Genomic DNA, 144,179 nt, shown 5'->3' with positions numbered 1-144,179 from the left:
ATTCCTATTGTCATTACTAGTATTTGATTTCATTGCCTTTGTATTATTCTCCTAATCACTCTTGCTAATTTAATCTTCCTCAAGCTCATATTTGAACATTTGTTTAACCAATCGTTCAGTGTGCAGTGCTAATTGCTGAGAATATCAAGATGGGTAGAATTTAATGTCCTCAGTCTGTTCTCAATTTAGGGAGGAAAACAGATATAAAGATTTTTCTAAAAGCATGATATGTGCAAGAGTAAGTTATAAAGTGTACACACTGCTATGACAGTAATCCAAAGAGGATCTGACTCATTCTTAGGGAATCAAAAACAGAGTGGCACTGGATGTGACACTTGAGGTGGGTCCGGGAGGATGAATAGGAACTTTGCAGGCACTAAAGATTGTGGAAGGACCATTTATGGCAATGGAATAGTATGGTTAGAAGCAAGGAGTCAAAGTGCAGGTTGAGCTTGGGGAGGTTTGCAGAATTCCTGTGAGACATAAAAATTCACGAGGTGTGAATGGCGGTAGAATAGGTCACCTCAAAATATGCCACTTTGGCATAAAGATTACTTTAAGCTCAAGGTACCTTAAAAAACAAACAAACAAACAGAAAACAGCAGGTGCAAGAAGGGTTTTCCTGGCAGAGGACAAAGGCAGAGAGGCATGTTACCTCCAGGGAAGATAGCTGTCCTTTGTCCTGGACTATAAAGAGAACTATTGAGGGACTGAAAACATTGAGCTAATCCTCTTTTTAAGTCACTCTTGAAATACAGAGGAGAATAACTTGGAGGAAGAAGAGAATGGATACTCTGTGGATGGGGCAGAAAGATGCAGAGGGGGCCAGGCGTGGTGGCTGACACCTGTAATCCCAACACTTTGGGAGGCTGAGGAGGGTGGATTGCTTGAGGCCAGGAGTTCGAGACAAGGCTGGCCAACATGGTAAAACCCTGTCTCTACTAAAAATACAAAAATTAGCTGGGCGAGGGGTGGAGCCAAGATGGCCGAATAGGAACAGCTCCGGTCTCCAGCTCCCAGCCTGAGCGACACAGAAGACGGATGATTTCTGCATTTCTGTTTGAGGTACCGGTTTCATCTCACTAGGGATTGCCAAACAGTGGGTGCAGGACAGTTGGTGAAGCGCACTGTGCGTGAGCCGAAGCAGGGTGAGGCATTGCCTCTCTCAGGAAGTGCAAGGGGTCAGGGAGTTCCCTTTCCTAGTCAAAGAAAGGGGTAACAGATGGCACCTGGAATATCAGGTCAGTCCCACCCTAATACTGCGCTTTTCCAACAGGCCTGGAAAATGCCACACTAGGAGATTGTGTCCCGCACCTGGCTTGGAGGGTCCTATGCCCACGGAGTCTCACTGATTGCTAGCACAGCAGTCTGAGATCAAGCTGCAAGGTGGCAGCGAGGCTGGGGGAGGGGCGCCCGCCATTGCCCAGGCTTGCTTAGGTAAACAAAGCAGCCAGGAAGATCGAACTGGGTGGAGCCCACCACAGCTCAAGGAGGCCTGCCTGCCTCTGTAGGCTCCACCACTGGGGGCAGGGCACAGACAAACAAAAAGTCAGCAGGAACCTCCACAGACTTAAATGTCCCTGTCTGACTGACAGCTTTGAAGAGAGTAGTGATTCTCCCAGCATGCAGCTGGAGATCTGAGAATGGACAGACTGCCTCCTAAAGTGAGTCCCTCACCCCTGAGCAGCCTAACTGGGAGGCACACCCCCAAGTAGGGACAGACTGACACCTCACTCGGGCGGGTACTCCTCTGAGACAAAACTTTCAGAGGAACTATCAGACAGCTGAATTTGTGGTCGCACGAAAACCCGCTGTTCTGCAGCCACTGCTGCTGACACCCAGCCAAACAGGGTCTGGAGTGGACCTCTAGTAAACTCCAACAGACCTGCAGCTGAGGGTCCTGTCTGGTAGAAGGAAAACTAACAAACAGAAAGGACACCCACAGCAAAAACCCATCTGTACATCACCATCATCAAAGACCAAAAGTAGATAAAACCACAAAGACGGGGAAAAAACAGAGCAGAAAAACTGGAAACTCTAAAAAGCAGAGCACCTCTCCTCCTCCAAAGAAACGCAGTTCCTCACCAGCAACGGAACAAAGCTGGATGGAGGATGACTTTGACGAGTTGAGAGAAGAAGGCTTCAGACGATCAAACTACTCTGAGCTACGGGAGGAAATTCAAAACAATAGCAAAGAAGTTAAAAACTTTGAAAAAAAATTAGAAGAATGGATAACTACAATAACCAATGGAGAGAAGGGCTTAAAGGAGCTGATGGAGCTGAAAGCCATGTTTCGAGGACTACTAGAAGATTGCAGAAGCCTCAGTAGCAGATGCGATCAACTGGAAGAAAGGGTATTGCTGATGGAAGATGAAATGAATGAAATGAAGTGAGAAGAGAAGTTTAGAGAAAAAAGAATAAAAAGAAATGAACAAAGCCTCCAAGAAATTTGGGACTATGTGAAAAGACCAAACCTATGTCTGATTGGTGTACCTGAAAATGACGGGGAGAATGGAACCAAGTTGGAAAACACTCTGCAAGATATTATCCAGGAGAACTTCCCCAATCTAGCAAGGCAGGCCAACATTCAGATTCAGGAAATACAGAGAACGCCACAAAGATACTCCTCGAGAAGAGCAACTCCAAGGCACATAATTGTCAGATTCACCAAAGTTGAAATGAAGGAAAAAATGTTAAGGGCAACCAGAGAGAAAGGTCGGGTTACCCACAAAGGGAAGCCCATCAGACTAAGAGTGGATCTCTTGGCAGAAACTCTACAAGCCAGAAGAGAGTGGGGGCCGATATTCAACATTCTTAAAGAAAAGAATTTCCAACCCAGAATTTCATATCCAGCCAAACTAAGCTTCATAAGTGAAGGAGAAATAAAATCCTTTATAGACAAGCAAATGCTGAGTGATTTTGTCACCACCAGACCTGCCCTAAAAGAGCTCCTGAAGGAAGCACTAAACATGGAAAGGAACAACCGGTACCAGCCACTGCAAAAACATGCCAAATTGTAAAGACCATCGAGGCTAGGAAGAAACTGCATCAACTAACGAGCAAAATAACCAACTCACATCATAATGACAGGATCAGATTCACACATAACAATATTAACATTAAATGTAAATGGGCTAAATGCTCCAATTAAAAGACACAGACTGGCAAACTGGATAAGGAGTCAAGACCCATCAGTGTGCTGTATTCAGGAAACCCATCTCACGTGCAGAGACACACATAGACTCAAAATAAAGGGATGGAGGAAGATCTATCAAGCAAATGGAAAACAAAAATGGCAGGGGTTGCAATCCTAGTCTCTGATAAAATAGACTTTAAACCAGAGACAAAGAAGGCCATTACATAATGGTAAAGGGATCAATTCAACAAGAAGAGCTAACTATCCTAAATATATATGCACCCAACGCAGGAGCACCCTGATTCATAAAGCAAGTCCTTAGTGACCTACAAAGGGACTTAAACTCCCAGACAATAATAATGGGAGATTTTAACACACCACTGTCAACATTAGGCAGATCAACGAGACAGAAAGTTAACAAGGATATCCAAGAATTGAACTCAGCTCTACACAAAGTGGACCTAATAGACATCTACAGAACTCTCCACCCCAAATCAACAGAATATACATTTTTTTCAGCACCACACCACACCTATTCCAAAATTGACCACATAGTTGGAAGTAAAGCTGTCCTCAGCAAATGTAAAAGAACAGAAATTATAACAAACTGTCTCTCAGACCACAGTGAAATCAAACTATAAATCAGGATTAAGAAACTCACTCAAAACCACTCAACTACATGGAAACTGAACAACCTGCTCCTGAATGACTACTGGGTACATAATGAAATGAAGGCAGAAATAAAGATGTTATTTGAAACCACTGAGAACAAAGACACAACATACCAGAATCTCTGGGACACATTCAAAGCAGTGTGTAGAGGGAAATTTATAGCACTAAATGCCCACAAGAGAAAGCAGGAAAGATCCAAAATTGACACCCTAACATCACAATTAAAAGAACTAGAAAAGCAAGAGCAAACACATTCAAAAGCTAGCAGAAGGCTAGAAATAACTAAAATCAGAGCAGAACTGAAGGAAATAGAGACACAAAAAATCCTTCAAAAAATTAATGAATCCAGGAGCTGGTTTTTTGAAAAGATCAACAAAACTGATAGACCGCTAGCAAGACTAATAAAGAAGAAAAGAGAGAAGAATCAAATAGATGCAATAAAAAATGAAAAAGGGGATATCACCACCGATCCCACAGAAATACAATCTACCATCAGAGAATACTACAAACACCTCTATGCAAATAAACTAGAAAATCTGGAAGAAATGGATAAACTCCTCAACAAATACACCCTCCCAAGACTAAACCAGGAAGAAGTTGAATCTCTGAATAGACCAATAACAGGTTCTGAAATTGTGGCAATAATCAATAGCTTACCAACCAAAAAGAGTCCAGGACCTGATGGATTCACAGCCGAATTCTACCAGAGGTACAAGGAGGAACTGGTACCATTCCTTCTGAAACTATTCCAATCGATAGAAAAAGAGGGAATCCTCCCTAACACATTTTATGAAGCCAGCATCGTCCTGATACCAAAGCCTGGCAGAGACATAACCAAAAAAGAGAATTTCAGACCAATATCCTTGATGAACATTGATGCAAAAATCCTCAATAAAATACTGGCAAACCGAATCCAGCAGCACATCAAAAAGCTTATCCACCATAATCAAGTGGGCTTCATCCCTGGGATGCAAGGCTGGTTCAACATACGCAAATCAATAAATGTAATCCAGCATATAAACCAAAGACAAAACCAAAGACAAAATGTAATCCAGCATATAAACCAAAGACAAAACCAAAGACAAAAACCACATGATTATCTCAATAGATGGAGAAAAGGCCTTTGACAAAATTCAACAACCCTTCATGATAAAAACTCTCAATAAATTAGGTATTGATGGGATGTATCTCAAAATAATAAGAGCTATCTATGACAAACCCACAGCCAATATCATACTGAATGGGCAAAAACTGGAAGCATTCCCTCTGAAAACTGGCAAAAGACAGGGATGCCCTCTCTCACCACTCCTATTCAACATAGTGCTGGAAGTTCTGGCCAGAGCAATCAGGCAGGAGAAGGAAATAAAGGGTATTCAATTAGGAAAAGAGGAAGTCAAATTGTCCCTGTTTGCAGATGACATGATTGTATATCTAGAAAACCCCATTGTCTCAGCCCAAAATCTCCTTAAGCTGATTAGCAACTTCAGCAAAGTCTCAGGATACAAAATCAATGTACAAAAATCACAAGCATTCTTGTACACCAATCACAGACAAACAGAGAGCCAAATCATGAGTGAACTCCCATTCACAATTGCTTCAAAGAGAATAAAATACCTAGGAATCCAACTTACAAGGGATGTGAAGGACCTCTTCAAGGAGAACTACAAACCACTACTCAATGAAATAAAAGAGGATACAAACAAATGGAAGAACATTCCATGCTCATGGGTTGGAAGAATCAATATCATGAAAATGGGATACTGCCCAAGGTAATTTATAGATTCAATGCCATCCCCATCAAGCTACCAATGACTTTCTTCACAGAATTGGAAAAAACTACTTTAAAGTTCATATGGAACCAAAAAAGAGCCCGCATCACCAAGTCAATCCTAAGCCAAAAGAACAAAGCTGGAGGCATCACGCTACCTGACTTCAAACAATACTACAACGCTACAGTAACCAAAACAGCATGGTACTGGTACCACAACAGAAACATAGATCAATGGAACGGAACAGAGCCCTCAGAAATGATGCCGCATATCTACAACTATCTGATCTTTGACAAACCTGACAAAAACAAGACATGGGGAAAGGATTCCCTATTTAATAAATGGTGCTGGGAAAACTGGCCAGCCATATGTAGAAAGCTGAAACTGGATCCCTTCCTTACACCTTACACAAAAATTAATTCAAGATGGATTAAAGACTTAAATGTTAGACCTAAAACCATTAAAATCCTACAAGAAAACCTAGGCAATACCATTCAGGACATAGGCGTGGGCAAGGACTTCATGTCTAAAACACCAAAAGCAATGGCAACAAAAGCCAAAATTGACAAATGGGATCTAATTAAACTAAAGAGCTTCTGCACAGCAAAAGAAACTACCATCAGAGTGAACAGGCAACCTACAGAATGGGAGAAAATTTTTTCAACCTACTCATCTGACAAAGGGCTAATATCCAGAATCTACAATGAACTCAAACAAATTTACAAGAAAAAAACAAACAACCCCATCAAAAAGTGTGCAAAGGACATGAACAGACACTTCTTAAAAGAAGACATTTATGTGGCCAAAAAACACATGAAGAAATGCTCATCATCACTGGCCATCAGAGAAATGCAAATCAAAACCACAGTGAGATACCATCTCAGACCAGTTAGAATGGCCATCATTAAAAAGTCAGGAAACAACAGGTGCTGGAGAGGATGTGGAGAAATAGGAACACTTTTACACTGTTGGTGGGACTGTAAACTAGTTCAACCATTGTGGAAGTCAGTGTGGCGATTCCTCAGGGATCTAGAACTAGAAATACCATTTGACCCAGCCATCCCATTACTGGGTATATACCCAAAGAACTATAAATCATGCTGCTATAAAGACACATGCACACGTATGTTTATTGCGGCACTATTCACAATAGCAAAGAGTTGGAACCAACCCAAATGCCCAACAACGATAGACTGGATTAAGAAAATGTGGCACATATACAGCATGGAATACTACGCAGCCATAAAAAATGATGAGTTCATGTCCTTAGTAGGGACATGGATGAAACTGGAAAACATCATTCTCAGTAAACTATCACAAGGACAAAAAACCAAACACCGCATGTTCTCACTCATAGGTGGGAATTGAACAATGAGAACTCATGGACACAGGAAGGGGAACATCACACTCCGGGGACTGTTGTGGGGTTGGGGGAGGGGGGAGGGACAGCATTAGGAAATATACCTAATGCTAAATGACGAGTTAATGGGTGCAGGAAATCAACGTGGCACATGAATACATATGTAACAAACCTGCACATTGTGCACATGTACCCTAAAACCTAAAGTATAATTTAAAAAAAACTAAAAAAAAAAAAGAATTAGCTGGGCATGGTGGGATGTGCCTGTAATCCCAGCTGCTGGGGAGGCTGAGGCAGGTCAATCACTTGAATGCAGGCGGTGGAGGATGCAGTGAGACGAGATCGCATCACTACACTCCAGTCTGGGCAACAGAGTGATACTCTATCTAAAAAAAAAAAAAAGATGCAGGGACAGTAAGGTGGCACAATCCACAACTTCACAATCAGACTTGACAAGGAGATTGTGAAATGTCACAGAAAACAGGAAATAAAACTCTCATATGGAAGATGTCCTCCCTGTACCAGAAGGAAAGTAACATTCTTATCATCAAAGTCAGAAAGTTGAGACCAAAAGAATTCTGTGCAACAAACAGACCTTGTGAATATATATATATATATACATATATATTTTTCCTGGTGGAGTTACCCAACCTTCACTCCTGCAGGGTCTGGGTCATTTGTGGTCCTGCCTGGATTGGGCTGTTGCAATTTCCCATTGACCTTAATCACAGGGCATAGTAATACCAAGAGACGCCCTAATGGATCTCTTGTATTCCATGCATACTCTTTCTTACCTCTCTAATGGAGTAATAGACTGATTTCATCTTGATAGTCTGGGTCAGTCACCCCAGCCAACTCTGTATCTCCCTTCTTAGTCTGTTGACTTAAAGGTAGGAGGAGCCCAAAGTGTCTAGGTGGCAATCTTAACTACCAGTTTAATGAAATCATTGTTGTGTCTCCTGGTGGCAGCGTACTTCCCTCTGGAACTAAGACCTCTAGGCCAGAGGAACGTAATGTTGCAGGAACAGGAAGCAAAAAATTTGCTAGTGGATCATTAGGGGTGATGGGGAGGGGTGCCACTTCCACTTCCACCCCTTGATTCCTGGACCTGTGCATCCTGGCTTTGGGAGAAACAGTAACATATTGGACATTGATTCAGAGCACACCCGGCCTTGTGGAGAACTTTGCCCCAGCCCTGCAAAGTATGGTCACCTAGTTGGCATTGTAATTGTGACTTCAACAGGCCATTCCACCATTATATCAATCCAGCTGCTTCAGGATGATGGGGAACATGGCAAGACCAGTGAATTTCATGAGCATGAGCCCACTGCCACACTTCTTTACCCCTAAAGTGAGTCCATTGGTCAGAGGCAATGCTGCACGGAGTACCATGATGGTGGATGAGGCATTCCGTGAGTCCATGGATGGTAGTCTTGGCAGAAGTATTGCATGCAGGATAGGCAAACCCATATCCAGAGTAAGTGTCTATTCCAGTGAGGACAAACCTCTGCCCTTTGCATGATGGAAGAGATCCAATATAATCAACCTGCCACCAGGTAGCTGGCTGATCACCCCGAGGAATGGTGCCATATCGAGGGCTCAGTGTTGGTCTCTGCTGCTGGCAAGTTGGGCACTCAGCAGGGCCACAGTCAGGCAGCTCAGCCTTGGTGAGTGGAAGTCCATGTTGCTGAGCCCATGCAAAACCTCCAACCCTGCCTCCATGGCCACTTTGTTCATGAGCCCATTGGGCAATGGCAGGGGTGGCTGGGGAAACAGGCTGAGTGGTGTCCACAGAGTGGGTCATCCTATCCACTTGATTATTAAACTCCTCCTCTGCTGAGGTCACCCATTGGTGAGCACTCACATAGAATACAAATATCTTCACAGTTTTTGACCCCTCAGAGAGGTCCAGTACATACCTCTTCCCCAAATTTCTTTGTCACCAATTTTCCAATCATGCTTCTTTCAAGTTCCTGACCCTCCAGCCAAACCATTGGCTATAGCCCATGAATCAGTATATAATTTCACATCTAGCCATTTCTTCTTCCATGTGAAGTGCACATGCAGGTGCACTGCTCGAAGTTCTGCCCACGAGGAAGATTTCCCTTCACCGCTGTTCTTCAGGGATGTCCTAGAAAGGGGCTATAGTGCTGCAGGTCCACTTTTGGGTGGTGCCAGCATACTGTGCAGAACCATCTGTGAACCAGGCCCTAGTCTTCTCTTCCTCTGTCTACTGATCATAGAGAACTCCCCATGAGGCCATCGGTGCAGGCTGGGGGAGAAAAGGTAGGGTGGCAGGAGCGGAGACCCTGGACATTTGAGCCACTTCCTCATGTAACTTACTTGTGCCTTCAGGAACTGCTTGAGCCCGATCACGTGTCTACCACTTCCACTTGATGATGGAATGCTGCTGTGTGTGACCCACTTTATGGCTAGATGGGTCAGATAGCACCCAGTTCATGATAGGCAGTTCAGGTCGCATGGTGACCTGATGACCCATAGTCAAACGTTCAGTTTCCACCAAAGCCCATTAATTACCTGAACTCCATAAGCCCCTACTTTAACTGGAGGACCACAGTGATGTTTTGGATCCCCTGCAATCAACATCAGCTCAGAGCCAGTGACCAGTAATCCCTGAAATGTCTGATCATTTCCCTTTCCCCAGTGCACAGTTACCCTGGTAAAAAGCCAGCTCTCTCCTTGGGGAAGGATGGGGGAAAAATTCACTGAATAAATTGTCGGTAATGTAGTGGGGTCCTCCTCCAAAGGGATGCGGCTCCCCTTTGTTCAAGGGGTTCTAAGTCTGTAAACTGGCTCAAGTCTGGAAATTGATTGAGGGGCTGTGACTCTCTGTTTTTATAATTCAATTTAGTCTTTTATCCATTCTACCTAAAAGTTTTCTGTTTGTATAATTTAAATAGGAATGCAGTAGGCTTCCTGTCAATTTCGCTTCTAGGAACACCATGATTAATTTGCCAATGCCAGAGTTCTACATGAGTCAGACTATTCTAATTTCTTTTTTTTTATTATTATACTTTAGGTTTTAGGGTACATGTGCACAATGTGCAGGTTTGTTACATATGTATCCATGTGCCATGTTGATTTGCTGCACCCATTAACTCATCATTTAGCGTTAGGTGTATCTCCTAATGCTGTCCCTCCCCCCTCCCCCCACCCCACAACAGTCACTGGAATGTGATGTTCCTCTTCCTGTGTCCATGTGTTCTCATTGTTCAATTCCCACCTATAAGTGAGAACATGCAGTGTTTGGTTTTTTGTCCTTGCAATAGTTTACTGAGAATGATGGTTTCCAGTTTCATCCATGTCCCTACAAAGGACATGAACTCATCCTTTTTTATGGCTGCATAGTATTCCATGGTGTATATGTGCCACATTTTCTTAATCCAGTCTATCGTTGTTGGACATTTGGGTTGGTTCCAACTCTTTGCTATTGTGAATAGTGCCGCAATAAACATACGTGTGCATGTGTCTTTATCGCAGCATGATTTATAATCCTTTGGGTATATACCCAGTAATGGGATGGCTGGGTCAAATGGTATTTCTAGTTCTAGATCCCTGAGGAATCGCCACACTGACTTCCACAATGGTTGAACTAGTTTACAGTCCCACCAACAGTGTAAAAGTGTTCTTATTTCTCCACATCCTCTCCAGCACCTGTTGTTTCCTGACTTTTTGATGATGGCCATTCTAACTGGTGTGAGATGGTATCTCACTGTGGTTTTGATTTGCATTTCTCTGATGGCCAGTGATGATGAGCAAGACTATTCTGATTTCTGCTTTGCCTCTGCTGTCCATTACAGGAGCTACACCCACCTTGCCTTTGACAGTTGAGTGCTGCTACTTGGCCCCTGCAACCTCGTGATCTGATCATTCTCATTGTATTTAAATTTTGTAGCTCCCACTGTTAGATCTGACATACAGAGAAGAGCCATTACAGGGCTCTTCAAAGATGCAGGTGCCGCCCTGGCAAATCTATTTGGCAAGGCATTAGTCAAGGGTATATCTTCTGGACCCTCCCAGCTGGGATGAGAGGTCTAAAATGACTAATCCACTCCACCATCCCAATCTCCCTAAGCCTTTGGATCCCTTCCTCTCCATTAAACCAAGAGAGATCAGGCATTTCCAGCTTGCTCACAGTGGGCCATATTTTAATCCATATTTCAGCTAACCAAGCAAATAAGTTATAAGTGTAGAAGCAAACAGAGGTGATGAGGGTGACTTCTGGGGAGAATCAATATTACCTTGCCTGGCAACCACCTCAGGGGAGGCCATCACTGTTGCCTCAGGCAGTGCAGGGTTTATCTCCTCAGACAAAGGTGGAAAGGCTATGGCAGCATGGGTCAGGGAGGGGATGTTGCCGCTACTGGGGATGGGAAGCTGTTCCTTCTGGCAAAAAAGGCTCATCAGAGTTTACAAACTCAGTGTCCTCAGCTTCATCAGGGTCCTCCCACACGTCCCTATTCCAAGTTGCAGGGTCCCATTCTTTCACAATCAATGCCCTCACTTTAACAGTATACACCTAGCGAGGCTGTGCATGCATCTTTCACTGCAGGTCAGCCACTCACACAATAAGAGCTCGTGTCTGTTTTTCCACAACTTCAGCTCTTTCTCTGCAGGAGACAAGACTCTCACTCAGGGAAATCTTAGCAGATTTGAGGCTCAGTATCTGCTTCTGAAGCCAGGAGACAGAATCCCTGAGTTCATCATTTTCTTTCATCACTTTGTCCACTGAGCTTAGGAGCAACAAACCAGCCTCAATATGTTCCTTCATTCTCCACATATGGTCAAAGGTATTTCGTATAGAGTCACTAAACTCCTTGCCTCTCACGAGCGGTGAATCAGGAGCATCAGATGCATTCATTTTCCATAACTCTGTAAACAGTTCATGCCAAGGACTATCAGTGTTATCTATACTATTGGAAGTACAGTCCCTAGCATTTTGGGGTCTAATCATATTAAGCAGCCAACTCCAGAAACCCCAAAACCAAATAAAGAACTCCATCCTTAATATTCTGTTCCTCTAGAACCATTCCCGGTACCAGAATCTGTATTAGTCAGGGTTCTCTTAGAGGGACAGAACTAATAGGATATGTGTGTGTGTGTGTGTGTGTATGTGTGTGTGTGTGTGTGATGTACACATACACACATATATATATATGAGTTTATTAAGTATTAACTTACACTATCATAAGGTCCCACAATAGGCTGTCTGCAAGATGAGGAGCAAAGAGAGCCAGTCTGAGTCCCAAAACTGAAGCACTTGGAGTTTGACATTCGAGAGCAGGAAGTATCCAGCAGGGGAGAAAGATGTAGGCTGGGATGCCAGGCCCATTGTCTCTTTTTCACATTTTTCTGCCTGCTTTATATTCGCTGGAAGCTGATTAGATTGTGCCCACCAGATTAAGGATGGATCTGCCTTCCCCATTGACTTAAATGTTAATATCTTTTGGCAACACCCTCACAGACACACCCAGGATTAATACTTTGTATCCTTCAATCCAATCAAGTTGACACTCAGTAGTAACCATCACAAAAGGATTGGTGATGATGCTCTTTGTTCAAGAGGCAGTACCAGGAGGCAACCAAGAGACAGACATCTGAGCACAACTCAGCAGACCTGACAATAGAACCATCTCAGAAAGTCAGCTTCTAAGAAACCAACTCTAGTTATATATTTTCCCATCCAAACCTAATTGACAAGAGACCAGGGAAGACAGAATTTGCAGGACCAAGTCTTGGAAGACAAAGAAAACCTAGATATGTGAGCCTGGTATTCAGACCCTTTCCCCTTAGAGGAACCCGACAAAGTGGCTGGTGGCTGAGGAGCTCCATGAGGTGTCCTGTGAGCTGTAGGGACAAAAAAAAAGTGGAGGAAAAAAAAGACAAAGATAGAAAAGGTTCCCTGGTAGGCACTTCAGGCATTCAGTGGGGATCCTGAAGGGCATCATCTCAGGAATAAATGTGAATAAGAACAGACTTCACAAGAACTGAGGCCTAGCTTTGGATTATTTTAATCCCAGATTGCATTAAGATGACCTACTTCTGGCCAAACTTGCTACTAGAAGCAAATGTTAATCCTCTGTGGAGGAAGAGAACATTTTCCAAAGCCTCAAATTGCTCTTATAATTTTTCACATATAAATGTTTAGAGGTGGGTTAAGAAACAAGGAGGCCTACAAAAATAATATATAATTGACCCCAAACTGGAAAGAGCCATGGAAGATATAAATATTGGAATTTTTAAATGTGCATTTTAATGAGAATTTTAGTTCTCATAAAACTAAACAAATTAAGAAATTAATGTTTAAGAAATTAAATAACAAAATGGAAAAGTTTGGCAGAGAAGTGAAAACTATAAAAATTAATCAAATGGAAATTCTAGGCCTGAAAAAATACAATTACAAAGCAAGAACTGAATGGATTGATTTAATAGTATATTAGATGCAGCTGAAAGGAAAATAAGTACATTGGAATACAGGCCAGAACAAAATATGCAGACTGAAGTAGGGAAAGACAAAAAGATCTAAGAGACATATGAGACAGAATAAAAAGGTCTAGCATACATGTAACTGGATTCCACAGATAGAAGAAAGAGAATATAGCAGAAGAATTCTTATTTGAAGAGATGATTTCTGAGAGTTTTCCAAAATGACAAAAGTTATCAAGCCACAGATTTAAGAAAAATAAATATCAAGAAGTCCTAAGCAGAATTCATGATAATAAAACCATAGACTTAAAGACTTAATGTTATTAAAATATCAATTTTTCTGCAGAATGACTTATAGATCCAATGCAAGAGTAGAGAGGAAAATATATATTTTTTTCAATCAGTGGTGCTGGATCAATTAAATATGTTTCAAAAAATACATATTGAACTCTTCCTTACACCATACATAAAAAGAAATTTCAGGTGGACCATATGTCTAAATATAAAATGTAAAACAAACAAAAGTTTTGAAGAGACATAGAGAATGTCTCATTACTTTGGAGGAAGCAAAGATTTTCTCAGTAGAAAAAGAAAAGCACTAGTCATACAGGGAAACACTGACAAATTGGACTATATTAAAATTAGGGACTTCAATTTATTAGAAGATATCATTAGAAGAATGGATGGAGATAGTTGTAACCCATGTAACCAACAGCAGAGGGCTTGAAGAAAAGGCTTGAGTCAAAGAGATATCAAGAGCTCCTATCAGCGGATAACTCAAAAGAAAAATGGGCAAGAGACTTGAAGAGACACTCATACAAAAAAGGATGTTAGGAGCTGAATGGTATCCCCCCAGGTTCATATGTTGAAGCCCCAACTCCAGTACCTCAGAATGTGACTGCATTTGGAGATGGCATCTTTAAAGAAGTAATTAAGTTAACATGAGGTCACTAGGGTGGGCCCCAATTCAATATGACTGCTGTCCTTATAAAGGGGAGATTAGGACACACACAAACAGGGGAAGACTGAAGACACAGGAGAACACAGCCCTCTACACGTCAAGGAGAGAGCCCTCAGAAGAAAGTAAACTTGCCGACACCTTAATCTTCTAGACTTCTAGCCTCCAAAATTGTGAGAAAATAAATTTCTGTTGTTTGAGTTACCCAGTCGGTGGTACCTTGTTATGACAACCCTAGCACACGAATACAGAGGGTATTCAAAAGGTCAATAAATACATGAGATGGTGCGCAACCTTATTAGTCATCTGGGAAATGCAAATTAAAACCACAATAGGATACCACTTCTCACCCACCAAAACTGCTAAAATTAAAACATCTGACAATGCCAGATATGTTAACTGTTACTCTGATTGTCAACTCAGTTAATGTAAATTTAGAAGCATTACTGCAGGCACCATCCTAAAGAAAGGCGCCACAAAGATAAACCAGACAGACACTGTCTCTACCCCTCCTTGAACTTACAGTCCAGGAGGAAACACAGACGACCAAACTAGTTAATGGAAATAATACATGCGAAGGGTTATGGTTGTGAAAGTGTAAAGGCCTTTGGAGACACAGAGCAAGAACATCTAGCCTAATATGGAGGCAAAGTCAGTGGCAACTAAGAATAAAAGATTAGCATTTCATGGCTTTCCTGACGAGAACTGGATTGAGATATATGGGCTCCACAAACAGGCGGGTAACTAGTGCTTCTGCAAAAAGGTGGTTGGTTTTCAAATGTTCAACATTCATTCAAAGATGAGGCCAAATCTGTTTGGAGGAGAGCAGAGAAGGACCACAGGTTCTGCCTCTGCCTCTCCCCTACTGTTTACAGCAATCCTGCTCTGGTCCCAACTCAACCTCATCAAAACAGAAGGTTACAATCAAGGCTGGCTCCATGGGCATGTGACCAGGCTACAATCAAGGTTGGCTCCATGAGCATGTGACCTGTGAAGCTGCACACGCTCCAAGAGTAGAACAGCTCTGTGTTTGGTTAAGTGGTTTGTTATCACTTTCTTAAAATTCTTAATAATTGTTGAATGATGGGCCCCACATTCTCATTTTGCACTAGGACCCTCATATTAGGGGCCTAGTGCAAACTAACTACTGTACTACTACTACTGCTACTACTACTGTAGTTACTTCACCTAACTACACTGGTAATACTTAGCAGATTAGCATGCACCTTGGGAGTCTGATCTGAAAAGGGCTGTTGGAAATGCAGCCTCTCTGGGCCTATTCCAGAACTGCTGAATCAGAATCTGCATTTTATTTTTTATTTTATTTAATTAATTAACTTATTTTTTTGAGACAGGGGGTCTCACTCTGCCACCTAGGCTGGAGTGCAGTGGTGCAATCTCAGCTCACTGCAACTCCCACCTCCTAGGTTCAAGCTATTCTCCTGTCTCAGTCTACCTAGTAGCTAGGACTACAAATGCACACCACCATGCCCAGCTAATTTTTGTATTTTTAGAAGAGACAAGGTTTCACCATATTGGCAAGGCTGGTCTCAAACTCCTGACCTCAAGTAATCTGCCCACCTTGGCGTCCCAAAGTGCTAGGAAGAATCTGCATTTTAAAAGCTCCCCTGGCAATTTGAAGGCACATTCAAGTTTGAGAAGTGTTAACTGAGAACATCTCCTCCCCAATACGTGCAAGAGTGGAGCTAGTTCCCCATCACCTTTCTGGTGAGCATGTGACTTGACCTGGCCAATGACAATACCATATTTCCTGGCAACAATGATTACTTAGTTCAGGGATAAGCATGTGACTCCACTTATGCCAAACACCCTAAACGTTGGAATTTGTACGGGAACTACTGAGCTGAGGCTGTCTTGTTTTTCCAGGACTGTAACAGTAAGGATGACCTGAGTCTGGAGGTATATGTGTAAGCCTAGAAATGATGCCAACATTGCAGAAAGACAAGTCAAGAAATGGGGAGAAACAGTCTTGATGCTGAAGAAGTTAAGGACATAATGGTCCAAAATGCTCAGTTTGCACTTTATTTCTAGCTGAAAGCACTTGAGAAGCGGCAGTTGTGGAAAGCACCATCTGAACTGCCCTTTCTTACCTATAGCAAGGCATAAAAATTCCTGTGAGAAAGCTGCCTTCAAGCCAGGCGTGGTGGTGCACACCTGTAGTCCCAGCTACTCAGGAGGCTGAGGTGGGAGGATTGCTTGAGCCCAGAAGTTCAAGGCTGCAGTGAGCTATGATCACACCACTCCACTCCAGCCTGAGTAACAAAGTAACATCTCATCTCTTAAAAAAAGAAAGGAAGGTGCAGCCATAAAAAAGAATGAGCTCATGTCCTTTGCAAGGACATGGATGAAGCTGGAAGCCATCATTCTCAGCAAACTAACACGAGAACAGAAAACTGAGGCCGGGTGTGGTGGCTCACGCCTGTAATCCCAGCACTTTGGGAGGCCGAGGTGGGTGGATCACGAGGTCAGGAGATGGAGACCATCCTGGCTAACACTGTGAAACCCCGTCTCTACAAAAATACAAAAAAATTAGCCGGGCGTGATTGCAGGCACCTGTAGTCCCAGCTACTCGGAGAGGCTGAGGCAGGAGAATGGCACGAACCCGGGAGGCGGAGCTTGCAGTTAGCCGAGATAGCGCCACTGCACTCCAGCCTGGGGGACAGAGTGAGACTCCATCTCAAAAAAAAAAAAAAAAAAAAAAAAAGAAGAGGTTTGCAAAAAGTATCACAGCAACCGATATTAAATGAATATCAAATTTTGCATATTTACTATGAGATCCTGAACACTAAAGTGAAAGATCAGGAGTATGACAGGAATTTAGGGTTGTGCTATTTAATAGTTGGACAAAAACACTGCTGCACTACCTAAGTGTGCATGCTTTTAGAGTTTTCTAGTCCTGTTTCCTCACCTCTTTTTTTCTTTTCTTTTCTTTTTTTTTTGAGACGGAGTCTCGCTCTGTCGCCCAGGCTGGAGTGCAGTGGCGCAATCTCGGCTCACTGCAAGCTCCGCCTCCCGGGTTCACGCCATTCTCCTGCCTCAGCCTCTCCAAGTAGCTGGGACTACAGGCGCCCGCCACCACGCCCGGCTAATTTTTTGTATTTTTAGTAGAGACGGGGTTTCACCGTGGTCTCGATCTCCTGACCTCGTGATCTGCCCGCCTCGGCCTCCCAAAGTGCTGGGATTACAAGCGTGAGCCACCGCGCCCGGCCTTCCTCACCTCTTTTTCACTCCACTTAGTCCACTGACATTTTCTGCCTCTCCTCTCAGGTACCTAGTATTCCTATTCTTACTGTATCAAAATTTCTCCAGTGCCTACTTCATGCTAAGCACTCTGCCAGTGCTTGCTTCTTCTTCTTTCTTTTCTTGACACAGGATCTTGCTCTGTTGCACAGGCTGAAGTGCAGTGGCCCATCTCAGCTCACTGCAACCTCTGCCTCCCAGGCTGAAGCAGTCCTCCCACCTCAGCCTCCTGAGTAGCTGGGACTATAGGCACACACCGCCACAGCCAGCTAATTTTTTGTAGAGACTGGGTTTCGCCATGTTGCCCAGGCTAGTCTCAATGTACTGAGCTCAAGTGATCCACTGGCCTTGGCCTCCCACAGTGCTGGGATTACAGGCGTGAGCCACTGTGACCAGCCTGCCAGTGTTTCCAAATGTTATTTAATTTAATGTTCTCAACGAATGGCCAGAGGAAGATATTAATAGGATCTTTTTTAAGGAAAAAGAAACTGAATCCTCCTGGTTAAGGGTTTGCTGGAAACCACATAACAGGATCTGAGAAAGGTGGATTCTTTTTATTTATTTATTTTTGAGACGGAGTTTTGCTCTGTCACCCAGGCTGGAGTGCAACGGTGTGATCTCGTGTCACTGCAACCTCCGCCTCTCCGGTTCAAACGATTCTCCTGCCTCATCCTCCCGAGTAGCTGGGATTACACGCATGTGCCACCATACCCAACTGATTTTTGTATTTTTAGTAGAGATAGGGTTTCACCATGTTGGCCAGACTGCTCTCAAACTCCTCACCTCAGGTGATCTGCCTGCCTCAGCCCCGCAAAGTACTGGGATTACAGGTGTGAGCTACTGCATCCATCCAGAAAGGTAGATTCTAATCTGATCTGTGTCTTCTAATGCCCACTGTTCTCCCATTGCTTAATATCACCATGTGTTAGGCTGTTCTTGCATTGCTATAAAGAAATATGTAACCATCCATTTCTTGGGGTTGCACTACTGTCTAATGAGTGCATAATGAGGGCAGTATTGCTAATGCCTATACAATGCACCTGCATCAACTAGAACTTTGCTTTACCTTGGTACAATTTTTGGAAAAATGAAAAACCTCTTTTCCATGAAATTGAAAAAAAAAATGTTTTTGAAAAGAAAAAAAAAAAAGAAATACCTGAGGCTGGGTAATTTATAAAGAAAGGAGGTTTAAGTGGCTCACAGTTCTGCAGGCTATACATGAAGCATGGCACTGGTAGCTGCTTTGCTTCTGGTGAAGCTTTGGGCTGCTTCCAATCATGGTGGAAGGTGAATCGGGAGCAGGAATCTCACGCAGGGAGAGCAGAGGCAAGAGAGAGAGAAGGGAAAGGTGCCACACGCTTTTAAGCAACCAGCTCTCTTGAGAACTCACTTACTACGAAAGAGATGGTGCTAAGTCATTCCTGAGAGATCTGCCCCTGTGATCCAGTCACCTGTCATCAGGCCCCCCTCCATCCAATACTGGGGATTACAATTCAACATGAGATTAGGTGGGGACAACATTCAGACTGTATTAACCACTGCATGTTCTAGCGTAAATATATATTTTACTAATGTTAAATCAAATGTATTATAGATCATTAGTTTGGACTGAGCTCCTGTACTAGGCCCAACAGACAAAACCAAACTGGAGTCAGTCATGCTGAAGTTCCACACTAACCTGCTGAAACTAAGATCTTTATCTGACCTTTCAACAAATCAGGACACAGAGACAACAGCCAAATCCCTAAACAGGCCAGTTTTTGCCAGCATGATAAGAAAGTTCCTTAAATCAACCTCCTCTGCTCAGCTCATTGGAACACTCACTCTGTTTTATAGTATGAGGTGTTGCCCGATTCTAGAATTGCAAATAAAAGAAAATTAAAATTTAAAAAAAATATTTTTTAAATTCTTTATTCTTTTTAATAGTGATAGGGTCTCACTATATTGCCCAGGCTGGCCTTGAATTCCCAAGGTCAAGCAATCCTCCCACCTCAGCCTCCCAAAGTTTTGGGATTACAGGCGTGAGCCACAGCACCTGACCTCAATTAAGATCTTTTTTTTTTTTTTTTTTTTTTTTTTTTTTTGAGATGGAGTCTCGCTCTGTTGCCCAGTCTGGAGTGCAATGGTGCAATTTTGGCCTACTGCAACCTCCGCCTCCTAGGTTCAAGCAACTCTCTTGCCTCACCCTCCTCAGTAGCTGGGATTACAGGCACGTGCCACCATTCCCAGCTAATTTTTGTATTTTTAGTAGAAAAGGGGTTTCAGCATGTTGGCCAGGCTGGTCTCGAACTCCCGACCTCAATGATCCACCTACCTCGGCCTCCCAAAGTGCTGGAGTTACAGGCGTGAGCCACAGCACCCGGCCCCAAATAAGATCTTTAAACTAAATTTGTTGTGACTTTGTCTTTTGACACTAAACATGATACCCAGTCTAGAAGTCATAAAGAAAAATGGCAACAGATTGACTACATACAACTTTAAAACTTTTGTTTGGTGAAAGAAAACATGAAGATAAAAAAATAACACACAGGCTGGGAAAATGAATTTAGAACATATATAACAGAAAAGATTTATATTAAGCACTCCTGCAAATGACTAAGACTATAACCAACAACTCAGTAGAAAAATGACCAAGAATATAACAAAGGTGAACCAAAAAATAAGAAATACAAAAAAGCAATAAACAAATAAAATATTCAACCTCATCTTCTAAAAAAATGCAAACTAGATACCCATCAGGTTGGCAAACATTTTACATATTAATAATATTGGCAAACTCTTTTTAGAGAAATAATTGGTAATACTTACCAAAATCTAATTTTTTTTTTTTTGAGATAGGGTCTTGGTATGTTGTGAAGCTGGTGTTGGGACTCCTGGGCTCAAGCAGTCCTCCCACTTCAGCCTCCCGAGTAGCTGGGATCACAGGAGCAACACCACCACACCTGGCTGCAAAATGTAAACGACTTTATCTTCCTTTCTTTCTCTTGACCCAGCAATCCCACGTTTAGGTATCTGTCCCCAACAACACAACACACAAAATTCTTATATGTATATAAACCATATGTACAAGAGTAATTATTAGAGGAATAGATGTACTAGTGAAAAATTGGAAATAACCTAAATGTTCATTAATAGATTAGGTAGAAACATTATTGAAATTTATTCTATAGATTATTAGGGCAATTGTTTAAAAGAATAAGGTAAAGCTACATATAATGACGTGAAGATTTCTGAGACATATTGTTAGGTTAAAAATAGCATGTCATAGGACAATATCATATTTTATCATTTAAACAAAAATACTGGGAAAAACCTCATAACTTGTTGAGAGTCATTACCTTTGATGATGTGGTAGGTGTGGGAAAAAGAGGGGTGAATAGGAACTGTCACTTTTCACACATTGGTATTACTTTGATTTTTAAAAAATGTGTTTTCATGAATTACTGTGTAGCTTAGAAATAAAAATGCATTCCCTTTATTTTACTATTGTATTCTTTCTCTCTTGCTCTCCTCTAATACGATTCTCAGGCAGGATGTGAACAGAAAGAAAACAGTAACGTTTATTGACTTCCGTATCTCACACTTGTGTTCCAGTGTTTGACTGTTTATGATTTCCTTCCTGTGCTCTGACAGTCTCTAATTTTAGGTATGCCTTTATGGTTAGAAACAGCATTTTGTTTTGCTTGAATTTTAAAACCAACAATCTCAGGAAAGAGCTATGCTTCTGTAACACTGTTGTTTAAGGTTTTCCCGTCTCATAAAACTAGCCCAGAATGCTTTTACTTCCAGACAAAAATGGACCATTTAAGAATAAGTTCCTAATTTGTTGCTAAATGCTAATTATGAGAATTAGATAATAACTTGTATTCCTGAAAATAAGCATAATGGGAATGCATCTTCAGGAAATTGATGGGAATTCTGGATATAAAAGGTGCAGTGTGGTTATCTTAAGTTGAAACGTAAAATTAGCAAAATGGCTAAGAAAGCCTTAACATAAAACATTAATTGGAGCTTAATGATGTAATCTTAGCAGTGGGAAAGACACATAATAACATTCTATCAAACCTTTGTTAGACTTTCTTGCAATTTTTTCTTAACTACAGCATCGAAGAAAGTTGTGTACAATTCATTTTATGAATCAGAATCCAGTTATTTTATATTGCTTTCATTCTTTTACCCGAGAGATTCATAAGTTGTTTTTAATCACTTCTTTTATTTTAAACCAATAGTGTCTGCCAAGTGGGTAATATTTCCCATTAAAACATGATCTTCTATAATTGGTATAATTGCTTCATAAAGAGATAAACCACAGCATAATTCCACAGTCTTTGGGCTTATAAAATCTAATTACGTTCACAACACAATATTTTATTCTTAGTGATCTTAAAAAGAACATAAACTTGAACAAAGCCCAGACATTTATGGTAAAGTAATTGGGAGAAGCAAGTTAATTATTGCGAATAGAACTGCCTCTATTAGCAGCCTCTGAGAGAAAGCCCTTTTTTTTTTTTTTTGAATTTTATTATTATTATACTTTAGGTTTTAGGGTACATGTGCACAATGTGCAGGTTTGTTACATATGTATACATGTGTCATGTTGGTGTGCTGCACCCATTAACTCATCATTTAACATTAGGTATATCTCCTAATGCTATCCCTCCCCCAACCCCACACCCCACAACAGTCCCCGGAGTGAGATGTTCCCCTTCCTGTGTCCATGAGTTCTCATTGTTCAATTCCCACCTATGAGTGAGAACATGCAGTGTTTGGTTTTTTGTCCTTGTGATAGTTTACTGAGAATGATGGTTTCCAGTTTCATCCATGTCCCTACAAAGGACATGAACTCATCCTTTTTTATGGCTGCATAGTATTCCATGGTGTATATGTGCCACATTTTCTTAATCCAGTCTATCGTTGTTGGACATTTGGGTTGGTTCCAAGTCTTTGCTATTGTGAATAGTGCCGCAGTAAACATACGTGTGCATGTGTCTTTATAGCAGCATGATTTATAATCCTTTGGGTATATACCCAGTAATGGAATGGCTGGGTCAAATGGTATTTCTAGTTCTAGATCCCTGAGGAATCGCCACACTGACATCCACAATGGTTGAACTAGTTTACAGTCCCACCAACAGTGTAAAAGTGTTCCTATTTCTCCACATCCTCTCCAGCACCTGTTGTTTCCTGACTTTTTAATGATGGCCATTCTAACTGGTCTGAGATGGTATCTCATTGTGGTTTTGATTTGCATTTCTCTGATGGCCAGTGATGATGAGCATTTTTTCATGTGTCTGTTGGCTGCATAAATGTCTTCTTTTGAGAAGTGTCTGCTCATCTCCTTCGTCCACTTTTTGATGGGGTTGTTTGTTTTTTTCTTGTAAATTTGTTTGAGTTCATTGTAGATTCTGGATATTAGCCCTTTGTCAGATGAGTAGGTGGCAAAAATTTTCTCCCATTTTGTAGGTTGCCTGTTCACTCTGATGGTAGTCTCTTTTGCTGTGCAGAAGCTCTTTAGTTTAATTAGATCCCATTTGTCAATTTTGGCTTTTGTTGCCATTGCTTTTGGTGTTTTAGACATGAATTCCTTGCCCATGCCTAGTCCTGAATGGTATTGCCAAGGTTTTCTTCTAGGGTTTTTATGGTTTTAGGTCTAACATGTAAGTCTTTAATCCATCTTGAATTAATTTGTGTATAAGGTGTAAGGAAGGGATCCAGTTTCAGCTTTCTACATATGGCTAGCCAGTTTTCCCAGCACCATTTATTAAATAGGGAATCCTTTCCCCATTTCTTGTTTTTTTTCAGGTTTGTCAAAGATCAGATGGTTGTAGATATGTGGCATTATTTCTGAGGGTTCTGTTCTGTTACATTGATCTATATCTCTGTTTTGGTACCAGTACCATGCTGTTTTGGTTACTGTAGCCTTGTAGTATAGTTTGAAGTCAGGTAGCATGATGCCTCTGGCTTTGTTCCTTTGGCTTAGGATTGACTTGGTGATGTGGGCTCTTTTTTGGTTCCATATGAACTTTAAAGTAGTTTTTTCCAATTCTGTGAAGAAAGTCATTGGTAGCTTTATGGGGATGGCATTGAATCCATAAATTACCTTGGGCAGTATGGCCATTTTCACGATATTGATTCTTCCTACCCATGAGCATGGAATATTCTTCCATTTGTTTGTGTCCTCTTTTATTTCATTGTGCAGTGGTTCGTAGTTCTCCTTGAAGAGGTCCTTCACATCCCTTGTAAGTTGGATTCCTAGGTATTTTATTCTCTTTGAAGCAATTGTGAATGGGAGTTCACTCATGATTTGGCTCTCTGTTTGTTATTGGTTTATAAGAATGCTTGTGATTTTCGCACATTGATTTTGTATCCAGAGACTTTGCTGAAGTTGCTTATCAGCTTAAGGAGATTTTGGGCTGAGACGATGGGGTTTTCTAGATATACAATCATGTCATCTGCAAACAGGTACAATTTGGCTTTCTCTTTTCCTAATCGAATACCCTTTTTTTCCCTCACCTGCCTGATTGCCCTGGCCAGAACTTCCAACACTATGCTGAATAGGAGTCGTGAGAGAGGGCATCCCTGTCTTGTGCCAGTTTTCAGAGGGAATGCTTCCAGTTTTTGCCCATTCAGTATGATATTGGCTGTGGGTTTGTCATGGATAGCTCTTATTATTTTGAGATATGTCCCATCAATACCTAATTTGTTGAGAGTTTTTAGCCTGAAGTGTTGTTGAATTTTGTCAAAGGACTTTTCTGCATCTACTGAGATAATCATGTGGTTTTTGTCTTTGGTTCTGTTTATATGCTGGATTACATTTATTGATTTGCATATGTTGAACCAGCCTTGCATCCCAGGGATGAAGCCGGAGAATGACTTTGACGAGTTGAGAGAAGACGGCATCAGATGATCAAACTACTCCGAGCTACAGGAGGAAATTCAAACCAATGGCAAAGAAGTTAGAAACTTTGAAAAAAATTAGACAAATGGATAACTAGAATAACCAATTCAGAGAAGTCCTTAAAGGAGCTGATGGAGCTGAAAGCCAAGGCTTGAGAGGTACGTGAAGAATGCAGAAGCCTCAGGAGCTGATGAGATCAACTGGAAGAAAGGGTATCAGTGATGGAAGATAAAATGAATGAAATGAAGTGAGAAGCGAAGTTTAGAGAATAAAGAATAGAAAGAAATGAACAAAGCCTCCATGAAATATGGGACTATGTGAAAAGACCAAATCTACATCTGATTGGTGTACCTGAAAGTGATGGGGAGAATGGAACCAAGTTGGAAAACACTCTGCAGGATATTATCCAGGAAAACTTCCCCAATCTAGCAAGGCAGGCCAACATTCAGATTCAGGAAATACAGAGAACGCCACAAAGATACTGCTCGAGAAGAGCAACTCTAAGACACATAATTGTCAGATTCATCAAAGTTGAAATGAAGGAAAAAATGTTAAGGGCAGCCAGAGAGAAAGGTCAGGTTACCCACAAAGGGAAGCCCATCAGACTAAGAGTGGATCTCTCGGCAGGAACTCTACAAGCCAGAAGACAGTGGGGGCCAATATTCAACATTCTTAAAGAAAAGAATTTTCAACCCAGAATTTCATATCCAGCCAAACTAAGCTTCAGAAGTGAAGGAGAAATAAAATCCTTTACAGACAAGCAAATGCTGAGAGATTTTGTCACCACCAGGCCTGCCCTACAAGAGCTCCTGAAGGAAGCACTAAACATGGAAAGGAACAACCGGTACCAGCCACTGCAAAAACATGCCAAAATGTAAAGACCATCAAGGCTAGGAAGAAACTGCATCAACTAACGAGCAAAATAATCAGCTAACATCATAATGACAGGACCAAATTCACACATAACAATATTAACCTTAAATGTAAATGGGCTAAATGCTCCAATTAAAAGACACAGACTGGCAAATCGGATAAAGGGTCAAGACCCATCAGTGTGCTGTATTCAGGAAACCCATCTCACATGCAGAGACACACATAGGCTCAAAATAAAGGGATGGAGGAAGATCTACCAAGCAAATGGAAAACAAAAAGAAGCAGGGGTTGCAATCCTAGTCTCTGATAAAACAGACTTTAAACCAACAAAGATCAAAAGAGACAAAGAAGGCCATTACATAATGGTAAAGGGATCAATTCAACAAGAAGAGCTAACTATCCTAAATATATATGCACCCAACACAGGAGCACCCAGATTCATACAGCAAGTCCTTAGTGACCTACAAAGAGACTTAGACTCCCACACAATAATAATGGGAAACTTTAACACCCCACTGTCAACATTAGACAGATCGAGACAGAAAATTAACAAGGATATCCAGGAATTGAACTCAGCTCTGCACCAAGCAGACCTAATAGACATCTATAGAACTCTCCACCCCAAATCAACAGAATATACATTCTTCTCAGCACCACACCACACATATTCCAAAATTGACCACATAGTTGGAAGTACAGCACTCCTCAGCAAATGTAAAAGAACAGAAATTATAACATACTGTCTCTCAGACCACAGTGCAATCAAACTAGAATTCAGGATTAAGAAAGTCACTCAAAACCACTCAACTACATGGAAACTGAACAACCTGCTCCTGAGTGACTACGGGGTACATAACGAAATGAAGGCAGAAATAAAGATGTTCTTTGAAACCAATGAGAACAAAGACACAACATACCAGAATCTCTGGGACACATTCAAAGCAGTGTGTAGAGGGAGATTTATAGCACTAAATGCCCACAGGAGAAAGCAGGAAAGATCCAAAATTGACACCATAACATCACAATTAAAAGAACTAGAAAAGCAAGAGCAAACACATTCAAAAGCTAACAGAAGGCAAGAAATAACTAAAGTCAGAGCAGAACTGAAGGAAATAGAGACACAAAAAACCCTTCAAAAAATTAATCAATCCAGGAGCTGGTTTTTTGAAAAGATCAACAAAATTGATAGACTGCTAGCAAGACTAATAAAGAAGAAAAGAGAGAAGAATCAAATAGATGCAATAAAAAATGATAAAGGGGATATCACCATCGATCCCACAGAAATACAAACTACCATCAGAGAATACTACAAACACCTCTATGCACATAAACTAGAAAATCTAGAAGAAATGGATAAATTCCTCGACACATACACCCTCCCAAGACTAAACCAGGAAGAAGTTGAATCTCTGAATAGACCAATAACAGGCTCTGAAATTGTGGCAATAATCAATAGCTTACTAAGCAAAAAAAGTCCAGGACCAGATGGATTCACAGCCGAATTCTACCAGAGGTACAAGGAGGAGCTGGTACCATTCCTTCTGAAACTATTCCAATCAATAGAAAAAGAGGGAATCCTCCCTAACTCATTTTATGAGGCCAGCATCATCCTGATTTCAAAGCCTGGCAAAGACACAACAACAAAAAAAAGAATTTTAGACCAAAATCCTTGATGAACATTGATGCAAAAATCCTCAATAAAATACTGGCAAACCGAATCCAGCAGCACATCAAAAAGCTTATCCACCAGGATCAAGAGAAAGCCCTTTTTGCAGTCATTAATCTTAGTTTAGTAAGGTTTGGATCTGGTCCCCTGAGCCTGCGTTGACAGCCTGTGGCTGAAGTGCAGACTAAGGTTCAGTCCTCAAGTACAGGCTTCTTAAGGTTGGTCCAGGATCCCAGTCTCCTAAGTATAGAAGAGCAGAGCTTCTAGCCTCAGCTTTATATGTTGTTCAGAGGGAAGTGTGGAAAAGAGAGAGGGAGAGGCAGAGGGCACAGGTATGACCTCCAAGGTCTGTTTCAACAGGAGATTTTCTTTCATCCGTTTTACATTTGAGGATTCTACAACAGCTTTTTTTTTTTTTTGCCATGGAGTCTCGCTCTGTCACCTAGGCTGGAGTGCAGTGGCACGATCTTGGCTCACTGCAACCTCCACCTCCCGGGTTCAAGCAATTCCCCTGCCTCAGTCTCCTGAGTAGCTGGGATTATAGGCAGGCACCGCCATGCCCAGATAATTTTTGTATTTTTAGTCGAGATTGGGTTGCACCATGTTGGCCAGGCTGGTCTCGAACTCCCAACCTCAAGTGATCTGCCCACCTCAGCCTCCCAAAGTGTTGAAATTACAGGCGTGAGCCACTGTGCCTAGCCAACAGACTGCATTTGGAGAAAGAGAATCAATTGCTAAAAATTATTTTTGAAAACCTTTCTCAATGCCATAGTCATGTGCTGTCTCTATGCCAAAGGGAGAATGACTAATATATAAGAATTAGCCACTCAAGGGAACACACTCAAAGGCCAAACAGCAACCCACATTACCTGAGAACCACATATTAAAAACTCATAAGCCTCCCTTCAATACTATTTATAACTAAAAAGAAATCCTAATTTTAGTCTGGGTGCAGTGGTTCATGCCTATAATTCCGTGCTTTGAGAGGCCAAGGTGGAAGGATTGCTTGAGCCCAAGAGTTTGAGTCCAGGCCTGGGCAAAATGGTGAGACTCGTCTCTACAAAAAATGTAAAATATAGCTGGGTATGGTGATGTGCACTTGCTACGCAGGAGGCTGGGATAGGAGAATCGCTTGGACCTGGGAGGTTGAGGCTGCGGTGAGCTGTGATCGTGCACCAGCCTGGGTGACAGAGCAATACCCTGTTAAAAAAAAAAAAAAGGAAAGAAATTCCAATTAAACACACACACACACACACACACCTGCACACATACCAAGCAAACACCCCTAAACTGTACTTGACTTGCACCTCCTCCTATGGTTTTTATGTAAGAAAAGGGAGGGAGAGGGAGAAAAAGATACTAGAACACGAGGAAACAACATACATTAATCAGCATTAGTGTTGTCCAGAACGATGACACTCCATTTTGCTTCAGCATTCCTAAGTATCAACCTGCCTTTCTTTGTATTTCTCTTCCCGTCCTCCCTCTGATTGGTACTTTGAGAGGCTTTTTCTCTCTTCCTCTTTCCCCTTTACCCATACCAAGAAACAGGACATGCCCCTTTAGGAATCAGCAACTTAAAGGATTGTGAGACGCAGAGAAAGAAAGTTAATAATAGACACAAGAGCTAGATAGAAAGATGAAAAGGTATGCACTTGTCCTCAGAATCTGCAGAAAATTCTGGCTTAAGAAGGTAAAGACGGGAGGTGGGGTGTGGTCAGGGTGGGAGGGAATCAGTGGTAAGTTGTACAGGAGGGAAAGAAGTAAAGACATTAGCCACTCAAGACTTTCTCTATAGAAGGATTTGTCAGTGGCCAGCTGGCTCTTAACTGAGACTCAGATGAGCCTCAGTATCACTTCCTGGGAGTGGTCTTTCCTGACCACCCAGCGTAAAGTGGCCACCAAGTTGCTATCCACCACATTATCCCATTTTACCTCTCTAGACAGCACTTATTATCTGACATTTTCCTTTATTTTTTTCTGCCTCTCTCCACCCCCTACCTCTGGCCTCTTCCCCACTAAAATGTAACCTCCTTGGGGGCAATGAATGACTTGTCCTAATTTACTGTCTGTCTCTTCCCCCTAGGATATAAGCCCCAAGCCTGCAGGGATTGACTGGTTTTGTTAAATCCACATCCCTCAAAAGGCCTTGCACATATAACAGTAAGGGCATTCAGTAGTTCAATGAATCCTTCTTGAATACAAGAATTATAGAAAGAAACCCTTTCTCCCCTGCGAAGGTTGCATTGTGATAAAGCAGCTTGAATTTTTCCCCTGAGTTGAGACAAAGGCAGGTACATTGCTCCCATTGCAGGTATAGCCTCAATTTCTAGTCCATTGGGACCAACAAGGGCTAACGGCAAAGATAGAATCAGAAGTGTCTCCTTTGTGCTGAATAGTGATGTGGGTTAAGACACCACAGAATGAGAAAGCGGCTTCCTTCCCACTCTAGGGGGCGAAAAGGAGGCACTCGCTGCAGTGGAAACATTTGCAGAAGATCAAACAATGCTGCAATCCTTTAAGCTTGATAAAAGCTTTTTTCATGTGTGATAGATTACAATTATGGTGAAACGTACTATAAAAATATTCTTCACGTTACCAGATGTCTTCATCAGGTTTGCAAACATCAGAGATTTATCTTAGTCTTTTGTTATTTCGGTCTCAAATGCTACCTCCTTCTTGGCTTCTTTATGATTCTCCTTTTGCAAAAGAATCAAGCAAAGGCATACGGCAATTTACAAGTCAAGAGATTTAAGATTAGCATTTCATTAGTGATTTAAAATATATTCCTTTCAGAATATGCAAAGTACAAAAAATATATACATATTATAGGATAAACAGAATAGAGTTTATACATCAGGGGATACTTTTTTTTACACTATGAATAGTAACACCCTTTTGGAGCAAAATGGCCTCTTGGTAAATGATAAAAAGTAAAATAAAGAGGATTGTCAGCACAAAAAAAAAAGATAAATTTCTGATGAATTACTTACATGCTGGACATTAAGTAGTCTTGAGTGACCACATAATTTATTATCCAAATAAGGGATGCTTCTGAGAGTGAACGAGGGCAGCTACTGGTCATAATTAATAATGGGACAATGGACAGAGATACAGTCAACCTCATTTCAGGGCTACTTAATGACCATAAAATTGCTTTTAGATTTTTGTCAAAAAAAAAAAAAAGGTAAAACAAAATAGCCTGCTCATTTGCTAAAGACATAGTAAGCAATGAGTCTTTTTAAAATTAACTGATTTTTCATAATAAAATGACTAAATATGAGTATAAATTGACAACTGTTGGAGGAGAAAAAGAAATTCAGTGGGTAATCTACTTATTTTAATGAATGAATGAACGAATATTTGTTTTTTAGAGATGGGGTCTTATTCTGGCACATAATCATCGATCATAGCGCACTGCAGTGTCTAACTCTTGGGCTCAAGTGTTCCTTCGGCCTCAGCCTCCTGACTAGCTAGGACTATAGGCATGAATTTACATGCCCTGCTTTACCCTATTTTAAACTGTTCCAATCATTCGAAAATGTTGTCCTTGCCCATAAATATTAACCACAATAGTCTGCTGGGTAACATTTCTCAGCTTAAAATGTGCATTTCAGATTTTAAAGATCAACCACTTTTCCACATTGACCTCATTGGTTGATAGATTTAATCTCCCACCCCAGTCCTTGTGGATTGTGGCCATAAGGAACACTGCTTGGGAGGCTTCTGAGGCCACTTGTACAGCTCAGCAGAAAGGCCTGTTCTGATTGGCTGGTGATATCTGCAGGCGACATGGGATTTGGGGCAATGGTAGGTTCAGCAAGTATTTGCCATCAAAACAGGTACTGAACAAATACCTGTTTTAACAATAATTTTCTAACATATCTGGTTTGTAACCAAAAAACTATGTCTTGCTTATCTTGCATCTGTTACCTCTCATAGATTCTATTATAGTGTAAATAATATCCCAACTATGCCACAGGAAAACAAAGCCATCACTCTTAAGACAGCAACTCATGATTCCACACATTATTATTTCTCAGCTCTGTTAGTCCCAAATCACACTAAGATCAAATCCCTAATACCTGAATGGGGAGTAGGGGAAAAAAATAATACAGCAAATGATGAACTTCTCTTCTGTTTCTATTCTTCACTTATTTTATCATTTGGGGCTATATTTTTATCTACTCAAGAGAATTTTAAGTGATAAAACGAAAATTAAACTTGCCTCTCCCTTTGCAAGCCAATTTTTTTTTTTTTTTTAAGAAGGAGTTTTGCTCTTGTTGTCCAGGCTGGAGTGCAGTGGCACAGTCTCAGCTCAGTGCAACCTCTGCCTTCCTGGTTCAAGTGATTCTCCTGCCTCAGCCTCCCAAGTAGCTGAGATTACAAGCACCCGCCACCATGCCCGGCTAATTTTTGTAATTTTAGTAGACACAGGGTTTCAACATGTTGGCCAGGCTGGACTCGAACTCCTGACCTCAGGTGATCCACCTACCTCAGCCTACCAAAGTGTTGGGATTACAGGTGTGAGCCACCACGCCTGGCCTAAGGATTCTATTTGAAAGGAAAATTTTCAGCATTTATTTTACTACCAGGTATTTTGCATTATTTACCCTTTCTGTACACAGTAGAGAGCTGTTTTGCATCTTTCAATGGGGGAAAATAAAGAAGAAATAGTTGACTCTTTATTAAAAATATGAGGCGTCCCAATAATGCTGTTTTTGTGCCTGTATGTGTGACCATGAAGCCTGTTCCACCTTCGGAACCTAAATTCTCTAATTTTAAGAAATGAGGCAGAAGAATGGCTAAAATTAAAAGGGCTTGGAGCTCCTGGAAATCTTACCTGGTGATGGCAGGAGCACAGAAATGTCACTACTCGACTGGTAGAACTGAAACATATGCTTACCATATGGCCCAGCAATCCCCTACCTAGGTATTTATCCAAGGGAAGTGAAAATGTGTCCACATGAAGATTTGTATGTAATACATTTTTTTCAAAAAGAGGCAGAATTCAATTTCTATTGCAGGGAAAACCCAAGTTCAGATTGCAAGGCAGCTTTCTCATATTGATTTTGATCACACAGCTCTACTTTTCCAAGAGTGAGATCCTATTGAAGTGGCTTTCCAAAACATTTTGTGGAAAATAAGAATTAATAGACGGCAACTCCTCATTCACGATCCCCAAACAGGAGACAAACTCATCAGGAAGCAGGGTCTGTTCTGGAATAGTTTCACTGGGTGAATCGTTTCCCAAAAGCATGGTGGCTTCCTCCCCTACTGAGTTTTGTATGGCAGGAGAACTGCATTCTCCTTGATTTAATATGAGGCTTAATTCTCCAAGAAATAATGTGTTGCTTAGTGAATTCACACTTGAAACAGTAAAAGCAAAATTAGGATGCTTCTGTAACCTGGGATTATTTCCTGAGTCTAAGGAATCAACTGGTGGTTTAAGTGTTAAGGAAGTGATTTCATTGTTATTGCTGAGATGGTTTCCCCCAGGCAGAAAACTTGAAATTTGGGGTTTATATCCAGTGTTGAGATCAGGAATATATACAACCGTAGTATTGTCGAATAGCGAGTTTTCCAGGCCGTCTCTTGTCTCCAGGGGTCCTGTATTCTCCTTCTTGTAGTCTGTAGGCTTGTGCTCTGGGATAAAGATTTCTTTTATCTCTGTAATCATGGGATCAACATAGAGGACCTGCTCACTGGAATTATTATTCATAAGTTCACTATTTTCCTAGGAAGAAAAGACATCATTTTATTTTACAAAAGACGTTTAAAGGAACCAACTGGATAATTGAATGAGGATTGGAATTTTGCTTTCTTTCAACTTTCCTTTCTCCCTCCATTTTCTCACATTGTTTATCTTCCCATATGACTCCCCCTTTTGTCTTTTGTTATCCTGCTTGCTTCCAAATCTTTATTAAATTCTGCATGAGAAGACTGAAGAAAAGGAATAGTAAAAAAATCCACTTCTTAAGCACATTTCTTGGTTTAAAAGTTTTAAAGAGAAAAGTTGATTCTTACTTATTAACTTATTATTACTTAATTTTAGGGCCTTTTAAAAGTTGGTCTTCTGAGGCAAGAATATTAATATTTCTTGTTACAAGAAAATACTTTGTTGCTTAAATAAAAAAAGGTTGGGGAGAATCCTATTGTGCTCACATACTGAGAATGAGCGTGTGACAAATGCTTGGTGCTGAGGTTCTAAAGGTGGATAAGGTCTGTAATCCCAGCACTTTGAGGCCAAGGCAGGCAGATCACTTGAGACCAGGAGTTCTAGACCAGCCTGGCCAACATGGTGAAACCCTGTCTCTACTAAAAATACAAAAATTAGCCAGGCGTGGTAGCGCAAGCCTGTAATCCCAGCTACTTGGGAGGCTGAGGCAGGAGAATTGCTTGAGCCCGGGAGGCAGAGGTTGCAGCGAGCCAAGATCATGCCACTGCACTCTAGCCTGGGTGACAGAGCAAGACTCTGTCTCAAAACAAAAAGAACAAATAAATAAATAAAGCTACTCACAATTCAGACATGTTTGTGGTGATCAGGAGGGTGAGTGAAGGTTTTAGCCTGATGACTTTTCTGGGCAATAAATGGACTTGAGGCCTTCCAGCAGATGGCTGGCCTTCCTGGGTAAACTGTCACCCAACACAATTATAATATAGCCCCCTGTTATGGACTGAACATTTGTGTGCCCTCTCCCCAGCCCCCCTCACACTGAAGCCAATGTGATGTTATTTGAAAGTGGAGCCTTTGGGTGGTAATTAGGTCACGAGGGTGGAACCTTCATGAATAGGATTAGTGAAGAAGAGACAGGAAAGAGATGATCTCTCCCTCTGCCGTGTGAGAAGGCAGCTGTCCACAAGAGAGCCCTCACTAGCAAGTGATCTGACTGGCTCCTCCATCATGGACTTCCCAGACTCCAGCACTGTGATAAATAAATGTTTGTTGTTTAAGCCACCTGAACAGACTAAGATACCATTCCTTAGTCTCTTGGGCAGAAAACAAAACCTTATCTGAGGGAAACCCTAAGGTTTGCCTCTAATTCCAGGAGCCCAGAATAGGAAGGGAGTTTAGCAAAGAGGGAGATCTTGAATAAAAAGACATGAAGTGTCATTCCAATTTTCTTCAGCCCCAGCCTCCTTAGGGAGCTTGCCAGGTTTGGGCAAGAACAGCACATTGGGTATTGCTTCATCAAAAATCTTGACGTGAGGAGTGGCTGGAGTAAAGCTGGAATGGTGAGTGGATCAGATCACAGAAGTCTTGTGTTACAGAACACAGACTCTATTCTGTTGACCAGTTGTTTTTGAACTTTTAAAAAGTACTTTATTTTTAGCCTAGAAACCCTTTGTTCAGATGACATGAGGTTGGGGAAAGAGTTAGCTAATAGGCTTACCAGAGCTTGAAACAGAGCCACTTCTATTTGTTTTACAAACACCTCATCTTCTTACCCAACATGCTGTTCTAACCCCCAGGGGTCCCCCGACTTTGAATTCCCTGTGTTTCTCCTGAGCAGCTCCTCTCCTTTCAGTGTTTCCTCTCTACTCCCATCACGTGTTTGGGCTTGTTTCTACCATTGTACTTACATCACTGCATTGCGAGGCTTGGATGATGTGTCTGTCCCTTGGACTGGGTTTTGAGCCCCTTGACAGCCAAGCCCGAGGGCCAGGGGTTATCAGGAACACGCATAGCTTGTTCCGTCCCTCCTTTATAATCAGTGATGTCCCTGTACCCTGAGGGGCTTCCTGGTGTGTGGCCTTCTCTTCACCAGAATGGAAACCTAGCCCACCCCTGTGACACTGTTGTTCACAGTTCTCTCACATTGCTTTTCTCAAATTCCACTGGGTTTAAAGAGTAAAATGATGCCCTTCTTGGGCTCCACCTGGCTCTCCATCTCATGTGAAACAGAAGCCCTTTGAGTCTTTGAGGCTCATTTCATTGAGCTTTTCTTCCCTACTCCCTTTGTTCCTGAAGACATCTACCAATTGTTTGGTCACCAGGTGACTCGTGCACAAGGCCTACAATCTTCCACTTCACTTTTCTCTTTTGAACAGGTTTCTTTATTTCTTCTCTGTTTTCTTTCCTCCAACTCTATTGTCTCATCTCTTTTAAGTATGGTTTGAAACAGGTACAATTTTGTTTTTACACATGTCTATGTAATTATGTTAATATGTGTGCACATTTATTTATTTGAATGGAAATTCTATTCTAATTATTAGACTGCACTCTTGGTCTCAACTGCCACTTAGTTTTTGTTGGATGATGTTAGGTTACCTGTAGCATTTTCACAACATTGCTGTTTTTCATATTAGGAATATCTTCATAAAGCCACTTTGGTATTAACAATAAGATCCTTCTTTTAATCCTAAAAAAAAAAAAAATGACACATTAGAAGAAGCAGGCAATCGTATAGGAGATTAGGAAGTCAACTAGATTAAAATGTGTATTAAAAATCAAATTTCCTAGGTCGGGCACAGTGGCTCATGCCTGTAATCCCAGCACTTTGGGAGGGTGAGATGGGAGGATTGCTTGAGTCCAGGAGTTCGAGACCAGCCTGGGCAACATAGAAAGACCCTGTCTCTACAGAATATTAAAAAATTAGCTGGGTGTGGTGGTGCATTCCTGTGGTCCCAGCTATTTGGGAGGCTGAGGTGGAAAGATCGCTTGAGCCTGGGAGGTCAAGCCTCTAGTGAGCTGTGACCATGCCACTGCACTCACTCTGGGCAACAGAGTGAGACCCTGACTCAAAAAAAAATTAATTAAAAAAATCAAACTTCCTGACTCAGAAGCTAAAGTTTTCATCTCTTACTTAATGAAAATTAAGTGGGAAATTGTGTCATCTTTTCAGATTTTCCTCTCATCTCTATTGCTCTGCTTCTTTTTAATGAGCAGGAACATTTCAAAACACTCACACTAGATTCAAGATAAGTGGGAGAACCACCCTAGCAGTGAAACTGTACACATATTAAATAGAGCAAACTGTTATAACCAGAAGATTCCCATGTGGGAAAGTTTGAAAAACTTAAGGGATATTTTGTAGAACTTTCCAAGGTGACCATAACTACCGAATATTTAAAAAGAGAATGTTATACAATAAAGCCCTAAAATTTAAGCTGTTCTGATTCTAGATTTTGTAATTATTTCAAATAGGGTTGTAATAATGGTGACAGCTCCAAACTTTCTTGATGTGGATGGAGAAGGAGGCTGGGGAACATGTCTTGCAGTTGTATGGCATAGTGAGAACTGGTTTCTACCTAGACTGCGTGCTTATATTAAGGATCAGTGGGGTGGGGCTTTGGAAAGAAAAGGTAGAAGTCATAAACCTCCCACTTTTTCCCCCAAGCTATCTATTAGCACTGCCAATGTGTTTAAAAACACTCTCTGCATTGACAGTACAAATTTGTTTGGGCAAAAAGGTTGTACCAAGAACTTAGAAGAGACTAAACTGATCTCAGACACCTTTTTACATGTTAACAATGGATCTGTTAGTAACAGATCAGACTTATTTGTTTAAATCGGTTCTCTAAGGATCTGTACTAAATAACCAAAATGGCTGAGTGAACTTTGCTGGCCCAATTTGACCCTGGACTTTAGGGTAAAAATTATTTCTTTACTCATCTTTATACAATGTTTTATGATTCCGGTTTTTTTTGTTGTTGTTGTTTTGTTTACTAATTTAAACAAATTAGTATTTAAAATTTAGTTTTAAATTTGAAATTTAAATATTTTTAAATTTAAATTTTAAATTTAATTTAAATTTAAAGTTAGACCTCTGTATTTAAAATTAGACCAAATTAGTAAATTCAGGCTATTGGAGTAAAGTTTTTATATAGCACACTGATACAGTGAGAATATATATATATATATATATCTCTATATATATATATATTTACCCACTTTTGGTTTTATTATATTTAAAATGGTTTGGGCCAGGCACGTTGGCTCACACCTGTAATCCCAACACTTTGAGAGGTGAAGGCAGGCAGATCACTTGAGGCCAACAGTTCAAGAGCAGCCTGGCCAACATGGTGAAATCCCATCTCTACCAAAAAATACAAAAATTAGTTGGGCATGGTGGTGTGTGCCTGTATTCCCAGCTACTTGGGAGGCTGAGGCATGATAATCACTTGAACCCAGGAGGTGGAAGTTGCAGTGAGCCAAGATTGCAGCACTGCACTCCAGTATGGACAATAGAGTGAGACTCTGTCTCAAAAAATAATAATAAATAAATAAATAAATAAATAAATAAATAAAATATTTTCCTTTCTGTTTCTCACTTCTGTTTCTGAACTAAGGCTTTTATAGATAATGAATGTTGTATTAAATAAAAGTATCTGTTCAAATGTAAAATAAATATATTGGAATTATCTCTTGTTTTATCTTTTTAAAAAGAGTACTTATTTAAATAACTAAATGAGCAAAGAATTGCCCTAATTCCTCCTTTGTTGTTACGAACTGAAAATTAGTTTTTAGGTTATTCTTAGTTATTAACTTAGTGTTATTTAAACTTTTGCACTAGGACATGTTTAAATAATAACACAAATATTGATTTTTTATGGGGTATTAAGTTGAACATTAAAATATTTCAAGGGACTTTATAATCAAGTATATATTAAAACAGCCTCAAATAAAATTCCATATTAGTTTGCCCTCCTCACAAGGGTATTAGGAATATGTTTATTAATTTAAATTTTGAAATATTAAGTTCTGAGCAAAAAACTTATGCAGATAAGAAATCATTAGTAAACTTTATAATAGCTCATTTAAAATCTTTCTACTGCATTTGATTATAAATGTAAACGAAAGAAAGATTATTTCATGAAGCAAATGATGGCAAGAAGGAGAAACTCAGTGCCAATTTGACAAAGAACATTCAAGTCAAAATTTGTGAGCAACTGGACACACTGGGGAACTGCCACACCAAACAACTCTAGTCTATCAGCTACTTAGAAATACTCAATGCATCAGTAAAATTTAGAAATCCAAGGCTCTTGCTTTTCTCAAAGTCTCATTTTTAAATAACTAACCATAGATCTTTACTAATACCATCACTGGAGGGAAAAAAACTGAAGGGGGCCAAGAGTAAGGGACTTTGGAGCTGAATGCTAAAACACCCACACAATTGGTAAGGAATTGACAAATTTAAAAAATTGTCACATTTCTCTTCACATTGATTCAAGCTGATTTGTTTGGGTGGAATTCAAGTGTTAAAGCAAACTAAATATGGCCTGAGAAGGACTTCCTGCCTCTATATTTGAATCCCTGTGGATGAACTGTAACCTAGCTTAACAGACAGACAACAGCGAAAACCTGACTTAGGAGTATGTGCCTGTAACAGTAGCTGAGTCTTGGCCAATCCCAGTGGACCATACTTCAACCACGCATAGACTGCTAAGCATTCAAACTGTGTTCAAATAAGACAAACGCCACCCTGTAACCAACCAGCTGTTTCTGTACATCACTGCCAATTTCTGTATGTCACTTCTTTTTTTTTTTTTTTTTGTCTATAAATTTGTTCTGACCACAAGGCATCCCTAGAGTCTCTCTGAATATGCTGTGATTCTAGGGCTGCCCAATTCATAAATTGTTCATTGCTCAATTAAACTCCTTTAAATCGGCTGAAGTTTTTCTTTTACTAGATGGTGTCAGAAGTGGGATATGAATTAGACCTTCTAACGACCCCCAGGAGCACTGAGTGAACAAGCAAAGAACCTGTTGGACCTACTTGTGTCCTTTGATCTCTGAGTGGCTGGGGACCATGGTAAGTTCTCTTTCGGATTTCAGAGCTCCACAGATTTGTGTTTTGAACTCTCCAAGTTTCTTTGAGCAAATTTCTATTCCAAACTGGGTTCAGAAGTCACAACAGAAACTGGACTGGGTCCAGGATGGGATTTGATCAGCAATTAACAGGCTTGGATCCAATTAGAGGCCTCTTAGATTTGACTAGGTCAGAAAGAAACTGGTAGTAAATGGTAGTATTGCAGGGGCTGTAAAATTTGGCATTTGGAAATTCAAAGGGATTTTTTGTTTTCTACACCTTTGTTTCATTTTTCTTGCACACTTAGATAGGAAAAATCACTGGCTAAGTTCATCAAGGGAAGCTGAAAGAAAAGCCAATATTTTAGGTAAAAATGAGATCCTTAATTTCTGAAGAGCAGAGTTCCTTCCAGTTTATACACTGGGCTTGGGAGGCAGCAAAGTCTTACAGAAATAGCAAAATCTTACTAAAGATAACTTACAATGGAACATTCCAAATGAACAACAACACACTGAAGTGCATTAAAAAAAAACTGTATGAGGTCTCCATCTTGTTTTACATTCTTGGGAGCTTGACTTTGTAACCATGTGGTGGTAGTTTTTCTTGGTCTCTGCCTTCAAGGGAACAGGAATTTTAGGGTTCATGTCACAGTTAGCTCTAAAAATTATGTTGAGTAGTTACAAACCTTTGAAAGCTCAAAATTAACTACTCTAGAGTCCTTCTGGGAAGCACAATGGAGATTGCCCAGTACTGTAGCTCAGTAGCTAAAGTTTTTTACTTTCACAGTGGTGGCCTGGGCTCGATTCCTGGGTTAAGGAATGAGTCCTTTCTGGTTTGATACCTGTGGGAACTTTATCATTTGTTGATTCTCTTCCCTTCCATGAATATTCCTTTTTCTGAGCACCTGGGAGGTAAAGTTCAAAAGCCAGAAATACTGGCCACTTGGCATGGCTAAAGTTGGGTAACAAGAGATTTAAAAGGATTTTTTAAAGAGCACTATAGTTAAGAGTCAGCTTAATTAAAAGTGGATATCCAAGCTATAGGTATATTTAAAAGGCCTTTATGTCTTTTTCTTTTTTTGTTGTTCTTTTTTGAGATGGAGTCTCACTCTGTTGCCCAGGCTGGAGTGCAGTGGCACGATCTTGGCTCACTGCAAGCTCTGCCTCCCGGGTTCACACCATTCTCCTGCCTCAGCCTCCCAAGTAGCTGGGACTACAGGCACCCGCTACCACACCTGGCTAATTTTTTGTATTTGTAGTAGAGACGGGGTTTCACCGTGTTAGCCGGGATGGTCTTGATCTGCTGACCTCGTGATCTGCCCACCTTGGCCTCCCAAAGTGCTGGAATTACAGGTGTGAGCCATCGCACCTGGCCACCTTTATGTCTTTCATTTCTGTGGATCTTGTTTTGCTGAAAAAGGTTTTTTCTTCTCAGTTGATTGAATTATTTTTCTCCATTTTGTCTTGTCACTCTTAAGGCACACATGAGAGGCCCTAAGATAACTTCTGATAGCCTAGGACTCCTTGGGAAAAATAAAGAAGGTGCCACTGATCCTGTTTTGGAAAAAACCCTCTCTTTTCCTCATGGAACCTCAAGAATTAAAAGCAAATAGATCTCTCTCAAAATCCGTTTTGCCTTACAGCTGTGCCTGCTTATTAGACCCCAGAAACTGCATGTTTTCCTAGCCATTTCTTGACAGGCTCCACCCCAAGGTCAGTAATCCAATGAAGAAACTGGCAAATGAAAAATCCTACAACTACTGGATCTTGTTCTCTGTGTAGTTTTATATGTGTTGTGTGTGTGATGTTTATATAAAAGAGCTCTAAGTAATTGGCTTAAAGAAAAATAAGTGCTTAGATAAAACATTTTTGGAAGAAAAAATAAAAACTGTAATGTAGTTCAAGTAACTTTAGTAATCTTTGGGAAATAAAAACGGCTTTAAAGATTATTGGTAAAATAAAGACATTCTGTCTAAATTAGACAAGTCAGATATTAGGTTTACTAATGCTTTAGGGTCATAAACTGCTTTGACTTTTGAAAATTGTTCAATTTACCTACCTTGGAGACATTAGATTCTCAATAAGGCCTGGGGACATGTGGAATTAGCCATGCTCCCCTAGCTATGCAAAAAAGGTTATAAAGAAAATAGATTTTATATAAGACAGGATGTCGTAAGGTAAATTCTTGTCCTAAAGTAAAATAACTGGTTGCTTAAAAAGAGGGATGATTAGGACAAGTCAGAAAGTCTAAGCATATCATAGATTGTCTGCACAAGTCGTGAAAGGATACATGAAAGGAAAAATTAGCACCAAAATTAAAAGTTGCTAACAGTTATCATTACAACATGTAATCAAGACTACTGAAAATAGATTTACGTGCAAGGTGTGTAAGGAAACTAAAATGCGTTTTTACTAAAAGGTTATAAGAAGGCACAGGAATGTAAATTTTTATCTAGGTTAGAGGGTTCAAAGATTGTTTTAAATTAGATTAAAATAAAGCTAAAGGTTTGAATACATTGTGGAAGGTTTGTGAAATGTTAATCTCATTAAAAAGAAATTCTGTGTGGACATTGGCTAAAGATAAAGGGGTATTGTTTAGTTTTTCTGTAAATTGAAATTGAAATAAAAGCATGACATGTTTTTCTTAAGAGCACTGATCTGCTTTTTAACAAAAATTTGTAAAGGGTTACAAAATGTTTACAAGAATCTCACCTCATGGTTAAACTGGTTAAGCATAATATCAAGTGTTTTAAACCTTTAACATATTTTATAGGCTTCCCAAAAGGAAATTTCAGCTTCAAAATTGTCTTTCTAACCCCCAACTTTTGGACACTACAGAGGGCCCTTGGAGCATCCAAAGGAGAGGTAAACAGGATTATCTGACATGTTTAGTTACATGGGATTGTCAAAATAAAAACAATGTTTAATCTTTTTCAGATTATATTTTAATGAATAATGTTAATATATGTTCCAAAATTGTATAGGATTTCTAAAATTCTAATGTCTGAGTATATCCTTTCAATCATAATTAAGGTTATTATGTTATCACAGACCACAGAGATAACCACATTTCCTTGTGAACTGTGTTTTTAAATATCACTATTTAAAGTCATTACATTAATTTTTTTTTTTTTTTTTTTTTTTTTTTTTTTTTTTTGAGACGGAGTCTTGCTCTGTCCCCCAGGCTGGAGTGCAATGGCACGATCTCAGCTCACTGCAAGCTCCGCCTCCCGGGTTCACGCCATTCTCCTGCCTCAGCCTCCCGAGTAGCTGGGACTACAGGCACCCGCCAACACGTCCGGCTAATTTTTTTGTATTTTTAGTAGAGACGGGGTTTCACCGTGTTAGCCAGGGTGGTCTCGATCTCCTGACCTCGTGATCCGCCCGCCTTGGCCCCCCAAAGTGCTGGGATTACAGGCTTGAGCCACCGCGCCCGGCCACATTAAGTTAATTACTTATTGCTAATGCAATTTCTGAAAACTTCACAAACACGCAAAATCCTAGAATATGGTGTCTTTTAGAAAGTTCGTGAAAGGATAAAAAGGACCCTAAAAAGCACTCTTGAATACAGGTTTCTAATAACTTTAAATTCATATCATTTAGACTGGGTAAGAATCCCTAAAACTTTAATAAAAAGACTAACTGGTTTATAAAACTGCTAACTGAAGTAGAATAAAAATTAATTAAATACCAAGAAAATACTCTGCCAGATTTTCATGCTAAATCAGCCTGAAAAATCAGCATGCTAGAGAGCTGGCAAGACGGCTGAATAGGAATAGGTCCGGTCTGCAGCTCCCAGAGAGATCAATGCAGAAGGCAGGTTATTTGTGCATTTCCAACTGAGGTACCAAGTTCATCTCATTGGGACTGGTCGGATAGTGGGTGCAGCCCACAGAGGGTGAGCTGAAGCAGGGTGGGGCATTGTCTCACCTGGGAAGCACAAGGGGTTGGGGGATTTCCCTTTCCTAGTCAAAAGAAGCCATGAGAGACTGTACAGGGAGGAACGGTACACTCTGGCCCAGATACTGTGCTTCTCCCATGGTCTTCACAACCAGCAGATCAGGAGATTCCCTCTGGTGGCTGGCTCAGTGGGTCCCACCCCCATAGAGCCCAGCAAGCTAAGATCCACTGGCTTGATTGGGAGAAATCAGCACAAAAAAGCTGAAATTTCCAAAAACCAGAATGCCTCTTCCCCTCCAAAGGATCACAACTCCTCGCCAGCAAGGGAACAAAACTGGATGGAGAATGAGTTTGATGAATTGACAGAAGTAGGCTTCAGAAGGTGGGTAATAACAAACTCCTCCAAGCTAAAGCAGCATGTTCTAACCCAATGCAAGGAAGCTAAGAACCTTGAAAAAAAGATGAATTGCTAACTAGAATAATCCGTGTAGAGAAGAACATAAATAACCCGATGGTGCTGAAAAACACAGCACAAGAACTTCGTGAAGCATACACAAGTATCAATAGCCAAGTCGATCAAGTGGAAGAAAGAATATCAGAGATTGAAGATCAACTCAATGAAATAAAGCAAGAAGACAAGATCAGAGAAAAAAGAATGAAAAGAAACAAGCAAAGCCTCCAAGAAATATGGGAATATGTGAAAAGACCAAATCTACGTTTGAATGGTGTACCTAAAAGTGACAAGGAGAATGGGACCAAGTTGGAAAACACATTTTGGGATATTATCCAGGAGAACTTCCCCAACCTAGCGAGACAGGCCAACATTCAAATTCAGGAAATACAGAGAACACCACAAAGATATTCCTTGAGAAAAGGAACCCTAAGACACAAATCATCAGATTCACTGAGGTTGAAATGAAGGAAAAAATGTTAAGGGCAGCCAGAGAAAAAGGTCTGGTTACCCACAAAGGGAAGCCCATCAGACTAAAAGTGGATGTCTCAGCAGAAACCCTACAAGCCAGAAGAGAGTGGGGGTCAACATTCAACATCCTTAAAGGAAAGAATTTTCAACCTAGAATTTCATATCCAGCCAAACTAAGCTTTATAAGTGAAGGAGAAATAAAATCCTTTTCAGACAAGCAAATGCTGAGAGATTCTGTCACCACCAGGCCTGCCTTACAAGAGCTCCTGAAGGAAGCACTAAACATGGAAAGGAACAACCGGTACCAGCCACTGCAAAAACATGCCAAATTGTAGAGACCATTGATGCTATGAAGAAACTGCATCAACTAATAAGCAAAATAACCAGCTAACATCATAATGACAGTATCAAATTCACACATAACAATATTGACCTTAAATGTAAATGAGCTAGGCCGGGCACGGTGGCTCACACCTGTTATCCCAGCATTTTGGGAGGCTGTGGTAGGTGGATCACCAGAGGTCAGGAGTTCGAGACCAGCCTGACCAACATGGAGAAACTCCATCTCTACTAAAAATACAAAATTAGCTGGGCGTGGTGGCACATGCCTGTAATCCCAGCTACTAGGGAGGCTGAGGCAGGAGAATCACTCGAACCTGGGAGGTCAAGGTTGCAGTGAGCCAAGATCGCACCATTGCATTCCAGTATGGGCAACAAGACAACAAGAGTGAAATTCTGTCTCAAAAAAAAAAAAAAAAAAAAAAAAAAAGAAAGCAAATGGGCTAAATGCCCCAATTAAAAGACACAGACTGGTAAATTGGATAAAGCATAAGACCCATCAGTGTGCTGTATTCAGGAGACCCATCTCATGTGCAAAGACCCACACAAATTAAAGGGATGAAGGAAGATTTACCAAGAAAATGGAAAGCAAAAAAAAAAAAAAAAAAAAAAGCAAGGGTTGCAATCCTAGTCTCTGATAAAACAGACTTTAAACCAACAAAGATCAAAAGAGACAAAGAAGGGCATTACATAATGATAAAAGGATCAATGCAACAAGAAGTGCTAACTATCCTAAATATATATGCACCCAATACAGGAGCACCCAGATTCATAAAGTCAGTTCTTAGAGACACACAAAGAGACTTAGACTCCCCCACAATAATAGTGGGAGACTTTAACACCCCACTGTCAATATTAGACAGATTAGCGAGACAGAAAATTAACAAGGATATCCAGGACTTGAACTCAGCTCTGGACCAAGTGGGACCTATAGACATCTACAGAACTGTCCACCCCAAATCAACAGAATATACATTCTTCTCAGCACTACATCGCACATATTCTAAAATGGACCACATAATTGGAAGTAAAACACTCCTTAGCAAATGCAAAAGAATGGAAATCATAACAAACTGTCTCTCAGACCACAGTGCAATCAAATTAGAACTAAGGATTAAGAAACTCACTCAAAACTGCACAACTACATGGAAACTGAACAACCTGCTCCTGAATGACTGCTGGGTAAATAACAAAATGAAGGCAGAAATAAAGATGTTCTTTGAAACCAATGAGAACAAACACACAATGTACCAGAATCTACATTTATAGCAGTGTGTAGAGAGAAATTTATAGCACTAAATGCCCACATCACAAAGCTGGAAAGATCTAAAATTGACACCCTAACATCACAATTAAGAGAATTAGAGAAGAAAGAGCAAACAAGTTCAAAAGCTAGCAGGAGGCAAGAAATAACTAAGATCAGAGAAGCACTGAAGGAGATAGAGACACGAAAAACCCTTCAAAAAAATCAATGAATCCAGCAATCATTGAATTGCTACAAAGAGAATAAAATAACTAGGAATACAACTTACAAGGGATATGAAAGACCTCTTCAAAAAGAACTACAAACCACTGCTCAAGGAAATAAGAGAGGACACAAACGAATGGAAAAACATTCCATGCTCATGGATAGGAAGAATCAATATCGTGAAAATGGCCATATTGCCCAAAGTGATTTATAGATTCAATGCTATCCCCATCAAGCTACCACTGACTTTCTTCACAGAATTGGAAAAAACTACTTTAAATTTCATATGGAACCAAAAAAGAGCCCACAGAGCCAAGACAATTCTAAGCAAAAAGAACAAACCTGGAGGCATCACGCTATCTGACTTCAAACTATACTACAAAGTTACAGTAACAAAAACAGCATGGTACTGGCACCAAAACAGATATATAGACCAATGGAACACAACAGAGACCTCAGAAATAACACCACACATCTACAAACATCTGATCTTTGACAAACCTGACAAAAACAAGCAATAGGGAAAGGATTCCCTATTCAATAAATGGTGTTGGGAAACTGGTTAGCCATATGCGTAAGGCTGAAACTGGATCCCTTCCTTGCACCTTATACAAAAATTAACTCAAGATGGATTAAATACTTAAACATAAGACCTAAAACCATAAAAACCCTAGAAGAATACCTAGATAATACCATTTAGGACATAGGCATGGGCAAAGACTTCATGATGAAAACATTAAAAACAATGGCAACAAAAGCCAAAATTGACAAATGGGATCTAATTAAACGAAAGAGCTTCTGGACAGCAAAAGAAACTGTCATCAAAGTGAATAGGCAACCTAGAGTATGGGAGAAAATTTTTGCAATCTACCCATCTGACAAAGGGCTAATATCCAGAATCTACAAGGAACTTAAACAAATTTACAAGAAAACAAACAAACCAACCCATCAAAAAGTGGGTGAAGGATATGAACAGACACTTCTCAAAAGAAGACATTTATGCAGCCAACAAACATATGAAAAAAAGCTCGTCATCACTGGTCATTAGAGAAATGCAAATCAAAACCACAATGAGATACCATCTCATGCCAGTTAGAATGGCGATCATTAAAAAGTCAGGAAACAGAGATGCTGGCAAGGCTGTGGAGAAATAGGAAAGCTTTTACACTGTTGGTGGGAGTGTAAATGAGTTCAACCATTGTGGAAGACAGTGTGGCAATTCCTCAAGGATCTAGAACCAGAAATACCATTTGACCCAGCAATCCCATTACTGGGTATATACCCAAAGGATTATAAATCATTCTACTATAGAGACACATGCACATGTATGTTTATTGCAGCACTGTTCACAATAGCAAAGACTTGGAACCAACCCAAATGCACATCAATGATAGATTGGATTAAGAAAATGTGGCACATATACACTATGGAATACTATGCAGCCATAAAAAAGGATGAATTTATGTCCTTTGCAGGGACATGGATGAATCTGGAAACCATCATTCTCAGCAAACTAACACAAGAACAGAAAACCAAACACCACATGTTCTCACTCATAAGTGGGAGCTGAACAACGAGAACACATGGACACAAGGAGGGGAACATCACACGCTGGGGCCTGTCAGGGGGTAGGAGGCTGGGGGAGGGATAGCATTAGGAGAAATTCCTAACGTAGATGACGGGTGATGGGTGCAGCAAACCACCATGGCACATGTATACCTATGTAACGAACCTGCATATTCTGCACATGTACCCCAGAACTTAAAGTATAAGAAAAAAAAGAGAAATCAGCATGCTAAATCAGCCAATACTAAAATTGTTTAGATATACAATTTGAATAAACTCCATGATCTAAGTCAAATTACCTAAGATAAATTACCTAAGATAACCCATCAGTTATCAGTGCTATGCACCTAAATTGGAGAAACAACTGGTACTCAAGAGGACATACTCCATTTTTAAGCATGGATTCACGGAGAACCAAGACAGCCACCTTGTCCTTCCAGAGTCCTTAAGGCTTCCATTATTAAAAGTTCTGCATTCCATGACTTGTAATGGAAAAGATAAAATGATCCAGATTAAATATGTTTGTGTGGTGACTTATAAACTACTAAAAAAACAATATTTGGTTTGTCAAACCCATATTCCTGGGAAAACAATCAAAGCTTCAGGTACATTTGGCTACCTGATTGGACATTTAAATATTTATAAGGGATTTCATTCAATTGTCACTTTCAATGCATGTTTTCTGGTTGTATGAAAGCTTTCCCATGCAAGAAGACTGATGTTATAATAGTAGATTATTATGCTACAGTATATTTTTACATGGTTAAAAAAAGCTGTTTATGGTTCACTGAGGACAATCAATCCCTTCACAATCTAGAACCCAAAGAATGAATCTTCTGAGAACATTAGAGAAAGACTGTCCTTGCCATCCACACTACAGCAAAACTTTGGGACCTTGAACTTTCAGTTTCAGAGGTCCCACAACTTTCATAATCTCACAGCTGAGGAGGGTCCCTCCACACCCATTGGAATCCTTAAGGTAAAGCTAACTAGGACAGGGTGTCCCCAGAAGACAGTGTCCTTAAGGTGAACAGCTTATCCTAAAATCATGGATTAAGACTTCTGTACTATCATGAGACTCTTATCTTTGAATATTTTTTTTCTTGCTTATGCCTCTATGAACAATAGAAGTGAAAAGGGGGTCTGTTATGTGTATATTATGGGGTATATGTTTATTTGTGAAGGATTTTGCAGCCAGCCTTATACATGGATAATGTTATACTTTGATGGATAAAAGATGAAGGCCCAATGCAGGTGACAAATTTTAAGGGTTCATATATTGCCTCATAGTCAGTCAGAAACAGAACATTGATTTATTCCTCTTAAGCCACATCATGGGCTAAAGAGAACATTGCCAGGAGGCCTTCACTCTTCTATAAGGGCATCATTTGTTAGGTCTTTTTTCCATAGTTTGAAGTAAAAGAGGCACTGATTAGAAATGTATCCCTCAAGATGGGTTCTATAGCAGATTCTACTGTAAAGCCTATGGTTACACAAAAAACTTTAAATTCTCTTGTGAAAGTTACGCAGAATAATAGAATTGGCCAAACAGAAAAGTATTGGCTAAATAGCTGCTGGCACTTATGACATATGGAGAAAACATCGGGTATTATAGTGATTCAGTTATAGGGGATTAGTGAAAAAAATCACTTAAGTGAGTAGACTCTTCATCTAGCTCATTCTTTGATCTATTTGATTTTAGACGGTTTGGTTTGGCTTATGAGGACCCTGGGTAAAGAACATAACCCAAACTCTTAGTATTATTCTTCCAATAGTCCTAATAGTAATCTCCCTGGTATGCTGTATTCTCTCAAAGGTTTTAAATGTTTACAAGCAGCCATCTCCAGAATGTCAAATGGTCTCTCTTCAACTGGAATAACAAGAGCTAAAAGGAATGTGTGGCCATCGGGACACCATAACCTATGAGTGACATGCCGAGAATGGAAACCCAAAATCATGTTAACTGAGAGTGGCGCTGAGGCCCTAAGTTTTGGTCACACTCTCACCTAAGTGAGAACCTGACCAAAAAGGGGGAGTTTTTTTTTAAACAAAACTATGGGAGGCCATTATTTTGGACCGAGCTCATGCACTAAACTCCAACAGACAAAATCAAACAAAAATGGAGTTGTTCATGCTAAATGTGACATAGTCAAACTAAGACTTTAAGGAAACACATAGATCCTAGAACAGACCAGGTTTTGTTTCTCTCCTATAAACAGGATGTTCCAGCATAAGGAGGTACCTTCTACTCAGTCCTTGTTCCCACCTTGCAGAACCCACTGTTCGACCGTTTCCCGGTGCGTTTCAAGACCATATACGTACATTTACGACGGTGATAGTGACATCAATGACTAAAGTTTTGGTCAATCTCGCAAAATTGAGAAAATCACCAAAAGGGGGGAGTTATTAAAGCAAACTAAATATGATCTGAGAAGGACTCCGTACTTCTATATTCAAGTCCTTGTGGATGAACTGTAACCTAGCCTAATAGGCAGACACAATTGAAAACCTAACTTAGTAGTATGTGCCTGTAACAGTAGCTGAGTCCTGGCCAATCCCAGCAGCCGTACTTCAACCACTCATAGGCTGCTGAGTGTTCAAACCGTGTTCAAATAAGGCAAACGCCAGCCCATAACCTATCCAGCTGTTTCTGTACCTCACTGCCGATTTCTATGTGTCACTTCTCTCTTTTTTTGTCTATACATTCGCTCTGACCACAAGGCATCCCTGGAGTCTTTCTGAATCTGCTGTAATTCTGGGGGCTGCCTAATTCGCACATTCGTTGCTCAATTAAACTCCTTTAAATTTAATTTGGCTGAAGTTTTTAACACAAGGCAATTTGTGACTTCATCAGTCTCAAGAATCTAGGCACTGTAGGTTAATTTGAGGCACAATGGAAAAGGCTGTGTAGTAAAGGACAGAAATGGGCTTTGATATCAGCTGTGTTTGGACTCACGGCTTAGTGTTCAGTGATTCTGGGCTGAGGACTTAGCCTCTTTAAGCCTCATTTAAGTCACCTGTAAAGAAGGCCAGGCAGCTTTTCCATCAGGGTCATTTTGAGGATTAAAGGAAAGGCATTTGTAGTTTGGCATGGGTAAGTACTTATTAAACATTGTTCCTTTTATTTTCCTTTATCTGAATAAAAATGTTAACAGATTTTTCTAGTAAACAACTGAAATGACTAAATTTTGGTGATACGTATACATGTAGTCTAAATCAGAAAACAGAAATTCTGCAAAAACCTACCCAGTTCGGAGTGATCTGTTAAATATCCCAATCAAAGAAAGAACTGACAACATAACAGCAAAGACAATCATTCCCAGTAAAAGTCCAATGTCTTCTCTGTTGTCTAATGAAAGGAAAGAAAAATAATTTTAATCAAGCATTATTCTTCATGTGATACCAGAATTACTGTTCTCTTTACTCAAAGCAAAGGTCTCAAAGGAGAAAGGGCAGGGGGAAGCAAAATTAACCTTTACCTTGGGCCACAAAGTGACTGTTTTTCCAGAGTGCACAACTACCCCAGGAAACAACTTTTTGTTTGAGAAAGTTGGGCTACATGCATCTGATGTCAGTGGGTTTTTAGAAGTGCATCTCTGGCAAATGTGGTCAGCTTGTGCATGCAAATTTCATGTAAATTCTTAGTGGTGAACTTCATTTGGCTTGTCTGACACAGGTGAGAATTCCCAATTGCTGTAACAATGTCTAAAGCTGGTCACAATCATACTGATTTTTTTTTAACTTTTTGTGTGAGATAGAATGTGTGCAATTTGTCATCATTCTTCAAAATCTATTGCTCATGAAATTTTTCCTGCTGAGAAAGGACATCCACTTTACTTAGAACAATATACGTGATAAGAAAGAAATCATACACTGGCAAGTTAAGATAAAAATAAAAAATTAAAAAAGAAAGAAATCAAAATTGCCTTTATCTTGCACTTGCACTTAGTTAAAAAACAGTGCTGACTGGGCACAGTGACTCATGCCTGTAATCCCAGCACTTCGAGAGGCCTAGGTGGGAGGATCACTTGAGCTCACAAGTTTGAGACCAAGCTGGGCAACGAAGTGAGAACCCCATCTCTACAAAAATTACAAAAATTAGCCGGGCGTGGTGGCATGTGCCTGTAGTCCCCACTACTTGGGAGACCGAGGTAAGAAGATGGCTTGAGCCTGGGAGGTGGAGGTTGCAGTGAGCTGAGATTGTGCTGTTGCACTCCAGCCTGGGCGACAGAGCCAGATCTGTCTCAAAAACAAACAAACAAACAAACAAACAAACCCAATGCTTTTCTTGCATGTTGAAGTTGAGTTAATCTCCTAAAATATTTAAATAATTAATATAATTTATTCAACATATATTACCCACCAGGCTTATCATCATGCTTTCTCCCTGGTACATGAAAAAGCCCTGTTTTCAAATATAGAAGATAGTTGAGACATTACTTATCACATTGGAATTTGTTCTAGAGCCATGTTGGGTATTGGCTTCCCTTCCATCCTCCTTCCTCACTCCGTCCCTTCCTTCAGCAAATGTTTATTGGGTACTTACTATGTGGCAGACACTGTGTTTGCCCTACCCTAGTTATTTCACATACGGGGGTCTCCAGGCTGCCCGGCCCTCTTCTAAGGCCAATCAGCAGACAGGGGTCTGAGTAACTCTACCTCACTGCAAAATCTTGATGGGATATGAAATTAATGTTTTCCCAGGGCTAAAGAGCTATTTCTGACTATTTCAAGCAACTAATGGGGGGTACTGGCTGCCACACACCCTTGGGCATTAATTAGTGCCTGGAAGAGGATAGACAGCCCTCAAGTTAACACAGTGCTTGGCGAAGGGGTCTAAGCAGTAGAGCAGAATGACCAAGAGCATGGCCTGATATACCTGGGTTTGAATTAAACTCTGCCTCTTATCAGCTCTGTGACCTCGGGGCATAATTATGAACTTGCTGAGTCTCAGGTTTTCTCTTTTGGGAAATAGAGATAATAATACTTATCTAACAGAGCTGGCATGAGTTCCTAACTTCCACTGTTCCCACAGAAATATCAAGGGGTAGGTAGGTCTGTGTAGGCATCTATAATTAGGGAACTGGACTGAAGCTAGGCACTTGGCTCATAATTGATTGATAATTCAGAGTGCCCTTACCTTGCTTCATGTTTCTTTTTCTTCTTCTTCTTCCTCTTTTTTTTTTTTTTTTTTTTCTGAGACAGGGTTTTGCTCTGCTGCCCAGGCAGGAGTGCAATGGAGCTCACTGCAGCCTCTATCTCCAGTGCTCAATTGATCCTCCCGCCTCAGCCTCCCAAGTAGCTGGGACTACAGGTGCACGCCACCACACTCATCTAATTTTTGTATTTTTGGTAAAAATGGGGTTTTGCCATGTTGTGCAGGCTGGTCTCAAACTCCTGGACTCAAGCAATCTGCCTGCCTTGGCCTCCCAAAGTGCTGGGATTACAAGGTGTGAGCCACCGTGCCTACCCACTTCATGTTTCTTTATGACACTTCACCACCACCTGACTTTTCTTGTTGTTTTGTTTGCTGTTTTTATGCCCCGTCTGGCTAGAATAGAAGCTTCATGAAGACAGGGGTTTTGCTCATTGTTTTCACTGCTGATTCCCCAGTACCCAGAACAGTGCCTCGCACACAGGAGTTGCTTAATGAATATTAAATAAATGAAGGTGCAAAGAATATCAATACAAACTGCGGAAGTTCTTATACTATTCCTGCCTGATTTCTACACAAGGAGATGAATGGTCTGTCAGTGGTCAATGGTGAAATAGTCATGCCTAAGAGTTTTCAACTCAAAATTTGTATTTAGAGTTATGTTCATCCATTGTACAACCAGATCTCAATTTTTTATACCTAAAGCATTTAGGCAAGCTCATCAATACAATAGCAGTCATGCTAACAACTAAAATGGGAGCTGGTTTGTATAAAAGAAAGAGCAGACTCCAGGATATTGAAAGAAAAGGATTTGAATTTTAGTCTGTCACTTAGCAGCTCTATGACCTTGAAAAGCTTCCTCAACCACTCTAAGTTTCAGTCTCCTCATTATAAAATAGATGCATGACACTGATCTCATGGGTTGTTTTGAAGATGGAAGAAGATGTCTAGACAACTCCTAGCACAAGATAGGTAAGTAATTTGTTTTGAAAGAAGTTTTTGGGTCTTGAGCCCTAGTAGCTATTAAAATAAAAATGTGGCCGGGTGCAGTGGCTCACACCTGTAATCCCAGCACTTTGGGAGGCTGAGGCGGGTGGATCACCTGAGGTCAGGAGTTCAAGACCAGCCTGGCTAACATGGTGAAACCCCATCTCTACGAAAATGCAAAAATTAGCTGGGCATGATGGCGGATGCCTATAATCCCAGCTACTCAGAAGGCTGAGGCAGCAGAATCGCTTGAACCTGGGAGGCGGAGGTTGCAGTGAGCCGAGATCGTACCATTGCACTCCAGCCTCGGTGACAGAGCAAGGCTTCATCTCAAAAAATAAAATAAAATCAATAAAAATCTTAAAAAATGCATACAATCTATTGCAAAAGCTGGCAAAGTCCACCTAAGCCATTTCTTACATTCAGTTTTAAGCAGATCTTTTACTTTGTCTATTATTTTCCTGTGGAAGGCATAAGGCATATCTTATTGTCCAGAAACTTAACACCTGATGTGATTTTTTCAGTATGATGGGTTAAAACGGCAATTACTAAAAGACTACTCAAAAAGCCTAAGTGGTATTTTCTTACCAGAAGTAAGGTGTCCTGTAGAGATGGAAGCAACTGTTAGCCCAGAATTCCACGTGTCATGTTGGGATGATTTTGATGTGACCTGGGGAACTTAAACCAAAAGGAAAGAGCGTCAGTGTCTTACATTTTGCACTCCGCTTGCCAAATTTCCCGAGAGTTTCTTCCCTTGTTTAGTGATGACTGAAGTAAACCAATAACTTTAACTGGCTTGAAGGGTGGGATAAAAGCAGTGGCCTTCGAGCGTGTGTCTTTTCCTCTTGTTTTTATTTAATTGGGTAAATCTCAAAGGAGCAAACACTGCAAAGGCAATTATAATCTACCTAGGTTGCAAAACTTCAAGGTGTGTCCACTAATTTCATGAGGCTTCTAGGCAGCAAATACCAAGGAGCTTTATTTTACTGAGCCAGAAAAAATGCACGATAACTAATCTCTATTTGATTCCTTGCAATTGATGGTGCAATAAGGTTCCGATTTCCTTGACGGTCTCCAAGATGTGTCACTTTTGCCTTTGCACAATCTTTGGGATGCTGTTCACCTTCTCCTGGCTCCTCATAAGAAACCTAATTTTGGTTAGCAGGCACTTTGCTGTTGTAACACTGGGGTGGGATGTCACCAATGACTTCCCTCTGCTCTTTTCCCACTGGCAAAGATCCTGGCCGCCTGGTCTACTTATAAAGGCTGTCAGGACACTGCTAATGAATGCTTCTGGGGTGAGCAACCCTGGTACTTAACTTTCAGTCTGAACTCAAAGGGATCCTGGTGCAACCTTGCTGGTCTCCTCCTTCCTGATAATTAAAAGCTGACAGAAGCGACTTCAAGGACACAATTCTCCCAACTGGCAGAAGACATTTCTGAAGATGGCTCTAAGCCTTGGATCCCTGAGACTGCTTCAAGCTCTGTGTACTCCATCATTCTGATTTCAGTGCTCAAATCTTTCTTTAAAAAAAAATTACTTTTGGGGGCAGGGAGAAATCACAACTTGAGGCTGAGATATCACAGGCTTGTATAAGGAGCAATGTGGCCCATGTGACTGTCTTTGAGAAAAGGATCCTACATTTCCAGTGAAAAGGTTCCTATGGGGCTTCAGAAATTTTTGAAAAAGGCTGGTCTGGCCAGACACAGTGGCTCATGCCTGTAATCGCAGCACTTTGAGAGGCTGAGGCAGGTGGATCACTTGAGGCCAGGAGTTGAGACCAGCCTGGGCAACATGGTGAAACCCTGTTTCTACTAAAAATACAAAAATTAGCCAGGTGTGGTGGTGCGTGCCTGTAATACCAGCTACTTGGGAGGCTGAGACAGGAGAATCACTTGAACCTGGGAGGTGGAGGCTGCAGTGAGTCTAGATCGTGCCATAGCACTCCAGCCTGGGCGACAGAGGGAGTCTCCATTTCACAAAAAAAAAAAAAAAAAGAAAAGAAAAAAGGCTGCTCTGGGTGCAGGCATAGGTGTGAGGAGGTTAGTTTTCTGAGAACAATGGGTGAGGGATTTTAGAAGACGAAAACATCAGAAAAGCCAAAAGTTATTTCCTGTGTTTTTTGTCCTGGCTTCTCTACAGCAAGAGGAAAATGTTTCACCGGGAATTGTGACAAACCAGAAATTTTTTTTGGCTTCTCAATGCCTCGCCAAGTCTCTTTTCCTCTGTGGGTATATGGTTCCACCAAACTCTGAGGGAACAAGGTTGTGCCCTGATGGCCAAAGTCAGGTTTATTCATCTGAAGTGGTATCTTTACATTCGCAGGGAGCTCAGGCAGGAGTCTGAATCTCCGTTATTTTGAAATTTTAAGAATAAAAATACTGGCCAGTTGCAGTGGCTCATGCCTGTAATCCCAGCATTTTGGGATGCCGAGGGGGATGTCAGGAGTTCAAGACCAGCCTGGCCAATATGGTGAAACCCCATCTCTACTAAAAATACAAAAATTAGCCGGGCATGGTGGCAGGTGCCTATAGTCCCAGCTACTCGGGAGGCTGAGGCAGGATAATCACTTGAACCCAGGAGGCAGAGGTTGCAGTGAGCAGAGATCACGCCACTGCACTCCAGCCTGGGCGACAGAACAAGACTCCATCTCAAAAAAAAAAAAAAAAAAAAGAGTAAAAACACTACATTAAAAGGTAACACAATTTTCAATTTAGCAAAATCATGGGCTTATAGAATATGCTGCTGTAGTATTTTTGTTTTCACTTTTATTATTTTAAAATTAGCATTTTTAATTTAAAAGTAATATATGGTGGTGTTGGCTTTTAATACAGGTTAATGTAATTCTGTTGTATAAACTACAGGTGGTTATTTGGCAATGAAATTTCATTCAGTTATTAATTTGCATCATATAAAAACAATTTTCGTATCTGACTAGGGTTTTATTAGCCCTAACAGGGAATAAATACAATCTTCCTTTAGAGTCTATTTGTTATCATAGTTCCAAATCAAACAGGTGCATTAAATTAAAGTCACTTATAAGAGGTGCTTAATTCTCAGAGGGAAATTTCACAAGGAATCAGTTATCTAAAATAAGACAATTTAAACAAAATTGTCAGAGAAGAAATCAAGCCAATGTTAGGCACAGGACTGAAACAAAGCTATGTAGATTACATTCTTCATGGAATACTGCCACCACGTGGCTATGTCATTTCTTTTTAAATTACACTTAACATCTTTGACTGTAAAAGCGATAATTAAAGTACAGAAAAATTTTCAACAGGAGAAATTAAAAGGAGAAAAAAAGAACCATCCCTAATCCCATCCTTTTAATCCACCTGCTATTAGTGCTTTATGGTATTTGCAAGTATTTTAACATACAAAAGCATTCACAAGCACAGAATCTCGCACACACATACAGCCTTTATGACTGGAAACTGTTGTTTATATCAGTTCTGTCATCAGTGCATTGCCTAATTTGCTAAAAAAAAAAAAAACCTCATGATATCTTACTGTATTTGGTGTTTGTGGTGTTACGTCCATGAGACAGTTCCATCCTTGCAACAGAATATTAACTTGTGCCTATTAATCTCACAGGACATACTTGAATATACTAAAAAAACCAAATTATCTTTAATTTGGGAAGAATTTTTATATAACTTGTACACACTGGCATCAAACTTTAGTCTTACAAGAAGACAACATGCCTGTGGGAATTTAGAGTGATTTCGAACAAGAGATACAGTTTCTTATTATTGGACAAAATTTAAAGCATAACAACTATATTTTTTGGCCTACCAAAACACCAGGCTAATTTAATCAAATCCGCTCAAAAGGACCTGGTTTTAGCAATAATGTATTCCATCTGTATCTTAAGGATGATGCCAAATCATCACCTCAGCTCTTCTTTCTACACCAACCGTACTAGTCTGTTTTCACACTGCTATGAAGACATAATCAAAACTGAATTTTTTTTTTTAAGACAGAATCTCCCTCTGTTGCCCAGGCTGGAGTGCAGTGGCATGATCTTGGCTCACTGCAACTTCTGCCTCCTGGGTCCTAGCAATTCTCCCGTCTCAACCTCCCAAGTAGCCGGGATTGCAGGAGCGTGCCACCACGCCTGGCTATTTTTTTTTTTTTTTTTTTTTTTTTTTGGTATTTTTAGTAGAGACAGGATTTCACCATATTGGTCAGGCTGGTCTTGAACTCCTGACCTCAGGTGATCCACCTGCTTCAGCCTCCCGAAATGCTGGGATTACAGGTGTGAGGCACCACACCTGGACAAAACTGGGAAATTTATAAAGAAAAGAGTTTTAATTGACTCACAATTCCACATGTCTGGGGAGGCCTCAGGAAACTTATAATCATGGCGATCGGGGAAACAGGCATGACGACAGGCCAGAGAAGTGCCGAGCAAAGGGGGGAAAGCCCCTTATAAAACCATCATATCTCATGAGAACTCACTATCACAAGAACAGCATGAGTGTAACTGCCCCCACCATTCAATTACCTCCCACGACTCATGGGGATTATGGGAACTACAACTCAAGATGAGATCTGGGTGGAGACACAGCCAAACCATATCATCAACCATGGGGCAAAGTGTGTTTTGTCATCCTTTTAAAGTGACCATTTAATGAGTATTAATTATGTTGTAGGTAACATGCTAAACTTTACGTTTTCTCTTACTTAATCCTCACAACAACCCAGTCACACAGACAATATTGTTATCCTCATTCTATGGATAAGGAAACAAAAGAGTAGAAAGGATAAATAACTTGCTCAAAGTCACCTAGGTAGAGGGTGAAGAGTGGAAATTCCCATCCAGTTCTGACATGTAGTTTGTGCTGGTCACTGATCTCATTAAATTAATAACCTCACTTCCACAGCAGGATGGCGCAGGGTGGGCAGCAGAGTCAGCCCTGCAAACAGCCTCTCCCAGGATGAGACTTAGCACTGCTCCACTGAGGGCTGGCCATGGTGTATTGGGGCTGCCTAGCCTTGTGGGGCTCTGGACCCCACAAGCCCTACTGTGCTAACCCATTTAGCACTGATGCTTTAAATCTTCTAGTGCAGTTATTTTCTTCTTAAAACCGACACTTTCCTTTATTACACAAGCAATACATGCTAATTACAGGATGCTTGAAAAGTGTAGAAGGGTATGGAGAAGATAATACAATTTTATATTTGTTTGCAAACTAGAAACTATTATTTTAAAAAAATATGTTAACAGTCTTTTGTGTATGTCGGTAGCCTAGTGGAGATCATACTCTGTAAATGTTTTGTCTTGCCTTTTTTATTCAATTTTTTTTTTTTTTTGAGACAGAGTCTCACACCATCACCCAGGCTAGAGTGCAGTGGTGTGATCTTGGCTCACTGTAACCTCTACCCCCTGGGCTCAAGCTATCCTCCAGCCTCAGCCTCCTGAGTAGCTGGAATTACAGGTGCACACTACCACGCCCAGCTAATTTTTGTACTTTTAGTAGAGATGAGGTCTTGCCATGTTGGCTAGGCTGGTCTGAAACTCCTGACCTCAGGTGATCTGCCTGCCTCGGCCTCCCAAAGTGCTAGAATTACAGGCGTGAGCCACCACACCCAGCCTTATTCAATATTACTTAGTAAAAATTTCCTCATTTTGTTAAAAATTGTTCAAAACATCATGCTATGGCTAGTTAATATTTCATCATGTTTTACTGCATTTATTCAATCTTACCCCTATTAAGAAACTGTATAGCTCGGTGATTTCAAACACCAACTGCAAACTCAAACAAAACTCAGTCCAAGTCCTGGCTCTACTAGATGGAGTTCCATGGCCCTGGGCAAATTGCTTAACCTCTCAGTGACTCAGTTTCTTCATTTGTAACATTAGATAAAAGCAGTGAGGTCATGAGGTTTCATGAGACAGCTCATATTAAGCACTTAGTACCATGTTTTACACAAATAAAACCTTAATAAGCATTAATTATTGCTATTGTTGAACTTTTAGACTGGTTCCAAATTCTTACTATTATAATTAGGTTTTGGATGTATATCATTGTACATAAATTTCCTTCAACTGATTATTTCTTAAGGCCAGATCTCTACAAGAGGAATTACTGAGCCAAAGGGTATAGACATCTCTAAGGTTTCTTTATTTACTTTTGCGCTTGCCAATCTTGATGTCGAAGCCACACTAACCAAGGCCTGCATCATAAAGGCTTTGATTAGAGCAGACACATGGACTTTTCTGGACCTTTCAGGGGTTCTACATATTCAAGAAAGAGTAGTCATATTAAAGGAGACAAAGGATGTGTTTTTTTAAATCGTTGGAGATTCGCCCCCACCCTCCCTCCTATTTTTCTCAAAACACAAATACCTCCTTTTGGTTTCTCTCTTTTGAATCTCCTTTTAATAATTCAGCTGTTTCACAGCATTTAAGTGCCATTTCTCCAAGCCAGGCCAGTTTAGCTCTGTGGTCAGAATTCAACATTATCGGGCCAAGGGTAAAGAGTTGAGTATGTCAATTAGCAAGGCAAAACTAATGCCAACATATCAAATAGGCACCAGAAGCCCAGGGCAGGGAAAATGATGTGTCAGAACAAACTCATCACCACACCTTGAAAAACAAGTCAAGCAATGAACCATTTAGTGGATTATAGTGTCAGCGGTGTATATAAGGGTAGCAGGGTGCACACAGACGTATTCAAGGGTTTATCTTCCTTCTTATATTCCTAGGCTTTAGGTACTTGGTATGTAGGGAGAAGGTAAGAAATCTTCATATGGCAGTTACATTGTTAAAAAGAAAGAATAAGAGGAGGAAAAGGCAAAAAGCAGTAGCCGCCCAGGAAATGTTCCTAAATGACAAGGACCATACGGAGAAGGCCTGATGTCAAAGTGTAGCGAAACTCTATATGAAAGAATGGACAGCTTCCAAGTCTACACAGTGGTCAACAGATTCCTCAGAAGTACACCGTTGCTCTCCAGGCACAAAATCTTCCTATCTGAATAGTCTAGTGGACATTTGCCATGTTTTATTTGCCCAGCATTGGGATACACTTCTTTGTGGGCATCCTAAAAAAGGTGAGAGGCAGTAGGGCTACAAGCAAATGGCCTAAACCTCGCCAACCAGATGCCCCCTCCCCTAACACCCAGGCTGTGAATGTGGACGAGGTAACACAGGGCTTCCAGAAACCACTTAGAATCCAGTGTGGGCACCATGGCTGTATCCAGTGACAGTGGCACCAGGGCAGGCAGTGGCAGTGATCAGTGTCAGCTGCAGAGTCCTCACCAGACTTTTCCTAGGCTGTGATTTTGGCTGTGGTTCTGGCTTCTGCCCTCACTTGGATCCTGTTCATGCCCATTTTGCCAGGCTTTCTACTGATTTTCAGCTACCTTTCTAATAATTCTCTTTCTGCTTAAGATAACCAGGCTTGATTTATTTTGCTTACACCTAATCATCCTGACTAGTAAAAACTGCAATTGGTGGTAGTGGTTGGGGAGGTAGGGAGATGTAGTAGGACAAATAATGGCGTCATAAAGATGTCCATGTCCTAATCTCTGGAATCTGTGAATAGGTTACTATAATATTATGAAGTACATATTTTGTCTTCATCCTGGTTTTCTGGCATACAAGTCCTAAAATCCTTAGAATGTCCAAAGTGGTAACGGTCATTTTGTATGCTAATAAGTTGACTAGCGGCTGGCTGCCCCTAAGTAGTTTCAGGATGGGGGCTGTTCAGAGGAAAGACCAAGGCACGATTAGAAGGTTGGGATTTTTCAACCCATCCCCAACCTCCAAGAGGGGAGAGGGGCTGAAGATTAAGTTGATCACCAATGGCCAATGGTTTAATCAATCATGCTTACATAATGAAGCCTCCAAAAAACCCCAAAGGCCTAAGTTCTAGGAGCTTCAGGATAGCTGAACACATGGGGGTTCCTGGCAGGTGATGCACCTGGAAAGCTTATGGAAGCTCCATGCCCCTCCCCACATGCCTTGCCCACTGCATCTCTTCCATCTGGCTGTTCGGCTGTATCCTTTGTAATGCTGTTTATCATAAACCAGTAATCATAAGTGTTTTCCCAAGTTCTGTGGAGTATCCTAGCAAATTGATCAAATCTGAAGAAAAGATCATGGAAACAAACTCTAATTTATAGCCAGTCAGATGGAAGCATAGGTAACCACCTATTACTTGAGACTGGAATCTGAGGTGGGAGTTGTAGTATATGACACTGTCTAGGCAGATAGTGCCAGAGTGAATTGACTTAGAGGACACACAGCTGGTGTCCCTCAAAGAATCTGCCAGAGAATTTGTTGCTGAGGGGGAGAAATCCCCATACACGTGTTGGTAATCAGAGGTCACAGAAGTGACCTGTGTTGTGAAAGTATTATATAGCAAGAGAAATTGAGTATGTTCTTTCTACTCAGTTACCTTATAAGGCAAAAGGGAATTGAGAGGGAGTGGCTATCCTAGATTATATGGGTGGATCTGGTAAAATCACAAGAGTTCTTCTAAGCAGAAGGGAGAAGGGTGAGAGTCAGAGAAAGAGATTGGAAGATGCTATGCTTCTGGCTTTGAAAACGAAGGGTGGAGCCATGAGCTGAGGAATGTAGGCAGCCTCTAGAATCTAGAAAATGCAATGAAACTGATTCTTTCCTGTAGCCTCCAGAAGGAGCATAACCCTGTTTACACCCTGATTTCAGCCCAGTGGTTGTGATTTTGGATTTCTCACCTCCAGAACTATAAGATAATAAATTCGTGTTGTTTTAAGCTATCAAGTTTGTGATGATTTGTGACAGTAGTAATAAGAAACTAATACAGAAGATGATGACTTCAAGAAAGAGCATAATCATAGGCCGGGCATGCTGGCTCCTGCCTGTAAGCCCAGCACTTTGGGAGGCCAAGGTGGGCAGAGTGCTTGAGTCCAAGAGTTCAAGACCAACTTGGCAAACATGGTGAAATCCTGCCTCTACAAAAAAAAAAAAAAAAAAAAGAAAAAAGAAAGAAAAAAAATTAGCTAGGTATGGTGGTGCATGCCTGTAGTTCCAGGTACTTGAAAGGCCAAGGTGAGAGGATTGTTTGAGCCCAGATCTTATGAGCTGAGATCACACCACTGCACTCCAGCCTTGGTGACAGAGAGAGACCCTGTCTAAAAAAGAAGGGAGGAAGGAAGGAAGGAAGGAAGGAAGGAAGGAAGGAAGGAAGAAAGGAAGGAAAGAAAGACAGACAGAAAGACAGACAGACAGACAGACAGAAAGCAAGCAAGCAAGCAAGAAAGAAAGAAAGAAAGAAAGAAAGAAAGAAAGAAATCTTTGTTCTGTAGTAATAGGTTGCAAACTTCAGGGAGATTACGGAACTCTTCTGAATTGTTTCCTATTCTGCAGAAACTTGGTGGTTTATCAGAGGCAGGACCTGAAGAAAGTTAAATAAACCCAAATGAAAAGTTTAAAGTGATTAGAATTTCAAGAAACACTGTCTGTTTAACATGGGTTAGTAACCAAGAGTCTACAAGTTCAGAACCCATCTCTACGTGGACAATTCACAAATCTCTAATTACACATAATAAAATGTTTGAAAAATACATTCTGTGTGCCATCATCTAATTTGCATTATATTTAGTAGCACTGATATTTAGTTCCATTAACGTAATATTTGCTTTTTCCTTTTCAGCCACTTAAAAACCTGAAAAATTAATGAGCGTCTTCAAGAAGTCACTGGTAGTGCAACAACCAATACTGTTTTGTGAAAGGAAAGCAAAATGTTGTTTAATATCTTGCTCATACTTGCCTTCCTCTGGAAAACTGTCAAAAAAAAAAGAGTAATATGATTTCTCTGGGAAACTTTTCTATGGCAAGTAGCAATTCAAGCAAGTTAATTAGTCATCGTGAAATGTGACTGCCCGTCCCTCAGGACTTTAACCTGTTATTAAAGGGATTATAGAACCTGTGTCTTTTCTTCAGTAAAAAGGGATCTATATTACAGTGCAGAATTGAAAAAGATTCCTGGCTAGCCATTGTTGTTTCACCTTTTTTAAGTCAGTAGTAGCAAATTTAGACGACTGACTTATACATTTTCAGTGTCGGTTTTCTACAATGACAAATTGTCTTTTCCCCCTTGGGGCTCTTTCTGCACTGCTGAAAGACCCCAGGATAACAGTGGCTATCAAGGTTGGTGGATCAGAAGCGCTAACTTCAGCAGCTCTCAGCGGTTCTCATAATCTCAGCTGAAACCTCACAACCAGAGATAGGGTGAGTTCTAGGCAGAAGAGGGTCATATGTGATGCGATGGTTAATTACGACAACAGTCCTGTATCCTGTGCTTTGGGGGGTTCCTGTAATGCCCAGGTGGGCTGGGGTGGTCAGTGACTCAGGAGAAATAGCAAACAGAGAGGTGACCAGATAGTACTAGAGATAATGGCCTAAGACCCTCGCGTGCCCACCCTTTTCTGTCCCCCAAACCACTACTACTAAGGCGATGGTGATACAGACAGCAAACAGGAAAATACTGAATAAATGAGGGTGGTTCCCTGGCAGAGGTCCCACCCTCAAGCTTGGAAACCCACAGCCCTAAATAGAAGCAGGCATTCTTGTTTTCGTTCCCAAAAGTTGCCTTTTGGCCCGCTATGCCCCGCTATCCACATAAACTCCAGACCCCAGGTTCCAGAAGCAGACAGAGAGATAAACAGAAGGGCAGAAAAATGGCAGAATGGCTCGGCAGAGAAGGAGAGAAGAAAAGGAGCATCTGAATGCTGAGAGAAGTTCCGCTGGGGATGATCGGAGAGGAGATCGGCCACTGGACAGCCAACTCCGGGGAAGATCATCTTCCCACTGTATCCCCCGTCCGGCTCCCTATCTATCCTGCTGAGAGCCACCTCCACCACTCGGTAAAACCCCCACATTCATCCTTCACCTCCACCACTCAGTAAAACCCCCACATTCATCCTTCACCTCCACCACTCGGTAAAACCCCCACATTCATCCTTCACCTCCACCACTCAGTAAAACCCCCACATTCATCCTTCAAATCCGTGCGTGACCTGATTCTTCCTGGACACTGGACAAGGACCTGGGTACCAAGAGGGCACTGAGCTGGTTAACAGTTAAGCTGTCTGCAGACAGCAAAGCTGAAATAGTGCACTGTAACATATTCCCACTTGGGCCTTGGGAGTTGCAGGCATCCACCCCTAGATGCTCCTGTGCGGCTGGAGCCCCAAGGTGCTCACCCCAGCTCCTGCCCCTGCCCATCTGTGCGCTCCCCTCCTGTAAGGGGTTTGAGCACGTGCCTTGGCAGAACAGATGAGCCACATGATATCCGACAGGAGTCAGGGAACTCTCCTGTTTCAATGACTTGGGCAATCATATCCACACCGCCTTTCTGTCCACATTTTCTGTCCATTCTCTATGTTGTCTTTTATGATGACACTTCCCTCTCTTAAAGAATGTGTCTGACCTCTACAGCAATGGTTCTTACACTTCACTGAAGAAGTATCACTTGGCAAAGGGCTCAGGAATCTGTACTTTAAGAAGTGCCCAAGCATTCAGGCCAGGCACAGTGGCTCATGCTTGTAATCCCAGCACTCTGGGAGGCCAAGGCAGGGGGATCATTTGAGGTCAGGAGTTCGAGACCAGCCTGGCCAACATGATGAAATCCTGTCTCTACTAAAAATACACACAAAAAATTAGCCAGGTGTGGTGGCACATGTCTGTAGTCCCAGCTACTCGAGAGGCTGAGGCAGGAGAATTGCTTGAACTCAGGAGGTGGAGGTTGCAGTGATCTAAGATGGTGCACTACACTCTAGCCTGGGTGACAGAGTGAGACTGTATATAAAAAAAAAAGTGCCCAAGCATTCTTAATGTAGATTGTCTGCAGGCCCTACTATGAGAAACAGTCTTTCTAAGCAGCCCATAACTAGCTGGTAAAGCACATGATGAATTGCCCATGATGGTCCTGTCTTAGCTAAGACCGCCTTTTTTACCTATCCTTTATCCTCCTATCAGACTGCCCCTTCCTTACCTATCCTGTCAGAAACCTCCTATAGTACTATGGTTTCATTTTTATCATCTACCCCGAATCTGCTTCCACATCTTGTATTCATGCCAAAGTAGCAGTAGTCAATAGCATCTTCTGGTTCTTTTCTCATGCATTTGCATTTCCATAACAAACACTGCATTAGAAATGAAGCTCTGTTGGCATAGTTTTATTACTAGCTAATGTGTAGAGAATGATTGTTTCGCAGGCGGATGCAGGACCCTCCTAGGTCTCTTAGGAAGGAGACTAGCCGAGCTATAAATAACATGGTGCTAGAATCCCATAGCCTGAGTTAGACCCTGGCTCCACCGTTTACCAGCCTTGTAATGTTTGACAAAACTGCTTGGGCCATATGGTTTCATCTGTGCAACTGGGATAATAATTATACTCCTTTTATAGAGCTGCAGTGATAAATAAAGAACAATTCATATGTAAAATGCTTATAAAAATGCCCAACACTTAGTAAGCATCCAGTAAATGTTAGCTATTATTATTTACTATCCTGAAGTCACCCTGGGATTCAGTCTGTTAATTGGCCTCTTCAGCTGTGAAGTCTGTTTCTTACTGCTTTTATTTACGTCTTTATGTATGATGCAATGTAATTTATGTAATTATTATGCTTGATTTTTACTGTGTGTCTTCTCCAGAAGGGAACCTCTCCAAGCCAGGGAATTTTGTCTCCTTTGCTCACTGAGGTTCTGCAAGGATCTAAAAATGGCTGGCACATGGTAGAGGCTAAATGAGTATTTTGTGAATGACTGTCTTTTCATAGGTCCCTTTTTAAAAAGCAATCAATATTAAAGATTCGGTAAAAAGCAGTTCGACAACATCCATCAGCATCTTAAAAGGTGCTTAACTCTTGATGCAATAATTCTTCTTTAGAACTAAAGGAATAAAGACCATTTATATACAAAGCTATGCAAAGAAGTTTATTGATAAGGGATAAAATGGAAATGACCTAGATGTTATTTAGGTAGGGAAATGCCTAAATAAATTATAGTACATACATAAACAAGAATGCCGTGCAGCCATGAAATCAGTTTTTAAAAACTTAACAGGGTAGATTAAGTAAGAAAATCAGGATATAAAATAGTATATACATCATAGCCCCAACCATTAAAAAAATGCATAGGAAAAACTAGTATTAAATTAAATAAATGTAAATAGTGGGTGTTTTTAGGTTGCATACTACAATAAACTTACATTGCTTTTACACACAGAAAAAAAGCTACTTTTTCAAAGAGATTTAACATGAGCACTTTCCCTAACACACTTTTACTGTTTCTCATGTAATGTGTCTTAGAAAGGAATTTGTACCAAGAGAACAGTCTATGGTTGCTCTTAGCTAACATGTTAAACTTTGATAAATCCAAGTTTTCAGGGATACTTAATTTTAATTGGTATTTTTGTCTCTTAAGTGATTTTTCTCCTTAGGAAACAGACTTTAAATTTAAACTGTGGTGTTCCTATTTCCTTCTACCTGAAGCTTAAGACTTTTATCTTTATTTTACTTTATGTATTTATTTATTTAGAGACAGAGTCTCGCTCTGTCACCCAGGCTGGAGTGCCGTGGCACGATCTTGGCTCGCTGCAACCTCCACCTCTCAAGTTCAAGAGATTCTCCTGCCTCAGCCTCCCTCGTAGCTAGGATTACAGGCACCTGCCACCACGCCCAGCTAATTTTTGTATTTTTAGTAGAGACGGGGTTTCGCCATGTTGGCCAGGGTGGTCTCCAACTCCTGACCTTAGGTGATCCACCCGCCTTGGCCTCTTAAAGGGCTGGGATTACAGGCATGAGCCACCACACCTGGCCAAGACTTTTATGTTTAAAGAAGAACATTTGTAGTCCTGTACTAAGAATACTTACGTAAGTTGCTCCTCCGCTTCCCTGAAATTAAAGAATGAAATTGCTGAGGGATGGTGGGGAAAATGCACAGTATTTTCACACTGGGATTAAGAGCCTCATAATCTAACAACTGAGCTAGCCAAGCAGTTCAATATTTTGAATAAGAAAAGTGTTCTTATAGTTTAGGTGTCATTACCCACCAGCAATGTGCTCTTTAGCAAGTCATGCCCAGTTTCTGCTTTTGTAAAGTAGCACTAATTACACTACCAAATGTGGTTGACATCATAATCAAACAAGCGTATACACAGTAGTACTTCATAAATGATAAATGGTAGTTATCAATTTGCATAATCTTGCTAGGCAGTTATAGGGTTCATTAAAAAATAATGGGTTATCAACTAAATTCTGACTATTATAAAGTGACATCTAAAGTCCACGAATTGTTAACAGTATCAACTTGACAGAATACCTTCAATTAAAAACTAACTTTTAAAAAAGAGAATTGATACTGAAAATAATTCCCTGGCCGGGCACCGTGGCTCACCCCTGTAATCCCAGCACTTTGGGAGGCCAAGGCGGGCAGATCACCTGAGGTCATGAGTTTGAGACCAGCCTGCCCACCATGGTGAAATCCCGCCTCTATTAAAAATACAAAAATTAGCCAGGCATAGTGGTGGGTGCCTGTAATCCCAGCTACTTGGTAGGCTGAGCCACAAGAATCTCTTGAATCCAGGAGGTGAAGGTTGCAGTGAGCCGAGATCACACCACTGCACTCCAGGCTGGGCAAAAGAGCAAGACTCTGTCAAAAGAAGAAAGAAAGAAAGAGAAAGAGAGAAAGAAAGAGAAAGAAAGAAAGGAAGGAAGGAAAGAAAGAAGAAAGAAAGAAAGAAAGAGAAAGAGAAAAGGATTCCCTAATAAGTTGTTTCTTCATTTTAACATTTTAAAATTTAATTTCTATTTATTTTCATTTTTTTTTAATAGAAGCAGAGTCTCACTATATTGCCCAGGCTGGGTTTGAACTCCTAGGCTCAAGCAATCCACCTGCCTCCATTTCCCAATGTGCTGGGATTACAGGCATGAGCCACTGCACCTGGCCAAAGTATTTCTAAGATTTGGGCAGCAGGAGATAGCAGAAGAGCTTTTCAGCAAGTCATGCTCTTTGCTCCCCCTACTAATTTGGCAGCCATCAATATTTATAATGTATGTCAAAGTGCCTTGAAAACATAGAACACAATTCCAGAATGTTATAATAATGATGCTATTCATACTGGGAGTATAATAAAGTCCTTCAGTTCTGAAAAGAAAATGTTAAATCTAGTGTATAAGGTACCTACAGTAGGGAGACATCTTTAGGTTAATGGGGCCATTAGGAGTTTTATTACAATTACAATAGATTCATTTTATTATGTGCTTTGACTGAAGTCTATTTGGCTAAGATGTTATTGAATGGCATGAGTAAATGAATATAAAATTAAACTAATAATATTAGAAGTAGGAAAATATCTAAGGATAAACAATAAATCAGCTAAATCCTGTTGAGGGGAAGAGAATTCTGTGTTTAGGAGTTTTAACTTTCTGATTGCTTTGCATATAGTAGATGTTTATTGATATGATTGTTTTGTGTCTCTTTTAGGAGAATATGTTCTTAATAATATTTTCTGAGATGGAGTCTCACTCTGTCGCCCAGGCTGGAGTGCAGTGGCGCGATCTTGGCTCACTGCAACCTCTGTCTCCTGGGTTCAAGCCATTTTCCTGCCTCAGACTCCTGAATAGCTGGGATTACAGGCATGTACCACCATGCCCAGCTAATTTTTGTATTTTCAGTAGAGATGGGATTTTGCCATGTTGGCCAGGCTGGTCTCAAACTCCTGGGCTCAAGTGATCCAACTGCCTCCGCCTCTGAAAGTGCTGGGATTACAGGCTTGAGCCACCACACCCAGATAATATTTTTCAAAACAAGTTCTTCGCTTACTGTATGGCTCACAATTGCCCAGGATGTCACCCAGGCTGGAGTTCAGTGGCATGAACATGGCTTACTGCACTCTCGGCCTCCCAGGTTCAAGTGACCCTCCTGCCTCAGTTAGCATGTTGGACCGCATCTGTAGTCTGAGCCACCTGGGAGGCTGAGGCAGGAGGATTGCTTGAGCCCAGGAGGTAGAGGCTTCAGTGAGCTATGATTGAAGCCTGTTTAGATCAATAATTCTTCCTGTAGTCCCCAAGTAGCTGGGACTACGGGCGTGGGCCACCATGCCTGGGTAATTTTAATCGTATTTTTGGTAGAGATGGGGTCTCCCTATCTTGCCCAGTCTGGTCTTGAACTCCTGGCCTCAAGCAATCTTTCTGCCTTGGCCTCCCAAAGTGCTGGGATTGCAGGTGTAAACCAGTGTACCCAGCCTCCCAGATGGTTTTTGTGCCCAGGAATGTTTGAGAACCATTACATAAATTATAGTAAGCCTTAAGAAAATCAAAGCAAAATGACAATTTAAATGTTACCATCTGCCCTAGAATAGTTTTGTCAATTTTGGTCGAAGGTAAAGAGAAAAAAATATATTTTGTGGCTTTATTTTTTGTCTTAAACTTATTATTATTATTATTTTTGAGACCAAGTCTTCCTCTCTTGCCCAGGCTGGAGTGTGGTGGTGCAATCTCAGTTCACTGCAACCTCCACTTCTTGGGTTCAAGCGATTTTCCTGCCTCAGCCTTCCGAGTAGCTGGGATTACAGGCACCTGCCACCACGCCTGGCTAATTTTCGTATTTTTAGTAGAGACAGGGTTTCACCATGTCAGCTGAGGAGGTCTTGAAGTCCTGACCTAAGGTAGTTCACCCGCCTCGGCCTCCCAAAGTGCTGGGATTACAGACATAAGCCACTGCACCTGGCTGTTTTAAACTTTCTAGGAAACGGTTTTGGTCTGTCCTCCAGGATAGAGAGCAGTGCCATGATCACAGCTCACTGCCGCATCAAACTCCCGGGCTCACGCGATCCTACTACCTCAGCTTCCTAAGTAGCTGGGACTACAAATGCATCCTACCAACCCAGGCTAATAATAATTACGATTTTTTTGTACAGACTAAGGTCTCACTACGTTGCCCAAGACGGTCTCGAACTCCTATGCTCAAGCAATCTTCCTGCCTTGGCCTCTCAAAGTGCTGGAATTATAGGTGTGAGCCACTGTGCTCAGCAGAAAAGATATATAAAGAAAAGCCCAAGAGAATAAAATATGTAAGTACACTCACCTGTTTCAGGTGTTTTATGAAAAAACGGTGAACTCCAAGGCTGCCAGTACCTTTTGCCTGTTTCTTGACATCTCACTTGAAATACGTACTTAATGTTTGGCTCCAGGTAGAATTCTGACTGTTGCACATATGTAAAATTGGTGTCAAATTCTTTAACCTAAAATGGATGGGTAACAATAATAAAATGTGGTATGCTTTTAAAACAATTATTTTATTTAGCAGAAATGTATGGAACACCTATTATGTTCCAAGCTGTCTTCTAGACTCTAGGAAAACAAAGTGTTCTTTATATAAAACATGGCCGTACATAATCAAATACTGTCTCAAACATTAAAACTGAAATACACACTGCTTTTTTTGAGACGGAGTCTCGCTCTATTGCCCAGGCTGGAGTGCAGTGGCTCGATCTCGGCTCACTGCAACCTCCGCCTCCTGGGTTCAAGCAATTCTTCTGCCTAAGCCTCCCAAGTAACTGGGATTACAGTCATGCACTACAACACCTGGCTACTTTTTTGTATTTTTAGTAAAGATGGGGTTTCATCATGTTGGCCAGGCTGGTCTTGAATTTTTGACCTCAAGTGATCCGCCTGCCTCGGCCTCCCAAAGTGCTGGGATTACAGGCGTGAGCCACGAGACCCGCCCACACTGCTTTATGTTTGACAACTGTCTCGAATCTCCAGAAAGTCCAAATGTAATATTATATATATGTGTATATATATTTATTTATGCGTGTGTGTGTGTGTGTGTGTATATATATATATATATATATTTTTTTTTTTTTTTTTAGATAGGGTCCCACTGCGTTGCCCAGGCTGGATTGTGGAGTGCAGTGGCTCGATCACAGCTCACTGCAGCCTCCACCACCTCCTGGGCTGAAGTGATCCTCCTGCCTCAGCCTCTCGAGTAGCTGGGACCACAGGCATGCACCATCATGATTGGATAATTTTTTAATTTTTTTGTAGAGACAAGTTCTCATTATATTGCCCAGGCTGGTCTCCTGGGCACAAGTCATCCCTCTGCCTTGGCCTCCCAAAGTGTTGAGATTACAGGAGTGAGCCACCACACCCAGCCTTAATTTTGGAATATACTCTTAATTTTGGAATATATTCTTTTAATGGGGTGGGGAAATGGTAGCTGATAGCAATTGTTTGAATTCCCCTCTCCCCTGCAGCTGGATATTTAGATCAACAATTCTTCCTGAATGATGAAATAATTTTACTCACTAATGGTGACTTTTAGAAAAAAATACCTATAAGCTAAGCTGTAAATTGGTCCTCATTGCAGGTTATTGCAGCAGATTCTACAAGGCCCAATAATACATACATATATATATATATACACACACACACCCCCACATATATATGTGTATATATATGTGTATATATGTATATGTGTATGTGTCAGAGAAAAATTAAAATATTAAGAATGTTGAACTGAGAAATGCAATGGAGGATAAAGAAAATAGCTGAGGGATAAACACAAAAATCTTTTTTTCCCCGGAGCACTGCACCCTGCTATAAAACACAGGAAAAATGAGCCCCAAACAAGCTGTTTCAGTTGGCAGGAAGAAGCCAAGGCATTTGTACAGCATCTTCAGTATGTTCTAGTAGCTGATTTACTGGAAAAAGTGAAGCATGATTGAAAGGCAGACATAAAATATGTCAATATGTCTAGAAATGCATTTATGCAACAACTGGGTGAAAGCAGTTATCAGATACTCATTAAAGAGAAAGTTAGAACAATTGAGATTTAAAAAAAAAAAGAATGAAGTATAACCTCATTCAGGGATACTTCCATTTAAAACCCAGCCTTAACATTAATCCTCAAAACTTGCAATGCACGAAAATGTAAAATTCATGAAAATATTAGTTTGGGGGATGTCATCTGCCCTAGAATAGTTTTGTCTATAAGCCATGTCTCTATTCATGGCCCTGGAAATTTTCTGCAATGTTACTATAACTGGAGAGTGTCTGAGGTCTCCTGGGATCTAGAGAAATTTTACTTACTGTGCCAAAGATTTGACTTTCAAATGCACTCTGCTTCATATTAGTGTCTCTGTAATTCTCCAATATGTTTCCTGCCATTACATTTATAGATAAGTCCTCTTAAAGGAAAGAAATACCCCAAAGTATAGCCAGAATTCCGAAATAGTAAGAAGAACGTTATGGAACTGTTATCAGTTGTTTAAACCATGAGGCAAACCAGGTGGCTGCTTAGGGCCCTGCAGGTACAACATGATACCTCAGGATGATGCCTTTGGAGGCTGAAATGAATATTGAAAGAGCTGGACTTAATTGAGTGCCTCTGTAAATAATATAATTTCAAGAGTGCAAGAAATTTTGAAATAACTCCATTTCTACTTAGAGCCTCAACTCTGAATGTTGGGCGTCATTGAAACTTAATGTTCATCAGTTTGAGATCTCTCTTTTATTACATTAAATATAAGTTCCTGGGAACATCCTTGGGTGGAAGGAAGAAAAATCTCCAACCTAGTTAGAGTTCTATAATCCCTACCTTCCCCAACTATCAGTTTGGGACATGGCACAGGATGAGAGGGTCCTTGGTAACCCACCAGTGTCTAAACCCTTGGTTTCTCCCTTTACCCTAAAACGTCCTCCTCTTTCTGCCCAGGTAATTTTTATCTAGTGTTTGGTAGAGGAGGGAAATGGGGTGGTGATGGGGAAACTTATTTGTGACTAATCATACATTTTTCCACATTTTCTGTCTTATACCAGCCTTCAGACTTGGAAATGCCGAAGCCAAGGATTTGTCTTTGCTATCTGTATGCTGTTCTATCAGCCCTTTCAAGAAAAGAATAAATACTTGTTTTTGTGCAGCCTAAGTTAAGAATGGTTTTCTCATTTTTAAGTGGTTGAAAGAAAATTTTTTTTAAAAAAAGACTATTTCATGATGCATGGAAATTATGTGAAATTCAAATTTCAGTGTCCAAAAATGAAATTTTACTGGAACAGACTATACCCATTCATTTACATAATTGTCTATGACTGCTTTCATGCTACAAACACAGAGTAGTTGAGACAGAAATCTTATGTTCTGCAAAGCCTAAAATGTTTACCATTTCGCCCTTGAATAAAGCTTAATTAGAGAAATGAGTCACCAATAATCCACTTACTTGAACACATAGCTAAGATTTCCCTTCCTCTGTCACTAAAGTTGGACACCATTAAGGACAAATAATAATTAGTAATAGCTAACATTTCAAAATATTATCCACATGAACTTGACATTATAAAAATCAATGGAGATGTGAAAAATGATCATGGCACATCTCTGCCTTCCATGAGTTCACAGTTAAAGAGTAGAGAAATAGAAGTGCAAACAGGCAAGTGCATACAATGTGGCAAATGCCCCTGAAATAGAGTATATGGAAGTAGGTGTGGATTGCCATTCGCAACTGGGAGCTCAATTTTTGACATGAATTTGAGGGGCCTAGGAGACAGCGCATAAAGATACCAACAAATAGTTAGAAATATAGGTCTGACTTTCATGAGAGTTGGGAGGGCTCCAAGTTCTAGCCTATACACAGGTGTAGCTGAGGCCTTGGGAGTAGGTGAAAGGAGTAAGAAAGAGAGGAGACAGTGAGATGGTAGGTATGAAGGGAATGTCAATGTTTAGGGAATTGGCAGAAAAAATAATTTACAAAGGAAAGGGCATCCAGAAATATTGATAGAAGACTAACACATTCTTGAAATGGGAAAACCAAGAGGAGAGGCGTTTTCAGGACAAGGTGGTCAACAGTGTCAAATGCTAGAGTAGGATGAAGACTGCCAAGGTTCTTGGTCTTTGTTGTATGGAAAGATGCTACCATCTTCTTCTCCTGGCACGAACTGGTTCCAGCAGCAGGTGGAGAGCCTTGATGACATTTTGAGGTGGATTGCAACAATGCCCAGGTAATTTCCCTGCCCTATATCCTGGCCCTTTACCATGTAGCTTTGAACGTTCTCCCATTCTGGCTCTGGTTTGTCCATGTGGCTTGCTTTGAGCCAACAGACACTGGTAAGCGTGATATAAGCAGAGGATTGAAAGAAACTGGAGAGATTGGGCCTTAGGTGCTCTTGCCCTCTGCCATCACCATAACGACATGCCCAGGCTAGCCTGTTGATGGCAGAAAGAGCACCGAGAGACATGTAGAGGAGAGCTTATGCAAAGACATAGGAGTGAGCCAGCTGAGCTGCAAACACATGCCCAGTCCCAGCAAAGCTCAACTTAGACCAGCTGGACCCCACTGACATTGAGAAATAAATGTTTATTGTTATATGTCCCTTCAGTTTTTGTGGCAGTTTGTTACACATTATTGTGTAGCAGGACAAGCCGCAGACAAAACCTCTGACACCGAGTTGTAGAAGGAAGGGCTTTATTCAGCTGGGAGCATCGGCAAGTACTGCCTTAAAATCTGAGCTCCCCGAATGCACAATTTCTGTCCCTTTTAAGGGCTCACAACACTGAAGATTTCACATGAAAGGGTCGTGATTGATTTGAGCAAGCAGGTGGTACGTGACAGGGGCTGCATGCACTGGTGGTCAGAGAGAAACAGAACAGGGCAGGGAGTTTCACAATGTTCTTCTATACAATGTCTGGAATCTATGAATAACATTGGTTTCTAAGTTATGAGTTGATTTTTAACTACTGGGCTTTGGCCAGGCAGCCCCAGGCCTGGTTCCAGGCCTGGTGCCAGGCTGCCTGTCTTTGCTTTTACTTCCTTGTTGTTTTTCCTTAAAACAGGTACTGAGTATAAAACAATATAAAACAATGTGAGAGGGTCTCTCTCTTCCCTCAATTGTAGCAGTAGATAGCCGATATACCAATCCCTCTTATTTCATGTAAATAGGAGTATGTAATAGACTAGAAAAATGTTTAGAAAATAGAAAGGAATTATATTATCAGTGTCTGAACAAGTTTTCAGAAACCAACCGTTTTCTGGTTGAAACTCTTATTCTCTGCTCCCCCTGGTGGTGCTACATAGGCCATCTTGGCAACAGGTACATTTGAGCTCACTTTTCAAAACCTTCTCTTTGTCAGAAGTGGCAAATGGAACTGAAAGAATACTTGTTGTCTCATATGCTCTTCATAACAATCCTTTGTGATAGGCAGTATTAGCTCCATTATATAAATAGGGAAATAGAGTTTGAAAGAGGTCAAGCCAGATTTTTTTGAACTCATCCCATCAGTAACTAACGGCCTCTCACAGACTCTACATCACTTTAAAGACCAAATAAATATTTAGAAAATGAAAAGACAGGTTTCAAACCAACTTTGAAAAGCTAGTTATATTTTGTAATCAAGATTACATAGTAGGTGGTTGTTCTCTGAGATGTTTATTTTCTTTCTTTTTATAGAGATGGGGTCTCACTATACTGCCCAGGCTGCAGTGCAGTGGCTATTCCCTGGTGGGATCGTGGTGCCTTACCGCCTCAGAACCTGGGCTCAAGTGATCTTCCTGCCTCAGTCTCTCAGGTAGCTGAATATAGGCTTGTGCCACCCCTCCCAGCTGAGATTTATTTTCTTCTTGCTCTACTAAAGCCTAGTTTAGCCTCTACTAAAATCTGTATGTATTCCAACCTGGTCTAAGCTAGACTGTATAGAACATAAGCTGTATATGTTCCAACCTGGTCTAAGCTAGACTGCTAGGGAATTCAGAAGGGAGAGAGGTGAATGAGGTGGGAGTAAGATGTTTGTAAACGTCCTCCCAGAGGCAGTTGTGTCTCTAGACACAAAATCTGAAGCTTTGACCTGGAACCATGTTTCAAGAGATAACTAGAGTCATGTGTCACTTAACGACGGGGATACATTCTGAGAATGGACTGCTGCATGGCACATACTCTCCTTGCCTCGTCAGCCTAATTCCCTTAGATACTTCACAGTCTGTATGTACCTTAGCTAAAGGGGCTGAAAAGCACCCCCAATGCATCATTAAGCGATTTCATCATTGTACGAACATCATAGATTGTAATTACACAAACCTGGGTGGTATAGCCTACCACACACCTAGGCTATATGGTATAGCCTATTGCTTCTAGGCTACAAACCTATAAAGCTGTACCGTTTATAGGTTACCTGTAAAGCTGTATGGTAACCTATGTTACTGTACTGAATCCTGCAGGCAATTGTAATATAAATCACTAGGTGACAGAAATTTTTCAGCTGCATGATAAGCTTATGGGACCACCATCATATATGCCATCCATCATTGCCTGAAACATGGACTGCTGCATGGCACATACTCTCCTTGCCTTGTCAGCCTAATTCCCTTAGATACTTCACAGTCTGTATGTACCTTAGCTAAAGGGGCTGAAAAGCACCCCCAATACCGTGACTTTCAGGTGGATTCCTTTGCTCTACTATCCCTGCTGCATGGCTCCCCTAGAGGCTAAAGAGTAACATTACTAGCTAGCATTTAGTGAACAATTACACTATTCCAGGCTTGTAGCTAACTTCTCACATCATTGGATCCCCTTTCCCACAACAAACACATAAGTGCTTATCTTATCTCCATGTTATGTATGGGAATAATGAGGCACAGAGAAGATAAGAAACATGCTCAAGATTGCATGATGAGGCCGGGCGCAGTGGCTCACGCCTATAATCTCAGCATTTTGGGAGGCCGAGGCAGGCAGATCACTTGGGATCAGCCTGGCCAACATGGTGAAACCCCGTCTCTACTAAAAATACAAAAAGAAGCCAGACGTGGTACCCGATGCCTGTAATCTCAGCTACTAGGGAGGCTGAGTCAGGAGAATCACTTGAACCTGGGAATCGGAGGTTGCAGTGAGCCAAGACCACACCACTGCACTCTAGCCCGGGCAACACAGTGAGACTCTGTCTAAAAAGAAAAAAAAAAAAAAAAAGATTGCATGACTCAGCCAGGAGCAGTGGCTCATGCCTGTAATACCAGCACTTTGGGAGGCTGAGGCGGGATGGTTGCTTGAGCTCAGCAGTTAGAGACCTTGACACTAGCTTGGGCAACATGACACAACCCTGTGTCTACAGAAAAATTTTTAAAATTTAGCTGGGCGTGGTGGCACTCTCCTGTGGTCAGCTACTTGGGAGACTGAGGCAGGAGGATCGCTGGAGTCCAGGAGGTCAAGACTGCAGTGAGCTGAGATTGTGCCACTGCGCTCCAGCCTGGGCAGTAGAGCAAGACCCTGTCTCAAAAGGAAAAAAAAAAAAAAAAAGATTGCATGACTAGAAAGTAGCAGAGCCAGGCTTTGAACTCTAGAGCCTGTGCTCTTGGCCACAAGGCTTTCCTGTCACTTTGAAGTAAAACCTCCACCTCCAGCAATATCTAATGGAGGCAGTGCCACCACCGAGCTGAAGTGGTAGAAGAGACCTGTAATCTTTGGTATCCTCCCACTCATCTTGACTCTGACTTTCCTGTCTTCCTACAGAAATGCAGAGACAACACTTCATGCCTGACCCAGATGAAATTGACAGTAGCAAATGTAAACAAAGCTTCATTCTGGCTACAGTGACTTGGCATGAGTGATCTGGATGGAAATGGTAATTCACTTTTTCTGCGTTAGTGGTCGTGTTTAAAGGAAGTGTGGTAGATTGACTGAGGGAGTCGTGAGTTTAAAAAAACTTTAAAAAAAAAATAATGGTGGAGGAGACAGACCTGGCTTTGGATTGAAACCTGTCTTTTCATTTTCTAAATATTTATTTGGTCTTTAAAGTGATGTAGAGTCTAAAGTGAGAGGCACTTAGTTACTGATGGTGTAAGTTCAAAAAAATCTGGCTTGACCTCTTTCAAACTCTATTTCCCTATTTATATAATGGAGCTAATACTGCCTATCACAAAGGATTGTTATGAAGAGCATATGAGACAACAAATATTCTTTCTACTCTATTTGCCACTTCTGACAAAGAGAAGGTTTTGAAAAGTGAGCTCAAATGTACCTGTTACCAAGATGGCCTATGTAGCACCACCAGGGGGAGCAGAGAACAAGAGTTTCAACCAGAAAACAGCTGGCTTCTGAAAACTTACTCAGAGACACTGATAATGTAATTCCTCTCTATTTTCTAAACGTGTTTTCTAGTCTATTACATACTCCTATTTACTTAAAGTAAGAGGATTTGGTATACTTTTTTTTTTTTTCCCCCTGGAGACACAGTCTCACTCTGTCACCGAGGCTGGAGTGCAGTGACTCTGTCTTGGCTTGCTGCAACCTCCACCTCCCAGATTCAAGCGATTCTCCTGCCTCAGCCTCCTGAGTAGCTGGGATTACAGGCACGCACCACCATGCTCAGCTAAATTTTTTGAATTTTCAGTAGAGACAGGGTTTTGCCATGATGGCCAGTCTGGTCTTCAATCCCTGAGCTCAGGTGATCTGCCTGCCTTGGCCTCCCAAAGTGCTGGGATTACAGGCATGAGCCACTGCACCCAGCCTAAGAAACTCGGTGTTCTTTAATATCATTCTATGACTGTGATACTATACAAGGACCCCAGGTGTCTTATTAGGATAAAACCCCATTAATTCAGGATCTAAGACTTGAGAATTTTATATGTGTTGTTTTGAAATTTATCTAAATTCTGCATATGCAAAAGGAATTCAGAAGGATCTTCACTTGATTATCAATCAAATGATGCAGAACGTGGATCCCATTTAAGTGTAATGCAAATGACCATAAAGTTCACATTTATGATTTGAGTGAACAAAGGTAAACAAGTTGACATAAGGAATTTATTTTTAATGAGTAATTTTTAGGGTATATAATAAAATTAGTATAGTTTTACCCCCATCTTCTTGATACTTTTAAGATATATTACTCTATAGCAAAACTGATACTCAGAATCAGTCTTAAACAGTAAAAGGATTTGGAATCATGCTTAGCACCAAAGAAAAATTAAGTTATGTTTAATATATTTTGGTGTTAAATATATATCATTTTATTTAACTCTCTGAAAACTGGTAATTTCATAGCTGATAAAACTGTTAATTAAGAAAAGCCAGGCCAGGTGCTGTGGCTCATGCTTGTCATCCTAGCACTTTGGGAGGCTGACGAGAAAGCTAGGGGTAGGATTATTTGAGGCTAGTTCAAGACCAGCCTGGGCAACATGGCAAGAACCTATAAAAAATAAAAATTAAAATAAATTAGCCAAGCGTAGTGGTGAGTGACTAGTCCCAGCTACTTGGGAGGCTAAGTCTGGAGGATCACTTGAGCCCAAGAGTTTGTGGCTGCAGTGAGCTATAATTGCATCACTGAACTTCAGCCTGGGTGATGAAGTGAGAGCCTATCTCTTTAAAAAAAAAACCTTAAAAAAGTATCTGAAGGAGAAAAAAAAAAAACAGCCAGAAACTATTTCTTAATTATTTGGACTAAATGGCAGTTTGTTACACTTAAAAATAATAAAATGGCATTTCTTCTAAAATATGTCAAAATTGGAACGTCTTCCTAAATCAGGCTAGTGTTCCTCCACAGATGAAATTACTGAGTTTTTATTACATTGTTCCCAGGTGCTGTTATCTGACATGACTTTATTAATGAATCTTGCAGCTACGCCTTTCCTAAGACACTAGATAATTTATCCTTGGCATTTAAGGATGGTTAGTTTTTCTCTAGACGTTCACTTTTTAAAACTCATCTTTACTCAGATTATCATCATCTTTAAGCTCACCTAAGACTCAGGCCTATACTGGTAATAAATATTACACTCTGAACTAAACACTTTTTACTTAAAATGAAACATTCATAAATCTTAGTTCTCCTTTCCGAACAATTTTTGTTTCCCTGGATGCCTGTCAAATTTCAGCACAGAATACTTAAATTTTTTATCCATGATCACTGATATAAATTTCACCCTAGGAGACACTGAATTCCAAATAGCGAATGAGATTCCTTTTAGTTGGAGATGTGTCTATTTAGCAACTAATAAAAGGCAAGTGGATCATTTGAGGAAACAGCTGTCTGTTTGCAAGCATGCAATAATCATTATTAAAGCTAGAGTGGTTTTCCTAAGCGAATTAACACAGGAACAGAAAATCAAACACCACATGTTCTCACTTATGAGTGAGAGCTAAACACTGGTACTGCGTTAGTCTGTTTTCATGCTGTTGATAAAGACACACGGGAGACTGGGAAGAAAAAGAGGTTTAATTGGACTTACAGTTCCATATGGCTGTATGAGTCATGGTGGGAGGTGAAAGGCACTTCTTACATGGCAGCAGCAAGAGAAAATGAGGGAAAAGCAAAAGCAGAAACCCCTGATAAATGCATCAGATCTCATGAGACTTATTCACTCTCATGAGAATAGCATGGGAAAGACCGGCTCCCGTGATTCAATTACCTCCCCCGGCTCCCTCCCACAACATGTGGGAATTCTGGGAGATACAATTCAAGTTGAGATTTGGTGGGGGCACAGCCAAACCATGTCATTCCATCCCTGGCCCCTCCAAATTCATGTCCTCACATTTCAAAACCAACTATGCCTTCCCAATAGTCCCCCAAAGTCATAACTCATTTCAGCGTTAACCCAAAAGTCCACAGTCCAAAGTCTCATCTGAGACAAGGCAAGTCTGTTCCACCTATGAGCCTATAAAATCAAAAGCAAGTTAGGTACTTCCTAGATACAGTGAGGGTACAGGTATTGGGTAATGCAGCCATTCCAAATGGGAGAAATTGGCCAAAACAAAGGGGTTACAGGGCCCGTGCAAGTCCAAAATCCAGCAGGGCAACTTTAAAGCTCCCAAATGATCTTCTTTTATTCCAGGTCTCAGATCCAGGTTATGCTGATAAAAGAAGGGGGGTTCCCATGGTCTTGGGCAGCTCCACCCCTGTGGCTTTGCAGGGTACAGCCCCCCTCCCAGCTGCTTTCATGGCTGGCACTGAGTGTCTGCAGCTTTTCCAGGCGCATGGTTCAAGCTGTCAGTGCATCTACCATTCTGGAATCTGGAGGATGGTGACCCTCTTCTCACAGCTCCACTAGGCAGTGCCCCACTAGGGACTCTGTGTGGAGGTTCAGACCCCACATTTTGCTTCCACACTGCCCTAGCAGAGGTTCTCCGTGAGGGCCCCGCCCCTGCAGCAAACTTTCACCTGGCCATCCAGGCATTTCCATCCATCTTCTGAAATGTGGTTGGAGGTTCCCAAACCTCAATTCTTGACTTCTGTGCACCTGCAGGCTCAACACCATGTGGAAGCTGCCAAAGCTTGGGGCTTCCACCTTCTGAAGCCACAGCCCAAGCTGGATGTTGGCACCTTTGAGCCACGGTTGGAGCAGCTGGGACACAGGGCACCAAGTCCCTAAGCTGCACACACACAGTGACCCTGGGCCCAGCCCATGAAACCACTTTTTTTCTCCTGGGCCTCCAAGCCTGTGATGGGAGGGGCTGCCGTGAAGGTCTCTGACATGGCCTGAGACATTTTCCCCACGGTCTTGGGAATTAACATTAGGCTCCTTGCTACTTATGCAAACTTCTGCAGCTGGCTTGAATTTCTCCCCAGAAAATGGGTTTTTCTTTTCTATTGCATAGTCAGGCTGCAAATTTTCTGAACTTCAATGTTCTGTTTCCCTTTTAAAACTGAATGCCTTTAACAGCACCCAAATCACCTCTTGAATGCTTTGCTGCTTAGAAATTTCTTCTACCAGATGCCCTAAATCATCTTTTGAGTTCAAAGTTCCACAAATCTCTAGGGCAGGGGCAAAATGCTGCCAGTCTGTTTGCTAAAATATAACAAGAGTCACCTTTCCTCTAGTTCCTAACAAGTTCCTCATCTCCATCTGAGACCACCTCAGCCTCGATTTTATTGTCCATATCACTATCAGCATTTTGGGCAAAGCCATTCAGCAAGTCTCTAGGAAGTTCCAAATTTCCCACATTTTCCTGTCTTCTTCCGAGCCCTCCCAACTGTTCCAATTTCTGCCTATTACCCAGTTCCAAAGTTGCTACCACATTTTCGGGTATCTTTTAAGCAATGCCCCACTCTACTGGTACCGATTTACTGTATTAATCCATTTTCATGCTAATGATAAAGACATACCCAAGACTAGGAAGAAAAAGAGGTTTAACTGGACTTACAGTTCCACACGGCTGGGGAGGCCGCAGAATCATAGTGGGAGGCAAAAGGCTCTTCTTACATAGTGGTGGCAAGAGAAAACGAGGAAGAAGCAAAAGCGGAAACCTCTGATAAACGCATCAGATCTCGTGAGACTTATTCACTATTACGAGAAAAGCATGGGAAAGACCAGCCCCCATGATTCAATTAACTCCCCCTGGGTCCCTCCCACAACACGTGGGAATTTTGGGAGACATAATTCAAATTGAGATCTGGTGGGGATGCAGCCAAACCATATCAGGTACTCATGGACATAAAGATGGCAACAATAGACACTGGGGACCACACTAGAGTGCGGAGGAAGGTAGGAGGGCAAGGGTTGGAAAACTAATTATTGGTAACTATGCTCAGCACCTGGGTGACAGGATCAATTATACCCCAAACCTCAGTACCACGCAATATATCCAGGTAACAAACCTGCACATGTGCCCCTGAATGTAAAATAAAAGTTGAAATTATTTTATAAAACAAAAACTAAAGTGGCTTGAATATCATGCAAATAATCAGATTAAAAACATGTAAAGTAGACATAATAAGTCCACTGTAGCCACTGATGGTTAGCTTTTAAATCATTCATTCACATGCTAAAGAATAATGAAAGTTGAGCTTACATTCCAAGTTTGGTTTGTTGTAGCCTTGTATCTCATTTCGCAGGAAATCTTTTCAATTGTTGTTTGACTATCCCAATAAATTATGGTCTTGGGCACTGTAGCATTTATAGTCTCAGCCCTGGAAATGATGGATGCAGAAGGTATCACTAGAAAAAAAAAAAAAAAAGACCTGGCTGTTTAAAACTTGCCTAGGGAGAAACTGGCACCTTTTCATCAATATCTAGACATGAGAAAGCTCAAAGTGAAAAAATAAAATAAAATTCATCATCTAATGAACAATTAATGAACATTTTCTTATTCGGTAATTTTTATATAGAAGAAAACTGCTGTTAAGGAAAATTCTATTCAGCCCATTCTCCATTAAAAAAACAAAAAACTGAACTCTAATAGTCCTGTCTTCCCCCACCTTCCACTCCCTTATAATCCCAACTAGTAAAATTCCAGAGCATAGCCTTGTTAACAAAAGAGTATAAAAATGAGATAAAGGGGCTACCCCTCTTCCCTGCATCTGTTCAGGGAGAGATGATACGCCCCCAAATTTAGTTCAGATGATCAGATTTGAAAAGATGTTAAATTGGGCCAGGTGTGGTGATGTGTGCCTGAAATTCCAACTACTCAGGAGGCTGAGATGGGAGGGTCACTTGAGCGCAGGAGTTCAAGGTTGCAGTGAGCCATGATGGTGCAACTGTACTCCACTCTGGATGACGGCATGAGAGCTTGTCTCAAAAAGAAGAAAGAAAGAAAGCCTGGATGTGGTGGCTCATGTCTGTATTCCCAGAATTTTGGGAGGCCGAGGCGGGCAGATCACTTAAGGTCGGGAGTTTGAGACCAGCCTGGCCGTCATGGCAAAACCCTGTCTCTACTAAAAATAGAAAAAATTAGCCCGGCGTGGTGGTGCATGCCAATCCCAGCTACTCAGGAGGCTGAGGCAGGAAGACCGTTTGAACCCGGGAGGCAGAGGTTACAGTGAGCTGAGATCATGCCACTGCACTCCAGCCTGGGTGGCAGAGTGAGACTCTGTCAAAAAAGAAAGAAAGGAAAAGAAGGGAGAAAGGAAAAGAAAGAAAGGAAGAGACAGAAAGAAAGAGAGAAAGAAAGAAAGAGAGAGAGAGAAAGAAAGAGAAAAAGAAAGAGAGAAGAAAGAAAAAAGTTCAATTCAGATCTTTATCACAATAATCTTCTTCTCTTGTATATTAGGGAAGCATGTGAATATTTATATCTATTGTTAACTTATTTTGTTCTCCATTAAAATAAATCTGTCCTTCCTTGAAACTTTTATTTGAAGAAAGCAGATCTCATAAGACTCTAAGGCTTTGTAAATTGTTGGCATGTTCTATAATAATAACCTTCAAGGGAGGAACTGAAATTCTGATTGGTTATTTTATTAGTTGTTTTGTTATAGTAGGAGGTATATAGTTGGAATCTCTATGTTTCTAAACTGTGTAAATACTTGTAAGTTTGTTTTGTCTGAACAGAATAGAATCATTAACACTTTCCATTTCTCCCCTAAGGAACAATGAAAACCTATGACTGCTAGCGGCACTATTGAACAAAGAACTCAAGGGCCTGTAGGCATGGTTTTAGAGACCACTATTACAGGTTAATATTCTCTATGAATTGGTTTATTTTCATTCATTCTAGGTTTATAAAGCTTTCTTTAAGAAAATTATTGTTTTACTACAATGACTATTATACTATTATTATCTAAAATTATGTGCAAAGGTAGATGATTTACAGAGAAAAATAAAAATTAAGGAATTGCTTTCTAGTAGCACACTCCTATAATAAAATTTTGGGAGCTACACCTGGTGTAGAAGTAGCAGCAGCTTTAATTTAGTTAACAAGCTTACTGTACTGAACTTTTATCGTCTGAATTCCATAGCTGATTTCCTTTTGCTAGTGCAAGCTTCTTGTAATAAGAATCAGTATTCAGGCTGGATGCAGTGGCTCATGCCTGTAATCCCAACACTTTGGGGAGGACGAGGTGGGCAGATCATTTGAGGTCAGGAGTTCAAGACCAGCCTGGCCAACACAGCGAAACCCCTGTATCTACTAAAAATACAAAACTTAGCCAGGTATTGTGGCAGATGCTTGTAATCCCAGCTACTTGGGAGGCTGAAGCACAAGAATCACTTGAATCCAAGAAGCAGAGGTTGCAGTGAGCTGAGATCATGCCACTGTACTCCAGCCTGGGTGACAGAGCCAGACTCTGCCCAACCCCAACCCCGAAACAAAAAAAATCAGTATTGAGATTCTTGAGTCAAGGGCGTGGATCCCTGGGGCTCTGAAATTGCTTAGGACCATTTTAAGCACCCTCAAGGCCATAAATTTCCCACCTCCTCCTGTCACCCACCTCCACCTCTGAGTTCGGCTTGGCCACTGTTACAGCAGCACAAGCATTCTAGGACCCTTTTGGCAAAAGAATTATTCTGAGGAGAAAGTAAAAATCTGTTTAGTCTTATGAGAAATGCAGATAGCGCAGTAAGAATCACAGCATAAAGCAGGTCAGTGCAATCCAGATTTAAGTCTTTAGGTTTGAATGAATTCATATGTTTGCAAACTGGCATTTATTATGTAATACATACTTGAATATTTAGTTTGTTACACAAGACTCAGATGTTGAAATTTTATTCTGACTGATTAGGTTTCACATATTTCCACCAGATCGTACATTTTAAAAAAGTATCGGGAGGTCGAGGCGGGCTGATCACGAGGTCAGGAGATCGAGACCATCCTGGTTAACACGGTGAAACCCCGTTTCTACTAAAAATACAAAAAATTAGCCGGCCTGGTGACAGGCGCCTGTAGTCCCAGCTACTTTGGAGGCTGAGGCAGGAGAATGGCGTGAACCCAGGAGGCAGAGCTTGCAGTGAGCCAAGATCACGCCACTGCACTCCAGCCTGGGCGACAGAGCAAGACTCCGTCTCAAAAAAAAAAAAAAAAGTATCAATTTCATTATAGATGTCATATTTTTAAATTCTACTAGTATTGAAATAAAAGCACGATTATAGCCTTTTAGCATCTTTCCAACACATATTTATCCATATTTATATAATGGGGAGAATTAATATTCAAAATGGCAGGCAGAAAGCACAGCACTTTCTGTACCCGAATTTATTTCCCTACAAGAGAAATTAAAAGCACTCCTCTCATATGCTTTTCTGGCAAGTGTTACTGTGCTACTAACTCTGCCCTGTCATTCAGCATAACCTCCTAATGTAATTAAAGCCCAGCCCGTAGCTGCTATGTGGAAATTGTTCCCAGGACAGTCTTCTGTTCTCAGTGGCATAGAACAGTTCATTTATCTAATTTGCATTGCCTCATTCTTAAAGTGTTACCATGAAGGTGGCTCATCTGTTAATAATCTGGTGGTTTTGTTGGCCGGGGCCTCCTACACAATTAATCTGTATTTTTCAACCTGAGTTTCTGAGTACATTTTGGGATAATGAAAAGGCAAGGAAAGGAATAGAGACAAAAGGGGAGGAAGAGGTGGAGGTGGAGGAGGAGGAGGAGGTGGAGGAGGGAAAAAGAAAGAAGGAGAAGAAGGAAAAGGAACAACAACTCCAAACTCCTAGTTCCCAGTGTGAGAAGTCAGTCTGGAAGTAGAGGCCAGATGGGATTTTTCCCTTTGTGGGAGGTGGGGTGGTGGTAAACTATGGCAAGTCAGCACGTCTGGGATGAAATCTGGCTTTCCTCATTTCTAGCTAAGTGACTTTGTGCAAATTATTTTATCACTTCTTCATCTGTAAGATGGGGACAGTAGTACCATGTATGGTTGTTTCCAGAATGAAATGTGATGTGCATGAGAGGTGTCTGGAACACAGGAGGTGCTAAATAACTGGATGCAATGATATTAAGATAGATCGGAATGATAATAATAATAAAATATTATTATTATAATTTAGTTCTTAAAAATTGCACTGCTAAAATGATACTGGTCATGATAGCCTTTAAACATCATTAATTCATTGAGGGGCATCTATTATAAGAAAAGGGTATATTACTGCATTCTACCTCAAAATGTACATTTACAAAAATGTATAGAGCATAGTCAAAAGAACTGTAACTCCAAGGATATATAATAAAATGGAGTAATTGTCCATCATCATATTCAACAGAGTGTGTTTTCAAATCTAATATTCAGGCCGGTCATGGTGGCTCACGCCTGAAATCCCAGCATTTTGTGAGGCCAAGGCAGGAGGATCGCTTGATCCAAAGAGTTCAAGACAAGTTTGGGCAACAAAATGAGACTCTGTCTCTAAAAGAGATTTTAAAAAATTAGCCAGGCACTGTAGCATGTGGCCTGTCGTCCCAGCTACTTGAGAGGCTAAGGCAGGAGGATCCCCTGAATTAAATGTTCCCTACCTCTGTGATCTCAAATTTTTTTAATGCCATCAAACCTCAGTTTTCTAATATACAAATTATAATCTCATCTACAAAATAGGGTTAAATGATGTATGTGAAAAGCTGTTAGCTGGCAGTGGCTCATGCCTGTAATCCTAACACTTTGGGAGGCTGAGGTGGGAGGATTGCCTGAACTCAGGAGTTTGAGACCAGCCTGGCCAACATAGCAAACTCTACTAAAAAATACAAAAATCATCCAGGCGTGGTGGCGCACACCTGTAGTCCCAGTTACTAGGGAGGCTGAGGCAGGAGAATCGCTTGAAGCCGGGAGGCGGAGGCTGCAGTGAGCTGAGATCGTGCAACTGCATTCCAGCCTGGGCCACAGAGTGAGACTCTGCCTCAAAAAAAGAAAAAGTAGTTAGCACATAAGAAAGTGCTCAATAAATGTTAGCTTATTGAAACAGTCTTTAATTATAACAACAGGAATCATTGGTACTGGGATCTCTAAAGAGAGGATGATTCAGACTTGGTGTCGTTTGGCTGAACTGTGGTTTTAGGACTTGGATGTCGTTGTAAAAGCCTCAAGGGTAATTACTTTTCGGAATTTATCTTAAGGAAACAATCAAAAACTATGCTAAAATTTAGCCACAAAGTTGTTCATGGCAATATAGTTTATATGGTTAAAAACTGAAAACAGTGTTAATCTCCAAAATAGGGACTAAACTGCTATATATTCAGACAACATTAAAAATAAAACTATAGATTAATAGAAATGTTTATTACTAATATATAAATATAAATAGGCAGGGTATAAAAATATCTGAAACAAAAACTATTAATGTTTGTTAAATCTGGCTGATGAACATAGAGAGGTCTACATAATTCTCTGCAATTTTCTATGTATTTTAGAAAACTTTTCAAAATAAAAACAAACAAACAAAAAGCCTTACATAAGTCCCCAAGTAGTGTATAGAGTATAAGACCTTAGCATGCTGTACTTTTCACAACATCAGACTCAACAAACTTTACCATCATCATTGTGGCTTTTTTTTTTTTTTTTTGTCTTCCCTAGTAGATTGTGAGTTATTTCAGGGCAGGCACCTTGTCTATCTTATTCATTCTAGCCTTTAGAACAATGCTTGAAAATAAGAAGTTTCCAATAAATATTTGTAAAAACACATACATGGATTTTTCTTTTCTTTTTTTTTTTTTTTTTTGATGGAGTTTTGCTCTGTCACCCAGGCTGGAGCGCAGTGGCACAATCTTGGCTCACTGCAACCTCTGCCTCCCAGGTTCAAGCAATTCTCCTGCCTCAGCCTCCCGAGTAGCTGGGACTACAGGTGCCCACCACCATGCCTGGCTAATTTTTTTTTTTTTTGTATTTTTAGTAGAGACAGGGTTTCACCATGTTAACCAGGCTGGTCTCAAAATCCTGACCTCAAGTGATCGCCCACCTCGACCTCCCAAAATGCTGGGATTACAGGCGTGAGCGACCAGGCCCGGCCACATACAGCAATTTAGAAATAAGACTAGAAGGATATACAACAAAATGGCAGCAGCACTACTCATCTCTAAGTTGTCTTGGGCAGGTAGAATTATGGGTAATTTCTGTTTCTTTTATCACGCTCTGCAGGAACTTTAGGGGAACTTCTTTCAGATCTAGACCTCATTTGACTAGGTCGGCACAAACTGGTTATTATTAAAGACATTACAGAATTTCTTATTCTTTACCTATATCATCCAGGTGAATTTGCAGTTGTTTTGACTCTTCCATGCCTAGTGCGTTTGCTGCTTCGACCCAAACCAAGTACTTCTTGCCACCTTGTAATGAATCGGTGGAGATGTTAATATAGCTTGAGGTGAGATACTGTTGCTCTTCTTCTGTCTCTAAACTTAAAACAAAAAAAAAAAGATAATCATAAATTGTATTTAGTTTGAATTAATTGACCGGGCATAGTGGCTCACACCTGTAATCCTAGCACTTTGGGAGACCAAGGAGGGGGTGGTGGATCACCTGAGGTCAGGTGTTCGAGACCAGCCTGGCCAACATGGTGAAACCCTGTCTCTATTAAAAAAATACAAAAATTGGTGGCATGTGCCTGTAATCCCAGTTACTTGGGAGGCTGAGGCAGGAGAATTGCTGGAACCTGGGAGGCAGAGGCTGCAGTGAGCCAAGGTCACACCATCGCACTCCAGCTTGGGCGACAGAGTGAGACTCTGTCTCAAAAAAAAAAAAAAAGTTTGAATTAATTATTCCAGATTTTTAAAATGTTACCTTTTTTAAAAAAATTAACATTTATGGCTCACGCCTGTAATCCCAGCACTGTGGGAGGCTGAGGCGGGCGGATCTCAAGGTCAGGAGATCGAGACCATCCTGGCTAACATGGTGAAACCCCATCTCTACCAAAAATACAAAAAAATCAGCCGGCCCTGGTGGCGGGCGCCTGTAATCCCAGCTACTCGGGAGGCTGAGACAGGAGAATGGCGTGAACCTGGGAGGCGGAGCTTGCAGTGAGCCGAGATTGCGCCACTGCACTCCAGCCTGGGCGACAGAGCGAGACTCTGTCTCAAAAAAAAAAAAAAAAAAATTAAAATTTAATTTTCTAAACAGTAGAGACAGGGTCTTGCTGTGTTGCTCAGGCTGGTCTCGAACTCCTGGACTCAAGCAATCCATGCATTTCAGCCTTCTAAAGTGCTAGGATTACAGGCATGAGCCACTGTGCCTGGACAAAAATGCTACCTTTTTAAGCCTACTTTCAAACATGCAGCCATTTACTGAAAAATATTTCAAAATTTATTTTATTTTCAGAATTTTTAAAAGTAAATTTAAATCTGACAAGGGCCACAGTATGACTTTGATGGGCCCTGAACACTTCTGCCTTCATGGACCCTTTCCTCCATTAAAACAAATGAGCATGTATATTATATAAATATATAAAACACACATAAATACACACACATACATAGATGTATACATACACGTGCTGTATACATGCATACACAGGAACATAACAGTTATTTTTGTCTTCTGATTTTAAGTAAAATAAACATTTTCATGGACTCCTAGAACTATTGCGGGCCCTAGCCACCGTGCCTACTGTGCCTATTAGTGTACTCGGCACTGGACACAGCTCGGAATAGCCAGAATAGCTGCCTTTGGAAAGGAGCACTGCGTTTTGGTTCAGTGTAAGGACTGTGAAGTCAGACATTTCTATCAGGATATAGGGTGAGGGTGGAGTGGTGGGGAGGAGTCAGGATCGGGTGAGAGATTGCGATGGGGTAGGGCAAGGCCAACCCCCTGGACAGAGACAACCAGCATGTTCTGAAACAAATACATGAAACAACATGACATTTCTGAGAAGGTTCAACAAGTGCAATAGCCTGGATCCTGAAAATGCAAGAAGAAACTTGCAGTGGAGCAGGCCTGTCAGAAGACCTCCCATGTGCTACCGATGGATCAGGGCTGTATCACGTAAGTGACAGAAAGAGAGTGCATATAGTGAGATTCACACTATTTTGAGGGTGTCTGGGGCTGTCTAGCCCCAGATTGGTGGGAGATGAAAGTGGTGGTAGTGGAAAAATCAAAAGGCTATACAATAATCCAGAATTGGATGATTAGTCTGAAGTACGTGGAAGCCAGTGGGGGTGGATATGAAGGATTTTGAGACAGGGTCTGGCTCTGTCACCCAGGCTGGCATGCAGTGAGGCCATCTTGACTCACTGCAACTTTGACCTCCTGGGCTCCAGCAATCCTCCCACCCCAGCCTCCTGAGTAGCCGGGACCACAAGCATGTACTGCCATGCCCAATTAATTTTTGTATTTTGTGTAGAGATGGGGTTTTCCCATGATACCCAGACTAGTCTCCAACTCCTGAGCTCAAGCAATCTGCCTGCCTCGGCCTCCCAAAGTGCTGGGATTACAGGCGTGAGCCACCTCGCCCAACGCATGAAGGATTTTGAGTGTAGAACTGACTGGACCTAATGACAGGTTTGATGAGAGGAATGGGAGTCATGCGTTGTGGAAGAGGATGGAAAAGATAAAGAAGAAAGATCTAGTTTAGAACAGGGGAATAGAGAGGGCTATTAAGTATCATTTCAAAGCATATCTATCAAAGTTTTTATAACTGAATGAGAATCTCCAAGAAGCCCAATAAACTTGGTAGAATTCCAAATGATATATGTTAATGCCAAAGTTTCCAATTGTATTCATTGGCTTTGGACAGAAAGTTTGAGCCTCTGTTTTTAAATCTCTACCCCTAAATAATCACAAGGTGTTTTTAGTGGACGAGGGTTGGAGGCAGTGGTGAAAGGAGTGCTGGAGAATGCTTCTTTGCTCCTCTGATTTCTGTGAAGAGATTTGATATTGTTTCCATCCTCATCCTCTCCAAATCTCATTTGAAATGTAATCACCAGTGTTGGAGGTGAGGACTTGGGGGGCAGACCCTTCATAAATGGCTTGCTGCCCTCCTGGCAGTAGTGAGTGACTTCTCCTTCTGAGTTCAGGCAGATCTGTTTATTTTAGAGAGTGTGGCACATCCCCCCTCCCTCTGTCTTGTTCACAATCTTCCTGGACAGCCCGCAGAACTGTGAGTTGAAATAAAACTCTTTTCTTCATAAATTACCGAGCCTCAGGTATTTCTTTTCTTTGCTTTGCTTTTTTAATTTAATTTAATTTTTTTTTTGAGACAGGGTCTCACTCTGTCACCCAGGCTGGAGTGCAGTGGTGTGACCAGAGCTCACTGCAGTCTTGACCTCCCAGGTTCAGGAGATCCTCCCACCTCAGCCTCCTAAGTAGCTGGGACTACACGCAGGCACCACCACTCGCAGCTAATTTTTTGTAGAGACAGGGTTTCGCCACATTGCCCAGGCTGGTCTCCAGCTCTGAGCTCAAGTCATCCTCTAGCCTTGGCCTCCCAAAGTTCAGGGATTACAGGTGTGAGCCACCACAGCTGGTCTAGATATTTCTTTATAGCAAGGCAAGAATGGACTCACACAGGAGTGTCCTCAAATCTCCTAGCCTCTTGTCCCACCCCTTGTTCACTCATTCTTCTGCAGAGATGAATAGGGCCCCCCTCAGGCTCCAAAACACAACATAATCTGTAATCAGATTCACTTGTAACATGGAAACATTTTCACTAGAATTTCCTCAGTTCCCATTTCTCAAGCCCTTTGAACTACCTACTCCATTATTTCATGTTCTTAAGCTCCTCAGATTTTCTACCTCCTTAGTAACTACATCCAACTTATTCCCACTTGGTCTTTAGTCCTTTTATTGTGATCTTTGCCTTTACTTTTCGTTGAAACTGCTCTTTTAAAATGGTGTCCTTTACGAGGCGAAGTCCTCCGAATCCTCATTTAAGCATTTATCCCTCTTGATTGGTTATAATTCTCACTTCCCTTGCTACCCAAAGCCTGTCTTCTGGGTTAGAGGGCCTTCCTCCCTCACACCTGCTTAGTGACATGTCCCCCTCCAGACTTCCACCTGGGTTTCTCTGCCCACTCTCTGAGTTCACTCACATTGAAGGTCAGCCCTGGCACTTGCCTTTTCCCAGCTTCAACTTCTGTTTCACATGTGTGTCTCCCACATACCTGTGCCCTCACTGGGAGCTTCATTTTGATGTCTGACTGGAACCAGAACTATAGAAACTGACAACTAAATTATTTTTCCATGCAAATCAGCACTTCTTGCCAGTATCTTCATTGCTGTCAAAGGCATGTAGTCCAGCTTTCTCAGTTTGCCATTTTTAACAACTTTCTCTTCATCACCTTTAAGAGCCAACCAATTACTAAAGAAGGTTAAGCATTTTTTAAGCATTAAAATATGATTTTCTTATGTTATCTTTTTTCCCTGTTTTGATAGCTATGGCAATGGTTTAGGTATTTATTACCTGTTTGGTGTATTACTTTCAGACTCCTAAGTTAATTGCATTACATCGTGAAACTTAACCTGATGTAGATATACTACTTTAGAAGGAAAATAACCTTGAAATCTGAACAATGCTGGAAAGCCAAGTAGCCTACATTCTTGTTTTATTCTATTTTTTAGAGACTGGGTCTCACTCTGTCACCCAGGTTTGAGTGCAGTGGCACAATCATAGCTCACTGCAGCCTTGACTTCCTGGGCTCAAGTGATCCTCCCACCTCAGCCTCCTGAGTAGCTGGGATTGCAGGCATGTGCCACCAGTCCCAACTAATTTTTTTATTTAAAATAATTTTTTTTAAGAGATGCAGCCTCGCTATGTTGCTCAGGCTGGTCTCGAACTCTTGGCCTCAAGGAATCCTCCCACGTGAAGATTACAAGCACGAGGCACTGTGCTCAGCCATACACATTCTTATTTGTATCAAATGGAAATACTTCACAAATTTGCATGCCGTCTTTGATCAGGAGTCATGCCATCTTCTTTGTCCTGTTGCAATTATAGTGTTTGTGCTGTTGAGGCAGACTCTAACCTGATTTTTTAAATCTGATACCATCAACTGCCCTCTCTCTCAGGGGACTGCCTTGATTGGATTTGTGGAGAAGACAGAGCTTAAAAATCACTGTCCCTCCACCAAGGCTCCACCAAGTCCTGTTATTACTATATATCTTTTCAGCAACTCCTAAATTTTTCTAGCCCCAAAATATCCCACCAGGATTAAACTTGCCAGACACTTACATCTTTTGGAATCTAAGAAACATGCTTGCTGAGACACAGAAAAAAGGTACCAGCCTTATGCTATTAATACCAAGCAATAAGCACGTGTGCATCTAAGTACTACAGAAATTCTATATTTTATGTAATTTATATAAACTTATGGCTACTGTCAGAACAAGACAACCTCAGCAAGTGGTCAAGGAATTGCTCTAAGGCTGACAATCATTGGAGGGGTGAGGAGCAACTCCTCCTGTTCAGCTCAGGTTTTTCAGTTCCAGTGTATTTTTTCTGCGTTCCCTCTTTCCTCATACCAGCGTGAGATCACTATGAACACCATGAGAGGACTAGGAGGCTATGTCATGGTGACTAAAATCACAGGGCTTGGGTTTCAGAGACAGACCTACCTTCAAATCCCAGCTCTGCCCCTTGATAAGTTGTAAGACTTGGAGCAAGTTACTTAAGCTCTATACAGTTCAGTTTACTCATCCTTAGTATAGGAATGGTAACGTTGTTATCATGAGTTAATGAAATAAGAAACAGAGTAGATGGCTTCCCACACAATGAAGGACTCATTAAACAACAATTATTCTGAATTAAGAGATACTGGCTGAGGCCAGGCATGGTGGCTGACACCTGTAATCCCAGCACTTTGGGAGGCCGAGGCAGGCAGATCACTTGAGGTCAGGAGTTTGAGACTAGCTTGGCCAATGTGGTGAAATCCTGTCTCTACTAAAAATACAAAAATTAGCCAGGCGTGGTGGCCGGCACCTGTCCTCCCAGCTCCTCGGGAGGCTGAGGGTGGCTTCAGCCCAGCAGATGGAGGCTGCAGTGAGTCAACGTTGCACCACTGCACTCCAGCCTGGATGACAGAGTGAGACTATGTGTCCATTAAAAAAAAAAAAAGATATTTATGATATGTGACTTTGACACATTCTAAAGAATACAAATGAAACTTTTAAAATTGCTGTATTTCTTACAAGTGAAATTTCTCTTATATCACTGTATCTTAAGTTAAATTATGCCATTAAATTGAGATGTTTACATAGTTACCTTATATTCTTTCTGAAATAAGATGAAACGTAAATACCTTAACAGAGAACTTGTTATAAGGTATGTTAGCCTCATGCTAAGTAAGAATTCAAATGTGAAAACAAGAAAATGGCAACTATGTGTAAGTGGTAAGTAGGACATCTTTGAATATTTTCCAGTTAGAGAAAACCACATTATATGTTCTTCATTGGTTTGTGGCTAATTCTTTTACCACACATACTGAGACCACAAGTCAAAATGGAAATGTATTTTCAAACTGACAGTAACCATAGTTACTAAGTAATTTAGTTCTGCTTTTAAATTGTACCCCATATTAGCACCTAGACCACAAAGCACTGTTTTAATTGAAGATAATAATGACTAATTACACCTTAGGGTAATTTTTATATAGAACTTGTGATATTGTGACATAATAAGAAATATATATTTGGTCTCTGTCTGGTTCCCAGCACACAGCTCCTAAAACCCTTGGAATCTCCAAAGTGCTAATGAGATGACTGATGGCTGGGGGTTCCTGGATAGGCTTAGGGTAGGGGCTGGTTGCCAGGGGAACCAACAATGTGATGAGAAGATTGAAACTTTCAGTCTCCCCAACCCCCTCACCCTTTCACCCACCCCCATCTCCTGGGAAGAGAGAAGGGCTGAATGATCACCAATGGCCAATGATATGATAAATCGCGCTTATGTAATTAAGCCTCCATAAGAACCCAAAAGGACTGGGTTCAGGGAGCTTCCAGATATCTGCACACATGAGGATGCCTGCAGGGTGGTGTGCCTGCATGCCTCGCCTCATGCATCTCTTCCATCTGGCTGTTCATCTGTAGCCTTTGTAATATCCTTTATAATAAATGGATAAATATAAGTAAAGTGTTTTCCTGAGTTCTATGAGACACTCTAGCAAGTTAATCAAACCTGAGGAGTGTATAGTGGAAACCCCAATTTTTAGCCAGTTGGTCAAAAGCACAGGTCATGACCTGGGGCTTGTGATTGGCATTTAAGATAGGGTTGAGTCTTGTGGGACTGAGCCTTTAGCCTGTGGGATCTGATGCTACCTCCAGGTAGATAGAGTCAGAATTCAATTAAATTAGAAGACATCTAGCTGATGTCTGCAGGAGAATTGATTGGTGTGTGAGGAAAATCTTCCCACATCTGGTGTCAGAAGTGCTGTTGAGAGTAGAAAGGAGAACAATGCTTTGGTTTTTCCTCTATCTTTTACATAACTGTATATTACAAAGTTTTTGAATATCTTATTTCTATTTCTTTTTTTCATGGGCTAATACCTGACAGATGATTTGTTGAAGGGAGTTAGTATAATTCATATTTTTCTGATGTTCCCTGAGCACCTAGATGTAGTTGTAATTTATAGAGTTTCAATAAACATTGCAGATTTATGTTGATAATGGTAAATAGTGTCTTTCATTCATTTAATCACTCATTCAATAAATATTTATTTAACACTGACTATATTCCAAGTATATTTTTAGATATTGGGGCTACAATGAACAAAACAGATAAAGTCCCAACTGTCGTGAAGTACACATTTTGGTGGAAACAAATAAATATAGAATCTGATCTATGTATGGTGAGAAATGTTCAGAAGAAAAATAAAGCGGAGTAAAAAGGTTAGGCAGTTCTGAGAGTAGGGGTAGGTTTTAAGGTTTTTGTTTTTTAGAGAGATGAGGGAAGTCTTATCTGAGAGGGTGACATTAGGGCAATAAAGAAACCCTGTGGCTCTCTGGAGGAAGAGCATTCTAGGTAACATTCAAAGGCCCTGAGGCAGGACCTTGCTTGGCCTGTTCAAAGAGCAGCAAAGAGGTCAGTGAGGTTTTGCTAGGAAAGGGATTAAAGATGAAATCAGAGAGTTTGGAAGAGGGGAAAGTTTAGAAGACTTGTAAGGTCACATAGAGTCCTTGAGGGACTCTGGCTTTGATCTCTGAGTGAAATGGGAGGTTCATGAGCAGAAGGGTGACATGGCCTGAGGTGCATGTGAAAAGGATTACTGTGAAAACTCATGAGGAAGGGATTCTGGAGGAAGCGCGTGGACCAGTTAGAAGTTCTTGTACTCCCAAGTGAGAGATGATGTGGCTTGGATTGCAGTGTAGGTGGTGAGGTCATTTTAAAAGATAGAGCCGAAGGTTTTGCTAATCAATTAGATGAAGGGCATAATAGAGAGGAATCCAGGAGGATCTACCTGATTTTGACCTGATTAATGCAAAGGATAGAGTTGCCATTTACTGAAATGGAAAATGCAAGTCTGGGGAGAGGAAACTGGGTGTTTGGTTTGGAAAATATTAACTTCAAGATACCTTGAATGACAGGTTAGAAACATGGCAGCTGTATTTGGTGGAGATATTTAGACACAGATATACATTGAGGAATTTTAAACCACAAATTTGAAGCCTATCCTTTAGGTAATGACTGTAGATAGAGATAATAAAAGGTCCTAGGTGTGAAAGTTGCACATACCAGGATGAAATCACTTTTGTCAGACACAGACAAAATAGGGCAAGAGAGGCCTGAAGGAGAGGAGGCCCAGGCTTACATGTCTGAAATAAGAACTGTTTCCAAGGACTTTCTAAAAACCTTTCATTCATCCCCTGCTTTGATAAGGTTTATCACTAGACATTCGTTAGGACTGCAGTAATACAGATAAGATGTCGTTGGAAGACCGCTTACCCAGTAATACAGCTCCACTGATTAACTGACAATCACTCTGGCTTTGAGCCTCTGGAACTAATGAACTCTGCTCCTAAATAGCTCACATATATCCCTTTTGGTAATAAAAGCTTCCCTTTATCCTTTCCCTCACCAAATGAACTGCTGGCTTGCCATGTCATGCATTCTGTATTATAATCTTTATTTGTATTCTCAAGTAAACCCAGCATATTTGAAGATAATTTTCCCTAGTGTCTTTTTTTAGGCTGACAAAATATAGAGCTCTGGGTCACTATGAATTTATCTGAAATGAAGATGAATCAGCAAAAGAGACTGAGATGAAGCTTCCAGGAAGGTGGGAGGAGCAGCAAAAGGGAGTCCTGTCCTGGAAGCCAAAAGGAGGAAGTGAAGAGCCACGTTAAATGCTCGGATAGTAAATGTTTCTGGTAAGTAAGATAAAGACTGAGAATAAACCATTCAATCTGGCAATGGGGAAATCATCAGTGACTTTGATAGGAGCTGTTTCAGTGGAGTGGTGAGGACATAAAACATGACTAAACTAGATAAAAGAGAAGAGAGAAAATAGAGACAGACAGTACAGACAACTCCTCTGATTTTTTTTCATGAAAAGAAACAGAGAAATTGGGTGGTAGAGGTCATGAACAAAGGGAGGGTTATATTTTTCAAAAGGGCAAAGGCTCCGGCATGCTTAAAAGCTGATGGGAATGATCCAGTAAAGACAGAGACAGTGACAATGCAGAAGGAAGAGAGGAAAGTTTTGGAGCAGTGTCCTCCAGTAGGCAGGCAGGGTAAGATCTAATACCCAAGTGGAGAGTTGACCTCAGGGCAATGGTAATTCATCCGTAGCAATAACAGGAAAGATCAAGTGTATGGGTACCGTTGTGAATGCATTAGTCAATGAGGGAGGCTGTGGTATTTCTCATTGCTTCTGTTTTCTCAGGAAAGTAGGAAGCAGGTCTTCAATAGAGAGTGAGGAAGGGAAGATACTGGAGACGAGAGATGACAGAAAAAGTAATGAAGTAATGACCTGGCTTAGCAAGACAGTGACTTGGCTAGTGAAATGTAGTAGGGTAACTGTGTGCCTCTCTGGGCCCAGTTGAGGTTAGTGAGCATGAATATAAAGCAGTATCAGTCAGCAAGGTTCTGTTTGTCTCCAGCCACAATTAGCTCTCTGGGCTCATAATCAATGAGGAAATGGATTCTAAAATATAAACTACATTTGAGTCCTAAAGGAATTACTGAAACCTAACATAGCCTTAAAAATAGTATTTGGAATCACACCTGAGAACTCTTTCTGGTTATTAAAAATATGCATGTAGAGAAGATGTGGCAGAAACAAGCAGGTCTTATGAATCGGCAGAGTAGGCCGCTGAATTTAAGGCTCTAAAACGATATTGCGTCTGAAAACATTTGCCTTATTCGTCTTCCATGGTGCCTGAAAATCCTGACACTGGTGTTATTCTAAACTGTTTATGAGCTTGTCATGCACAGAGATGGTGTCTTTTTTTTTTAATATCTACAATTTAACACAATTCCAGGAAACCATCAAATGCTAAGTAAATATTTGCTAAGATGACCTGAATGGAACAGAATGCAGGGCTATCATTCACGCATTTTTATTCAACAAATATTTATGGAGTAGAATGCACTAAGCCAGACATTACCAGTGTTTCCAAGATAAATAAAAAATATATTTACATGAAATTGCTGAAGATAGTGGGACTACAGTAGGGAGATGGTTATCAGCACAGGTTTTTGTTTGTTTGTTTTTTGTTTTGTTTGTTTGTTCTGTTTTTTTTCCCCCCATCATTACCCTTTGAAACAGCAAAATATAGGAGGTAAAAGAAGGTATGTGAAGAGCCAGGAAGCTCTGTCTGGTGAGGCCACCACAAAGGAGCTGGGAAGAAAGAAAGCTCTTGAAGAAAAACAGACAAAATTCTACTTTACAACTTCACCCCAACATGGGGAGGCCTGTGATGGCACCTGTGTTGCCATAGGGGAAACACTGCCTTTCTGCAACTGGAGAAATGAGTAGGTGGTCTCAGGTAAAAAGCTTCTCTCTACGTGTGATTTTACTGGAAAACTGAACCACATGAGTTAGAAGTGAAACCTTGCACATACTGATCTCTGCCTAGTTGCCAATGTGGAAAATGATCTAATAACCGAACGTTTAGAAGAGCTCTTTTAAACATAATATTACCTCAACCACAACATTCATTATAAGTCAGCTTTCTCCTTGAGGGAAAGATTATTTTTGGTAGTTAGAGAAATTGACTTGCTCTTTACTTTCTGTTTTTTTGAGACAAGGTCTGGCTGAGTCTCCCAGGCTGCAGTACAGTGGCTCACTGCAACCTCTGCCTCCTGGGTTCAAGCCACCCTCCCAAGTAGCCTGGACTCCAGGCACCCGCCAACACACCTGGCTAATTTTTGTATTTTTTGTAGAAATTTTTGTATTTTTTGTATTTTTCTCCATGTTGCCCAGGCTGGTCTCAAACTCCTGAGCTCAAGTAATCCACCCGCCTCAGCCTCCCAAAGTGCTGGGATCACATGCATGAGCCACTGCGCCCAGCCCTCTTCTCTAATTTTTTTCAACTCATTAGTTTGTTTGTAACTAATCGTTAGATAAATAGGTGTTTGTTTCCTTCTCTGACCTGTCTATAAGTTAGTCCTTTGACTTTACTAGAGGAGAACATTCATTTTTATGCTAACCTTTTATATCTTTTATGTCCTCTTTAAAATGTAATAAAATCCCATTAATCTGGCCTCTATCAATTCAGAACTTGGTTAGGTTTATCCGAGTTTGGTTATAGTTTATTGTTGGATTTTAAGAAAGAAAATGGGAAAAATAATTTATAAAATATATATGACCTCATATTATTACTTAACTAGACAGTGAAAGGGAGATTCAGGAAATGTCTATTTCTGGTTATCAACTAGAATAATTACTCGACAAATATTTATTGAGCATTTACTATGTGTCAGGCCCCATTCTAGATTCAATCAATATAGCAATGAACAAATCAAACAAAAATCCTTGCCCACATTAAGCCTACATTCTAGTTTGAATGAATAAATGTCCTATTGACATATAAAAAATAAGTCTTTCTTATTAGAGCACATGCAACATCTCTTTGTAGATTTTTCCAAAATTATCGTGTCACTTAAAAATATGTGAATAAAATTATCTATAATATCCTATAAATAATATTTTTTATGGCTTTACATTAATATTTCCCTCAATCAAATGAGTCAGGTTTCTCTTGGGCCATAATATTACAATATCCTTTGCTATAGTCTGAATATTAGTGTACCCTCAAAATTTACATGTTGAAACTTAAACCCCAATGTAATAGTATTAAGAGGTGGGGCCTTTAGAAAGTGGTTAAGTCATGAGGGCTTTACCCTCGTGAATCAATTTAGTGCCCCTATAAAAGAGGTTGAAGGGAGCTGCCTGGCCCCTTCTACTGCGTGAGAACATATAGAAGTCACCTTCTATGAGGAACAGGCCCTCAAAATCTGTTGACACTTGATCTGGGACTTCCTGGCCTCCAGAACTGTGAGTGATGAATTTCTGTTTTTCACAAATTACCCAGTCTAGGTAGTTTGTTATAGTTGCCTGAAGGGACTAAGACACCATTTTGTGTTGTACTGAATTCTAAGCATTTCCCATATGCAAGTCACTTCCTATAATTTGCTTTTTTATAAGCTTTGTGGCATTAATTATCCTCATTTCACAGGAGGCTGAGGCTCAGCGAGGCCAAATAACTTTTCTAAGATAACACAGCTAGCAACTATGGCAGATGCTGTTGGATGACGGCATCAAACTCCATTTACAATGCCCTTCTGCCAGATTCCCATCCAGACAGAGTAGACATGTGACATTGTTGTGGCCAACTCAGTGTAGGTGGAAGTCCACAGGAGGAACTCCTTTGCTCTTTACCACTTTTCCTGCCTGGAACTTGGATAAGAAGCCTGGAGATACAGCATCTGAAGATTAAAGTCAACACACTGAAGATGGCAGAGTAGAAAGAGGAAAAGAGCCTAGATCCCTGGGGTATTACTGAATTATCATGCCATCTGTTACTACATATAATTGTGACCTGATATAAATAAGGTCATGTCTATTTAAGTGACTGCACTTGACTTTTGTTATTTTGTTTTGTTTTTTTTGTTTTTGTTTTTTTGAGATGGAGTCTCCCTCTGTAGCCCGGGCTGGAGTGCAATGGCATGAACTCGGCTCACTGCAACCTTCACCTCCCAGGTTCAAACGATTCTCCTGCCTCAGCTTCCCGAGTAGCTGGGATTACATGCCTTGCTAATCTTTGTATTTTTAGTAGAGATGGGGTTTCACCATATTGGCCAGGCTGGTCTTGAACTCCGGACCTCAAGTGATCCATCTGCCTCAGCCTCCCAAAGTGCTGGGATTACAAGCGTGTGCCACCGCGCCTGGCCTGCACTTGAGTTTTCTGATATTTGTATCATAAAAGACACCTGACTGATAAGTTTCAGAATTGGAAATTAAATCTAAAACTCTAAAGCCCATGCTCTTCCCAATGAATATTTCTGAAAGCATTCTCTTTAGTAAACTCATTCTTAATACTTTCAGAGTGACTTTTTGAATACTGAGAACAATCTTAGTACTCATAACTACTACAAATATTCCTTACTTTATAAAGTGAATGTGTTCCTCAAAAGTCATGTGTAAATAAATTTAAACATACATAATTTTGAACGTGTTAAAGGATTTTTAAAAGAAATATAAAATACATAGTCATATAAAATATTCAGAAAATATTTTTATGATACTAAATAGGAAATTAGGTGGGGGTTAGCAAGTTTAAAATTGTATCCAACAAATACATTTTTTCAAATTGTGGTTCATCTGTCCGGCATTTGCAATGCAGTTTTACGATCAGGAACCTCAGAAGGCAGGTAAGTCAGGCTTGAAAGAATTAACCTGCACCCACTAGGATGGCAATAACCAAGATAAAAACAAAGGTTGGCAAGAAAGTGGAGATACTGGAACCCTTATACACTATTGGTGGGAATGTAAAATGGTGTGGCTGCTTTGGAAAACATTATGGCAGTTGAACAAAAGATTAAACATAGAGTTACCAAGAGACCCAGGAATTCTATTCCTAAATATATGCCCAAGAGAAATAAAAATAGGTCTACACAAAACTTGTACACAAATATTAATAGAAGCGTAATTCATAATAGCTGAGGAGTGTAAACAACCAAAAAGTTCATCAACCAAGGAATAAATAATAAAATGTGTTCCAAATAATGGAACATTATTAAAAAAAGGAATAAAGGGCCAGGCGCATTGGCTCACCCCTGTAACCCTAGCACTTTGGGAGGCCAAGGCAGGAGGGTTGCCTGAGCTCAGGAGTTCCATACCAGCCTGGGCAACATGATGAAACCCTGTCTCTACTAAAATACAAAAAAAGTTAGCCGGGCATGGTGGCGGGCACCTGTAATCCCATCTACTCAGGAGGCTGAGACAGAAGAATCACTTGAACCCAGGAGGCAGAGGTTGTAGTGAGCCGAGATCCCACCATTGCACTCCAGCCTGGGCAACAGAGCAAGACTCCATCTCAAAAAAAAAAAAAAAAAAAGGAATAAAGTATTGATACATGTTACACCATAGATAACCTTGAAGACATTATCCTAAATGAAAGAAGCCAGTCACAAAAGAATACATATTATATCATTCCTTTTATATAAAGTGTCCAGTGTAGGCAAATCCACAGAGACAGAAAGCAAATAGTGGTTGCCATGGACTGGGAAGATTGAGGGGAGATAGGAAGTGACTGCTCATGAATGTGATTTTTTTTTGGCATGATGAAAATGTTCAATATTGATTGTAGTGATGGGTGGATGTGCTTTTTTTTGGCATGATGAAAATGTTCAATATTGATTGTAGTGATGGGTGCTAAAACTCAAGGAATGATATACTTTAAATAAGGTGAAGTGTATGGTAGATGAACTATACTTAATAAGGGGTTGTATTAAAAACAAAAGAAAGAATGAATTAACCAAACAACCAGGATAAGCAGTTCAGGAGATCCTTCCAGGTTCTGGGAGATAGTGAAGATCCTCAAGACACTAGGCTCTCTCTGTCAATCTGGCACTGCCTGGTTTTTCTGTGTGCTTGAAGTGCAAAGTTTGCTGCCATACGGCCCTCACCTTCACATTCCTAAAGTTGACTTAGCAGTGAGACTCCAGTTGCCTTGCTGTCATGGCTTTTCTACTTTACCCTATAGGCAAGGGGTAGAGGTTTAGTCTCCAATGGTGTAGCCAGAGAGATCCCCGTTAGAATCCCTGCTCCTTTACTTCTCAGCCAAGTGACTTTGGAGACGTAATGTGAGCTCCCCAAGCCATTTGTAAAATGGTAACAATAACAATAGTTTCCTCACAAGGTTAAGTTGAGAATTGAAGATGTCATGCACATGAAGTACAGAGCACAGTACTTAGCATATTGCATCTCTTCAATCAATTCCACCCATCCCTGATATCAGAGTTTTCATCATCTCTTTGGTGCCAGAATATGCCTCTGTTTAACTCCCATTCAGAATGAAAGGTATACGCCTCTTGCCCATGGCATGCAGCTGGTAACTCTAGGCCTGGCAATGTGTTCATAAAATCTGTCTAATTTCTACATGGACTTTCTTGACTGAAGAGGTGTTTCTTTTTAGGTTTCACTTAATCAAAATTATTCTGAGTATCCAACAAGTGGAGAGAGAGAGCAAGATTAGGTTATTCTCTTCCATAGAGACCAGGCTTGGTGGCTGGGAGAACTGCTTGAACCCAGGAGGCAGAGGTTGCAGTGAGCTGAGATTGCGCCACTGCACTCCAGCCTGGGCGACAGAGACCTTGGCTCAAAAACAAAAACAAAAACAAAAAGCCTATAAATAAATAAAAAGTTTTTTTTTAAAAAGAAGGTTATTCCCTTCCATAATGATGAGAACTGAATAGAATATCTTAAATATGCCCTGCGATCTGGTCCTCCACACACCTTCAGCAGAAAATAAGTTAAGAAGACAGTCAGGCAACCTATGTTCAAATTCCACCTCTCCTTCTCTGCGGCTGTGTGGTCCTGGATACATTACCTGATCTCAGTAAGTCTCAGTTCCCTTGTCTATACAAATGGGAAAAATAATTGTATGCATCTGTCTTAGTCTCTTTGAGCTGCTATACAAATACCTTAGACTAGGCAATTTATAAACAACAGAAATTTATTGCTTACAGTACTGGAGGCTTGGAAGTCCAAGATCAAGGCATCAGCAGATTCAGTGTCTGGTGAGGGCTCACTCTGCTTTATAGATAGCACCTTCTGGCTGTGTCCTCACAGGGTAGAAGGGCAAACAAGCTCTCTTTCAGGCCTCTTATGGAAGGGCAATAATTCTATCCATGAGGGCTTTACCCTCATGACCTAATCTCACTTCAAAGGCCCCAACTCTTGTTACTATTGCATTGGGGGTTTGTTTCAACATACGAATTTTAGGAGGATATAAGCATTTGTATGATCCCAGGGCTTCACCTGGTTGTATAGGGTATTAAATGAGGCAGCATTAATAAAGCTCTTGCCCAGTGCTTGGCAAACAGTAAGGGTCCAATAAATGCTTTAAAAAATGGTTTGTGAAATTTTTAAGAATTACTGACAGAAAAAAAAGCATACTTCAACAACACCACAGAAGGCATTTTATATTTTATTTTATTTTATTTTATTTTATTTTATTTTATTTTATTTTATATTTATTTTATTTTTTGAGACGGAGTTTCCCTCTTGTTGCCCAGGCTGGAGTGCAATGGCACAATCTTGGCTCACTGCAAACTCCATCTCCCAAGTTCAAGCAATTCTCCTGTCTTGGCTTCCCCAGTAGCTGGGATTACAAGTGTGTGCCACCACATCTGGCTAATTTTTGCATTTTTAGTAGAGACAGGGTTTCACCATGTTGGCCAGGCTCATTTCAAATTCCTAATCTCAGGTGATCCACCCGCCTCGGCCTCCCAAAGTGCTGGGATTACAGATGGGAGCCACCGCGCCCAGCCGGCATCTAATTTTATTTTATTTATTATTATTTTTGAGATGGAGTCTCGCTCTTTCGCCCAGGCTGGAGTGCAGTGGCATGATCTCAGCTCACTGCAACATCTGCCTCCTGGGTTCAAGCAATTCTCCCTGCTTCAGCCTCCTGAGTAGCTGGGATTACAGGCACCCACCACCACGCCCAGCTAATTTTTGTATTTTTAGTAGAGATGGGGTTTCACCATGTTGGCCAGGCTGATCTCGAACTCCTGACCTTGGGTGATCCACCAGCCTCAGTCTCCCAAAGTGCTGGGATTACAGGCATGAGCCACTGTGCCTGGCCTGGAATTTTATTTTTTAATAAACTAAACAAAACAAGAAACACAGATAAGGTGAGCAACTTGTCCTAGTTTGCCCACAACTTTCCAGGTTTTAAAGCTGAAAATCCTTTGTCCTGAAAACCCCCTTCGTATGAGGCAAACAGGAAAGTTGATCAGCTATATAGACACTAAATTTAAGATCTGAGTGTCATTATTAACAATAGCTTCCATGAATTTAGTGGTAACATGGCATAATTATACATACTGTAAAAGCCAAATTCCACATAATGAATTAGAACAAACCTGTGTGTTAGGTTTTATTTTTAGGCCCATTTAAAGATTAAAAATAATAGCAATTCAGGGAAATTAAGTTGTTGAAACCCTAGCAGAAGAATAGAGCAGGGATTTAAGCAATAATTTATTATTTTATTCTATTTTTTGAGATGGAGTCTTGTTCTGTCGCTCAGGCTGGAGTGCAGTGGTGCAGTCTTGGCTCACTGCAAACTCTGCCTCCCAGGTTCAAGCAACTCTCCTGCCTCAGCCTCCTGAGCAGCTGGAATTACAGGTGCCCACCACAATGCCTGGCAAATTTTTGTATTTTTAGTAGAAACCAGGTTTCACCATGTTGGCCAGGCGGGTCTCAACTTCCTGACCTCAGGTTATTCGCCCACCTCGGCCTTCCAAAGTGTTGGGATTACAGGCATGAGCCACTGTGCCCATCCTAAGCAATGGTTTAAAACTGTGCTGGGCTGTACCACCATTAGGCCCCTGCTACCACTTGCCTACTAATGAATAAAAAGGACAGAAAGATCATAGAGCAGTTTTCCTGCCAGAGTGAAAATATTAATGGCTTGAAAAGGGCTTTGGTAGTTTCACTGATCATAAGTAGGAAATAAGGGATAAATCAAGGCATATATTTAATGTTTGAGGCTGATTTCTTGGATCTCTGCTGGAGGCAGAGCTCTGGCTGAACCGGGGTGGAACTGCTTATATGAAGCCGTGAGGAAGGGACCTACCTCTTCACATGCACCACATATTTTGTGTCTATGTAGGTGAGCTTCCCAGCATTCCAGGTGCAAGTCATGTTGCCTGAATATTCATAAATGACACAGGTTACCTCATCAGGAACATCTGGTGGATCTGCAAGAAAACATACCACTTAGGAGCTGCCGTAAGAAATATGAAGTTCTCTAGTCCCAAGCCAAGATGGCTGAATAGGAACAGCTCCAGTCTACAGCTCCCAGTGTGAGCGATGCAGAAGATGAATGATTTCTTCATTTCCAACTGAGGTACTGGGTTCATCTGACTGGGGATTGTCGGACAGTGGGTGCAGGACAGTGGGTGCAGTGCACCGAGCACGAACCGAAGCAGGGTGAGGCATTGCCTCACCTGGGAAGCACAAGGGATCAGGGAATTCCCTTTCCTAGCCAAGGAAAGGGGTGACAGACGGCACCTGGAAAATCGGGTCACTCCCACCCTAATACTGTGCTTTTCCAATGGTCTTAGCAAACGGCACACCAGGAAATTATATTCCATGCCTGGCTCAGAGGGTCCTATGCCCACGGAGCCTCACTCATTGCTAGCACAGCAGTCTGAGATCAAACTGCAAGGCGGCAGTGAGGCTGGGGGAGGGGCGCCCGCCATTGCTGAGGCTTGAGTAGGTAAACAAAGCAGCCAGGAAGCTGGAACTGGGTGGAGCCCACTGCAGCTCAAGGGGGCCTGCCTGCCTCTGTAGACTTCAACTCTGGGGGCAGGGCATAGCCAAACAAAAGGCAGCAGAAACCTCTGCAGACTGAAATGTCCCTGTCTGACAGCTTTGAAGAGAGTAGTCATTCTCCCAGCACACAGCTTGAGATCTGAGAATGGACAGACTGCCTCCTCAAGTGGGTCCCTGACCCCTGAGTAGCCTAACTGGGAGGCACCCCCCACTAGGGGCAGACTGACATCTCACATGGCTGGGTACTCCTCTGAGACAAAACTTCCAGAGGAATGATCAGGCAGCAACATTTGCTGTTCACCAATATCCGCTGTTCTGCAGCCTCTGCTGCTGATACCCAGGCAAACAGCGTCTGGAGTGGACCTCCAGCAAACTCCAACAGACCTGCAGCTGAGGGTCCTGACTGTTAGAAGGAAAACTAACAAACAGAAAGGACATCCACACCAAAACCCCATCTGTATGTCACCATCACCAAAGACCAAAGGTAGATAAAACCATAAAGATGGGGAAAAATAGAGCAGAAAAACTGAAAATTCTAAAAATTAGAGCCTCTCCTCCTCCAAAGGAATGCAGCTCCTCACCAGCAACGGAACAAAGCTGGACGGAGAATAACTTTGACGAGTTTAGAGAAGAAGTCTTCAGACAATCAAACTACTCTGAGCTAAGGGAGGAAGTTTGAACCCATGGCAAAGAAGTTAAAAACCTTGAAAAAAGATTAGATGAATGGCTAACTAGAATAACCAATGCAGAGAAGTCCTTAAAGGACCTGATGGAGCTGAAAACCATGACACAAGAACTACGTGATGAATGCACAAGCCTCAGTAGCTGATTCGATCAACTGGAAGAAAGGGTATCAGTGATGGAAGATCAAATGAACGAAATGAAGCGAGAAGAGAAGTTTAGAGAAAAAAGAATAAAAAGAAATGAACAAAGCCTCCAAGAAATATGGGACTATGTGAAAAGACCAAATCTATGTCTGATTGGTATACCTGAAAGTGATGGGGAGAATGGAACCAAGTTGGAAAACACTCTGCAGGATATTATCCAGGAAAACTTCCCCAATCTAGCAAGACAGGCCAACATTTAAATTCAGGAAATACAAAGAATGCCACAAAGATACTCCTTAAGAAGAGCAACTCCAAGACTCATAATTGTCAGATTCACCAAAGTTGAAATGAAGGAAAAAATGTTAAGGTCAGCCAGAGAGAAAGGTCAGGTTACCCACAAAGGGAAGCCCATCAGACTAACAGCTGATCTCTCGGCAGAAACTCTACAAGCCAGAAGACAGTGGGGGTCAATATTCCACATTCTTAAAGAAAAGAATTTTCAACCCAGAATTTCATATCCAGCCAAACTACGCTTCAGAAGTGAAGGAGAAATAAAATCCTTTATAGACAAGCAAATGCTGAGAGATTTTGTCACCACCAGGCCTGCCTTACAAGAGCTCCTGAAGGAAGCACTAAACATGGAAAGGAACAACCGGTACCAGCCACTGCAAAAACATGCCAAATTGTAAAGACCATCGAGGCTAGGAAGAAACTGCATCAACTAAAAAGCAAAATAACCAGCTAACATCATAACAACAGGATCAAATTCACACATAACAATATTAATCTTAAATGTAAATGGGCTAAATGCTCCAATTAAAAGACACAGACTGGCAAATTGGATAAAGAGTCAAGACCTATCAGTGTGCTGTATTCAGGAAACCCATCTCACGTGCAGAGACACACATAGGCTCAAAATAAAGGGATGGAGGAAGATCTACCAAGAAAATGGAAAACAAAAAAAGGCAGGGGTTGCAATCCTAGTCTCTGATAAAACAGACTTTAAACCAACAATGATCAAAAGAGACAAAGAAGGCCATTACATAATGGTAAAGGGATCAATTCACCAAGAAGAGCTGACTATCCTAAATATATATGCACCCAATACAGGAGCACCCAGATTCATACAGCAAGTCCTTAGAGACTTACAAAGTGACTTAGACTCCCACACAATAATAATGAGAGACTTTAACAGCCCACTGTCAACATTAAACAGATCAATGAGACAGAAAATTAACAAGGATATCCAGGAATTGAACTCAGCTCTGCACCAAGCAGACCTAATAGACATCTACAGAACTCTCCACCCCAAATCAACAGAACATACATTCTTCTCCGCACCACACCACACCTATTCCAAAATTGACCACATAGTTGGAAGTAAAGCACTCCTCAGCAAATGTAAAAGAACAGAAATTATAACATACTGTCTCTCAGACCACAGTGCAATCAAACTAGAACTCAGGATTAAGAAAGTCACTCAAAACCACTCAACTACATGGAAAGTGAACAAACTGTTCCTGAATGACTACTGGTTACACAACAAAATGAAGGCCGAACTAAAGATGTTCTTTGAAACCAACGAGAACAAAGACACAACATACCAGAATCTCTGGGACACATTCAAAGCAGTGTGTGGAGGGAAATTTATAGCATTAAATGCCCACAAGAGAAAGCAGGAAAGATCTAAAATTGACACCCTAACATCGCAATTAAAAGAACTAGAGAAGCAAGAGCAAACACATTCAAAAGGTAGCAGAAGGCAAGAAATAACTAAGATCAGAGCAGAACTGAAGGAGATAGAGACACAAAAAACCCTTCAAAAAACCAATGAATCCAGGAGCTGGTTTTTTGAAAAGATCAACAAAATTGATAGACCACTAGCAAGACTAATAAAGAAGAAAAGAGAGAAGAATCAAATAGATGCAATAAAAAATGATAAAAGGGATATCACCACCAATCCCACAGAAATACAAACTACCATCAAAGCATACTATAAACACCTCTACGCAAATAAACCAGAAAATCTACAAGAAATGTATAAATTCCTGGACACATACACCCTCCCAAGACTAAACCAGGAAGAAGCTGAATCTCTGAATAGACCAATAACAGGCTCTGAAATTGAGGCAATCATTAATAGCTTACCAACCAAAAAAAGTCCAGGACCAGATGGATTCACAGCTGAATTATACTAGAGGTACAAGGAGGAGCTGGTACCATTCCTTCTGAAACTATTCTGATCAATAGAAAAAGAGGGAATCCTCCCTAACTCATTTTATGAGACCAGCATCATCCTGATACCAAAGCCTGGCAGAGACACAACAACAAAAAAAAGAATTTTAGACCAATAATCCTGATAAACATCGATGCAAAAATCCTCAATAAAATACTGGCAAACTGAATCCAGCAGCACATCAAAAAGCTTATCCGCCATGACCAACTGGGCTTCATCCCTGGGATGCAAGGCTGGTTCAACATACAAAAATCAATAAATGAAATCCAGCATATAAACAGAACCAAAGACAAAAACCACATGATTATCTCAATAGATGCAGAAAAGGCCTTTGACAAAATTCAACAATTCTTCATGCTAAAAACTCTCAATAAATTAGGTATTGATGGGACGTATCTCAAAATAATAAGACCTATCTATGACAAACCCACAGCCAATATCATACTGAATGGGCAAAAACTGGAAGCATTCCCTTTGAAAACTGGCACAAGACAGGGATGCCCTCTCTCACCACTCCTATTCAACATAGTGTTGGAAGTTCTGGCCAGGGCAATCAGGCAGGTGAAGGAGATAAAGGATATTCAATTAGGAAAAGAGGAAGTCAAATTGTCCCTGTTTGCAGATGACATGATTGTATATCTAGAAAACCCCATCGTCTTAGCCCAAAATCTCCTTAAGCTGATAAGCAACTTTAGCAAAATCTCAGGATACAAAATCAATGTGCCAAAATCACAGCATTCTTATACACCAATAACAGACAAACAGAGAGCCAAATCATGAGTGAACTCCCATTCACCATTGCTTCAAAGAGAATAAAATACCTAGGAATCCAATTTACAAGGGATGTGAAGGACCTCTTCAAGGAGAACTACAAACCACTGCTCAATGAAATAAAAGAGGACACAAACAAATGGAAGAACATTCCATGCTCATGGGTAGGAAGAATCAATATCGTGAAAATGGCCATACTGCCCAAGGTAATTTATAGATTCAATGCCATCCCCATCAAGCTACCAATGACTTTCTTCACAGAATTGGAAAAAACTACTTGAAAGTTCATATGGAACCAAAAAAGAGCCCGCATCGCCAAGTCAATCCTAAGCCAAAAGAACAAAGCTGGAGGCATCACGCTACCTGACTTCAAACTAAACTACAAGGCTACAGTAACCAAAACAGCATGGTACTGGTACCACAACAGAGATATAGACCAATGGAACAGAACAGAACCCTCAGAAATAGTGCTGCATATCTACAACTATCTGATCTTAGACAAACCTGACCAAAACAAGAAATGGGGAAAGGATTCCCTATTTAATAAATGGTGCTAGGAAGACTGGCAAGCCTTATGTAGAAAGCTGAAACTGGATCCCTTCCTTACACCTTATACAAAAATTAATTCAAGATGGATTAAAGACTTATATGTTAGACCTAAAGCCATAAAAACCCTAGAAGAAAACCTAGGCAATACCATTCAGGACATAGGCATGGGCAAGCACTTCATGTCTAAAACACCAAAAGCAATGGAAACAAAAGCCAAAATTGACAAATGGGATCTAATTAAACTAAAGAGCTTCTGCACAGCAAAAGAAACTACCATCAGAGTGAACAGGCAACCTACAGAGTGGGAGAAAATTTTTGCAACCTACTCATCTGACAAAGGGCTAATATCCAGAATCTACAAAGAACTCAAACAAGTTTACAAGAAAAAACCAAACAACCCCATCAGAAAGTGGGCAAAGGACATGAACAGACACTTCTCAAAAGAAGACATTTATGAAGCCAATAGACACATGAAAAAATGCTCATCATCACAGGCCATAGTGAAATGGAAATCAAAACCACAGTGAGATACCATCTCAGACCAGTTAGAATGGCGATCATTAAAAAGTCAGGAAACAACAGGTGCTGGAAAGGATGTGGAGAAATAGGAACACTTTTACGTTGTTGGTGGGACTGTAAACTAGTTCAACCATTGTGGAAGTCAGTGTGGCGATTCCTCAGGGATCTAGAACTAGAAATACCATTTGACCCAGCCATCCCATTACTGGGTATATACCCAAAGGACTATAAATCATGATGCTATAAAGACACATGCACACGTATGTTTATTGCCTCACTACTCACAATAGCAAAGACTTGGAACCAACCCAAATGTCCAACAACGATAGACTGGATTAAGAAAATGTGGCACATATACGCCATGGAATACTATGCAGCCATAAAAAATGATGAATTCGTGTCCTTTGTAGGGACATGGATGAAGCTGGAAACCATCATTCTCAGCAAACTATCACAAGGACAAAAAACCAAACACCATATGTTCTTACTCATAGGTGGGAATTGAACAATGAGAACACATGGACACAGGAAGGGGAACATCACACACTGGGGCCTGTTGTGGGGTAGGGGGAGGGAGGAGGGATAGCATTAGGAGATATACCTAATGTTAAATGACAAGTTAATGGGTGCAGCACACCAACATGGCACATGTATACATATGTAACAAATCTGCACATTGTGCACATGTACCCTAAAACTTAAAGTCTAATTTAAATAAATAAATAAATAATAAAAAATAAAAAGCCACTGGCCAGAAAAGTTATGATGCAACTATAAACATTGATCGCTTACCGAATCATTAGCTTTACCTGATTAAACTTATCAACTTTTCACTGAAAAGGGAATTTATTTTAAATTAGTATGTCTCAACTTGTCTGAAAAGATAATAAATTCGTAATGGAAGAATAAAAAAAAAGAAATATGAAGTTCTCTATAGTCTGTTGAGAAACTGACAATTTTATTTGAGAAATCAGGCCAATCACCACTCAGCACCTCCCTGCTCCTCATTCCATCCCTAATACCTTACCTTGCAACCCACTTTACCATCAAATATCCATTCCTCTTCTTCTTATTCTTGACTATATTATCCTAAATTCAGTCTCCCCCAGCTACTCCTGTATCTTTCTCTTTTTCTTAACAGCTAAACACTTTTAAAGAGCCTATTATTCTTCATTTTCCATATGCTTTTGAACCCAAAACAATCAGGATTCAGCCTCCACAATTCCATCAAAACCATTGTTGCTAAGGTCATTGATGACTTTCTCTTCAACAGACCCCATCTCTGGTCATTTTTCACTGAGTTTGATCTCTGCAGCATTTGATATTTTGCTCACTCCCTCCTTGAAAGCTCTCTGTTTTAAAGCTGGGTGTGGTGGCTCACACCTGTAGTCTCAGCTACTTGGGAGGCTGAGGCTGGAGGGATCCCTGGAGCCTAGGAGTTTGAGGCTGCAGTGAGCTATGATCAAGACACTGCACTCCAGCCTGGGTAACACAGTGAGACCTTGTCTCAAAAACGAGACAAGAAAAGAAACCTCTTTGCTTCTGGCTCTTGCGAGTGGGTTCTTCATAGTTTTCTTCTACTACTCTGGCAGACTATCTTCTTCTCTTGCACATTTTCCACTACTCATTTTAAAAGTTTGGTGTTCATACATGCAATAAAACATTATTCAGCCTTAAAAAGGAAGGAAATTTTAACACATGCTACAATGTGGATGAAACTTGAAGACATTATATTAAGCAAAGTAAGTTAGACCCTAAAGGAAAAATATTGCATGACCCCTTACACAAGGTATCTGGAATAGACAAACTCATAGAAAGTAGAATGGCAGTTGCTAGGGCTTGGAGGAGAAGGAAGTGGATATTTGTTTAAAGAATATAGACTTTCAGTTTGCAATAAGAGGGTTCTGGAGATAAATGGTGGTGATGGTTGTACAACAATGTAAATGTACTTAGTGCCACTGAACTGTATACTTAACCATGGTAAAAATGGTACATTTTATGTTATGTATTTTACCATCACCACAACAAGGTTTTTTAAAAGTTTGGTATTCACGCTACTCTATTTCAAGGCTCTTTTCCCCATCACTCCACTCAACTCATCCCACCCCCATTCCTGCCCGGCTCTTTCTCCAGGTGGCCATGTTATGGGGAATATTTTTATTTTTCATTGGCTAGCATCTTTCCCTCTTGAGAACTGACATCCCCTCCAGCCCCTCACTCCAATCTCACCCCCACCCCAACCCCAAGACCTGTCAATCAAGAGGCTCTCCACAGAAGTGTGCCTTTGAGGTAGGCTGACGAATAGGAGAATTCCCTTTGGGAATGAACATATGACTCAAGATGAACCAATCAGAATTCTCCAAGGCACTTTTTCTAAACCATTGTAAAAGAAGCACACTCTTTCCTCCTGAAACTGCTATCTCTGGGTAGCATGTGAGCTGTAAGTTGCTGGTGGCCATCTTGCTGTCATTGTGAAACAGGCTTTTTCACAGTCTTTAGTCTACTTAAGAATGAAGCCAACACAGGTGAAAACAATACCTAGCAGACAGGAAAAGATGAGAGAGTTCTGATGACATTGCTTTTTGGGGGCCTCTAAAGCCTATGAAACCCCAACAACTATAGAATGACACCTAGAATTTTCAGTTATATCATTAAATAGTGAATAAGATTAAGATTTTTTCAAGTATAGAAATATTGAGTGTTTGTTAAATATTCACTTTTCAGGTGTGGCTCTCTTAGTTCATCCCTACGTGTGAAATACTGCGGGGACACTTGACTGCTCAGAGAATGACAAGACAAATGGAAGGATAGGGGCTCATAAAGAATGAAAATACAGACATTTATGCATCTGAAGTTACATCCAAAGATTTATCTTAAGTACATACATGCTTTCACTTCACCTGCAAATTGCTTACCAAAAATATTGCTTGTAAAATAATAAACAAATATATTAAAAATTTTATTCTCACTGCAAATCAAGGCAGTACTAGATGTCATTTAAACCTACCAAATTAGCAAGGATTTTGAAAAATGATAGTACACAGTGTTGGAGTGGACTCATGGAAATCCTCCAACACATTTCTGGTGGAAGTACAAATTGGTACAGCCTTTATGGAGAGCACTTTACATATCACAACCTGTAAAAGCAGGTGTAATATTTTGCAACTCAGCAATTATACATCTAAGAATGCATCCTTATTGAAATGTTCATAGATATATAAAATATTTGGCTTAAAGGATGTTCCCTTAAAGTATTGTTCATAACAATGAAAAAATTATAAACAAGCTCAATTTTCCAAAATAAGGTTAAATAAACTATAATACAGTCCTAAACACATCCAAAAGCAATGCTGTAGAAGACAGTTTAAGTACTTGGCCTTTGGAAGGAATTAAAAGTATATTTAGTGAAGTAATGATCATATGGCAAAGTGAAAAAAGCAGGTTGCAAAATGGTTCAATTAGTGGTTTCATTTAAGTGAGAGATTGAGAAAGAGAGGGTCTGAAATTTCAAAGACATATTCCAAATTATTAAAGAGGGATTATGGTTACTGGTAAAGTTATGGTTTTACGGGAATGATAGGTATTTCTTTTTTACTGGTCTACATTTTAAAAACTCTCTATATTGAATGCAATTTGATTCTATAATTGAAAAGCTATTTTCATATATCGAAGGTCTAATATCCTTTTTAAAAAACCTATTTTCAAACAGTAAGAACACACTAAAAAGTACTTTACAACATTTTGGTGACTTGTAGCATTGAGTTACAATGGAGAGAAACTGGGCTCCAAGTAGGGTAAAATAAATCTTTTTTTTAATTGAGCCTTAAATGAAGTAGGTGTGGAAACATAAATTTAAATCATTTTGGAGATTGAGTTGTGGTCCCTCATTGATCACAATGGTTTGTGCTGAGGTTGTTTTTTCCTCTGGTTTCAGATAGAGAGTGTCATTGATTTGGCTATCAGATCGTTTGGGCTGTGTTACTCCACAGCATCTTACATGAAGTGAATTCTCAGGGTTACAAATGTCTGGTGGTTAATTAACTTTGCAAAAGATCAAAAAGATGACTATACACACACATGCAAATAAGTGTTTGTTAATATGAAGCAATGTAAAGATGGGCCTGTGAGTATGGTTATGATAATAACATCAGGTTGTTGGTAGGCCTCATTGCCAGGTTATTCAAGATCCAAGAACAAAACCTGGCTATACAACTAGATACTAGAGAATACCCTGAGGTATACAAAAGCGGGCTTATGTTTTTGCTCTTTCCTGCCAATCCCACCCCTCCCCTATTATTGGGACGTTCAGGAATCACAGGCTAGTTTTCTCGTTAATTCAGAATCTAGCCAAGGATCCACTTTTACTGAGAGCTTCTTGAAAACAGTCTGTGATTTCCTCTTCTTTGTACTTCTAGCATTTAACACTTTTTTGGTGCATAGTAACCACTCAATAAAGTTTATTCCATGAATTCATTGGCTTGATTAAGATAATAATTTATCTTAATTTATTTAATCTTAATTTATCTTAATAATTTATCTTAATATTATGGGAAATTTATAAATGTCCCATAATATGTGTGCATTTAATCTTAGATAAGAATCTAAGAAGTGTTTAGGATTGTGGCTAAAAATGGAGATTGTGATAATATGGTTTATATTTCACAAATTATACATTAAAGCACAGCACTTTAAAATATATTTGGATAGCTTTTCAAGGAAAGCAATGACTCATTTATCTTGTCTTTTACAATTTGTCTCTAGTCTAAAAAAATACATATAATCATTTTGTTCAAAGTAGTGATGATAAGTTGACATAATAAATCTCACATGACAAATATCCTGTGATCAAAGTGGTCCAGTGAAAGCAATGTGATTTCTAGAATGCCACAAAACCCTCAAAAACCCTTTGTTGACCTACTTAAATAGGAAGTTTTGTTTGCTAAGAATGTAGAGCTCAAGAAGACATTCAGCTTGAATCCGGGGGTTTGAGTAAATTCTCACCTGGCAGTTACATTTTTACTCATAACCAGAGGCCTATGTAAGGAGTTACAATTCACAAACTCACAAGTTAAATAAATGGAAAGAGTGATGTTCTTTCTAAGCAGCCGTCAGCAGAGAATGTATTTCTATTAGGCTGTCCTGGAAGAGGAACAAAGTCCATTCTCTTACCTTCTATATTACCTGGTGTTGGGTGTAGGGACAGAGGCCCCCCAGCCAACACTTGGGAGGGCTTTTGGGAGTAATCAGTTATACAAACTGCAACACACGGAAGGTGGTGTTAAATATAATGTATGGGAGACCATTGTTTTGGACTGAGCTCCTGCACTAGGCCCCCACATACCAAACCAAAATGAAGTCACTCCTGTTAAGTGGCATATAACCAAGCTGAAACTTTAAGGAAGCAGGTAAAACTCCCACGGACTAGTTTTTCCTGAAAACAGAAAATTCACAGCAACCACGTAGAAACAGCCCAGTCAACCTGAGCAGGGATGATAAGGAAACCGCCTCTGCTTTAACCATTACAAGGAAAATAACCTGAAGTAACAATGTTAACCAATCTGGTAGTTTTATAAAAATTTCTATTTCTTGTTCCTACCTTACAAAAACCAACTGTTCTGTTATAATAGTAGAACCAAAACTAAGTATATAATTACACAAGCCAGCCCATATCACTACAGTAACTTAAACACCTCCAGGACACTCAGAGCACATACCAGTTTTTTAGAACGAGACGCTGCCGATTCATGAATCATACATAAAAACCTATCACATCTAAAAACTAAATTTGCTGAAATTTTGTTTTTTAACAGAGACAATGTTTATTTTGCTTCCTTTTTTCCCTCTGGCTTAAATTAACAACTAACCTTTTTCTGTAACTGTGAAAGTTGCTTATTTGCCCTCCAAAGAAATTGTATAGTCTCTCTACCCCACTCTCACCCCCAAAGGATAAATAGTAAAGTAAGCATTGAGGTTTGGTTATGTTTCCTGAGGATGTGGACAAGCTAAGGAGATTTCATACATCAGATAAGATGCCTGCCTGTGGTTTAATTTCCACAATTTAGGGCAAGTTTAGCAGCTTTAAGGCATCAGTTTAAGGTAGGTTTATTCTTTGACTCCAAAACCTATGACTTTCGTTCCTCAACTCACCTCTACAACTTTCTTTAGTTCCCTCTCTTGAAAAGCTGCAAGATCAGCTGCTCAGAGTTAAGTAGGACAACAGCCTCCTTATAGAGCAAGGAAGCCTCTTCCTTTCCAAGCAGCCACAATGGGGTCAGGTGGTGGTGGTGATACGGGTCTGCCCCCCAGCTAAGTTGTAAAGGTGAGGAAGAAGCAAGAACTGAGGCTTGATTCTCAGAAATATAGAGGACGGGAACATGGCAAAGACACAAATTCCTTTATTTTTTACTGAAAATGGGTTCAAGTGCCATAGAGAATGAATATCTGAGTTAAAACAGTGCTGAACTTATTTACACCCTTCATAATAGTAGAACCAAAACTAGGTATATAATTGTACGAGCCAGCCCATATCACTACAGTGATTTAAACACCTCCAGGACACTCAGAGCACAAATTGAATTTAGCGTATATTTTAAAGATTAACTTGACTAAGCTTTTAAATAAATTAATAATTATTCCCTTCAAGGTGGGTTTTAAGAAAAAGAAAAAAATTAATAGTTACAATAACAAACAGTGATTCTAAATTGGAATAGTGAGATTAGGAACAGAGGATTGCAGGAGACTCTCCCTATGTTTTATGAAAAGGATGCATTTTTAAGGATTTGGGTACTGTTGTACTTTAAACTTTATCATATGCTTCCAAATACATTATTGAAATTAAGTGCATAACACAGCCTGTATAATTATCTCCTTTTACAGGTGAGGAATTGAGGCTTAAGCAACTTGCCCAAGGTCACAAACCTAGGAGTACAGTGGGAGCACAAAACTAGTTTTGCAGCTCTCCCTAAACCTTGGCCTCAAAATTTCTCAGTGGGATCTGCTTCAAGGTTAATTATATTAGTTTAGAAAAATAAAACAAGAAGATTAAAAGAGCAACATTTTAAATCCAAGGGTGCTGGCCCTCACATATGCAGTGTTTGTTCAGGGTAGAGCTGAAAAATTGTTTTTTGAATGTATTGGCAACATTTTTAAATTTAGAGAGCACACATTAAAATTTTATATTTCTGTCTTCCTTTGAAGAGCCAAAATATGTAGGAATACTGGGCACCTGTGATTACTGGAGCTGGGCAGTGACTCCCCCCAGGAGACTACCTTTGTACTTTCTTCTCTGCATGGTTCCCATCAGCTTCTACAGTTCGTATAGTTCACCAGCCTGGCCCTGGAGACATTTGAGTTTGCAGCTCCTGTATGAAACTAATCTAAAAACTGAACTATATTATTTTGTCCCTATTTTTAGACTAGTGTGGTAATGACCAGTTAATTGTTAGACTAGCTTTTGTTTGCATTTCAAATGTGCCCCAACACTTACATCCAGAAGAAATGTCTTTTCCACATATCAGTGTCTCTTGAAAATGTTTGGGACATTCGGCAGTGCAGTGCATAGAAGCATGTGGTTCTAGAAAGCTTTTATACCAAAGCCGAGCTGTTGTTTTATTAATCCTTGTCATCTGAGATCTTTCTTTGATGCCATTTTTATAAAAATGAAGTTTCCTTGGTTGGCAGTTCTTAATTGCTGCTTGGCAATATATAGAGATATTCATACCCATCTTAAAAATTGTGGCTGGTTCTACCCAGATGTGGCCAGAGCAGTTTATATTTGTAATTCCTAGAAATAAATGGAAAAATAATAAATTACATGTAAAACATTAAATCAAGAGATTCAGAAGAATATGCTATTGCATTTTAAATTTATTATTTCTATTAATTAAATGATTCCATTGAAAACAGTTTTAGGACTAGATGTATCTTTTCATAAACTAGCCTATTACAGTGTGTTTCTGTTAGGCTTTTTTTTTTTTTTTTTTTGAGACAGTCTCGCTCTGTCACCCAGACTGGAGTGCAGTGTTGCGATCTTGGCTCACTGCAACATCCGCCTTCCAGGATCAAGCAATTCTTCTGCCTTAGCCTCCTGAGTAGCTGGGATTACAGGTGAGCACCACCACGCCCGGCTAATATGGGGTTTCACCATGTTGGCCACGCTGATCTTGAACCCCTGACCTCAGGTGATCCACCCGCCTCGGCCTCCTAAAGTGCTGGGATTACAGGTGTGAGCCACCTCGTCCAGCCTGTTATGCTTTGATTGATGTTCAGCACCATGACACAAGACTAGAGTCAGCCTGGAAGCTTCTCTAAGTGTGTAAGGAGCAAATATAATTAGCTCTCCTACTTTAAAGTAGAGAACCGAGAGATTATAAAGCTACAGTATTTTTCAAAGGTAAGATTTGAAACAACACTGGGCACTGTAGAATCTGAACCCCATTCTCTAGCTACTCAACCAATCTTCTGTTCTTTTTTAGATAAAGCCTACATTTTCAGTAAAGTTTGAATATAATGAATAAAATCATACTCTTGCCAATGGCCCACATAGTTACTATGTGCCTGGCACAAAGTAACTATCAATAAGTGGTTTGTGAAATAGAATTGCATTCAAATGTTTGACAGGTTATTGTATAACAGTTACAATAGTTTGACTATAGAACATGCCAACTCAAACTAATAAGCTCCTTTGTGGAAATATTCACATGTGAGTAAGAGGGCTGTCTAGAAGGGAAATTTGAGAAAGAAATCCTGCATTTGGAAGGAGATTGGGCCGTTTTTATTTCATTCTATGTAATTTTTATGCACACATTTTTTCCAGTCTAATAATATTTGTATTCTTCAGAGATTCTAACATAAAACCATGAAAATGATAATCATTCAATATTCCATTTGTTGAATGAAAGACAGCAATAGATACATAAAACACCATACCTCCATGACACCAGCTGAAGAGTATGTAAAGGGCTATTACTGCATCCCACTGAATAGTGACCTGATTCATGTCTGGAAGCAGGAAAAGACTGTTTCCCTCTGGAAAAAAAATATGAAAAATGTTTAACTTGTAGTATTTTAGTAAAATAATAAAAAGCGTAACATTTTTCCCTAAGAATTCTTGTATTTGATGGGAACCTTTGATTAGGAAGGGAGGAAGAAGGAAGGAAGGAAGGAAGGAAGGAAACAGAGCAAAGAAATGTTACTGATATATTTAGGAGATATAACAAGAGATGGAGAAGTAAAGCAAACAAATGGAATTTTATACTCTTCAAAAGTCACTATGAATTAACTCAGGAGAGCATTTGATCCATTACAATTCCTCCTAATCTAGCCTTTCTCATCAGAAATCTCCTCCTCTGAGTTAACTTCTTTTTTTATTTTATGTTTTACATTTTTTTTAGAGACAAGGCTGGAGACAAGACAGAGACAAGACAGAGCCCAGGCTGGAGTGCAGTGGCATGATCATCGCTCACTGTAACCTCAAACTCCTGGGCTCAAGCGGTGCTCCCAACTCAGCCTCCCAAAGTGCTAGGATTACAGTCATGAACCATGGTGCCTGGGCTGAGCTAACTTCTGGTGATGAATTCTCCTCCCTGCCAAAGTTACGTATTTATCACACTCCAGAAATACTAGTCTTTGATGAGCTAAACTTGGGAAGAGCCAAAAATTTCAGAACTCCCAGAGAAAATGGATTCGAAATGAAGAGAAGTGAAGTGAGATTAAGCAATATGTGCTCTCACCAGTTAGACTGTAAAATGCCTTTCATCTGGGGAGGCGTGGTGGCTCATGCCTGTAATCCCAGCACTTTGGGAGGCAGAGGCCGGTGGATTGCTTGATCCCACAAGTTTGAGATCAGGCTGGGCAACATGGTGAAACCCCGTCCCTACTAAAAATACAAAAATTAGCCCAGCATGGTTCCATGTGACTGTCATCCCAGCCACCTGGGAGGTGAAGTTTGCAGTGAACCATGATCACACCATTGCACTCCAGCCTGGGCGACAGAGTGATACCTTGTCCCCTGCACCCCCCCAAAAAGAGGAAAAAGCCTTTCATCTGTAGAGAATGCGAAAAGAACACATTATAGAAATTCCTAATAATACCGTTGTTGGTTTACAACTAGAGGTACATTATTCAATTAATCAGTTACATGAATTAACTCATTTACTCAACAATCAACATCATTCAGTTATTTTATCTGCTTAATAAAACCTGAGCTATTTCTATAAAACAACAAGAGAACGCAATGCATGGCTCATCGAATCGCATAAAATATCTAGTAACATTTAAAAAAACTGGGGTCCCCCGGCTCAGAAATATGGGGATCCCTTTCATAATTTGTTAGCAATAGTAATTCTTCTCTTCACAAGAAGCAACAGAAGCCCTAAAAATGTTCCTAGTTAGAAGTTAACTAATGGAAATATGCAATAATTATTATTTAAACTGATGTGATGCCATATAATATTATAGATTCCCTTTTCATCAGTAACCACTGCATGGAATATCATGAGAACTTGCAAGAGAAAACAACTTGGCCCATGTATTTCCAAAAGGAAATATAGCTGTCTTTAAGTATTTGGATGATTGCTGCCTATTTACCTTTCAACCTGTTTGAAGCACATAATTCCACTTCAGAGCCAGGCTGCCATCCTTGTTGGCTGTGTCATGTCTTCTTTCCTCACTGCCTGCCTGTCAGCGCTCACTTTAGATTTTCACCTCTGAGGTCAATGGAAATGTCAGCAGAGCCCTGACCTACATTTCAGACTCTTGAAGAGGAACGCAAACTGTCCAATTCGAAATGACTGGCTCTCGTGTCACCATTTGGGAAAACCCAGATTACTGAAAGTGAACTGTTTTGTCAGTACTTTTTTTTTTTTTTTTTACAGCTTAATTTAAAATTGTCTCATCCAAGAGGCAGAACACTTATACATGTTTTCTTAAAAATGTCAGACATTTTGACACCAAAAATATGATGCTTAGTTTTAATTTACAACCAGCATTGTTATTAATTATACACTTGTTTCTCTTTTTAGTTTTCCAGTTTTGTTGAAATATAATTGATGAATAAAATTCTACAATTTGATGGTATACAACGTGATGATTTGATACACACATATTTTGTGAAATTATTATACAATCAAGTTAGTTAATACATCTCTCGTCTTATTTAGTTACTCTTTATTGTGCAGATAGAACATTTAAGCAAATTTCAAGTATGCTGTATAATTCAGTATTGTCAGCTAGGGTCACCATACTGCATATTAAATCTCCTGAACTCACTCATCTTATAACTGTAAGTTTATGCCCTTTGACCAACAGCTTCCTTTCCCTCCACCATCCTCTCATCTTGGTAACCACCATTCTGTCATCTGTTTTTATGGGTTCAACTATTTTAGATTCCACACATCAGTGAGATCACGCAGTATTTGTCTTTCTCTGTCTGACTTATTTCAGTTAGCATAATGCCCTCAAGTTGCATCTATGTTACTGCAATGGCAGAATTTCCTTCTTTTATGGCTGCATAATATTCCTGTATAGCCCACAGTTTCCTTACCAATTAATCCATTGGTAGGCACTTACATTATTTCCATGTTTGGGCTATTTTGACTAATGCTTCATGAACGTGGGAAGGCAGATATCTCTCATGGTGCTGATTTCATTCTGTGGGGGGCTATACATCCAGAAGAGGGATTGCTGGATCCTAAGTTAGGTCTATTTTAATTTTTTAAATAAAATTGTTTCTATTTCACACTGTTTTCCATGATAACTGTACCAATTTACATTCCTAACAGCAATGTACAATGCTGCCCTTTCTCTGTACCCTCACCAATCTTTATATCTTGTCTTTTTATCATAGGCACCCCAAAAGGTGGGAAGTGATATCTAATTGTAGTTTTGTTTTTTGGTTTTGGTTGTTGTTTTTGTTTTTGTTTTGAGACAGAGTCTTGCTCTGTCACCCAGGCTGGAGTGCAGCAGCGTGATTACGGCTCACTGCAACCTCTGCCTCCTGGGCTCAGGTGATCCTCCCATTTCAGCTTCCTGAGTAGCTGGCACCACAGGAACATGCCATCACACCCAGCTAATTTTGTGTAGTTTTGGTAGAGATGGGTTCTCACCATGTTGCCCAAGCTAGTCTTGAACTCCTGAACTCAAGCAATCTGCTGGTCTTGGCATCCCAAAGTGCTGGGATTACAGGCATGAGCCACCACACCCAGCTCATTGTAGTTTTGATTTGTATTAATCTGATAATCAGTAATGTTGAGTACCTTTTCATATACTTATTGGCCATTTGTCCGTCTTCCTTGAAAAAAAAATCTATTCAGGTCCAGAATCTCCTGACAACACATTTCTTAGAAGGTATCCCAGTCATTAAGCAACACATGACTCCAAAACTGTGTGGAGAATTGATTGAAGATGAAGAGCCCAGTTAGGAGGCTATGGAAAATCAAGAGCTGATTTTTGTTTTATTTTATTTTATTTTGAGACAGAGTTTTGCTCTGTTGCCCAGGCTGGAGTGCAATGGCGCAATCTCGGCTCACTGCAACCTCTGCCTCCTGGGTTCAAGAGATTCTCCTGCCTCAGCCTCCCAAGTAGCTGGGATTACACATGTGCCACCATGCCCCAGTAATTTTTTTGTATTTAGTAGAGACAGGGTTTCACCATGTTGGTCAGCCTAGTCTTGAACTCCTGACCTCAGGTGATCCTCCTGCCTCGGCCTCCCAAAGTGCTAGGATTACAGGTGTGAGATGCCACACCCGGTCTGGTTTTTTGTATTTGTTGTAGAGATTGGGTTTTGCCATGTTGGCCAGGCTAGTCTTGAATTCCTGACCTCAAGTGATCTGCCCATCTCAGCCTCCCAAAGTGCTGGGATTACAGGCGTGAGTCACCACGCTCGGCCCAAGAGCTTATTTTTAAATCAGATTTTCTGGCCTTTATTGTTTTTGTTTTGCTATTGAGTCATTTGAGTTCCTTATGTATTTTGGATATTAACCTTTTATCAGATAAGTGATTTGCAAATATTTTTTTCCCTTCTGTAGGTTGTCTTTTTATTTTATTGGCTGTTTTCTTTGCTGAGCTTTTTAGTTTGATATAGTCCCACTTATTTATTTTTGCTTTTGTTGCTTGTGTTTTCAGTGTCATATCTAAAAATATTTTTACCCGGACCAGTGTCAAAGAGGTTTTTCCCTATGTTTTATTCTAGGAGTGTATAAGACTGTTCTTGTGTTACCATACAGGAGTAACTGAGACGTGGTAATTTATAAAGAAAAGAGGCTTAATTGGCTCATAGTTCTATAGCCAGTACAAGCATGGCACCAACATCTGCTTGGCTTCTGGTGAGGCCTCAGTAAGTTTACAATTATGGCAGATGGCAAAGCAGGAGCAGGTGCATCACATAGAGAGAGCAGGAGCCAGAGGAGCAGGAGGAGGTGCCACACACTTTTAAACAACCAGAGCTCACCTGAACTCTGAACGAGAACTCACTCTCATCATCGAGAGGATGGCACTAAGCCATTCAAGCAGGATCCGCCCACATGATCCAAACACCTCCCACTAGGCCTAACCTCCAGCACTGGGGATTACATTTCTTTTCTTTTTTCTTGTTTTGTTTTGTTTTCTTTCTTTCTCTCTTTTTTTTTTTTTTTTAAGACAAGGTCTTGCTCTGTGGCCCAGGCTGGAGTGCAGCAGCGTGATCTTGGGTCACTGCAGCCTCTGCCTCCTGGGTTCAAGTGATCTTCCTGCCTCAGCCTCCCAAGTAGCTGGGACTACACACACCTGCCACCACACCTGGCTAATTTTTGTATTTTTCATAAAGACGGTGTTTCCTCATGTTGGCCAGGCTGGTCTCAAACTCCTGACCTAGAGTGATCTGCTCACTTTGGCCTCCCAAAGTGCTGGGATTACAGACATGAGTCACCACACCCAGCCACATACATCTTTTGACTCATCCAAAGGATGGTATCTGCAGCAGCTGCTCTTTTCTTCTCAGTGTCAAGCACCTCATGGCTCATTCAGCTTTGTTGGAGAAGAGAGATTGAATCATCACCACTTCCTGTGAGGTGTGCATTAAAAGCCAATGTTGACTTAATTCCTAAGAGCTTCTTAGAGACTTTACAATGCCAGTAAGTGAAGATAAATTCAAAACCTTCAACATACAACTCTAGCTCTTGAAGACTGTGTGCACACCTTTAAGGAGGTCAGTTTCCAGATTCTCAAATCCCATATGTGCTCTTTCCTAAATTTGATTTCCTTGAAAATGAGCCGGTGTTCACAGTAATCCTTCTCTAAATTCATAGTGAATAGTATCCCTCCATCTCAAATCTCATATAGTGCATTGCCTTGGGTGTAAATAGCTCCAGAATATCAAACAAATGGTTTTAGGGAGGGCTCCTTGGATAATTAATCAAGGCATTTTAAACATCCAAGACTTTAAGCCTTTTCCTGCCATATAGACATATGTGAAGCTTACTAAAATATTTCTATTTCAGCCCATGCTGGGATACTCAGAATTTTAGCCAATTCAGGGATATTTGAGCCCATTTTGGAACTCTGAATCTAGGACATCAGGAATATGGGAGACTTGTGGCTATCCTCTTGAACATAAATAGGATTTTTTTTTCTTTCTCTGTCTCCCAGGCTGGAGTGCAGTGGTGCGATCTCAGCTCACTGCAAACTCCGCCTCCCAGGTTCAAGCAATTCTCCTGCCTCAGCCTCCTGAGTAGCTGGGACTACAGGCATGTGCCTCCATGCCCAGCTACTTTTTTATATTTTTAGCAGAGACGGGTTTCACCGTGTTAGCCAGGATGGTCTCAATCTCCTGACTTTGTGATCCATCTGCCTCGGCCTCCCAAGTGCTGGGATTACAGGAGTGAGCCACCGTGCCAGGCCATAAATGGGATTTTTGATGAACCATTGCTTTTTTTTAAACATTGGATAAAATTTCTATGTAAAATTTTACTTGATTTCTTTCAGATTTGGTTAACTTTATTCAATAAGATAGTAAAAGGCTATTTTATCAAATCATATCATGGCATATCTGTTTCTGTAACAGCCTAGTCTTAGTTTTTTCATCTTTGAAATATTCAATCACTCTATTATATTTAAAAGAAAGTAAGTTTATTTAGAGCTTTAAAAATATTTTGGGCCTGGAGCGGTGGCTCACGCCTGTAATCCCAGCACTTTGGTTGGCCGAGGCAGGTGGATCACAAGGTCAGGAGATCGAGATCATCCTGGCCAACATGGTGAAACTCCATCTCTAAAATTAGCTGGGCATGGTGGCACATATCTGTAATCCCAGCTACTTAGGAGGCTGAGGCAGAAGAATCGCTTGAACCAGGGAGTCAGAGGTTGCAGTGAGCCGAGATTGCGCCACAGCACTCCAGCCTGGTGACAGAGTGAGACTCTGTCTCAAAAAAAAAATATATATATGTATATATATATATATGTATATATGTATTATATATGTGTATATATGTATTATATATGTGTATATATATGTATATATGTATATATGTGTGTGTGTGTGTATATATATAGTATTTTAATTCTAAAATATGCAAGGGAGTACATAGTTTGAAAATCTTCTTTTTACCTAATGCTAAATGACGAGTTAATGGGTGCAGCACACCAACATGGCACATGGACACATATGTAACAAACCTGCACATTGTGCACATGTACCCTAAAACTTAAAGTATAATAATAAAAAAATACATTATTTATGTTAATATCATAAAAAAGAAATATTTACAATCATTCATTTTCTCCCATTCCTTTATAGACATAAATAAAGCAAAAAGAATTATAATGTCTTAAAAGAAAAAAAGAAGACTCAAGGAAAACATTTGAAAGACCACTGCATTGAAGCTCAACTTTATAAGCCAAACAAAAACTATATGTAGAAAAAAATACAACAAACTATCAATAGTAGTTTTCTTTGGATTATGGAATTATGATTTTTTTCTTCCTTTTGCTTTTCTATAACTTCCTATTTTTTAGGAGGAGTATATGTGATAATTTGTAAATAATTTAAAAAATACTGAACACATTAAAGACAAGAAAAACTTCAAGGAAAGGAACATAAAGAGAGGATTCTTCCTAGTCAATTCTAGAATATGAGACAGCTGCAGGGAATTACTGACTGGCCTACTGATGTACAGATTTCACTTAGGCAAATTCAACTATGAGTGGAAGGGGAGAGAAAGATTTTATCCCATTAACTTCCCCTTCCCGCTTGTTCTGTCTGCCTCAAAATTGACCTAGAGCCTCAGTGACTCTAAGTAAAAAAGGCCATATCAGAAATGCAATGATAATAGTTATTGTTAACAGTGACACATTATTATTATTTATTAGTATTATTGTTTGGATGGAAAATTGGTATCAATTGCTACAAACAATAGCTGATGATAAGGTATATAAGGTTTTATTGATTCACTCTTGCCAATCAATAAGACAAAAATCTTATGAAGTCTTTCATAATGTCCTAAATACTTTCAGAGAATTTTTCAGACAAAGAATAGAGCTCTGCTAGCTGGGCATGGTGGCACACACCTGTAGTCTTAGCTGCTTCTCAGGAGGCTGAGGCAGGAGTATTGCTTGAACCCAAGAGATAAAGGCTGCAGTGAGCTTTGATCATGCCACTGCAGTCCAGCCTAGGTAACAGAGCAAGACCTTGTCTCTTAAAATAAAGGGAACAAAACAGAATAGAGTTCACATGATCAAGGTACACACCCATCATTCTGTTTTGCAGATCTTCTCATTCACTTGGCCTTCACATATAATGTAAGTGTGCATTCTAATAGTGATTGTAAGTTGTCCAAATTGACAAAGATATCAATAAGATAGTCTGGTTTGCAAATCTATTCATACAAACAATTCTGAAACATGAGGATTTTCTCCAGAAAGATTTGGGGTGCCATCTATTCAAATGAAAGAGTGAGGATCCATCTGCATGGAAGCCAATGGTCTTCGGTGGTTTTTACAATTCAATTGGCAATTTGAAAGGCACCATTTAAACACTTCTCTCCAAACTTCAAGTGCGTTCTCAGGTATTTTCTGTTTTTGTTTTTTGCTGGTGTATACAACAGTGACTAGATTGTGCTTTCAAGCAATCATTTTAATACTTCAGTACTCAACAATTGTCAGCTTCTCAAAGTCATATTTCAATTTAGTGCTGAAAATAATGCAGGATTGAGCTTGAAAATTCAGTTCATGAGAACGTACAAGGCTGGGCGCAGTGACTCATGCCTGTAATCCCAACATTTTTGGAGGTCAAGGTGGGTGGATTGCTTGAGTCCAAGAATTTGAGACCAGCCTGGGCAACATGGTGAAACCTCATCTGTATTTTTTAAAAATAAAAAGTAAATATTAAAAATTTAAAAACATACTAGTCAGCGGCATCATCCAAATTATACATTCTTATGAACAGTTACGGAAGAAAGTTCAGTCCCTGAGGGCTTATGACAATCATGGGCAGGCCTGAGTCTTCTTCTGTAATTAATGTGTTGTACAGATTACTACAGCTCTACATGCTTTAGCCTCATCCTAACAAGTCATATCCAGAAAATCACATTTGTGATATGCTGTTTTATTTTTCCTGATACACATTAAAATAAGCATATGGCTATTAAATAAGAATGTTTATGTAGCATCTATCACAGACACTATCATAGCATGCTGCAGCCTCAAACTCCTGGCCTCAAGGGATCCTCCAGCCTCAGCCTCCCAAGTAGGGACCACAAACATGCACCACTGCATGAGAATTTTCTTTATCATTTTGGTCCATCCGTCTTTGTCCTGACTTATGTACTTGTATTAGTTTGTTCTCACACTGTTATAAAGAACTACCTGAGACTGGGTAATTTATGAAGAAAAGAGGTTTAATTGACTCACAGTTCTGCAGGCTTAACAGGAAGCATGACTAGGAGGCCTCAGGAAACTTACAATCATGATGGGAGATGAAGGGGAAGTAAACACCTTTTTCACATGGTGGCAGGAGAGAGAGCAAGCAGGGGAAAATGCCACACACTTTTAAACAATTAGATCTTCTGAGAACTCACTCACTATCAGGAGAACACCAAGGGTAAAATCTGCCCCCATGATCCAATCATCTTCCACCAGGCCCCTCCTCCAATTTCACATGAGATTTAGGCTGGCACACAAATCCAAACCTTATCAATACTTACCTACTTTTGAGGTAGGAGATGGTACTTCACTCCAGAGGCAGGACTTGGACACCAGACCAAATCGAGGACTAGCTAAAACAGGTCCAAGGCAAAGTAGCTCTGCATAAGACATGCCCACCAGCATGCCATGTCAGTTTACCATTGCCATGGCAACACCTGGAAATTACCACCCCTTTTAATGGCAACAACCTGTGAGTTGCCACACTTTTCCTAAAAATTTCTGCATAATCTGCCCCTTAATTTGCATATGATTAAAATTGGTATAAATATAAGTTCAAAACTACCTCTGGGCACATTGCCTATGGAGTAGCCCTACTCCACAAGGAGCAGTATCTCTGCTGCTGCTGTCCACTTCTACTTCAATACAAGTTTCTAGTGAACACCTCCAGCTCACCCTTGAATTCTTTCCTGGGTGAAACCAAGAACCCTCCTGGGCTAAGCCCCAGTTTGGGGGCTCACCTGTCCTACATTACTTTTACAACATTCATTCATTCAAAAATATATATTTTTTTGACATGAAATCTTCCTCTGTTGCCCAGATGGAGTGCAGTGGCACAGTCTCAGCTCACTGCAAACTCAGCCTCCTGGGTTCAAGCTATTCTCCTGCCTCAGCCTCCTGAGTAGCCGGGATTACAGGCCCCTGCCATCATGCTCAGCTAATTTTTGTATTTTTAGTAGAGACGGGCTTCACCATGTTGGCCAGGCTGGTCTCCAACTCCTGCCCTCAGGTGATCCACCCACCTTGGCCTCCCAAAGTGCTGGGATTACAGTCATGAGCCACCGTGCCCATCCTCAGAAAATATTTCTTGAGTGTGTACTATGTTCCAATAATTATTCTAGCACTGAGGATAAAGGGGTAAACAAAACAGACAAAAGTTTGGTCCCCATGGAGTTTTCATTCTAGTCTGAGAAGAGAGACAGAAAGTAAAACACAGTATTAGATGGTGATAAGCATTTGGAGAAAATTAAGTAGGAAAGGTAGACAGCAAGTTTAATATGCTCAGAGAAGATCACTCTGAAATACAATATTTGAGCAAAGATCTAATAGAAGCAAGGAAGCAGGCCATGGAGTTAATTTGGACAATAGCATTTCAGACAGACAGGAGATGGCAAAGAGTAAGAAAAAGAGTTCGAGGATCAGTAAGGAGGCCGGTGTGGGAAGAGCAAGAGGAGAACAGTAGCAGATGAAAAAAAGGAAATGAGGGTCAGAGACGTAACTGCAGTGAAGAGTAGTGGACAGTTGTGCAGGGAAGCCCTTTTGATGGTTGAGATGGGAAGCTGTTGAAGGGTATTTAGCCAAGAAGCGAAAACAATTTTATACTACAGATTCTGGCAAAAGTAACTATAAAGGTTGGGTAAAGAGGCCATTAACTGAGATGGGTAAAACTTTAAAAGGAATATATTTTGTAGAGGAATAGGGAAGGAAATGAAGAATTTGTTTTGGAACATGTTAAATTTGAAATACGGGGAGGGGCCAAGATGGCCAAATAAAAACAGCTCTGGTCTGCAGCTCCTAGCAAGACCAATGCAGAAGGTGAGTGATTTCTGCATTCCCAACTGAGGTACCTAATTCATCTCACTGGGACTGGTTATGCAGTGGGTGTGACCCATGGAGAGAGAGCAGAAGCAGGGTGGGGGCGTCGCTTCAACTGGGAAGTGCATGGAGCAGAGGGATGTCCCTCCTCCAGCCAAGTGAAGCAGTAAGGGACTGCACTACCTACCCGGGGTACTACACTTTTCCCATGGATTTTTTGCAATCCACAGATCAGGAGATTCCCTCCTGAGCCTACACCATCAAGGCCCTGGGTTTCAGGCACAAAACTTGGCGGCTGTTTGAGCAGGAACTGAGCTGCAGGAGTTTGTTCATATTCCAGCAGTGCATGGAATGCCAGTGAGATAGTGGAACCATCCACTCCCCTGGAAAGGGGGCTGAAGCCAGGGAGCCAAGCAGTCTCGCTCAGCAGGTCCCACTCCCATGGAGCCCAGCAAGCTAAAAACCACTGGCTTTACATTCTCACTGCCATTACAACAGTCTGGAGTCCGCCTTGGGATGATCAGTTTGGTGCATGGAGGGGCAGCTGTCATTACTGTGGCTTTAGCAAGTGGTTTTCCCCTAACAGCCCTAAGGAGACTGGGAGGTTTGGACTAGACAGAATTCACCAAGGTGCAGCAAAGCGACCGTGGCCAGGCTGCTTCTCTAGATTCCTCCTCACTGGGCAGGGCATCTTTGCAGGAAATACAGCAGCTCCAGTCAGGGGCTTGTAGACAGAACTCTCATCTTCTCCCTGGGACAGAACACCTGGCAGGAGGGGGCAGCTGCAGTTGCAGGTTCAGCGGACTTAATCTTTCCTTTCTGCTGGCTCTGAAGAGGGTGGCGGATCCTGGCAAAAGGGATTCTCCCAGCACAGAGCACCAGCTTTGCTAAAGGACAGACTGCCTCCTCAAGTGAATCCCTGACCCCTGTGCCTCCTGACTCGGAGAGAACTCCCAATGGGGGTCGACAGTCACCTCACACAGGAGAGCTCTGGCTGGCATCAGGCCAGTGCCCCTCTGGGACAAAGCTTCCAGAGGAAGGAACAGGAAGAAATCTTTGCTATTCTGCAGACTCCACTGGTGATACCTAGGAAAATAGAGTCTGGAGTGGACCTCCAGCAAACTGCAGCAGACCTGCAGAAGACGGACCTGACTGTTAGAAGAAAAACTAACAAACAGAAAACAGCAACAAGAACATCAACAAAAAAGATGCCCCCACAAAAACCCCATCCAAAGTCATCAGCTTCAAAGATCAAAGGTAGATAAATCCACGAAGATGAGGAAAAACCTGTGCAAAAACACTGACTATCCCAAAACCAGAATGCCTCTTATCTTCCAAATGATCACAACACCTTTTCAGTAAGGGCGCAGAACTCAACAGAGCATGAGATAGATGAAATGACAGAAGTAGGCTTTAGAAGGTAGTTAATAACAAACTGCTGAGCTAAAGGAGCATGTTCTAACCCAATGCAAAGAAGCTAAGAACCTTGATAAAAGTTTACAGGAGCTGCTAACTAGGATAACCAGTTTAGAGAGGAACATAAATGATGTGATGGAGCTGAAAAACACAGCATGAGAACTTAATGAAGCATACACAAGTACCAATAGCTGAATCAATCAAGTGAAAGAAAGGATATTGGAGTTTGAAGACCACCTTGCTGAAATAAGACACGCAGACAAGATTAGAGAAAAAGGAATGAACAAACCCTCCAAAAAATATGGGACTATGTAAGAAGACCAAACCTATGATTGATTGGAGTACCTGAAAGAGACGGGGAGAATGGAACCAAGTTGTAAAACACATTTCAGGATGCTATCCAGGAGAACTTCCCCAACCTAGCAAGACAGGCCAACATTCACATTCAGGAAATACAGAGAGCACCACTAAGATACTCCATGAGAAGATCAACCCCAAGACACATAATCATCAGATTCTCCAAGGTCAAAACGAAGGAAAAAATGTTAAGGGCAGCCAGAGAGAAAGGCCAGGTCACCTACAAAGGGAAGCCCATAAGACTAACAGCAGATCTCTCAGCAGAAACTCTACAAGCCAGAAGAGAGTGGGGGCCAATATTCAACATTCTTAAAGAAAAGAATTTTCAGCCCAGAATTTCATATCCAGCCAAACTAAGCTTCATAAGTAAAGGGGAAATAAAATCATTTCCAGACAAGCAAATGCTAAGGAATTTCGTTAACATGAGGCCTGCCTTACAAGAGCTCCTGAAGGAAGCACTGAATATGGAAAGAAAAAAACAGTACCAGCCACTGCAAAAACATACCAAAATATAAAGACCAATGACACTATAAAGAAACTGCATCAACTAACTTGCAAAATAACCAGCTATCATCATGATGATGGATCAAATTCATACATAACAATATTAACCTTAAATGTAAATTGGCTAAATGCCCCAATTAAAAGACACAAACTGGCAAATTGGATAGAGTCAAGACCCATCAGTGTGCTGTATTCAGGAGACCCATCTCACATACAAAGACACATTGGCTCAAAATAAAGGGACGGAGGAATATTTACCAAGCAAATGGAAAGCAAAAAAAAAAAAAAAAAGCAGGGCTTGCCATCCTAGTTTCTAATAAAACAGACTTTAAACCAACAAAAATCAAAAACAGACAGAAAAGGGCATTACATAATGGTAAAGGGATCAATACAACAAGAAGAGCTAACTATCCTAAATATATATGCACCAAATACAGGAGCACCCAGATTCATAAGGCAAGTTCTTAGAGACTTACAGAGGGACTTAGACTCCCACACAATAATACTGGGAGACTTTAACACCCCACTGTCAATATTAGACAGATCAACGAGACAGAGAATTAACAAGGATATTCAGGACTTGAAGTCAGCTCCAGATCAAGTGGACCTAATAGACATCTAAAGAACTCTCCATCCCAAATCAACAGAATATACATTCTTCTCAGTGCCACATGACACTTATTCTAAAATAGACCACATAATTGGAAGTAAAACACTCCTCAGCAAAGCAAAAGAACTTAAATCATAACAAACAGTCTCTCAGACCACAGTGCAATCAAATTAGAACTCAGGATTAAGAAACTTACTCAAGGCCAGGCGTGGTGGCTCATGCCTGTAATCCCAGCACTTTGGGAGGCTGAGGCGGGTGGATCATGAAGTCAGGAGATTGAGACCATCCTGACTAACACAGTGAAACCCCGTCTCCACTAAAAAATACAAAAAAATTAGCTGGGCATGGTGGTGGACGCCTGTAGTCCCAGCTACTCAGGAGGCTGAGGCAGGAGAATGACGTGAACCTGGGAGGCGGAGCTTGCAATGAGCCAAAATTGCGCCACTGCACTCCAGCCTGGGCAACAGAGTGAGACTCCATCTCAAAAAAAAAAAAAAAAAAAAGAAAGAAAAGAAACTCATTCAAAACCACACACTACATGGAAACTGAACAACCTGCTCCTGAATGACTATTGGGTAAATAACAAAATTAAGGCAGAAGTTAAGAAGTTCTTTGAACCCAATGAGAACAGAGAGACAATGTACCAGAATCTCTGGGACACAACTAAACCAGTGTTTAGAGGGAAATTTACAGGACTAAATGCCCACATCACAAAGCCGGAAAGATCTCAAATCATCACCCTAACATCATAATTAAAAGAACTAGAGAAGCAAGAGCAAACAAATTCAAAAGCTAGCAGAAGACAAGAAATAACTAAGATCAGAGCAGAACTGAAGGAGATAAAGACACGAAAAACTCTTCAAAAAATCAATGAATCCAGGAGCTAGTTTTCTGAAAAATTAACAAAATAGACCACTAGCCAGAGTAATAAAGAAAAAAAGAGAGAAGAGTCAAATAGACACAATAAAAATGATAAAGGGGATATCACCACTTACCCCACAGAAATATAAACTACCGTAAGAGAATACTATAAACACCTCTACGCATATAAACTAGAAAATCTAGAAGAAATGGATACATTCCTGGACACAGACACCTCCCAAGACTAAACTAGGAAGAAGTCAAATCCCTGGATAGACCAACAAGATGTTCTGAAATTGAGGCAGTAACTAATAGGCTACCAACCAAAAAAAGCCCAGGACCAGATGGATTCACAGCCAAATTCTATCAGAGGTACAAAGAGGAGCTGCTACCATTCCTTCTGAAACTGTTCCAGACAACTGAAAAGGAGGAACTCCTTTCCAACTTATTTGATGAGGCCAGCATCATCCTGATACCAAAACCTGGCAGAGACACAACAAAAAAAAGAAAACCTCAGGCCAATATCCCTAATGAACATCAATGCGAAAATCCTCAATTAAATACTGGCAAACCAAATCCAATAGCACATCAAAAAGCTTATCCACCGCGATCAAATTGGCTTCATCCCTGGGATGCTAGGCTGGTTCAATATACACAAATCAATAAATGTAATCCATCACAAAAACAGAACCAATGAAAAGAACCACATGATTATCTCAATAGATGCAGAAAAGGCCTTTGATAAAATTCAACATCCCTTCATGTTAAAAACTCTCAAAAAACTAGGCATTGATAGAATATCTCAAAATAATAAGAGCTATTTATGACAACCCATAGCCAATACCATATTGAATGAGTGAAAGCTGGAATCATTCCCTTGGAAACTGGCACAAGAAAAGGATGCCCTCTCTCATCACTCCAATTCAACACAGTATTGGAAGTCCTGGCCAGGGAAATCAGGCAAGAGAAATAAATAAAAGTATTCAAATAGGAAGAGAGGAAGTCAAATTGTCTGTTTGCAAATGACATGTTTGTATATTTAGAAAACCCCGTCATCTCTGCCCAAAAACTCCTTAAGCTGATAACCAACTTTAGCAGTCTCCGAATACAAAATCAATCAAAATTACAAGCATTCCTTTACACCAACAATAGACCAGCAGACAGCCAAATCATAAATGAAGTCCCATTCACAATTGCTGCAAAGGTAATAAAATACCTAGGAATACAGCTTACAAGGGACATGAAGGACCTCTTCAAGGAGAACTGCAAACCACTGCTCAAGGAAATCAGAGAGGACACAAACAAATGGAAAAACATTCCATCCTCATGGATAGGAAGAATCAATATCGTGAAAATAACCATAGTGCCCAAAGTAATTTATAGATTCAAGGTTATTCCCATCAAACTACCATTTACATTCTTTGCAGAATTAGAAAAAACTACTTTAAATTTCGTATGGAACCAAAAAGAGCCCATATAGCCAAGACAATCCTAAGCAAAAAGAACAAAGCTGGAGGCATCACACTACCTGACTTCAAACTATACTACAAGGCTACAGTAACCAAAACAGCATGCTACTGCTACAAAAACAGACATATAGACCAATGGAACAGAACAGATACCTCAGAAACAACACCACACATCTACAACCATCTGATCTTCAACAAACATGACAAAAATAAGCAATGGGGAAAGGATTCCCTATTTAATAAATGATGCTGGAAAAACTGGCTAGCCATATGCAGAAAATTGAAAATGGACCCCTTCCTTACACCTTATTAAAAAATTAACTCAAGATGGATTAAAGACTTAAAATATAAAACCTGAAACCATAAAAACCCTAGAAGACAACCTAGGCAATACCATTCAGGACATAGGCATGGGCAAAGACTTCATGATGAAAACACCCAAAACAATTGCAACAAAAGCCAAAATTGACAAATGCATCTAATTAAACTAAAGATCTTCTGCACAGCAAAAGAAACTAGCACCAGAGTGAACAGGCAACCTACAGAATGGGAGAAAATTTTTGCAAGCTACCCATCTGACAAAGGTCTAATATCCAGAATCTACAAGGAACTTAAACAAATTTACTAGAAAAAACCAACTCCCTCAAAAAGCGGTCAAAGCATATGAACAGACGTTTTTCAAAAGAAGACATTTATGCAGCCAACAAACATGAAAAAAAGCACATCATCACTGATCTGTAGAGAAATGCAAATCAAAACCACAATGAGTTATCATCTCACACCAGTCAGAATGGTGATCATTAAAAAGTCAAGAAACAATAGATGCTGGTGAGGCTGTGGAGAAATAGGAATGCTTTCACACTGTTGGTGAGAATGTCAATTAGTTCAACCATTGTGGAAGACAGTGTGGTGATTCCTCAAGGATCTAGAACCACAAATACCATTTGACCCAGCATCTCATTACTAGGTAGATACCCAAAAGAATATAAATAATTCTACTATAAAGATACATGCACATACTATGTTTATTGCAGCACTATTTATAATAGCAAAACATGGAACCAACCCAAGGGCCCATCAATGATAGACTGGATAAAGAAAATGTGGTACATATACACCATGGAATACTTTGTGGCTTTAAATTCCATCTATATGCAGATGACATGCAAATTTCTATATCCAGCTTGGTCTCTTCTCTGAATTCCAGGTTTATGTGACCCAACTCATTCAACATCTCTATCTGGATAACAGGCATTTCAAACTTTTTTTTTTTTTACTTTAAGTTCCAGAATACATGTGCAGAACATGCAGCCATAAAAGAAAATGAGATCATGTCCTTTTCAGGGACATGGATGGAGCTGGAAGCCATCATTCTCAGCAAACTAACACAAGAACAGAAAACCAAACACCGCATGTTCTCACTCATAAGTGGGAGTTGAACAATGAGAACACATGGACACAGGGAGGGGAACAATATACACCAGGGCCTGTCAGAAGGTGGGGAGCAAGGGGAGGGAGAGCATTAGGACAAATACCTAATGCACGCGGGGCTTAAAGTCTAGATGACGGGTTGATAGTTGCAGCAAACCACCATGGCAAATGTATACCTATGTAATGAACCTGCCAGTCCTGCACATCTATCCTGGAACTTAAAGTAAAAAAAAAAAAAAAAAAGTTCAAAATGCCTGTTATCCAGATAAGATGTTGAATTGGTTGGGGCATATGAACCTGGAATTCAGAGGAGAGACCAAGCTGGATATATAAATTTGAGTGTCATCTGCATATAGATGGAATTTAAAGCCACAAGCATGAACGGGATTACCAAGAAATTAGATATCGACTATAGATAGAAAAGGAAAGAAGTTCTAGGATTGAGCCCAGAAAATTCCTATGTAAAGATATCAGGAAAAATAAACCTAGGCATTTCTTTCTCTTTTTAGCTGAGCAACTCAGAACCAAAGCAATTTTTCGACTAACTCTCCTTAAGAGGGTTACCAGAAAATTTTTGTATTTATGACTGGAAAAGTAGTTAACTGTATATACCATGAAACTATGGAATCTTGAGACAGAAATAGACCTTAACCTAAAGGATGATAAAATTCAACTTGTTGGTTCTTCAACAGCAAATACCTTGAACTTTAAAAAACTAGCTTACTGGGTCATTCATCCAGTTTCAACTTACGGATTTAATTTTAGTCAAATTATGGGAAATGATTGAAAAATGAACCTCCAGTATAAAGTAGGTAGCTTAGAGTACATATGGACATGTTCAGACAAAGGAGGAGGATCTAGTTCTAATTCGGGGATTTGGGCAGGGGGACCACTTTAATTTCACAAGTATTTATTGTCTATAACATGTAAAACACTTGATACAGTACTTCGGGAAATACAAACGTGAATAAGACCCTGTCCTGTTCTTCAGAAAGATTACAACAGAAAAAAGGGGGAATAAGAGAAGCAAAATGCAATTAAGAGCCATGGAGAAGCAGAGACAGGTCACGGAGGTTCAAGCTGAAGTGTGGAATAACTGCAGCTAGGAACTCTAAGAAGCCCCTAGGTGTCCCTCTCCACCTCCCGACTTGCCTACTTTCTCACTGCAAATCTGCTTTCCCCACGGGGTGGCCAACAAGGCTAACAACTCCTAGGTCTCACACTTCAGACTTTCTGCCACAAGAAAGAGTGCCCAATGATCCCCCTCCAAGTACAAAACGCTAAGAAGAGCTCCCAGGGGTCCATTCAGCCTCTGGACTAACTGATGACAGGAAAGAGGATCTGATCATGCAAGAAGAACCTGGTAAATTGTGTGGGAACCCTATGATTGGGAGGGAGTGGGCTGGGGTGGGAGGTATATCAGTTAGGTTATTATCACTACAATGTTCTATAACAAAGTGCCCCAACTAGTGGTTTAACACCACTATCATTCATTTTCATGGATCTGACGGTTGGCTAGGGCAGCCCTGCCAGGCAGTGATGACTAGAGTGGCTGTACTCCCTTCTAGTGGAATAGTGGGTCTTAGGAACCCAGATCTCACTCCTCCTGGGCCCATAAGCTAGACAGGGAACACGAGAGCCTCTGAAGTTTAGGCTCAGATCCGTCCTAACATGGCTGCTACTGCCTGACCAAGCCATCGGTCAAAGAAAGTCACAAGACTGGACACTAAGTCAAGGGGAAAGAAATACCTTCTGCCCACAGTGAAGCTATTGTCAGAGTGGGGGACAGGGAAGCAGGAAGGGTGGCACCAATCTTTTAATCTACCAAAAGGGGTAATGTGAGAAATAATTCTCAGAAGAGAGTAAGAGACAAGACTAGCTGGGTTTCCTAGGCCAACTAAGAATTCCTAAGCCTAGCTGGGGAAGGTGACCACACCCACCTTTAAACACGAGGCTTGTAACTCAGCTCACACCCGACCCATCAGGTAGTAAAGAGGGCTCACTAAAATACCAATTAGGCTAAAGCAGGAGGTAAAGAAATAGTCAAATCATCTATCACCGGAGAGCACAGGGGGAGGGACAGTGATTGGGATATAAACCCAGGCATTCGAGCGGGCAGGGGAAACCCCCTTTGGGTCTCCTCCCGTTGTATGGGAGCTCTGTTTTCACTCTATTAAATCTTGAAACTGCATACTCTTCTGGTCCATGTTTGTTCCGGCTGGAGCTGAGCTTTCGCTCGCTGTCCACCACTGCTGATCGCCGTTGTCGCAGACCCACCACTGACTTCCACCCCTCTGGATCTGGCAGGGTGTCCACTGCATTTCTGACCCAGCGAGGCACCCATCGTGCTGTGGATTGGGCTAGAGGCTCGCCATTGTTCCTGCACGGCTAAGTGCCCAGGTTCATCCCAGTCGAGCTGAACACTAGTGGCTGGGTTCCACGGTTCTCTTCCATGACCCACAGCTTCTAATAGAGCTATAACACTCATCACATGGCTCAAGGTTCCATTCCTTAGAATCCATGAAGCCAAGAACCCCAGGTCAGAGAACAAAAGGCTTGCCGCCATCTTGGGAGCTCTAAGAACAAAGACCCGCCAGTAACAACGGGATGGGTAAACAAAGCAATAGGTATCCAATGTAGTATTATTACATTGGATACAAACACAGTAAAATGAAGTAGCTAGTAGATTTTATCAGTTCCAAAATGCTAGAGAGCAGTACGAAGAGAACTAGTTAGCCCCTACAATTTTTTTTTTTTTTTTTTTTGACAGAGTCTGCTCTGTCGCCCAGGCTGGAGTGCAGTGGCATGCATGATCTTGGCTCACTGCAACCTCTGCTTCCCAAATTTAAGCTATTATCCTGCCTCAACCTCCTGAGTAGCTGGGATTACAGGTGCCCACCAACACGCCTGGCTAATTTTTGTAGTTTTTAATAGAGACAGGCTTTCACCATGTTGGCCAGGCTAGTCTCGAACTCCCGACCTCAGGTGATACACCTGCCTCGGCCTCCCAAAGTGCTGAGATTACAGGTGTGAGCCACCACGTCCAGCCAGAAAAAGTATTTCTATCCTTCTATTGTGCTTATATTTGCAATAGTCCAAAGTTTTTTTAATTGTAACTAACAGAAATTCAACTCAAACTCACTATGTGAAAAAATGGGAATTAATGGAAGAAGAATGGGGCCTGTTATGGAACTGGTGGAATTTCTGTGGGGAGCAGGTAACTTCAGGTATGTCAGGGAGAGAAACTTCAGACTTGACAGAACCAGCACTCACTCTTGCTTGCAACATCCGCCTCTCATCTGCTTAAGTCTTCTGGGCCTCATTGTCTCCTCTAGGTGTTTGCCCCATGGAAGCCCAGGATTACAAACTTCTCACCCGAGAAAGAGTCCCTTCCTAGAAAAAAAAAAATCTCAGAGAAGGACTCTGAATGTTCTGTCTTGGGGCCTGTACTCACCCTTTAGAACAATACATTTCCCTAGAGAACTGAAGTTCTATGATTGACCAGAATGAGATCATGTGCCCATCCCTATGGACCGGGGTAGAGTGATGTACTATAACCAACAGTCCAACCACAACTACTTAGAAAGGGGGAAGAGCAATTTCTCCAAGAAGAAGGGTACAGTTGTTAGCAGATAATGCTGAAGATAGGGGAGGAATTCTGCACTGATAAATGTCTCTACTCTTAGATTTACTTGTCTGGACATGTTGAACATCTTGGTTTCAGTCTTCTCTGGGCATGTCTAAAGATCTGGTAGGGTTCATATTCTTGGATCTGATTACATGAGATACCTTGGAGTTTCCTTGCAAAGACTTGAATCCAAGGGAAGAGAATGCCCTGGCACAGAAGTATGCCTTAAAGATAATGGGCCAGGATAAAAGGAGTAAGGATTATGGGTGTAGCACTATTTCTGTCTATCTGTGTGTCTATCACTCATATTATTTATTGGACCAGTCCCCGTGAATTCAGGCCTGAGTCCTAGAGTGAAGGGGGTTCAATAAAAATATGGGTAAATATTAAAGGCTGTTTCACAGTGATCTCTGCGAGACTCTAAAGGGCAACAGATCAGCAGTATTCACGACAACAGTTTCTGTGGTAACCTGAGACCACACCCCAGTGTAGAGATCTGCACCCTCAACATCAGGTACCAGCGGCATTAGCATAGACATCGACAGGCACTGTGGCGGTGGCAAAGACTTTCCAAGTCCACAAAATTATCACTTTTGACATTGCATGCACATGAGACATGATCACATGAAGCCACAGTAGGAGAGGAATTGACTGGGCTCTGCTGAGAATCTCTTTTGGCCTACATGATGTTGACTGGGGCTGCAGTCATCTGTTACTCAAATGGTCTGGAATATTCAAGATGGCTCATTCAAAGGCCTGGCAGTTCATGCTGACTGGCGCCTGGGAAATCAGCTGGGCTGTTGACCCTCAGTTTTTCTCCACATGGCTTCTCTGTGCCTTGGGCTTCTCACATCATATTGGTTGGTTTCCAAAAACAAATATCCCAAAAGGAGAGAAATTGGAAGCTGCAGATATCTGAAGCCCAACCTTAGAAACTACAAAATATCACTTCTGCCACATTCTATTGATTGAAACCAACCACAGAGCTAGCCCAGATTCAATGTGGGAATGGTTTGTACAAGAATATGTGATACCGGGAGGAATGGTTCATTAGGGGTCATTTTGTAAATGAGCCACCACAGCCAGAGAATGCAGTTTTGTGACTATTTTAATGATCCCATTTTCCCTGTAGACTATCTAGGAAACATATTATTGTTAAAATGTTATTCACTTATTTATGTATTCATTAATTCATTCAACAAATATTTAGTTATCTAATGTATGCCAAACACTGCACAATAGTGAAGATGTTAAAGTGAATATGACAGGGTCACTGAAATGAACATAGACATGGGAACAAACAGCAACAATGCAATGGTATGAGGACCAGAAAAGAGGTGGGAAGGGGGCACAGGAGTACAGAAAACAGGCTTCTTTTGATAATTAAGTTAGCTAATTTACACAAAATACTTAGTGTTAAGTTCATACTTAGTGTTAAGTATTCATCCTACCATATTAGGATATGGTAGACATTCAATATTTTATGTACATATTTGAGACAGGGTTTTGCTCTTGTTGTCCAGGCTGGAGTGCAGTGGTGCAATTTGGGCTCACTGCAACCTCCGTCTCCTGGGTTCAAGTGATCCTCCTGCCTCAGCCTCCTGAGTAGCTGGAATTACAAGTG

At 40.7% G+C, this 144,179-nt stretch overlaps 1 protein-coding gene and 2 non-coding genes across 5 annotated transcripts; 1 reads left to right on the top strand and 2 right to left on the bottom strand.

Moving 5' to 3' along the window:
* Window positions 1-18,564: 18,564 nt before the first annotated feature.
* On the top strand, window positions 18,565-18,690 carry LOC134735035 (U4atac minor spliceosomal RNA). The gene has a single exon (XR_010117896.1). It is a non-coding gene; the product is annotated as a U4atac minor spliceosomal RNA (small nuclear RNA).
* Window positions 18,691-22,988: 4,298 nt separating this feature from the next.
* Window positions 22,989-123,363, bottom strand: IL23R (interleukin 23 receptor). 3 transcript variants are annotated; one of them, XM_063625280.1, is made up of 13 exons: window positions 123,163-123,363; window positions 121,504-121,602; window positions 120,062-120,358; window positions 106,973-107,096; window positions 88,978-89,138; window positions 82,903-83,048; window positions 70,220-70,376; window positions 53,721-53,810; window positions 50,237-50,339; window positions 35,313-35,403; window positions 31,884-32,777; window positions 29,617-29,739; window positions 22,989-24,525 (listed from the first exon to the last, which is right to left on the bottom strand). In XM_063625280.1, the coding sequence occupies exons 2-11, from the start codon at window positions 121,571-121,573 to the stop codon at window positions 32,127-32,129; spliced, it is 1,890 nt and encodes a 629-aa protein (XP_063481350.1). In that variant the 5' UTR covers window positions 121,574-121,602; window positions 123,163-123,363; the 3' UTR covers window positions 22,989-24,525; window positions 29,617-29,739; window positions 31,884-32,126. The 3 variants fall into 3 exon arrangements, with proteins under 3 accessions (XP_063481350.1, XP_063481349.1, XP_063481351.1); XM_063625279.1 differs by having other exon boundaries at window positions 29,617-32,777; XM_063625281.1 differs by lacking the exons at window positions 22,989-24,525; window positions 29,617-29,739 and having other exon boundaries at window positions 31,714-32,777; window positions 120,296-120,358.
* On the bottom strand, window positions 93,587-93,690 carry LOC134734990 (U6 spliceosomal RNA). The gene has a single exon (XR_010117855.1). It is a non-coding gene; the product is annotated as a U6 spliceosomal RNA (small nuclear RNA).
* Window positions 123,364-144,179: the final 20,816 nt, after the last annotated feature.

The sequence above is a fragment of the Symphalangus syndactylus genome, chromosome 12, assembly GCF_028878055.3.
Source record: "Symphalangus syndactylus isolate Jambi chromosome 12, NHGRI_mSymSyn1-v2.1_pri, whole genome shotgun sequence".
Lineage (NCBI taxonomy): Eukaryota > Metazoa > Chordata > Mammalia > Primates > Hylobatidae > Symphalangus > Symphalangus syndactylus.
The sequence above is the reverse complement of the archived record's forward strand: the minus strand, read 5'-3'. Positions and strand labels throughout refer to the sequence as shown.

What these genes read in the sequence shown, in the direction of transcription:
- IL23R (XM_063625279.1), bottom strand. Translation starts at nt 121,573, where the DNA reads ATGAATCAGGTCACTATTCAGTGGGATGCAGTAATAGCCCTTTACATA. An exon ending in TATGTGGTGCATGTGAAGAG is followed by an intron (nt 89,139 to 106,972) that starts GTAGGTCCCTTC and finishes TTTTGTTTTAAG; the next exon opens with TTTAGAGACAGAAGAAGAGC. An exon ending in CAACAAACCAAACTTGGAAT is followed by an intron (nt 70,377 to 82,902) that starts GTAAGCTCAACT and finishes CATCCATTTTAG; the next exon opens with GTTAAAGAATTTGACACCAA.